General features: G+C 44.2%; 3 protein-coding genes across 9 annotated transcripts in view; 2 read left to right on the top strand and 1 right to left on the bottom strand.

Annotated features, from left to right (window-relative positions):
• The window catches only part of LOC110299637 (uncharacterized), an 86,165-nt gene extending 80,868 nt beyond the window's left edge, over positions 1-5,297 (bottom strand). For all 4 annotated transcript variants that reach the window (XR_015048750.1, XR_015048749.1, XR_015048748.1 and 1 more), the window contains exons 1-2: positions 5,113-5,297; positions 2,391-2,477 (exon numbers count right to left, since the gene is read on the bottom strand). Coding sequence is in view for 1 of the 4 variants with exons in the window: in XM_085844370.1 (XP_085700496.1) it covers positions 2,391-2,402 (12 nt within the window). In the remaining 3 variants the exon portion in view is untranslated. The remainder of the gene's footprint in view (positions 1-2,390; positions 2,478-5,112) is intronic.
• A 42,174-nt stretch (positions 5,298-47,471) lies between these two features.
• Positions 47,472-72,266, top strand: Arglu1 (arginine and glutamate rich 1). Of its 4 annotated transcripts, XR_015048699.1 has the most exons (5): positions 47,472-48,015; positions 54,029-54,254; positions 56,060-56,167; positions 56,542-56,625; positions 71,434-71,650. XR_015048699.1 is itself a non-coding variant. In XM_021170805.2 (4 exons), the coding sequence occupies exons 1-4, from the start codon at positions 47,675-47,677 to the stop codon at positions 71,596-71,598; spliced, it is 816 nt and encodes a 271-aa protein (XP_021026464.1). In that variant the 5' UTR covers positions 47,472-47,674; the 3' UTR covers positions 71,599-72,266. The 4 variants fall into 4 exon arrangements, 1 of the variants encoding a protein (XP_021026464.1); XR_015048698.1 differs by having other exon boundaries at positions 56,060-56,625; positions 71,434-72,266; XR_015048697.1 differs by having other exon boundaries at positions 54,029-56,117.
• A 5,493-nt stretch (positions 72,267-77,759) lies between these two features.
• On the top strand, positions 77,760-121,676 carry Efnb2 (ephrin B2). The gene is made up of 5 exons (XM_021169680.3): positions 77,760-78,501; positions 99,893-100,176; positions 115,845-115,937; positions 116,639-116,752; positions 118,117-121,676. Exons 1-5 carry the CDS (start codon positions 78,371-78,373, stop codon positions 118,503-118,505), a joined length of 1,011 nt encoding a protein of 336 aa, XP_021025339.1. The 5' UTR covers positions 77,760-78,370; the 3' UTR covers positions 118,506-121,676.
• The last annotated feature ends 16,529 nt before the right edge of the window (positions 121,677-138,205 follow it).

The raw sequence follows: 138,205 nt of genomic DNA on the forward strand, positions 1-138,205 counted from the left end.
GCATGTTAGAGGTGGACAGGACATCAGAACCAATGCTCTCACACCTTTGACACTTTGCCCGGGGGCTTCTGGGTCTGCAGATGTGACTCTGTGTATTGAAGGACATGAGTCACTCATGGATCAACACTACCTCCCACTCCTCCCAGAGAACCACACTCATGTTAGAACAACACACGTCAGGGGCCGTTTGATAGAGAAAGAAAGAATGAAATTCCTCTGGGACTGCAGGACCAGACCAATATGTATCAGCCGAGCCAAGATTCCTTACGGTTGGAGTTGGGGATGACAGGTCACAGAAGATAAAACATAAAATTGGAGAAGAATGGGCATATTTACATGGAAGCAGCCTGAGGTGAGAGATGACTTGCCTTCCTGGCAAGGGCTCCAGGGAATGCCTTTATTATGGTGGTAAAATGACTCCATAGAACTTTGGAGAAAATTACAGCCACACTAAGGTGAAATGCCAGAACTGTTGTGATAGATGATAGAAGACTAGATAAATCTTGTTGCCCGAGACAGTGTCCTAACCCAGAAACTCACTAATTAAAAGAGAGGTCAAGTCCTAGCAAGGGAGAGTACAATAATGATGCTGGAATTCCTGTTCACAAGACCTGTGGTCATTTATCTAGGCAGCCACACACTGAAGATGCAGAATTTGAACAATTTTAGAAATGCTGGATGCTCCAATTTGACATTCATATCCAGAGAACTCCGGGCTGGTAGCATACCTAACTGACGTGGAGCTTATATAACCAAGTAATCAGTGGCTCCTCGGCCCTCGTTTAGGCAATAGATGTCATCACCTGGGCCCACAGCCTCATCCAGTCCTCACTGTCCTGTCTCCAAAATGCACAACTGAAATAGATGTTGTGACGGTTAGTTTAACTGCCAATTCAACATCCAGGGGGTGACCCTCCAGGCTCATCCATGAAGAATGGGAAGGACAATCTAAAGTACCAGAATATGTGCAGGAGAGATTGTTATGGACCTGGGTGGGGGGCAGGGCAGAGATTGGCACCATCTTTGAATACCTGACAGATATGGGGCTGATAGGTTCTACCATTTCTCACTGAATATACTTCTTTAGACTTGACAAGAGTCAGGCAGATATTAAAGGATGACATTGGACTACACAAAGTTCAGCCACATGGTAACTCTAGTTGAAGATGTTATGCTAGGCACAATATCTTTAGGAGAACCCATCGGTGTCAAAATGAGTCACATTTACATGGAACAAAATGTTTCCTGTCTGGGAGGGCCAGAGTTCATAATCTCAGTGGTCACCGTACAATAAATATGAAAAATGGATTGCATTGGTCCACCATACCAATGATGTCATGTCACTCAAACAGAATCTAGAAGAGGCAAGGGCACTGGAGGCCATATAAAGTTATGTGCACTTCAGTGCACTTCTTAGTATTTGCAATAAACAATGAGACCCAGAAACACCCCAGAGCAAAGAGGACTTTGTGTGTCCTGTGATACTTATTTTTTAATCATATTAATTGTACAAAATAAAGGATTTCACTGTAACATTCCCATATCTTCATATAGCTGTGCATCATGCTCACACAAAAACTATTCCCGGGGATCTTACCTGCATCTTAGAAAACTAATCGAATTCTGCATCTTAGAAAATCCTTTTTGTAGTTTCATTTTTTTTTTAAGCAAAGACTTTTGAGAATCAGTGACCCAAAGAAGATAGGTCATTCTTTTTCCCAAGTAAAGGGCAAATTATCATTTTCTATACCCTACTAGGAAGAAATCACAGGGCTTGGAAGGTGGCTCAGCATAGAAAGTGCTTGCAGTGCAAATTTGAGGGCTGAAATTCATAAGCCCAGCACCAGTGTAGATGTGAGGTGGGTGTTGTGGCCCACATGTAACTAAGGGAGCAGAAAGAGAGGATCTCTCGATCAAGATGGCTAGCTGGATTAGCCTAATCAGCAAGCAGTGGGTCCAAGTGAGAGACACTGCCTCAGTGACTAAGGAGGCAGGTCATTAAGGGAGACAGTTTTGATCTATGTGCACACACGTATCCACACACTCAAATACACGTGTACCACATGGCCCAGTACCTTAATTATGATTCATTCAGAACTGCCCATTGTCTCAACCAAAACCCAAAGGAAGATAGAAAGAGTTAATTTCAAATCATTATTAGCAGGGATGAAGGTCACAGCAATGCCCGCAGTCAGGAAGCCCAGGCCTATGCTGTCCATCCTTGAAGCACATTCATGCAGTGGGAAGGAGGAGACCCAAGCTTATTTCATGAATGTGGTTGCTTGGTACGGATGAAACAAACTGCTCCTGACTGTAGATCCACTACAGTACGACCCCAAAAGAGCAGTAAAGAGGAACGCTCTCAGTAGGCAGAGGTTTCAATGGCTTACCTTTTTAGCCATTTCAGCTCTTTGACAAGGTAAGGATGTGAGTAGATTCAAGGTCACTGGTATCAGGTCAGTGGGTCATCCAGGGATCTAGGAAGAGAAAGATTGAAAGATCATTCTCAGATGTGTGGGAGGAAATGTGTTGATTGCACGTAGGGGTATTCACAAAGTGTCCAGATTCCATATTGCAGGTAGATACCCACTAGAGGAACATCACTATGAAAATGGGCTGGCTCGGCAAATCAACATCTGCCATTCCCTGTGACTGGCTGCTCCAATTCTCATACAGTTGGACATGGCCAAAGTAGCTGTGGTAGCCGGGATGGAGACAAGACTACACATGAGTCTAAAGCATGGGTTCCTAGTTTGTAGTGTTGACATAACTTCTGCTGTGTCAGTGCAGAAACTAAGCCTGAGCCTCCAATACTACCATTCTTAAGGAGACCAGTTAGTCTGCTAATGCCAAGATGACTTGTGTACAACCTACCTGTAACCATAGCCTATCAGACAGTAGCCATAAGGCATAAGGCAAGGATTTATGTTTCCTTCTCACATGTTCTCAATCATTCCTAATTTCCAAAGGTCAGCATAGTGTCTAACCCATGGACCTTTGAGTCTCCCATCACACAAAGTAAAGTACATTCCCTGAAGTAAGTGTGGTAAAGAGCATAAGGTCGTGGGATCCACTGGTTTAGCACATTGCCAGAAACTGACAGCCTGTTAAAATGAACTTTGGCTGGTGAAAATGAGATTCTAGCAGGGTGGTAAATGCTCTATCAGGGAACATTTTCAAAAATCAAGATACACTAGAGTACATAAACAAAAGTGCTGATGTAGAGCTGCTCCAGCTCGGAGTGCACACTGAACTCTGAAGTAACTTGAACTCCTCCCTCCTCACCATGATACCAAACCATATTGATTTAGATACCCTGATGAAAAAAGGAATTATATCTTTTTTGAAAGAAGTCTCTGTAAGACACAGAATATTTCAAGCTCTGTGCATGGGCACTTTGATCTTCCCAGTTCCCAGTACCCAATGGGCAACAAAAGCAGTAAGCATCCTGGTGGGCTGTTGACTCTTGTCTTAGTTAGGGTTTTTACTGCTGTGAACAGACACCATGAACAAGGAAGCTCTTAGAAGGACAACATTTAATTGGGGCTGGCTTACAGGTTCAGTTCATTATCACTGAGGTAGAAGCATGCCAGCATCCAGGCAGGCATGATGCAGGAGGAGCCAAGAGTTCTACATCTTGTTCCAAAGGCAGACAGGAGGAGACTGGCTCCCAGAGAGGAGGCTCTCATCACCCCCCCACACACACACACACACACAGTGGCACACTTCCCCCAACAAGGCCACACCCACTCCAACAAAGCCACACCTCCTAACAGTGCCAGTCCCTAGGCCAAGCATATTCAAAATGCCACAACTCTGAATATTGAGAGAAGGCACATTGACTTCCACATAATGAGGCAAAGAAGGGTGTGCTTGATACCCTGGGGGTCCACTGGGATGTCTCTTATTCACATTTCCAGAACTGAGCAGGCACAGTTAAGTGCAGCAGCCACAGGCTAAGAAGGGCACTGAGACCATGGGCTTCCGTCTCCCAGCAATGGATGACCTCACCAGCTGAACCCCTCGGGCCAGCAGAAGTGCCAGGGGTTAGGAAAGTGGTGGGATGGCAATGAAGAGGAGCTTCACAGTTTGTGGTTCACCCCATCATGCTCCCTCTTACTCCTCTTGAAAACAGATCAAAGTCCCGTGGAAGCTGTACCCAAACTTTAGCCCACAAAACAGATAATAAAATCTCCAACAGTGGCACATTTCTATGAGCCTGTCACTTGGAAGACACAGGCAGGAGGGCCAGACACTATCCAGGGAGTTCTAAGCCAGCCTGGACTATGTGAAACCTTGTCTCAAAAAAAGAAAGAGAGAAAAAGAAAGGGGTGGAGTAGACTACAGTGCTACAGTGCATGCTTCTCGGGGCTGCAGTTGAAGAGTTTAACTTGAGTTTAACTTGAGTTTCTGGTCCCATCCTGGAGAGAAGCCCTCCTGACTGAGTGTCAACCAATGCGTGAAGGAGGAAATGAAGACCCTTCCGAGCACTGATTCTAGTCTAAGTTCTCCATAACATCAGGAGCTAAGGAGAAATAGCTAACAGTAAATGTGATCACAAAGGAAGAAGGATGTACAAGAAACTAGAGAGGGAGGTGCACACCTTTAATCCTAGCCCCTGGGAGGCTGAAACAGGAGTTCTATGAGTTGGAAGCCAGCCTGATCTACATAGTGAGTTCTAAGATAGCCAGAACTACATGGAGAGACCCTGTCCCAAACATACATACATACATACATACATACATACATACATTCATACATGGAAGACTTCTGGGATTACTTCAGTTGATCTCATTAAAAGGAGAAAGAATAAATATGATTACAAACAGAAGCCGATTGATCGTGACAATTGTGAAGCTTGGTAATGGATACAAAGGAATTCAACCTTACTCTCTATACTTCATACTGTAAATGGTTTTTAAATGTTATTTAATAACTATCAGTTATTAATATGACCTGGCCAGGCCCCCATAATCAAGGCATAGTACTATGGATTTTTTCAATCAGCTTTAGCACAAATTACTGGGCAAATTACCCATAATCTATTTTTCGATAAGTTAGACTTTTAATTCCCCAGCTGTGCACCCCAAGTACTTGCTGTTTGAGTCTCACCTGGGTCATTTCTGCTCTGTCAGTCTGTCCACAGGGGGCATTTCACTCGGCCATGTGCTCTTGGTCCATCACATTTAATGGAGAGTTTTTGTTCTCTCCTTCTTCTTTTTCTTTCTCTCTCTTTCTCTTCTCTGCTTCTTCCTCCTCTCCTTTCTCTCCTCTGAGTCCCTTGTACCTGTGACTCCCATCCCAGTAATTGAAACCACACATACCTCTATTCTCCCTACTAATTGGGTGCAACCACTTTCATTTAAACACACACACACAGGCTGGTATACATGAGAATCTGCTCACTGGGGCCAATCAGATCCTGGCTTCAGAATTTAGCATTTGTATACACAGCACCAGACCAATTCCCAACATCAGTCATACTTGAAAGTTTACAAACCAGAATGGGCATCCATTAGTAATGTCTAATTCTAAATCGGAAGCATTGCTTCCCTTTTCTTCATCCCAGTGGTGCTGTCCTAGGCTCCCTTGGCAGCACTGCACAGAATTGGAAGGCAATCTTACCCTTATGAGGATGTTCTCAGGAGATGCAGAAAATAAACAAGGTAATTAGCACTAGGAAAGCATCTTTGTGCTATCTGTGTGTTGAACTTGCTTTTAATCCCTCCTCTGAGGACACAGATGGAGCCTTTGGGATGCAGAGCTGACTGTGATCAAAGAAGTACAATGAAAACATCCCAGGAAAGCATCGAGCACACAATCAAAGTCCTGTGCAGAAGCTCTCCCTGCACATGCTAACCCCGTCTAAGAAGGGGAAATGCAATCTCTCAGCTCTCAAACCTAGCAGAGCTTGCTGTGTGAAGTCACCACCATTGCAAGGTCCTTTGTGTAGTAAGGACTACTACCCCAGTGAGCATGGAAACGAGATGTCACCAGTTGACTGGAGCCAGGTTAGCTCCTGACAGGCTTCCATCCCGGGTCACTCACAAGAAACAAAATGAATTTATATTGTCATTTTATACTCTAAACCACAGGTGGGATGGGCAAGCTAGCAAGATCTTACAGAAGTATATGTGGCAGTGAGCAGGTGGTTATGGGAGGCAACCCGTTGTTTCCGTTATTGCTCCTGGTCATTCTGTCCCAGGGACCAAGTGACATCATGCTTGGTAAAAGGCAACACAAGCAGTGCTTGAAATAGATCACTAAATAAACCAATAAATATCTAATAATTGGTCTTCTCTACTCTACTCTACTTCACCACTTGTAAGGGACCAGAAGTTAGTTATGCATTCACTGGGATGGTTTGGTTTTTTTGTTTTTTGTTTTTGCTAGAACATCTACAAGGTGCAAAAGATGCATACCCCACATTCCACTATGTGAGGTGACTGGGAAGATCTTATGCAGAAGTTCTGTTGTATGTGGTTACATATCACACTCTAAACCAACTGTTTTCACCAGGAGAGATTGCTCCCATGCTGGTATCTTGGTTCCTTCCTTAGGCTGAGGATGCCAGCCGGCCTGAACTATGCACTACTGGCAAGATTGCTTTTTATATTGGAATTAACAGTAGGTGAGAGGTCTAAGAAGGTTCTAGATACTTCGCTGTTGCTATAAATACTGTCTTAGGGTTTTCTAGAGTCACAGAACTAATGGAATGTCTCTATACATTAAGGGAAATAATTGGAATGACTTACAGTCTGCAGTCTAACACAACAAAGGGCAGCTGTGGATGGGAAGTCTAAGAATCTAATAGTTGCTCAGTCTCATGAGGCTAGGTGTTTCAGCTGTCTTCTGTATAAGCTGAAATCCTGAAGTAGGTTCCAACAGATGTGCTGGCAAGTAAGTGCAAGCAAAACAGAGAACAAACACGTCCTTTTTCTATTGTCTTTATGCAGGCCTCCAGCAGAAGGTATGGCCCAGATTAAAGGTGTGTACCGTCACACCTGGATTTGGAACTTGCTCTTTCCCAGGCTGGTCTTGAACTCAAAGATCTGATTGCCTCTGTCTCCTTTGATTAAAGGCATGTACTACCTTGCCTAGACCCAAGATGTTCATGGCCACTATGTCTCAAGATCTGGATCACAGAAGTACCCTCCATTTCTGGACTGTTGTTCATTCCAGATGTAGTCAAGTTGACAACCAGAATTAGCCATCACAAATGCCATGACCAAAAGGCTCTTGGGGAAGAAAGGGTTTCTTTCACCCTACAAGCTACAGACCTTCATCCAGGCAACTCAAGGAAAGAACCTGAAGGAGAAATTCAAGCAGAGACCATGGAGGAGGGTTTTTACCTGGTTTCCTCTTTCCCTCATTTTCTCAGCTACCTTTCTTATACAACTCAGATTCACTTGTCTTGGGACGGTACCACCCATGATGAGATGGGCACTCACCATAACAATTAATCAAGAATGCCATATAGATATGCCCACAGGCCAATCCAATGGAGGCAATTCTTCAACTGAAGTCTCTTCTCCCACATTTGTGTCAAGGTGACACCCAAGATTAGCCATCACAGAGAGATTTTCAAGACAGGTGAAGGAGTTTTGAAACTATATGGGAATACTTCTCATTGACATGTTATGAAAGAACAGTTAGTAGAATTTAGAAGTCAGGAGTCAGAGATGCCAAGTGTTGCTGTGTGCAGGACGATCTGCAAAGGAAAGACAGCCCCCCCCCCCCATTGTCCTGTACAGTCTTCCTAAATCTCACCCCAAATCAGGACAATGTGTACCCTGCAGTGAAGATAACACTGAATTAAGGTTATCAGTATTGAATGACCCACCATCACCATCCTGACTCATGCCTTAACACACACAAGGAAGGAAGGAAGAGAGGGAGGGAAGGAGGGAGAGAGGGAGGGGGGGAGGGAGGGAGGGAGCGAGGAAGGAAGGAAGGAAGGAAGGAAGGAAGGAAGGAAGGAAGGAAGGAAGGAAGGAAGGAAAAAAAGACCAGGTCTCTAGATGTTAAATAGTAGGCAAGTCTGTACTCATTTGTAAGATAAGCACAGTGTGTTGTTTTGTCTCATCCCACCAAATTAGCATTTCTGGCCTAGATACCACAAGAGCCTCACACTGGTCTGGTGCTGTCATGTTCGAGCTTCCTCCAACCCATCTGCTAGGTCGGAATCTAGGTCCCTGTTTCAACATACAAGTCTCAATCTGGGAGAGGGGTCTGGGGTGGGGGTGGTGGGACATGACAGGACAAGCAAAGAAAAGACAGCCCCCCCCCCATTGTCCTGTACAATCTTCTTAAATCTCACCCAAAATCAGGACAATGTGTACCCTGCAGTGAAGATAACACTGAATTAAGGTTATCAGTATTAAATGACACACCATCACCATCCTGACTCCAGCATTTGGAGGCAGGAGCTCTGTAAATTCAGCCCAGCCTGATCTACATATCAATCTCCAAGAGCAGCTAGGACTACAGAATGAGACCCTGTGTCCTAGTGAGGGCTATCATCGCTGTGATCAAACACCATTAACAAAGCAACCTGGGGAGAAAGGGTTTATTTGGCTTATACTTCCATATCTGTGTTAGATATCAAAGGAAGTCAGAACAAGAATTCACACAGGGCAGGAACCTGGAGGCAGAAGCGAGTGCAGAGTGCTGATTTCTGGCTTGCTCCTTGTGGCTTTCTTATAAAATCCAGGACCACCAGCCCAGGGATGGCATCACCCACAGTGATGAGTGCTCCCCGTTTAATCATTGATTAAGAAAATGCACTACAGGCTTGCCTGAACCTCCTTTTATGCAGGCATTTTCTCAATCGGGGTTCCCTCCTCTCAGAAGACTTTAGCTTACATAAACTTGGCATAAAACTAGCCAGTATACCCTGTCTCAAAAATAAAATAAAGCCGGGCAGTGGTGGCATGCCACGCCTTTAATCCCAGCACTCGGGAGGCAGAGGCAGGCGGTTTCTGAGTTCCAGGCCAGCCTGGTCTACAGAGTGAGTTTCAGGACAGCCAGGACTACACAGAGAAACCCTGTCTCGAAAAACATAAATAAATAAATAAATAAATAAATAAATAAATAAATAAATAAATGGTAAAAACCCTAAGCCTATATGAACAAGCTTGTATAATCGAGCTCTGAACCCTAGAAGGGTTTCTACTAAAGACTCTGGATAAATCTGCTCCCAGCTCATCTCTCACCTTTGCTCCACTCACTGTAATCTACAGCCAAATGGATCTCTGACCTTGTCCTTTCTCAGGTAGTGATGATCTTGTCCTTTCATTTCTCAGGCAGCCATGGCCTGGTCCTTTCAAAGGTAGCCATGCTCCCATGACTGCAAGCACCCTTTCCCCTTTTTACATTTTGTTCCTCTTCATTTGTGGCTTCTTATAGGATGTGAAAGACATGAAAAGTATGCCCACAAAACTTGTGTCTTTTTAATTACCACTTTAGAAATAGTGCACAAAAACATAATAAGCAAGCAACATTTGTAGTAACAGAAAGAATTTTCCACAAAAGTGTAAGAACTTATATTAAGGTAACCAATAAATACCTTCAAGGAAAAATAGGAAGAAATGTATACCTGGATATACCATAGCAACCTCAAGAACACCAATAACAGAAAAAGATTTAACAAAAAGAACCAGAGAAAAAGACCTATTTTCCAGCTTTTTGAATTAGAGCTTATGAATAAAATTATATATACTTACAGTGTATAATGCATTGCTTTAATAGATATGTAGACTGTGAGATCATTATGGCAATAAGATGTTTAACATATCTATCAGCTTATATTGTGTGATTGAAAACATAAATCTACATCTTTATTAAATGTATTTATTTATTAACTTTACAATCCAATACCAACCCAACCCTTCCTCTCCTCTCAGTGCCCCTTCATGTAACTCCTATCCCCATTCGCCTTAGGGGAACCCCTTCTGGGTGTCAACCCCCATAACCCCTAAACCCCCACCCACCCAACCTCCCAACTCCCAACTCAACTCACCCTCTAATCCCCCAACACCCCAGCCCCCCAAACCCCCAACCTCCCTACCCTGCACATTAAGTTGCTATGAGACTAGGCACACCCTCTCCCACTGAGGCCAGACAAGGCTGACCATTTAGGCATGTGGGATCCATAGGCAGGCAAATAGGCAACAGACTCAGGGACAGCCCCAGCTCCAGTTATTTGGGGAATCCACATGAAGACCAAGCTGCTCATCTGCTTACATACATGCGGGGGTCGAGGTCCAGCCCATGCTCAGTCTTTAGTTGGTGATTCAGTCTCTGGGAGCCTCCAAGGGTCCCGGTTACTTGCCTCTGTTAATTTTCCTGTAGAGCCCCTGCCTTCTTCAGGTCCCTCAATTTCTCTCCAACTCTCTGTAAGACTCCCTGAGCTCCATCTACTGTTGGGGTGTGAGTCTCTGAATCTCTTCCCATTGGCAGTTGGGTGGAGCCTCTCAGAGGACAGTTATGCTAGGTTTCTGTCTGCAAGCATAACAAAGTATCACTAGTAATAGTGTTAGGGATTGGTTCTTGCCCTTGGGATCTGTCTCAATTTGGGGCTCATTGGCTGGCCATTCCCTCAGACTCTGCTCTATATTTGTCTCTGCACATCTTGTAGGCAGGGCACATTTCCCAGAAGGCTTTGTGGGTTGGTTGCTGTCCTATCCCCCTATTGGGAGTCTTGCCTAACTACAGAAGTAGGCACTTCAGGATCCATATCCCCCACTGCTAGGAATCTCAGCTAGAGTCACCCCCTTGTACCCTTTGAGGCCTCTCCCCATCCCAGGTCTCTGGCACAACACAGAGATTGTCCTCCCTCAGCTGATCTCCCTTCTCTCTCCCCTGCTCTTCCTATATAAGCTCTTCCTGAATCTGTCCGCTCCCTTCCCCATCCCCTCTTCTTCCATCCAGTTCCCTCCTTCCATCAACCTCCAATATCTATTTTGTTTGCCCCTTCTGAGAAAGATTCAACCATCCTCCCTTGTGCCCTCCTTGTTACTTGGCTTCTTTGCATCTGTTGATAGCATGGATCTGTTGATAGCATGGATCTGTTGATAGCATGGATCTGTTGATAGCATGGATCTGTTGATAGCATGGATCTGTTGATAGCATGGATCTGTTGGTAGCATGGATCTGTTGATAGCATGGATCTGTTGATAGCATGGATCTGTTGATAGCATGGATCTGTTGATAGCATGGATCTGTTGATAGCATGGATCTGTTGATAGAATGGTTATCCTGTACTTTAGGGCTAATATCCACTTATAAGTGAGTACATACCATGTATGTCCTTTTGGGTCTGGGTTACCTCACTCAGGATATTTTCTAGTTCCATCCATTTTCCTGGGAAATTCATGTTTTCGATGGCTGAGTAGTATTTCATTGTGTATATGAACCACATTTTCTATATCCATTCTTCAGTTGAGAGACATCTATGTTGTTTCCATCTTCTGGCCTTTACAAACAAAGCTGCTATGAACATAGTTGAGCAAGTGTCCTTGTGGGATGGTGGGCATCTTTTGGGTATATGCCCAAGAGTGGTATAGCTGGGTCTTGAGGTAGAATTATTCCCAATCCTCTGAGAAACTGCCAAATTGATTTCCAGAGTGTTTGTACAAGTTTGCACTCCCAACAACAATGGAGGAATATTCCCCTTGCTCCACAGCCTTGTCAGCAAGTGCTATCCTTAGAGTTTTTAGTCTTAGCCATTCTGATGGGTGTAAGATGGAATCTTAGAGTCATTTTGATTTTCATTTCCCAGAGGACTAAGGACATTGAACATTTCTTTAAGTGTTTCTCAGCCATTTGGGATACCTCTGTTAAGAATTCTATTTAGCTCTGTACCCCATTTTTTATTAGATATTTTCCACATTTACATTTCAAATGCTATCCCGAAAGTCCCCTGTACCCTCCCCGGCCCTGCTCCCCAACCCACCCACTCCTGCTTCCTGGCCCTGGCATTCCTCTGTACTGGGGCATATAATCTTCATAAGACCAAGGGCCTCTAATCCCATTGATGGCCGACTAGGCCATCCTCTGCTACATATGCAACTAGAGACAAAAGCTCTGGGGGATACTGGTTAGTTCATATTATTGTTCCTCCTATAGTGTTTCAGACCCCTTTAGCTGCTTAGGTACTTTCTCTGGCTCCTTCATTCAGGTCCCTGTGTTCCATCCAATAGATGACTGTGATCAGCCATTTCTGTATTTGCCAGGCACTGGCACAGCCTCACAAGAGACAGCTATATCAGGGTCCTGTCAGCTGGCATATGCAAGTGTCTGGGTTTGGTGGTTATTTATGGGATGGATCCCTGGGTGGGGCAGTCTCTGGATGGTCCTTCCTTCCTTCTCAGCTCTGAACTTTGTCTCTGTAACTCCTTCCATCTGTATTTTGTTCCCCATTCTAAGAAGGAACGAAGTATCCACACTTTGGTCTTCCTTCTTCTTGAGTTTCATGTGTTTCGCAAATTGTATCTGTTAAATCCATTTGTTTCATAACTTTTGTTAGTTTCAATGTGTCTCTGTTTAGTTTCTGTTTCTAGGATCTGTCTATGGATGAGAATGGGGTGTTGAAATCTCCCACTAATATTGTGTGAGGTGCAATGTGTGCTTTGAGCTTTACTAAAGTTTCATTAATGAATGTGGATGCCCTTGCATTTTGGAGCATAGATATTAGAATTGAGAGTTCATCTTGAAGATTTTTACCTTTCATGAGTATGAAGTGCCCCTCCTTGTCTTTTTTCATAACTTTGGGTTGGAAGTCGATTTTATTAGTATTATTTTATTAGTATTATTTTATTAGTATGGCTACTCCAGCTTGTTTCTTCGGACCATTTGCTTGGAAAATTGTTTTCCAACCTTTTACTCTGAGGTAGTGTCTGTCTTTGTCCCCGAGGTGGGTTTCCTGTAAGCAGCAAAAAGTTGGGTCCTGTTTGTGTAGCCAGTCTGTTAGTCTATGTCTTTTTATTGGGGAATTGAGTCCATTGATATTAAGAGATATTAAGGAAAAGTAATTGTTGCTTCCTATTATTTTTGTTGTTAGAGTTAGGATTCTGTTCTTGTGGCTATCTTCTTTTAGGTGTGTTGAAGGATTACTTTCTTGATTTTTCTTGGGACGTAATTTCCCTCCCTGTGTTGGAGTTTTCCCTTTATTATCCTTTGAAGAACTGGATTCATGGAAAGATATTGTGTGAATTTGGTTTTGTCATGGAATACTTTGGTTTCTCCATCTATGGTAATTGAGAGTTTTACTGGGCTAGTAGCCCGGGCTGGCATTTGTGTTCTCTTAGGGTCTGTATAACATCTGTCCAGGATCTTCTGGCTCTCATAGTCTCTGGTGAGAAGTCTGGTGTAATTCTGATAGGTCTGCCTTTATATGTTACTTGACCTTTTCCCCTTACTGCTTTTAATATTCTATCTTTATTTAGTGCATTTGCTGTTCTGATTAGGGGTCGGAAGAAATTTCTTTTCTGGTCCAGTCTATTTGGAGTTTTGTAGGCTTCTTGTAAGTTCATGGGCATCTGTTTCTTTAGGTTAGGGAAATTTTCTTCTATAATTTTGTTGAAGGTATTTACTGGCCCTTTAAGTTGAAAATCTTCATTCTCATGTATACCTATTATCCTTAGGTTTGGTCTTCTCATTGTGTCCTGGATTTCCTGGATGTTCTGAGTTAGGATCTTTTTGCATTTTGCATTTTCTTTGATTGTTGTGTCCTTCCCCCCCCCCCTATGGAATCTTCTGCATTTGAGATTCTCTCTTCTATCTCTTGTATTCTGTTGCTGATGCTCGCATCTAGGGTTCCTGATTTCTATCTTGAAGGTTGTCTCCCTTTGGGTTTTCTTTATTGTTTCTACTTCCATTTTTAGATCTTGGATGGTTTTGCTCAATTCCATCACCTGTTTGGTTGTGTTTTCCTGTAATTCTTTAAGGGATTTTTGTGTTTCCTCTTTAAGGACTTCTACCTGTTTAGCGGTGTTTTCCTGTAGTTCTTTAAGGGATTTTTGTGCTTCCTCTTTAAGTACTTCTACGTGTTTAGCAGTGTTCTCCTTTATTTCTTTAAGTGAGTTATTAATGCCCTTCTTAAAATCCTTTACCAGCATCACGAGATATGATTTTAAATCTGAATCTTGCTTTTTGGATGTGTTAGGGTATCCAGGACTCACTGTGGTGGGAGTACTGGGTTCAGATGATACCAAGTGGTCTTGGTTTCGGTTAGTAAGATTCTTATGTTTGCCTTTTGCCATCTGGTAATCTCTGGTTTTAGATGTTCTAGCTGTCTCTTGCTGGAGCTTGTTCCTCCTGTGATTCTGTTAGCCTCTATCAGCACTTCTGGGAGTTCAACACTCTCCTGAGTCCAAGTGGTCAGAGCACTGTGCAGGCAAGCTCTCCTCTGTCAGAGCACTCTGTGGGCAAGCTCTCCTCTGGCAGGGAAGGTGCACAGAGGTCTGGAGCTCCGCTCTGCCTCATGGCTGAAGATGAAGGCCCAAAGGGCCCCTGTCCAAGAAGTTCTGTTTGCCTCTGCAGCCTCTGCACTCTCCTGCACGGATTGGTCTCCAAGAGACCCAGAATACACGATGGCGATCTTGCTTGAGTCCCCGGGGTCAGAGCCCTCCCTGGAGCCCGACTCTCCTGTGGCAGGGAAGGTGTGCAGAGCTGTACCCCATTTTTAATTGGGTTATTTGGATTGTCAGTATCTAACTTAGATGTATAGACTGTGAGATCATTATGGCAATAAGATAATTAGCATATCCATCAGTTTACAGGTATACATGTGTGATTGATAAGAACATTAAATGTACTTTTAAAAAACCAATTTCATAAAATAGTCATTGGAGGTGAATGAAGGGAAGGCACTAGGTGAATGAAGGGAAGAAAGGTGGAAGAGGCTATAAGGAGGAAAACAGGGGACAGATCAGGTGTAGGGAGAGCCAGGGAGAGAAGGCCAGGAGAGTGAATGGGAATCAGAGGGGGCACATCTCTAGGACATGCCAGAGACATGGGATGGGGGAGGCTCCAGGGAGTCCATGAGGGTGACTCTAACTGAGACGCCTTAGCAGTGGGGGATATGGAGCCTGAAGTGATCACCTCCTGTAGCCAGGCAGGGCTCTTAATGGAAGGATAAGGTTATCAACCCACCCACACAAAGCCTTTGACTTAAAATTCTTCCTGCCTACAAGAAGTGCAGAGACAACGATGGAGGAGAGAATGAAGGAATAGCTGAACAATGACTGGCCCAACTTGAGATCCATCCCATGGGCAATTAATGATACTATATGTGGTAGTTTGAATGAGCTTGGCCCAGTGAGTGGCACTATTAGGAAATGTGGCCTTGTTGGAGTAGGTATAGCTTTGTTAGAGGAAGTGTCAGTTTGAGGGTAGGTTTTGAGACCCTAATCCTAGCTGCCACCTAATTGATACTGTAACTGTGTTTCCAAAATGCCATTCCATCTTTCTATCAGATCAGCCCAGTATGGAACAAAGATTAAGTCCAGGTGTGGTGGTACACACTTTAAATCCCTGCATTCAGGAGACAGAGGCATGTCTTGAGTTCAAGGACAAACTACAGAGCAAGTGTCAGGATAGCCAAGCTTAGGCAGTGACGGATCTGGAAAACAGAAAGCTGGTGATAGTGTAATAGAAGGGAGGCCATGTTCTAACTCCAGCAAGCAGCAGAGCTCAGCTTGCTTGGCCATGTGGCTCTGGCTTTAGAGTGAATAACAGACAGAACTACTGGGACAGTTAATGCCGGTTAGCCGGAACTAAGAAATTAGCAGTGATTAAGAAGAGACCAGAAGCCGGGCGTGGTGGCGTACGCCTTTAATTCCAGCACTCGGGAGGCAGAGGCAGGCGGATTTCTGAGTTCGAGGCCAGCCTGGTCTACAAAGTGAGTGCCAGGACAGCCAGGGCTACACAGAGAAACCCTGTCTCGAAAAACAAAAAAAAAATAATAAATAAATAAATAAATAAATAAATAAATAAATAAATAAATAAATAAGAAGAGACCAGAATTGCTGAGGTGAAATCTTCTGGGAAGTGTTTTCTTAGAATACAAAGAAGTAGTGTTCCAGAGATGGTCAAGGTTTTTACCTCATGCTGCAGCTGTACTTGGTAATATGTAAGAATCACCCAGGTGGCACTGGTTTTGAAGGCATCATGAAGAACAGCTGAGGCTTGGCAGTGTGGAGGCCAGGGAAGGCTATTGGTGAAGATGCAGTTCAGTTGCAGTTGATGGCCCAGACCTGAAGGGGCCATGCAAAGAAATTGAGGCTTGGCACCATAAAGGGAGCCTATGAGAGGCTATTGGTGAAGCCTAGTTGCAGCAGAAGACTCTAGAGTATTGGAGATGTCAGTACCATAGGATGGTCACTCAGAATAGCAGTGGCAGTGGAGGGGAGTCGGCCTGAGCTGACTACAGGAGACAGAGCTGGAGATGAGGTTCAAGCCCTTTGGAGAAGCACAGAAAATCATGTATGGATCCCAGACATTGGAACAAGAAACTCTGGAGTTGATGTTGCCCTGGAGAACCCAAGAAGTTCAAGATGCAGACCCATAGGATACCTGCTGAGGAAAGCTGCTAACGGGGAGTGGAACCAGCCAAAGAGAAAGAATTGTGTTATAGTCAACAAAGCAGGAAGAAGTTAGATGTCAGATATGGAGCTGCAGAGTTTTGTCCAGATGACTTTTGGTCTTGATTTTGTCCAGGATTTCCTCACTATGACATTTTGGAGTGGTAAAGTGTAGCCTGTGATGTTGGAGGTATATGATATGCTTTTTGATGGTGACTTTATAGAGGATTACAGCTAAGTGATTGGATGAATCTCAGAAGAGACTCTGAACATTAGGCATTTAAACATTCTTGAGACTGTGAGAGACTATGAGGACTTTTGCAGTTGAACTAAATGTATTTTGCATTATACTATGTCTAGGTGTGGTCTCCATAGACTTGTGTGTTTGAACAAGCTTATGGGGACCAGGAAGTAGAATGTGGTAGTTTGAATATGCTTGGCCCAGGGAATGCACTATTAGGTGTGGCCTTGTTGGAGTCGATGTAAACTTGTTGGAGGATGTGTGTCAGTTTGAGGGTAGGCTTTAAGACTGTCCTCCTAGCTGCCTGGAAGCCATAATGGACAGAAACTCTGAACCTGTAAGCCAGCCCCAATTACATGTTGTCCTTATAAGAGTTGCCTTGGTCATGGTGTCTCTTCACAGCAGTAAAACCCTAAGATACTCTATTATGCTTGCATAACTCTCCTGTGAAAGGCTCCACCCAGAAGCTGACCAAAACAGATGCAGAGACCCACAGCCAAACATTAGATGGAGCTCAGGGAGTCTTGTGGAAGAGTTGGGGGAACCTGGAGAACCCAAGAAGTTCAAGATGCAGACCCATAGGATACCTGCTGAGGAAAGCTGCTAACAGGGAGTGGAACCAGCCAAAGAGAAAGAATTGTGTTATAGTCAACAAAGCAGGAAGAAGTTAGAAGGGGGAAGGATTGAGGGACTCAAAGGAAATAGAGACTGCACAGAAAGACCAACAGAGACACCTAACCTGGACCCTTGAAGGCTACCAGAGCCTGAACCACCCACCAAAGAACTAGCATGAGCTGGACCTAGAACCCACACACATATGCAGCTTTGTCTTCATGTAGGTCCCGTAACAACTGGAGTGAGGTTTTCCCTGCCCCTGTTGCCTGCCTGTGGACCCTGTTCCCCTAACTCAGCACTTTGTCTGGCCTTAGTGGGAGAGGAAATGCCTAGTCCTGCAGTGACCTGATGTGTCAGGGTGCATTGTACCAAGAGGGGATCTCCCCACTTATCAGAGGAGGAGATGAGGAGGCATGGGGGAAGGGCTATATGAGGAAGGTTTGAAGGAGAGGAGGGAGGCTGTGTCTAATCAGGATGTAAATTGATTAAATAAATGAATGGGAAAAGTCGTGTATACAGTCATTAGACATTAGATATCTAGGGTAACTTTCTCGTCCTACTTAACTGAAATTTTAACTCATTTCCTCCAACATTACAGCTTCAGAAACCACCATTACCCTGTGACTCTTTAAAGTACCGTTTTTTGTTTCAACTTCACACAACCTGGGAGGAGGGACTCTCAATTGAAGAGTCATCTTGATCAGATTGGCCTGTGGACATGTCTGTGAGAGACTGTCTTGATTGCTGATTGATGTGTGAGAGCCTGGCTCACAGTGGGCAGCACTATCCCTAGGAAGGAGGACTTGGGCTATATTAAAAAGCTACCTGGGCATGAGCCAGTGACTGAGCCAGCATTCCTTCATGGTTTCTACCTCAAGTTCCTGCCCTGCTTAATTAAGTTCATGCCTTGACATTCCTCAGCAATGGACGATGATCTGGAAGGGTAAGGTAAAGAAAGCCTTCCCTCCCCTAAGTTTGTTGCTTTCAGTCACAGAGTATTAATCACAGCAACAAAATAAATAGGCTAGCATATATCATATCATGCAGTATTTGTCCTGTGCCTCAATTATCTCCTTTAGAATTGTGTCTTTCAGTATTGCCTATATTGTCACAGATGAGATTATTTTTCAAGACTGTCATTCTGCTGTGTATGAATTATACTGCATATATATATATATATATATATATATATATATATATATATATATACACACACACACACACACACACACACACACATTTCCTCATCCATTAATCTATCAGTTGGCAAAGGTTGATTTCTATATCTCGGCTATTATCAGAGTACAGCTAGCCCCTCAACACACAAATTTCATTTCTTTAGGGTACACTCCCAGGAGTGCTGTGGCTGAGTCACACAGCAGCTCCGTCTTGAAAGTCTTCAAACACTGTGCCACTCTTTGTAATTGATGCACCAATATGTAGCTGCCCAACAACTGGACTGCAGTTCCTTTTCTATTACATCCTTACCAACAAGTACCTTCAATGCTTTTAATAAGAGGCGTGAGGTGGTATCTCATAGTGCTTTCCATTCTCATTTCCATAATGATTCAAGTTGTTAACAATTTATATACTAACCATTTATATTCTCCTTTGTCCTATGTCTTCCCTTCCTCTTCCTTCTCCTTCAATGCTTGGGACTGGAAAATGCAAGCTATGTCCTCCACTGCTGAGGTACATCCCTAGACCTCTGTGCTGATTTTGGAAAACATCCCATTTTAAAAATTGTATTATGTTCTTGCTGCTGTACTATTTAAATTTCACATATATTCTAAATATCAATCTCATATAGATGTCTACTTTGCCAATGTGCTCTCTCTCTCTCTCTCTCTCTGTATGTTGTCTCTGCACTCTCTTTCCTTCATAGTAAAGGAGAATTTTAGTTTGATGTAATCTCAATTGTCTATGTTTGTTTTGGGCTTGCGTCTTAGAGTTCATATCCCAAGAAAATGATTGCCCTGACAAATGGCAAAAAGCATTTTTCATAAATTAGCTTTTAATAAGATTATTATACATTCTGACTTTGGCTCATACATTTATCCACTGTAATTTTTAAATGTCCATATAAAATTTTGATACAGTATGAGAAAAGTCCCAAGTTTGTTCTTCTACATATGGATATCAAGCTTTCCCAGCAAAGTTTACTAAAGAAAATTTTTCCTCATTGACTCTGTTCAGTTGCTTATTTAAACCTTAGTTGAGGGGGCTGGAGAAATGGCTCAGTGGTTAAGAACACTGACTGCTCTTCTGAAGGTCCTGAGTTCAAATCCCAGCAACCACATGGTGGCTTACAACCATCTGTAATGAGATCTGACGCTCTCCTCTAGTATGTCTGAAGACAGTTAAAGTGTACTTACATATAATAATAAATAAATCTTTAAAAAAGAGTTGACCATAGACCAGGTGTGGTGTTGTACACCTTTAATTCCAGCACATGAGCAGCAGAGGCAGGAAGATCTATATGAATTTGAGGTCATCCCGATCTCCATAGTTAGTTCCAAGCCATCCGGGTCTACACAGTCAGGCCTGTTTTTTACAAAAGGAAGAAAGCAAGGTTTAATGATAACTGCTTTGCTGTTTGGGGACTTAAGAGCTGGCTCAGTGGTTAAGAGCACTTACTGTTCTTGCAAAGGACCCAAGTTCAATTCCCACCACACATATGGAAGCTCTCAATCTCTTCAGGCACCAAGCATGCATATGTACACAGTTATATATTCAGGCAAAACACTCATACACACAGAATAATGAAATTAAAAAATTTAAATGATTTTGAATATATGGATCCTTTTGGGTAGTATAGACATTATTCCAATTCCAACCAATTCCTAAGTATTTATTTATAACTTCTTGAATTTCTCTCTTCAGGTTTTACATTTCCTATCAAGCTATTTTTCTGGGCTGGTGAGATAGCTCACTGTATGGCAGAGCCCTGGTCCCTGGGCTCAAATCAATCCCAAACACTGGGAAACTCTTTTGTTCTCATTTAAATTATTTCTAAGATGGTGTTTTTATGTATTATTGTGAATGGGAATTTCTCTTGATTTCTCCTCCTAATACTTCAGTGTTGTTCTATGAAGATTACATTAGTTGGGGTATGTTTATTTTGTATGTGGGGTATGCATGCTGCCTGGAAGCCAGTCTTCTCCTGTTTGCCTTCAGAATAAGATGTAGAACTCTCACCTCCTTCAACACCGTGCCTGCCTGGATGCTGCCATGTTTCCTGCCTTGATGATAATGGACTGAACCTCTGAACCTGTCAGCCAGCCCCAATTAAATGTTGTCCTTTGTAATAGTTGCCTTGGTCATGGTGTCTCTTCCCAGCAATGAAAATGATAACTAAGACGTCTTTCCCCATTTATACTTATGTGATAAGATTCTGAAACATTAAATATGGAAGTTGTTCATAACCTTTAGGTTTAGGAAATGTTCTTCAATTAGGAGAGGAATTAGCTGACAAGAAGGAGGGGATCAGTGGAGTGGAAATCAAGAGTGTCAAAAGCTGGATGGTGGGTGGTGGTGGTAGGTGGTGGTGGTGGTAGTAGAAAGTTGGTCACACTCTCTCAGAAGAGAACAATGAGTGTGTGTGCATACTGATTATAACCTGACTTTCTCCACCTACCCAACACAAGATCTTCTCTCCAAGGAATGGTCCCAATCAAAGTTAAGATGGATCTTCCTACCTCAGTGATCTCAAAGACAACCCCTCTTAGACTAACCTTCGTCTATAGCGTGCCTGAGACTTGTCCACCACAGGTTATTTACAGCAGCACGGGTATCTCACCAGAAGCTACACCAATAAAGAGTATTTCTCTCCTTCCCCAAACCATTAGCTAGCCTAAAGCTCCTCAGAGAGGAGTAGGGCCTTATGTGCCCCTCCCCAGCAACTGCTATCTGCCTAATCATTAGGCAGGGTGGGGCTTTATCCCCTTCCTCCCTCCATGATGGAATGTAATAGATCCAATCTTGTGCAGGTCTACTACAGGTAATCAACTGTTGTGAATTCATGTAAAAAAAAAAAAAGAGTGTAAAGTAGTGTATAGATGGCAAACACACTTGATATAAATATGCACATGGGCATTCTCAACAGAAATCTGTTCCGTTCTAGCAGACAAGGGTCAGGAGCTCTAGCCGGTGTTGGTGACTGGACAGTACTGGAGAGATCTTACTGTTTCGTTCTGGATCAGTGCATGGTCCATGGGCTAAGGTGTGATGGGACAAAGCAGAGGCACTGCCTGTTTCAGTGTGGTCTAGTGGAGTGTACCCTATGATGTTTCCTACTCCCAGATTTCATAAGAGCTTCTGCCTTGTTAGGAGTTGTTGTTGTTAGGACAAAGAATGAGCAAATAAAGAAAATTCTTGAAAAGAGTTTATCCTCTACAAAGTCATCTCCCTGAAGTACCCACTACTGATAGCCCACAAAGCATTTAATAGCTTGCCTTGATTTCTGTTGAGAATGCCCATGTGCAGATTTATATCAAGTGTGTTTGCCATCTATACACTATTTTACACTCGTTTTTTTTTTTACATGTAAAGTGCAAGTGGATTTCACTGGACTTGGTAAACAAACACTTTGCAAAGTCATTAGTGGTGTCAAAACTCACATATTTAACACAGTATATTAAGCAAATCCCTCATTTAGCCTGTTTGGTATTGATGATATTTTTGCTCTTTTATTATTTATGAAAAATCTAGTAAACCAAAAGTGTAACCTGTATATTTCTCAACTTACTTTGCTGCGGCAATTTTCTAAAAGATAGTTTACTGAGTTAAAGAGATGCATTTTTAAAACTTGCTGGTGTCTTTGCCAGTTACCCAGCACAACCGTCACTTTCCAGTCCACTGCCTGCAAATGTGTTCACTTGCTCTGGTTGTAACCATGTTGGGTGCTGCCTTTGTCAGTTTCACACTGCTTTCTGCTGATTTACATGTTTTAGCACTAGTGAGACAAAATACATTTTTGAGAATTCTAAATATTCAATATGGGAGAAGTGAAATGAATAAGCCCTGGTGAGTGGCAGTGTGAGATGGAAGGAAATAAGCAAAGATTGGATTCACATGCTGGGGTGTATAAGTCTCTGGTAACGGACATCTCAAGAGACAGTAGTAGGCTGGCTATGGTGGCTTATGCCTGAAATTGTGGCATGTTGGAGACTGTGGTGGGATTACCCTCTGCTCCTGGACAGCCTGGGCTACAGTTTAAGACAGAGAGGTGTGCAGGATAGAATGAGGACGGGAGGGAATGAGAATGGTGCTGGGAGATGCACATGAGGGTTATGGAGGAACCTGGAAGGCAAGCCTGGGGCACTCAGAGGAACATGGTGGGGATGCTCAGTTTCATACCCAGGGGCTAGGAACTCAGCCCGGAGTGAACTCTGGGCTGCAGACAGACCTGTGTCAGTTAGTACACAGGCATTGTGAAAGAGCCTGGTGAGGCTACAGAGGAGCCACGAGTGGAGGAACAGTGGACCTCACAGTCCATAGCATAGAAAGACTAGGGAGGAATTAGTCTTCAGAGCCAAATATTGACCATTATAGTTAACAGGATCAGTTCTCTTCCCTAAGTATAAGCAACGGTGACTGGCTTCTATGACTTAATCATTTTTGACTAGGATGGATGAATTTAAGTACAAAAAAATGAACTAAAACAGAAGATTTTGATGCTTTAAATGTGACTCAGTTTCCTGAATGTCACTATCCTCGTTGTACTGACCTCAGTGATAAACACCAGCAGTAAGGATGTGTGGGTCAAGGAACACAGCAACACTCAACAGCCTAGCTCCGGCTTGTGAATCCACTCAATCTTGCCCAAGAGCTTACTCTGGCATTTATGATGTGATAAGCTAGGAAAGCAGCTAAGGGAACTTACAGAGTACCATGAGTAAGTGGCAATCTTTAGAACATAAAGTGGATGCTACGTTCCAAAGGAAGTACTAGTAAACAACATCTAATAAATGCGGAACTAGATAAGCCCAGGAAACTGCTCTCACACTGTATTAAGCTATAAAACATAGGGTCGTGAAATTACATGCGTTTTCTTCCCCTCCACAACTGTCTCCTTAGGACATTTTCTTTTTTTCTTTTTTTTTTTTTTTTTTTTTTTTTGGTTTTTCGAGACAGGGTTTCTCTGTGTAGCCCTGGCTGTCCTGGCACTCACTTTGTAGACCAGGTTGGCCTCGAACTCAGAAATCCGCCTGCCTCTGCCTCCCGAGTGCTGGGATTAAAGGCGTGCGCCACCACGCCCGGCTAGACATTTTCTTCCTGAAAAAGGAAAACAGGGTGGCATGGTGGTAGCACACACCTTTAATCCCAGGACTAGGAAATCAGAGGCAAATGGATCTTTATGAGCTATTCCACACAGTGAGTTTCAGGCTGGCCAAGGATCCATAGTGAGACCTGACTCAAACAAAACCAAAAATCAAAAACAGAACACTGGTGTTCTTTATCAACTTGCTAGGCTTCCTTAGCAATTTACTGTTATAACCCAGGACATTTTAACTCAGAAATTTACTTCTGTATAGTTCCGTGTACCAGAAACCTGAAAACAAAATGCAAGTAAGTCTAGCCCCTTCTGAGATCTCTGTCCATCCTTGGCTCACAGGCAGCTAGACAGCCTCTCCATTCCTTCCCCGGTCATCCACCTGTGTAGACCTGTGTCCAACTCTCCTCTCCTCATAGGGATGCAATCATACCAGATTAGGGCTCATCCCTGAGACCTTACTTGATCTTGCTCCTTTAAAGACTTTTTGTCCAAATATAGTCACGTTCACGAGCTCAGGGGATTTCAACATATGAATTTGGGTAAGACACCATTCAGGCCCATTGTACGTGCTATAAATCCAAAGAAAATTTCTAAAATCAGTAACTATTAACTACACAGTGTCCGTTAGAGAGCTTGATGGGGGCCTTGGAGTCAAAGGAACTTGACTGGGTCAGGCTTCTGTCAGAAGGGGCAGGGATAAAAGAGGTAGAGATGTAACCCTTAAAGAGTGAGGTGAGAGCTCACAGAAACCCACCTAAGGTGGAAGAGCAACCAGAAAGAAGCCATTCCCAGCCTCAGTGTGACAGGCAGTGGAAGGATCAGGGCAGCAGGCACTTGCTGTGCTATACTTGTAGTTGGGGCAGGACTACCAGCTCATCTCCTCTGTGGGCACCTCCATGGAATAAGCCCTTCTGCTGCTGCTACAAGGCGGGAGAACCTACAGGATGTGCCCGCACCAGTCACCGTGGAAGTCAGGGTGGGGCCTGCAGAAGCGGAATGAGTAGATTCAATGGGCCCATTGCCCATCCAGTGTAATGAAGGAGAACTTCTGCAGGATTGAGCCTCACCCTGTGCCTTCATTTTGCCAGGAGCATCCCTAGAGGCACTCAGGAAGTGGGTCAGCTTAGCCTGAGTATACAGGCTCAAAAGAACAGTCTGGGGGGCACTTCGTTTTCAGTAAAGCACACAGAAAGTTGAAAATCAGACTTTCCCAGAAGTCTTGCATGAAGCTTCTGTGGCTGTTCTATCAAAGTCATGGGAATATAGCAGCAGCGGTAATGTATTCTACGCATCCAGAAAGTCCTGAAGGTCACAGGTCAGGAACTGGTGGGGTCTCACTGGCTGCCTCGGAAGGGTCTGGGAACAGCTGCAATGTCAAATGGATAAATTTCACTGTGCCCTCTTGTTGTTTTGGTCATCAAAAGAATCTGAGCCGGGCGTGGTGGCGCACGCCTTTAATCCCAGCACTCGTGAGGCAGAGGCAGGCGGATTTCTGAGTTCGAGGCCAGCCTGGTCTACAAAGTGAGTGCCAGGACAGCCAGGGCTACACAGAGAAACCCTGTCTCGAAAAACCAAAAAAAAAAAAAAAAAAAAAGAATCTGAAGAACAGAGACTCATTAAAGTTACCCATCTCAGCTAACACCAGTCATGTGACAATGACAAATTTAACAAAGCACATGTGGGCTTCGAGGTAGCGCTCCTAAGCCGAGGCACCGGGACACGGGCGACACCTGCGCAGCTTCTCACCGGTGTGGGTTCTCGTATGTTCCATCAGCCGAGCTGTTCTGTGGCTGGAATAGCTGCAGTATGAGCACTGCAGCTTCCCGTCGAAGGTCCTTTAGAAGCCGTCCAGCATCAGCACCAGGTTCCTGTCGGGGCATCCCTGGGAGCTCTGGGGCCTCCGGCCTGAGTCAGGTCCCCAGGCAGCATGTTCACTCTGCGGGGGGGTCTGCTGGCCCAGGAACTCCCGGAAGCTCATCATCAGGAAGTCCTGCTGCTCCACCTTCTTCTCCCCCATCTCCACCTTACCCCCTCCAGTCCTTAAGTCACTTACTCCTTCTATCTCTTCCAGGCTGGCGCTACCGGAAGTCCTCCTTTCCACCCAAGCCGCTCCCTTTCCCTTCACACCCCAGTGCTGATGAAGTCAGGAGCCTGGAGATTTTTCTGAGACACACAGCCTAACTCCAAAGGCCCACAAGGTCAGCCTTGCTCACCTCAGCCTTCACCCGCCATGGTTGCCCGCCCTGTGTCTTCTCCTCTGAGGCTTACCCGAGTCTCACGAGAGTGAGGCTAGAGGGGCGGACCGAGATGAACGCTGCGGAGGAACAGCCACGTGCAACACACACCTACACGTGCAAGCCGCATGCAGGGGGAGCAGATGGCTCCATGGGAAGACCTTATAGATGGGCAGGCTGCATTTGGTTATACTTTAGCTTTATCCATATTTCCATCCTAGAACCCTTAGCACATCCCAGAGTCAGACTTCTTGGTTCAGAGCAAAGTATTGCCCACAGTGGGCATCTGTGGGGCTGGGCCAACTGGTCCCAGATGCAGAGAGATGAAATCGGGATGGACCATGCTGCACAGAAATGGCTATCCATTCCTACTGCCCATGCCTGTCTGCTGACTTCTCCCATCCCGAAGCTCCAAGGAACATCTTATCTTGACTCTCCACCTAGACATGTTCAGACATCCGAGTTCCCTCTCTACTTTCCTAACTCAGCTAAGCTCCGGTTTCACTTTCAGCCTCTAAGATTTGTCTGATGTTGCCCTTCCCCTGTTCTTTTTTTGCTTCCGTGTTCACTCTTTACACCACCTTTTGTCAAAATTACTTTCCATCGTCCCATCGATTTCTTGGGGGTATTTAAGGGTATGGAAACTGTTAATTACATGTTTGTGCCTTTTATATTTAAATGGAAGTTCCTATAATAAGCTTTAGTTGTGGGAAAATGAAGAAGAGATCTGAAAAATGGTAATGATTAAACCTTATTCCCTCTCATCTGAGAAAAAGTTTTGTTTTTAATCCTGTCATTAAGTTTTGGTAAATAAAATTACTCAATCAAGAGCATTCATGACCATATTCAAAGCACATCCACCCACATATGTTCAGGCACTGAGAAACCGAGCATAAAATAAGATGAGCTCTGACTCCTAGCAGCTCCTTATGTGGCCCAGAATGGTTTAGCCAATAAGCTTTCCTTCTCGGACATTTCTTAGTTTGAACAAGCAAGGACTGTCTCTCTCATCAAGAACTGACGTGGGAGGAGGCCTTCATCATACAGAGCCTCGCCTCCTAAGTGTCCCCAGTCTAGACACAGAAATTCACCCCTGAGCGAAGCCAAAGTACCCAGGCTCATCACCAGCCCACACAACACCCTCATTCCCTACACCACACAGTTCCAGAGGTGCCTGGGCTCTCAGGACTTTGGGAACCCCTGTCTTCTCAGGCTGGGCCGTTTCCCACCCAAGCTGGGGTCCTCCATCTTTGGCTTTGTTCTACCACCCCCACACCAGGATGGTGGTTTCCACATCCCCTTGTCCTACTTACCATCTTTTCTCCCCAATCTTTGAATGGTGGGCTAGAAGGGGGATTGAAATGTTTGAGAATCCTTACTAGAAGTAGGTTTTTAAAACAACCTAAGCCTACATGTTTTCTTCTATAAACCTTGGTCATGGTACCTTATCACATCAATAGAAAAGTAACATAAGCATAAGGAAGAGGCCTCTATGAAGAAAACGAGAGAGAGAGAGAGAGAGAGAGAGAGAGAGAGAGAGAGAGAGAGAGAAAGAGTGTCTCAAGTCTGATATGGCAAGACAAACTCAAACATAAGAAAAAAATCACACAAAACAAAGATAAATCAGATTAATAATAAGGAATAAACAAATACAGAAAGAACAGCAAAAATCAAAAATGAAGAAATAGATCACTGAACCAGAAATTACATGTTTTAAATGGCTGGCCCTGGTGGTGCACACCTTCAATTTCAGTACTCCAGAAGTAGAGAGAAGTGGATGTCTCTCATTTTAAAGCTAGATTTATCTACATATCAATTTTTCAGGCCAGCTGGTGATACCCAGAGACACTGTGTCTCAAAATAAATAAAATTTGAAGATTTACATTTAAATAATTAAATAGAAAAGAGTTGAAAAACATCCAACGATTTGGGAAATAATGTCCACATGGTTATATGTCCCTTCCTGTCATATTCATAGTGATACTGACAATGACATAAAGCATGTATTCAAACATATAATGAAAAAGTTTCTAAAAAAAAATTAAATGGAAAGTGTTGCCTTGCTAATTAAAGTCGAAGTCTATCATCATTGTCTGGATAGCCTTCTGGGCTTGGTGCAAAGTGTCGGACGTCCTTCACTGCTAGGACTTCTCCTTGTCTCGGGAGCTTGCAACCCGTCCACCTCTACCTGCAGAATGTCACCATAACCTTGGTTCATATTACAGGTTCAATCAACTTCCTTTCTGAGATTCCTGGAGTCACTCCCTATGCTATTGAGACTACTCACACCTTAAGCCTTCAGCCAATGACCTTTGCTCACCCCGGATATTCCTACCCTCTTAACCCAAAGCTATATATCCCTTGATTCACCCCAGGTGATCTATCTCCCTGAAGCTAGTCCCAGTATGTGGTCATTATTGTGTGAACTCTCAGGGCGTCCTGTCCTGCTGTCTGTCATCTCTGCTCCATTTGCCCTTGTGAACCTATATTGGCTGATGATCCCCAAAGCCAGGGAGGATCCCAAAAAGAAGTGTGTGCGTTGTTATTTTATAAAAGGCAGAAATATAAACCTTGACTATCCTACATGCATCAAATGCAACAAAACCCAATTATACAATGAAAGAAAAAACACCAAGAGTAGACATCGACATAAAGTGGTACAACAAGATAAGATGTATTTGTTAATTGTTAAATGAAAATAGGAGTATGCTATGGAAGAGAAGGCAGAAAGAGCATAAAGAGTCAGAGAAGATAAAGGATATCAAGAGAACAGCTGACTCAAATGAGCAAGGCTCATATGAACTCACAGGGACTGAACCGGTGAGCATAGGGCCTGCAGGGCTCTGCACCAGGTCGGTGTGTGTGTGTGTGTGTGTGTGTGTGTGTGTGTGAGTGTGTGTGTATAAAAGCTTACAGCTGAGTATGTAAACAAGTGAGTCTTTGATCCTTGTGCCTCTTCTTGGGGCTCTTTTCTGTTGAGTTGCCTGGTTCAGCCTCAATGTGATGGTTTTCATTTTATCTTTTATTTTCGTCACTTATGTCATAAATACGCCAAAATAAAATATAATAAGATAAAAAGCTGTGTTAAAGCACCACGACCAAGGTACCTCATAGAAAGGAGGATTTGGGGGGACATGTGGTTTCAAAGGGTGAGAGTTCATGTTGGTTGTGTATAGGTCCATTGCTATCAACGGGAGCGGGAGGATGAGGGCTCTCACCTCTTGAGCCACAAGCACAGAGCAGAGAGGGTGAACTGGAAATGATGTCATTTCCATCTCCAGTGATATACTCTCTCCACAGCAGGACCACACTTCCTTATCCTTCCTAAAACAGGTCTCTCAACTGGGAGCCTAGTGTTCAAATACCTGGAACTATGAGACACCTCATCCAAACCATCACATTCCACTCCCTGTCCTCTAGTGGCTTATGGCCATATAGGAGTGTAGAATACACAGTTCAACTTCACAGCCACCTGAAGTGGAACTTATGGTTCCTTTGGAAAGTCAGTTGTGTCGGATGGTGTTTTGCTGGGGCAGACAGATGGAGGTTTTCCTGAAGCAGACACAGGAGAAAGGGTGTCTTGCTAAAGTAGACACATGAAGGAATGTTTTCACAGAAGCACCCATGTGAAAGGATGTTTTGCTAAAGCAAGCTCGTGAAAGGACAATCACTAACGACGTGTGTGTATTGGTTGGCCTTACATGTGCTGAGCTCCATTGGGCATGACTCCATAGAGAGAAATGCACCAAACAACTTCCCGAGAGGTTCCTGCAGCCCCTTGCCGCTTGCCTGAACTCGGGCAGAGTGAAGTCAGCGGACACTGACTCATATGGAGTTTGCTAATATAAACTCATGTGCTAGGGCAAAACACTTTAAGGACAAGTGATGTCTAGAGGGTAAAAATAGCACTTAAGAGAGTGGCTGGGGCTTGCTTGCATGTCTAGCTTTGCAAGGCTTCTTGGTCTCTTGTCTTTGTTAACAGGCAGAGAACTTCTCCTGGTGTCCCTGGTGTCTTGGTTGCTCCTGCTGATTCCTGCTGATTCACCTGAGGCCTGGCTAGATCTGCTAGGTCCTGCTACCACTACTGATTCCTGTTTGCTATAGTGACACTACTGACCTGGACTGCTGGTGGATCTGTGGAGTGTTTGAAGAGGATCGAGCTGCCGCTGCTGACCTGTGGAACTGAACAGCTGAGTCCACAGATGGGATTTGCTCCAAAGGACAATTTCTAAACAGGTCCACTGCTTCTGTATCTTAATAACTTTTCTTTTTCACTACCTCTGTTGGGGATGGAGGAAGGCTAGAAGGGAGGTTAAAGCATTTAAGAACACATATTAAAAGTAGGTCTCAAGAAAGGATGGACCATCTAAAGACTGCCATATCCAGGGATCCATCCCATAATCAGCTTCCAAACGCTGACACCATTGCATACACTAGCAAGATTTTGCTGAAAGGACCCAGATATAGCTGTCTCTTGTGAGACAATGCCGGGGCCTAGCAAACACAGAAGTGGATGCTCACAGTCAGCTATTGGATGGATCACAGGGCTCCCAATGGAGGGGCTAGAGAAAGTACCCAAGGAGCTAAAGGGAACTGCAACCCCATAGGTGGATCATTATTATGAACTAACCAGTACCCCAGAGCTCTTGTCTCTAGCTGCATTTGTATCAAAAGATGGCCTAGTAGGCCATCACTGGAAAGAGAGGCCAATTGGACTTGCCAACTTTATATGCCCCAGTACAGGGGAATGCCAGGGGTGGGGGTGGGTGGGTGGGGGACTGGGGGGGGGAGTGTATTGGGGACTTTTTGGATAGCATTGGAAATGTAATTGAGGAAATTACCTAATAAAAAAAATAAATAAAAAATAAATAAATAAAAGTAGGTCTCAAAAAAAATTAAAACTACAGCCACTAGTCTTTTACAGTCACAACACTGGTTTTGAATCCAAAGTCTCTGAAACTCAAAGCAGTATGTCAATCTGTTAATTGTCACTCTCTATGAAATAAAAAGCAGGGGGCTGGAGAGATGGCTCAGTGGTTAAGAGCTCCGGCTGCTCTTCCAGAGGACCTGAGTTCAATTCCCAGCAACCACAGGGTGGCTCACAACCATCTGTAATGGGATCCGATGCCCTCTTCTGATGTGTCTGAAGACAGCTACAGTGTACTCACATACATAAAGTAAATACATCTTAAAAAAAAAAAAAAACACCAGTAAAGTAGTCCCAAAAAGTCCACTTGATAGAGGTGCATGTCATTAAGAAAGAAAGAAAGAAAGAAAGAAAGAAAGAAAGAAAGAAAGAAAGAAAGAAAGAACCAAATTACATACTTCCAACATAAAATGGCACAGAATATATATTATCATTCCAAAAAGGAAGACTTGGGACATAATGAAGAAATACTGGATGAAAGCAAGATTGAAATCCAGCAGGCAAATGCCAAATCCTTTAGCTCCATGTCTGATGTCAAAAGGCTTAGATGTCTCTGCCATTCCGACTTTGTTGACTACAACATTCTTTTCTCCCTTGCTAGTTTCACTCCCTGTATGCTGCTCTCCTCGACAAATACCCCATGGCTCTCCAATGCAGCAAGGGTTTCACTTGCACAGCTTCATGCCCTGGCCTCTCAGGGCCTCTTGCTCTCTTGGTCTTCACACACGGATTCCCCTGCCATATATTTTCTGTCCTCGGGGGCTCTCTGAAGCCATGGGGAAAGATTCCACGACCTCTTAGCTTTTATGATTCTAAAGCCAGCACTGTGTGGATGACATTGCTGAGTTCAGCTACCAGCTTGGGATGAACCGTGACCCATTTGAATCACATCAGCATTAGCTTTTGACTGTAGCTGTGTTTCAAGAGCAGTGAATGCCTTATGCTCTCTTTCAGGTGTTAGAAGGTAGCTGGGTGGAATCTTCCCCTTAGGGCTCCTTTTCATATAGATCAGTGTAGGCCAGTTCTTTGCCTTTGTTTATTTGTTTTTGTGATAATAGTTTTACAGGAACAGTCTCTCATCCAGTGCAAGTTTCGCTGGAACACTAAGCTGGCCAGTGTTCTTTTCTCTTGGAATTGTGTGTGTGTTTATATGCCCCCATTTGTTCTTTTTCATTGTAGACCTGAATAAGAGTGATTACTAATAAACATGTGACAGAATCATGGTTAGGCCATCTTAAAACCTCTTCTGCCAAAGAACTTAGTCCATTACTTTAAATTTTTAAAAAAAGTTTGTTTCTTTTATTCTACATGGGTATTTTGCCTGCATGTATATATATGTGCACCATGTGTGTGTGCCTGGTTCCAGTGGAGGTCAGAGGAGGATGGCTGAGCCCCTTAGAACTGGAATTACAGATGGCCTCGAGTCACTATTTAGGTGCTGGGAGCTGAATGCTGTTTTGAATCTCTGTAGGAACAAGTGCTGTTAGGTGCTGAGACATCTCCCGAGTCCTAGTCTGTAGTATATTATGTTTAAATTTAGCCTCAGGCAAGGTCTTAGCACAATAGTAGAAAGCAGCCACAATCTTTGTCAAAAATATCATAGGAAGGGTCTCTAACCCGAGTGCTAATATTGTTCCTGTCTGAAACCCCTTGAGCTGAGTCTCCACAGTATTGATTGTTCTGGGCACTGTTTCCCGGGCTTTCAGATGTCCCACTAAGCCCTGTTTTCTACCAAAAATTGTCCACATTCCTCAACCAAAACGCAACACAGTCAGATCTATGACAGCAATAGGACAACTCCCGCTACTTCCGTATTAGTTACTTCCTGTTCCTACAGTTAAAAACACCAGGTTAACACATTAGAAAGAAGAATTTATTTGGGATACAATTGCAGAGGATTGGTGTCTATGGTGGTGGAACAAAGACACGTTAAGCAGAACAGGAAGCTGAGGGCTCCCATCTTGAACCACAGACACAAAGCAGAGAGTGAACTGGAAAAGATACAACTCTCCAAACCCTCCATTGATACAATTCCTCCAGCAAAGCCGAACCGTCTAAGACTTCCCAAGCAAGAACACTAACTACGGACCAAGTGTTCTCACACTCAAGACGATCTTATTTAAACTGCCATTAGCCCTCAAGCAAATTTAAAAAAAATGTTCAACTTGACCCTCAACAAGAAAATATACAACAAGGCTGAAACATAGTGTCTCATTCATCTGCTGGAGAAAAAAAAAAAATCAAGTTGGACAGCCCACTGCTGCTCAGATTAGAGGCAGGGAGGTGGGGATGGTCTTGGGCTGGTCAGAGTGTCCAACAGTGTTCCAAAGTGAAGTTACCATAATGTGCATCCCCAGGATCTTCTGAGGTTACATGGTCTGTGAAGCACTGTCAATAGGTCCTAGCCACTCGTGAGCTCTGAAACAACGGCTTTGACAGAAGAAAACAAGAAAGTTAACACAGGGCGAGTCACTAAAGAGAAATGCAGGATTGCTAGTTTATTTGAATTTTAGGTTAATACCAATAACACAATGTCTTGGTATAAACATGTCTCCTATATGGTGTATGCACAATACAGTATTTGTGACATGCTTACTCTAGAAATAAATCATGGTTCATCTGGAGTTGAAATTAACTGAGTGTACCTGAGAAGTCTGTAAATGCCAGGGACTGCCAAGAAGCATGAAGTCACACAGCAGAGCTTTCTCATCTCTGCAGCTTGATGTCAGGAACCCCAGTGTCACTTCGCAATTGCATGCTTGTGTGTGTGTGTGTGTGTGTGTACGTTTTAATGTGACACTATGCACTCCACCTGGAAATTCCAGCTGTTTGTGGAGAATAAATGGTAGATCTTTTCCTTCCTGGTGAGTGGGTGTGTCTGCACTCAGAGGTTCTCAGATGGCTTGTCACCTTGTGTGAGTGCAGTGGACCCGGTAACTTACTTATAACCAAGTCCCAGGTCAGCAAAAGCCAGAGGAATAAGAGACATGTTTGTTCTGCCTGGTGAGATCCTTGCTCACAATCACCAGGATCCAGAAAGAAAGCTTTGGTGGGATTCAGAACCCCCAAGCCCTCCCCTCAGCTCCCTCCAAGACCAACGGAGCAAGTTGCTCTTACTTAGGTTTTAAATCGTGTGTTGAAAAGTCACTTGTGGTGAACAGTGGTGGCTTTCAGCCAAAAGTAGGCTCTATCTCTGTTGTTTTTGTGGTTCTCTTCTTTTCCTTTATTTGTCTATTTGGTCACATGTGAGACAGATTAGCCTCAGCCTTGGTTCTTGTGCTCAAGAAGTGCAGTGAACGCTGAGCACAACCGTTTGTTCCATGTTGGGTTCTAGTACATTATACATCTACTGAAAGGAAAAAGAAATACCAACCACTTGCTCAAGAAGAGTAAGGCAGACATCCTGATAGTATTGTGATGGGTGCAGGGACTCTGAGCAGTGAGGTTTGCAACAGGGAGAGAGGTGGGGCTCAACTTCAGAGGCAGCAAGGAAAAGTGGGGGGACCATGAGTAAAGAAGATGGAATGGGGAGAACACAGAAGACTCTGTGGTAAAACTTGCTAAAACATGGAGGGCATTATGATCAAGGTACGTCAGGGGCACACCCCTTTGCCACATGAGGACACAGCCTGAAATCAACATTTTTGGTGCCTGGAGCTTGTTCTCAACACACACTGCATCTGATGGTCCTTTGACTTTGGACTTCCCAACCCCCAGAACAGTGAAGCAAACCACTTAGAGTACCGATAATTCCTTTCTGAGGCAGGGTCTCGCTGTGTAGCCCTGGCTAGCCTAGATCTCACTATAGAGAATCTGCTTCAAACTCATAAAGATCTGTCTGCCTTCACCTCCCAAGTTCCTGGATGAAAGGTGTAAACCACCACATTTGGCAGATACATGTTTCAGGGAAGAGAAAAGAGATGTATAACTTGGGAGAGGAATAGAAGTTAGTAGGAAGAAAATGATCAAGAGGAGGCTTGAGAGGCAGGGGGATTGCAGTTAGATAACAGGATTCTTGCGGAACACGGGCTGATACTACCTGGGCTATGGCCCACAGGAGGACCATACGCCTCAGATGCTGTCTTAGTCAGGGTTTCACTGCTGTGAACAGACCCCAGGGCCAAGGCAAGTCTTATAAAGGGACAACATTTAATTGAGGCTGGCTTACAGGTTCAGAGGTTCAGTCCATTATCATCAAGGGGGAAGCAGGGCAGCATCTAGGCAGGCATGGTACAGGAGGAGCTGAGAGTTCTACATGTTCATCTGAAGGCTGCTAGCAGAATACTGGCTTCCAAGCAGCTAGGATGAGGGTCTTAAAGCCCACATTCACAAGGCCTCACCTACTCCAACAAGGCCACACCTACTCCAACAAGGCCACACCTACTCCAACAAGGTGATCAGATAAGGAAGGGTGGGGTTCCGGGGACTAAGTTGACTTGTCAGCATTGGACAATGCAAAAAGTAACACAAAGGCCACCATATCAAGTCCCCAGTATGAAAGATAGGAAGCTTGATGAAGTTGTGGTAGACCAGGAAAAGATCTTCATTCACACAGAGATCCCATTAGCAGGTGTTTACAAAGGCAGATCTTCAGTGTTTGATTCCCTGAGACAACAGCTCCTTCTGGATGCCAGACTGGCCTCTAACTTGCCATTCTTTCAACTCACTATAAGGTATATCTATGTGGAGATTGTGCTACCTACATCTCCACTGTGTAGGAGCACATTTGAACCTAGTCATGAAGTGCATAAGTACACAAAACAAGGCCAGAAGACTCAGGTTCAATGATAAGCTGTTTAGAAGTCTGGTAGGGAAATAGAATGTTGTCATGGAAGACCAAACAGGCAATAAAGGCAAGTTACCAAACCACTACCTTTGTGGGTGGCTGAGCCCTCATACTGCAAGAGAGACTGGGGAGTAAAAGAGCTGACCTGGGAGCCACCTCTCCTGTGCAACAAGCCTGGTGCTTAGCATGCTTGTAGGACAGGGCTCTTGTTGAGGTAAGGAGGTCATTCTGGCAGGATAGTGGAGTGTGGATACAGATTCCGAATGAGACCACTGGGGCCTCAGTAGAAAGCCGTGGATTAATGGAAGAGTTACCCATTACTGAGATTTCATGAGTAAGGAAAAATAATGTCCCAAGCTAGGATGGAAAGCAAGATCATGGAAAGATAGCAATGAGAAAAATCAGTTTGAAGAAAGAGCAAGTAGGCAGAGAGCAACCTGTGAGTACAGACTTTGGCTGAAAGTACCAAAGACACAGCTCAAAACGCTTCGTGAGCCGGGCGTGGTGGCGCATGCCTTTAATCCCAGCACTCGGGAGGCAGAGGCAGGCAGATTTCTGAGTTCGAGGCCAGCCTGGTCTACAGAGTGAGTTCCAGGACAGCCAGGGCTACACAGAGAAACCCTGTCTTGAAAAACCAAAAAAAAAAAAAAAACGCTTCGTAAGACATGCTGCTGCCAAAAAAAAAAAGAAAAGAAAAGAAAAGCCGGGCGTGGTGGCGCACGCCTTTAATCCCAGCACTCGGGAGGCAGAGGCAGGCGGATTTCTGAGTTCGAGGCCAGCCTGGTATATAAAGTGAGTGCCAGGACAGCCAGGGCTACACAGAGAAACCCTGTCTCAAAAAACCAAAAAAAAAAAAAAAAAAAAAAAAAGACATGCTGCTGCGTACATGCACTCGCACTTGTAATCAGATCTCAGGGTTACAGCAGCAAATGTGTGTTCACACGGTGGTTGAATCGGTGGCTCGGCAATTGGTGCGGCGGGGGTGGGGGGAAGTGGGGGGTGGGGGGAGGGACCGTACGAGGTGGGGTCGGGGCGAGTGGGGGCAGGGGCAGGCCCATGGAACCCCGTTTCTATATGGCCCGCACTTGTCTTAAAGCGCATGCGCTCATCCAGGCTTAGTGGCACGCTCCTTTAACTACAGCACTCTCAGGAGGCAGAGTCAGGTGGATCCCTGTGAATTCAACATAGTGAATTCCAGGCCAGCCAAGGCTGCAAAGTGAGACCCTGTCTCACACACATGCTTCATGAATTCCCCTTCTGCCCATGTTCTTTTCCCGCGGGTGGGGGTGGGAGGCAGGCGGAAGGGTGTGTTGTCGAAGGGAGGCTCAAGACAGGGTTTCTCTGTGTAGCCCTGGCTTTCCTGGAATTTCTTTTGTAGAACTTGCCGACCATGAACTTACATTCACCCCTGCCTACAGCCACTAAAGGCACGTGTCACCACATTCTGACCTTGTTTTTCATCTGTGAATGTGTGTCTTGTTAGGGGAGTCTGATGACTTGGACCTCGGCTACCGACAGAGCGGCACCTTCACCTACTCCCCTGATCCCTTCATGTATCTAGAGTCAAGCCCCCTTGCGGATACTTAGATGGATCCCAGGGAGAAGCTACCCCTAGATCACCTGCCCGACTTTGCCTCCTCCCTTTAGCCAAGTTCAGAGTCGCCCAGCAAGGAGCCCCCAGCGCCTCAGAGTGGCTGCGCTTGCCTGGAAGTAGCTGTCTGCCAAAGGAATGTAGTATTGAAACAGGCTGACTCCATGACAGGTTTCAAATTGGCAGTCTAGGAGACTAGGCCTAAGAACTGGGCAAGCCCAGGCAAGTCAGCTAAAACCCCCCAGGCTTCAGGCAGCTAGTCAGAAACTAGAAAGTGCTCAGCCACCTAGCCTGAAGCAAGGACAATGGGGTCAACAAGTTTCCAGACCTCCACAGTAACAGATTCCAGCCCCCAAGCCCCGTAATGGAATGTCTCTAGAGATGGAGTAAGATAAAGGCCACCTATCCTGGACTTCCTCAGTAACAATTTCCAGCCCCCACGCCATGGTAATGGATGCCCTTAGAGATGGAGTAAGATAAAGATCACCTAGCAGGGCGGTGGTGGCCCACGCCTTTAATCCCAGCACTTGGGAGGCAGAGGCAAGCGGATTTCTGAGTTTGAGGCCAGCTTGGTCTACAGAGTGAGTTCCAGGATAGCTAGGGCTACACAGAGAAACCCTGTCTCGAAAAACAAAACAAAACAAAACAAAACAAACAAACAAAAAAGATAAAGGTCACCTACCCTGGAATCCCCTAACTGCATTAAATCTAGCCTGTGAGCTCATTTGGTTGTCTCTCTGTCTTGGTAATGGGGAGATCCCAGTATGCTGGACTTCCACAGAATAAAATATTCTTTGTGTTTACATACTATTTTAGTTTGGAGCATCATTCTTCGGCTAATCACAGACTCTTACAGTTTTCTGTAGCAAACCAACTCTCACTTCCAGCTAAGGGAGCATCCACTGAAGCAACAAAAAGTTTTAAATGCTAGTGTCTCCAACGGGACTTCAGTTTGTTTTTTGTTGTTGTTTTGGTTTGGTTTTTTTTTGTTTGTTTGTTTTTTTGCAATAAGAACCCCACATTTTCATTTTGCAGTGGGCTCTGTACACAGTGTGGCGTCCCAGGACAGCAGTGGTCACTGAAGCAAGGGGCAGTATTACAGAAAGAGGTGGTACCAAGGCTTCTTTGCTAAATGGATAGAAAGAAAACATGAAAACCTTACATGCTTATGGCCAGTGGATGGGTGTGGGCTCACGAGTCAGTGTCTTGGGTTCAAGCAGTCATTCTGTGACTTAGCAGTGGACCCTCCTAGATAAGAGGTCCAAAGCCACCAGCTTCTTGTCCCAGCCCCGGAAAGTAAAGGAGACAAATAGGTCAGTGGTACCTTAGGGTTAGTTAGGGTTTCTATTGCGGTGAACAGACACCATGACCAAGGCAACTCTTACAAAGGACAACATTTAATTGGGTCTGGCTTACGGGTTCAGAGGGTTAGTCCATTATCATCAAGGTAGGAGCATGGCTGGTTCAAGGCAAGCATGGCACAGGAGGAGCTGCTGAATCTTGTTCTGAAGGCGAGGGGATGGTCCCAAAGCTCACCCCCACAGTGACACACTTCCTCCAGCAAGGTCACACCTACCCCAACAAGGCCATAACTCCTAATAGTGCCATTCCTTGGGCTAAGACTATTCAAGCCATTATGGCCTCCAAAGTGCTAGGACTAAAAGTGTACTTCACAGTGATGCTTGGGCCTGCTAACCACAGCAACTTTGTTTCTCATATCTTAAACCTTATATCCTGAGCCCTTCTCCTTTGCTGAGTATGTGTTTGTTTCTTTGTTTGTTTTGAGACAAGATTTTATTTTATTATTTTTTAATTAATTAATTAATTAACTAACTTTTACACTCAGATTTTATTACCCCCCCTACTCTCCTACTGCTCCACATCCCATATCTCCTCCGCACACCCCTGTCTCCATGTGGATGTCCCCACCCCACCCCCACCCCACCTGACCGCTAAACTCCCTGGGTCCTCCAGTCTCTTGAGGGTTAGGTGCATCATCTCTGACTGAACACAGACCCAGAAGTCCTCTGCTGTATGTGTGTTGGGAGCCTCATATCAGCTGGTGTATGCTGCTTGTTTGGTGGTCCAGTGTTTGAGAGATCTCCAGGGTCCAGATTAATTGAGACTGCTGGTCCTCCTACAGGATCGTCCTTCTCCTCAGCTTCTTTCAGTCTTTCCCTAATTCAACAACAGGGGTCACCTGCTTATGTCCATTGGTTGGGTGCAAATAACTGCCTCTGAGTCTTTCAGCTGCTTGTTGGGTCTTCTGGAGTGTGGTCATGCTAGGTCCCTTTTTATGAGTGCTCCATAGCCTCAGTAATAGGAGTCAAAATTTTATTATGTCTCAGGCTGGTCTTAAATACGTCATCCCCTTAACTCAGCCTATCAAATGCTAGGCTTACATATATGAACCATCATGCTTGACTCTCAAGTATTCTAGTGGGCACAGTAGGAGGCCTTTTTCACAGAGAGCTGAATGAGCTCATGTCAATGTCTCTGTACTGGCTGGTTTTGTGTCAACTTGGCACAAGCTAGAGTCATCAGAGAGGAAGGACCCTCAACTGAGAAAATGCCTTCATGAGTTCCCCCTGAGCTGGTGGTCCTGGGATTTATAAGAGAGCAGGCTGAACAAGTCATGTGAAGCAAACCAGTAAGCAGTCCCCTCTACGGCTCCTGCATCACCCTACCTCTAGGTTCTGACCCTGTTTGAGTTCTTGTACCGACATCTTTCCTTAAGGAATGGCAATATGGAAGTGTGAGCTAAATAAGTCATCTTCTTCCCAGCTTATCTTTTGAGTGTGGTGTTTTGTCATAGCAACAGAAACCCTAACTAAGGGTTGTTCATGACCAGCCAGGGTCACAACAGCAAGATGTTGTCAGAATACCACCGCCATGCAAGATGAACACTGTGAGCATGGACAGCAAAGGAGACCAAGAACAGCAGCAGCACTCAGATAAATGACAGTTTTAATACTAATGAGATAGAACTGAATTGAAGGATCAAGACTGCATACGTTTCTACTTCGTTCTGTCCTAGACAGCTGTGTGTGCCACAAAAACATCTTCTCAAATAAATGCTAAACCCAGTCTAGAATTGCTAATGTTCCGACTGGCATACTTGCAGGAAGAAAGCAAATCATAGTTCTGGGAAAGACTTGGGGATCCCACCCAGCACAACACCCCTTCATCTTGCAGTTGAGGAAATTAAAGGCTACAGAGGTATAACATCTAGAATGGACACTGCAGTGCTTGTCTGTCTTCTTAACTAAAGTGCCTGCCTGTCATGTGCTTGGGAGGAAAATGCAGGGCAATCGCACTTTTGAGGGCAGCCTACAGAGCAAGTGTGAGTCTAGTCTGGGTGCCATTCAGGGCTCCACAGTGACATCATGTCTCAAAAATGTAGATGATAGATAGATCGATCCATAGGTAGGCAGCTGGGTTGTTAAGAGCACTGGCTACTCTTCTAGAGCCCTGGGTTCAATCCCCAGAACTCATATGGTGGCTCACAACTGTGGTCCCAGGCCAACATGTTTGGCCTCTATAAGAGTATGTGATGTTCACATACACATGGAAGGAGACACTCAGACCCATAAAATAAAAATAAGCCAATCAATAAAGAGTTAAAGGTAAGTAGGTACGGCTGGTAGACACAGCTGAGAGTTTAGACAGTGTGGGCTGCTAGACTTGTGACGGAAGAACCCTTCAGCAAGCATCAGCTGGCCAAGCAGGCACACTGTCTCTTCTGCCATCTGCCATCTGGTCTTCTCCCCTCGAACTGTGGCCTGCCTCAATACCTGGTCCACCTCATGTGTAAAAAATGACTGCTCTCTGCCAGTCAGCTTCATGGTGATTTTCAATTCAGAAGTCGGAATAGGAAGTAGTTTGTATTTCTTCCTACTACAGACTTTTGGATGGTGAGCTAGGAAGAAAAAAAAAAAAAAAACATTCCCAGTTTATTTTATCCTCACTCCAGGCTGATGAGTGCCAAAATACTCTGTTTGATTTGAAAAGAGAAATGAAATAAAACCTGGTTCTGAGTTTTAAATGGCTGCAGCACAGACTTTTTGAGGGGCGATCACTTGGCAATCTCAGGAGGACTTGTTAAATGCCATACGATTTCAGAGGGCAATAAGCACTTGTGTAGTAGTGCAGTGGCCCAGTGAAAATCTAGGTAATTAATCACACTCATCCCTTCTTTCTGCCTCATGTACATTTTCTCATCAGGAGGTCATTGTTGTTAAAAATAAAAATATGACAAGAGACTTTATGTATGAAAATGTGGATATTTTAAAGTGTTTTTTTTTTTTTTAAATCAAAGTAAGCTAAGTGTTTCTCTGATCTGAAGACCAACCTGGCTGACTCACTTTCAGTGTGTCCTACCTTAGTGCCATGCCCTGCCTCATGATGTAGATGTCCTCTAAGGGCCCTTCTGTTGATGGCTTGCTCCCCAGACTGATGCACCTGAAAGATGGTGGAAGTGTTAGGCGAGGGAGTCTAGGAGAAGCCTCACGACCATGGTGGTGAACCCTGGGGGTGAACCCTGGGGGTGAGGGGGTCCTGCACCTACTCTTCTTCACCTTCACTTCATGGTCCTGTGTTGTGTTGTTTTCCCAGCATGTGCTCTGCCAATGGGATATGTGTGCCAATCAGGATAATGAATTATGGCTGCAACCTCTAACATAAATATTTTCTCTGTAAATTGATTATCTCCAGTACTTGTTATAGTAATGAGTAACTTGCTGTCCTAGTTAGGGTGACTTCTGCTGTGAAGAGACACCATGACCAAAAGCAACTTTTTTGAGGAAGGAAAGGGCATATTTCCTCGTTTGTCTAAACGTAAAACAAACAACAAAACTCACGCAGACCTTAGATGTCTCTTCTCAATACAATAAGAACAAGCTGAAGAGACAGAAAATCAGTGACTTTTCTTAGCTCTATCACAGGACTGCGGTCACTGGATGAACCATACACGACACCTTGAAAATGGAAGAGGCCCTTCAATATAACAGCAGCCACTTCATATCTACAAGGACTCACACCAAATGCCCCAAATGATTCATCAAACCACACTACACCACTCCTATACATAATATGCTTTCCTATACATAGCACATACCTCTAGAGGGTTTAACCAAGATGGCTACTCAGTAGTTAAGGGGTAGGTGGCTTATGCTGTATGGGTCCCCTGAACAAAAGGATGATCTGCATTCAGGGAGGGTGAAGTACAAGACCTCATCCTGCTACTCAAAGCTGTGCTGGTCACAGCTTGAGAGCCATTTGCTTCTGAGTATTCTGTAGAATGTGCTTAGACCATGGTGGACCTTGAGACCGCTGAAGCCATGGATGTTGGAGGAGTTAGGTAGAGAATGCAGACTACTTCACTTGAGGCTGAAGCCAGTGACAGGTGGAAAGACTTTGATGAGCTGCTGGAGGCTAGGCACAGACTAAATTGAGTTAAAAACTCCTGGGTGCCCTGTTGGTGTGGACATTTGCTTGTTTTTTGTTTTTTTTTTTTCCCTTCCGGGACTTTTATGGTTTCTCACTATAAAGACAGAAGAAAAGTCCTCTCATGGTTGCCTCAGCCTGAGAAACACTTGTGAAGGACACAGCCCAGGGGCACAGGCTCATGCCTACAAGGAGACCTGACTATAACACACACTTCCACATCACCCCAGTGAGATTTTGCGAAATAATGGGACTACAGGTAAAGACATGCCAGGGCCAGGATCTATGGAAGGAAAACCTAGACCCTGAGAGAGACTAAGACAGAATCCAGAAGGAAGGCAGAGTGGGAAGGAAATCAAATGAAGATGGGGGAAGGAGCCTGGCTGAAGCGGAGAAACTGAATTCCAACATGGGCCAGGCTAGCAAGACGGCAGTGGGCAAACGGTGCTCGTCCCCAGCCCTATAACCTGGGCTCTCCTTCAAACAGCCAAAGAAGAATGGCACTCCCACAAGTTCCCTCTGACTGCCATACATATACCATGGCAGGCACACGTGTGTGTGTGTGTGTGTGTGTGCGTGTGCATGTGCATGTGCATACACACGGGTACATGCTAAATAAAAGTAATAAAGGGAAAAATTCCAGTAAAGTTAACATTTTCATGAGGCCCCTTTTCCAGCTACAAGCCTAGTTTCCTAGGAAACCACGAACAGTAAGACATATTCTAAACCCTTCATTGAGGCTCCCCCTCTATCTTATCAGACTGCAGAATCCTTTAACCCTGATTCTAAGGAGAGAGGCAGGTGGATCTCTGGGAGTCCAAGATCTGACTGGGCTACAGAGTGAGACTTTGTCTTAAAAAAAAAAAAAGAACAGAAATATGAGGGTGGTATTCACATCAGAGTCCCTAGAACCACAGCTGGCTGTCAATCACTTCAGTAATATCCCCTTCTCTGGCTGAGAATTGAAAGAGGGACAGCCTCCGTATCTGTCCTTCCCTGGGAAATCCCTGTCAGACCTACCTGGCACACGGGAACCACTCATCTAACATGAATCAGTGGGCATATTCTAAACTACAGAACAGCAAAAAGAGATACTCTTGGAGGACCTGAGGGTGGGGATGATTTTGCCCATTGAGCAAGAAGAAAAGGCAACACAGGGGACTGCCAATCACTCATTGGCATTCAAAGTTTTAAAATGGGAAAACTCCCTAATCAAGAATTTTGCGTCCAGCAAGGTGACTGTCCAAATGCCCCGGAGAAGTAAAGACACCCTTAGTAAACCAACACAGGGGAAAGTTATTAAGGAAGCGACTTTACAAGGAATGGTGACCGCAGGTCTCTGGAGGGAAGGAAAGTCTCTATAGAGAGGGTCGGAGAATGCAGAAAGCAATGCTACTCATCTGTCCTTCCTTCCAGTGCCTTCCTGTTGGCAGAGTGGACTTATATCCAAGCCAGGTGCCCCCAAACCATGGGGAAGGGCCAAAAAATGTCCTACCTTTTGCGTTCAGGATATGGCTGCTTGCAAAGACAGCCCCCTTCCTTGTGTGCTTCAAATAAGGTTCTCTGAAGCGCTCTTGCTTTCTGTGATGTGGCCACATGCACAGGCCCTTTATGGTCTTTTCCTTGCCTCCTTCATGAGCTGACTTCTTTTGTCCTCAGGGAGGCATAAGAATGTGTTTGCTTTCGACCTTTTAGTTAAGTTCGCTTCTCTTTCTGGTGTCTGTGGCCTTGGCCAGCCTCCTACTCAAACTTTCTGGTTGCTATCTCAGCTCTCCTTCTTCTCTGCACCAGAGCTTCCAGAAATACTGTCTTGGGAAGGACCACTGTTTCCCTAACTCTAATAAGTCCCTAACCTAATCGGTGCAGATGAGCTGGCCAGGGCTTCTCTGGCTGCAGTGGTCCACAAAAGCCCTCTCTTATTATGTTTACATTTTCTGTTGCTCTAGATTTGGCCTTGACTTTGGACTGGTTCCTGGTCCCAGCTCTCAGGGATCAGCCCGTGTTACCACCTTGTCACTGTCCTGTGATACTGTGCAATTCAAACAAACTTCTGGGAAGGAAGTCCTGTGCCTTTCAACCTGGTACCATCAACAGCTCTTGCTCTGCCATTTGAACAGCATGGGCCCAGATCCTTGCATCTCATACTTGTGTGTGCTTTTTGCACACAGAAGAGCCTTCCCCTTAGTAAAAGATTCTGTAGTTTCTCCCTGAAGCCACGGGAGAGCCTTCTTTTTTGTTTGTTTGTTTGGTTGGTTTGGTTTGGTTTTTCGAGACAGGGTTTCTCTGTGTAACCCTGGCTGTCCTGGAACTCACTTTGTAGACCAGGCTGGCCTTGAACTCAGAGATACACCTACCTCTGCCTCCCAAGTGCTGGGATTAAAGGCATGCGCCACCATGCCCGGCTGAGAGCCTTCTTTTGTTTTGAATACACTTATAATTAACCTGGGATAGTATTAGACCTCCTAGCCTCCATTTCAGATGAAGAATTAGATATTTGGTCATTTATCTTTAGGGGAAAGGTTGTTTGCATTGTTCAGAAAAGAACAGTTTTAGACTGAAACAAAAGGTAGTTTTTGGAAGTTAGAGTTCTCCAGATTCGATGACCAGAGAGAGCTGTGAATGAAAGTGGCTTACTCTGGGTTGAAGGTGTGCAAAATCCTGTCATTTTAAATTCTCTAGAAAGCTGTTTTACATTACTATGGAGTCCAGACAAGATTGTTGTATTTATTTACTGATTCATGATGCCAGCCAAATGTTCCCTCACCCTGTGTTCCAGGTGTTGGGCCTGGCATGGGTTCACTGCTGAAAGACAGATCAGGGGACTGTGCCTCTCTCAAGGGGAAGTTCTCAGCAAGACAGAATACTGCTAAAGTGACTGACATCCAGCTAAGGTACTGAAAGTCTGATGCTGGTGTTACCCTCAAACTCCAATCTTGAAACACAGGAGGGAATGTCTGCAGATGTCATGAAGACGAGGGTGCTCTGGAGCCTGGAGGGAAACTACACTCAACTCTCATAAGAAGGTGGTACAGGGCAGGGCACTTGATCAAGACCTTGGTTTATGCCAGGCAGTGGTGACCCATGCCTTTAATCCCAGCACTTGGAAGGCAGAGGCAGGTGGATTTCTGAGTTCGAAGCCAGCCTGGTCTACAAAGTGAGTTCCAGGACAGCCAGCGCTACACAGAGAAACCCTGTCTCGAAAAAAAAGAAAAAAAAAAAAAGGCCTTGGGTTACATCCCCAGCACCACACACACACATAAAAAGAAAGAATGAGGCTAGGATGGTGATGGCGCACGCCTTTAATCCCAGCATTTGGGAGACAGAGGCAGGCAGATCTCTTGAGTTCCAGATCAAACTGGACTACAGAGCTAGTTCCATGATAGCCCACAGAGCTGTCCAGGGCTGCAGAGAGAAACTGTCTCAAAAAAAAACTACACATACACACACATACAAAGAGGTAGAGTGGAATCCTTACTGCCTTTGAACCTCCAGAAGAACCCTTCCTCTAAACTTCATGAATTGGACCTAATATGCAATGTTTCAGCATTAAAAGGTGGGGCCCTTTGGGAAAGAGAGTAAGCCCTGGGGCTTTGGTTTAAAAAAATGGAACTAGTGTGTGTGTGTTTTGTGTATGTGTGTGTGTGTTTTGTTTGGTTGGGTTTTTTTTTTTTTTTTTTTTGGCCTAGTGTTCTTAAGATGTTCAAAAGGGAACCCTTATCTTATGCATTCTTTTTCCCCTCCTAAGGTCTCCTGCTGGAAGCTCAGACAGAATTCTTAGCAGACAGATCCATTACTTAATAGAGTTCTCAGCCTCCAGAACTGTAGGAAACAACTTTCTCTTGGGTATAAAATAATGAGTCATTGGTATTTTACTATAGCAGCTCAAAAACTAAAAGACTCAATGAGATAGGCCACTACCCATTTTTCTTTTCAATGTCTTTAAAGAAAGCTATCGCTCTCTGGGACTAGGCCTTGAGCTCATTATGTAGTCCAGGCTGGCAAAATCCACAAAGCTGTAACCTTTTAAATAAAACTTTATTAAGAGTATTCAACTGGCTCTAACATATACATTCCTAAGAAAACTTGGGACCCCTCTGGGCATTGTTCTAATTTATTGTTTGTTTACAATAAATTATTAACAATTTATTAATTGTTCTGGTTGGTATGTATGCATGTATGTGTGCAACCCCAGCTGGCCTCCAACTTACTAAATAGCCAAGGCTGACCTTGGACAACTGATCCTTCTGATCCATCTTCTTTTTTTTTTTTTTTTGGTTTTTCGAGACAGGGTTTCTCTGTGTAGCCCCGGCTGTCCTGGAACTCACTTTGTAGACCAGGCTGGCCTCGAACTCAGAAATCCACCTGCCTCTGCCTCCCGAGTGCTGGGATTAAAGGCGTGCGCCACCACGCCCGGCTCTGATCCATCTTCTAGGGGCTAAGAATCTGGGCATGTACCACTACATCCAACTCACAACTGATACATTCTCAGTGCTGGCTAAGGAAACAACAGGACTTTCCCAATTACTCGGGCCTTATCCGGTCTTTCAGCCAAGGCTCATCATAAATATTCTCTAACTCCTAAGGCTTTTGTGGGTCTTGTTGAGGTGAAAGTTAAAGACCTTAAGGCTGGCCAGCATCCTTCGCTTTAGTTGCCACGCAGCGGCGGAAAGAGCCGAGCGCGCTCGGCCGCATTCGCCGGCCCTCCTAGGCGACGTCGTCAGGGGGCGGGGCTCGTGCCGGCACGCTCGGCGCGGGGCATTGTGGGAAGGGCGGCCGGTGCTGCCACAGCTGCCATCTTAGGGACTCCCGGCCGGGCCTGCTAGGCCTTCGCGGCGGAGGCGGCCGTGTGCGTGGCGGGTGCGCTTGGGGAGAGGCAGAGGGTCCGCGGGCGGGGGGCCGCGCTTCCCAGCGGCGAGGGGGCGGCCTGCGGCGGGCAGCGGGCGACAGGCGGCGGGCGCCGCGCGGCGCGAGGATGGGCCGGTCGCGGAGCCGGAGCTCGTCCCGCTCTAAGCACACCAAGAGCTCCAAGCACAACAAGAAGCGCAGCCGCTCGCGCTCGCGCTCGCGGGACAAGGAGCGGGTGCGGAAGCGCTCCAAGTCCCGGGAGAGCAAACGGAACCGGCGGCGGGAGTCGCGCTCCCGCTCGCGCTCCACCAACGCGGCGGCATCCCGGCGCGAGCGGGAGCGCGCCTCGTCCCCGCCCGACCGCATCGACATCTTCGGGCGCACGGTGAGCAAGCGCAGCAGCCTGGACGAGAAGCAGAAGCGGGAGGAGGAGGAGAAGAAGGCGGAGTTCGAGCGGCAGCGAAAAATGTGAGGGGCGCGCTCACGGGGGCCCGGCGGGGCGGGAGCGCCGGCCCGGAAGTCGGAGTTGAGGGCGCGAGGCGGGAGGTTGGCGGGGCTGCGGATCCCCGGGCCCGGGGCGTTGGAGCGGAGGGCACCTGTGCGGGGGTCCGTCCTGGGGCGCGCCCGGCTTGAGAGTGTGGGCCCTTTCTGAACCTCCTTTCATACGGTCGTTCAAAGGCAGATGCACAAACTTGCAGCGGACACCGGGGTGCCTCTCCGTGCCCTCTCCTTTTTGTCTTGGCCTCAGCCCCTCTAGTGAGCATGCTTGATCCTGCTCTTTGCCCGCCTAAATGCTTCTAGTTTCAGAGTGCTCTTATCCGAATTTTTCACTTAGGGCAAAACCGGTTACCATCAGGGGACTGGACTTGAAATTTGGGGAAAGATCACGTGGTTTTGAGTGAGGCGGCTTTCGATGTAAAAGTAGGTGTTGATGACCCAACCAGAGTAAACTTGAACGTTGTGAAGTACTTTTTTTTTTTAAAGATGTACCCAGCCCCCCCCCCCCCCCGCCACGTGGAGCAGTAATACTAAGCATATGTGTTCCCTGTTAAGCCAGCCATCGTTTCCGGAGTTCTTAACTGAAGACTTGAATGAGTGGTTATGAAGCAGGAACTAGGTAGTTTGTGTATATGACTTGTGTAGGGGTTTCTATTTTCTGCAAAAAATAGAAGGCAGATTTTTGTGGTAGGCAGGTTTTCCAGAAGTCCCTAGGAGGGAGGTAAGGGATTGAACACAGCGAAGCACTGTAGTGGAACTGGAGTCTTGGCTTGTACTGTTACCAGATTGTTTCTCAGTACACCTTGGCCACATAGAATCCTGTTAGGGTCTGGAACAAGCCTGTAGCCTAGTAGAACTGAAATAGTTGTGTGTGACAGTTGACAGTTTTCCACGTGAAAACAAAGGAATCTTCACATTGCACATGGACAGCATGGGATGAAATGATGAAACGTACATAGAGCTGTGTTCAACCACGCCATTAGCATTGAGAAGGGAAAGGAAGGGACAGGGCTAGCGGCCAATGCTAATACTAAATTCTGCATAGCCACTGCTCCAGTGTGGTCTGTTTTGCAGAGAATACACTGAAAAGACAATGGAGATGGTGCCTTGGGAGTGAGGGGAAGTAGTTTGCTTACAAGTATTCGTTGGCTAGTTCATTCAGCTAGTTTCCTGAACCTTTAATAAGTGCCAGGATCAGTTGATAGAAAGACGATCGATTTGCTCCTTCTGACATTATGATCTAGCTCAGATGGCTGGTAATAATATGGTAGTAAATTCAGTTGGAGTATCTCATCAGGAATGGAGGGTAGGAGATGGTGAGGCTGTCAGGCCTGTAGGGTATATGTGGACCAAAGGAGTAAGCTGTCTTCCCGATTCCCCGAGAGAACAAAATGGAAGGAAGGGAAGTAGAGGGAGAGTGGTCAAGATCAGTTGTTAGACTGGAAAAGGAACTGACTGAAAAAGTATTTAGTATTTGTATTCATACAGTTGAGTGTGGGATACAGGCAAACCTGGAGTCAGCGGTCAGGTTTATAGTGTTATTACTGCAACTATTCTTTGCCTTCTGTTGCCTTAAATGAGACCAGACTGTCAGGCAGTGTAGTTGAGAGGGAAAAGCAGGAGTCTTGACACACCTAGGTTCTGTATATAAAAAAGAGCTTAGCTAACTAAGGTGGTGACAGGGCTTTACTTTAACTGGGGAATAGATAGAGTGCCATGGGGACTATATAAAGGGAAGAGCAGTTGGTTCCAAGGATTGAAAAAACATCAGGGAATGTATATTTGCAGTAAAAAAAATAGTCCAGGGTGGAACAAGGTGCCGCTAAAAGTCTGAGTGCCTGGAATGTTTTCATGGAGTCTGGAGTTAGATGAAGACAAAGTTAAATGTTTTGATAATTGTAGACTAGTATAATTGCAAGGCCTTAAATCAATCATTTGAGTTTGTCTGTGAAATGGAGTCCCATTTTACTGTGAAGATTGGGGATGCTATCAAGTACTTAGTTCTTTCCCTGAGAGTGAGTCAGGCACAGCTTGCTGAATAGTTCAATAAGAAATCCAGTAATTATAATCTTCGTTCATTAAAATAATTCAATAACATAATTAAAAGGTGGGCTTTTACATTTATTCACATTTTTGAGGAGCTAATTCACATGGCTCAAAATTGAATCAGATCTTCCTCTTGCCCTTGGGTCTCAGCCAAGTATCGTGATCTCCCATCCACATACTATACCAATATTAACATTTCCTATGTATTCTTTTAAGTTGTGCTAACTGCTGAGAAAAGAGAACAAATAACCTGTAGCAAATCATATCATTGGCCTGGTAACTTCCTCCAGCCAGTGACATCTGAGTTTCAATTCTTAGTGTTACCTGAATTACAAATCAGGAGCCCAAGAGTATCCCAGGTGAACTGGAATTCATGATTCTTAGGCAAATAAGCAGAGCTCATTTTTGAGGGTAAAGAACTTCGGAATGAGTTTACTCCGTGAACCTAAATGTTTTTGGAGCGTAGAGCTTTTAAGACAGTGGTGGAGCAAGCACCAAGACCTCTGCGTCACTTTGGCACTGATTCTCTTCCCATCCTTGCCTCACCTTTTTCCTGGAGAAACTGCTGGGTACTAAAGATTTAAGCCCATTAGCTTTCGGGTCTGTTAAGGTTCATTATGTCACCACACAGCATTCATCTTATTCAGTAAAGTGGCTATAATTTACCTCAGAAACAGGAGTTTTAAATACTGGCATGCTACATAAACACTAAGTGGCCCAGTGTTTAGTACCTTGTTAGGTATGAAGTAATTAGTGTTTACTAGTAATTACTAAGCAATTCCTACAGGTTCCAAGATCTGAGTTTCCTTGTTTTTAGGATATCTTAAAATACAGCATCAGTTCTACCTAGCGAGCCATGCCCTCACTTAGCCACCCCTGGTTTGGTTTATTTAATCAATTACCATCTTTGAAATACATGAGAAAAATGAGGACCTGTTGCCACTTGATAAAACCTTGATCTTGATTCAATAACTTGTCCTAGGAGTTTCTTAGCTAAGCACTGGGCTCCAGGGATGAGAAATTTAGAGAAAGGCAAGATTGAACCACCTCTCTTCCCTTCCCAAGGAGCCCGTGAGCAAGGCACTCTGTCTGGCACTGAGGGCAGAAGCTTTTGAGGAGGGGCTTCAGAGAATCTGTGAGTCTTTCTGTGAGATCAGGACCAGGGTTGCTTTGGCTGCCTTCCTTTTGAAGAACGTTTGTTGGTTTAATGGAAGGGTTGGGCTAATGGCGTTGTTATTGTTGGCTTCCTGTTAACTTTGGCCATCAGTGAAGATGATATACTAGTTGCCTAAATTGGTTGTCTGTGTGCCTGTTGGTTTTCTGAGTTTTCTGTAGAAAAGGAGTAAGATAATACGGACTTGAACTTTTTTTTTTTTTTGCCACAGACTCTAGAAACAGAATTGATATTTATCTCTGGGTCCTGAAGATGCATTTTTGTCTTTTTGAGAATAACAATCAAAATTATGTTCTGTGAGGCTTGTAGCAGTCCTGAGAAGCCCGGACCTTGCCCACTCCTCATTTATGGTGCATAAATAAGGTTATTGGAGGCATGCTGGGGTGCCTTACAGTTCCCCCAGGAACAAAGGGAGACCAGCAGCCCTGTTCAAAAAAGGGGGCAGCCAGTTCTCGTCCTGCACTGCTTTAGACTATAAAACCTCTGAGCTACAGTTAGATCTGACACCTTAGTTGAGCAACTCATTACCTGTCACCTGCCCTCTGGTGTGATCACTGGGAATAAAGACTGCCATACTGACAGGTAAAGCTGCTTTGACTCTTGCTGAAAGTAAAAAGTTGAATGGGTTTGGCTTATCATACCAGCCAAATCTGTGGCTGGCATTGCTGTCTCTTGCTCTGCTGCTTAGGGGTGGCTTGACTGCTTGATCCAAAAAAGGGTCTTTTGCACTTTTACCAAATACCTGGTAAAGTGACTGAGAGTTTCATGTTCTGCTGATGAGCTCTCCTAGGCCTTTATCTGTGTGCCTCCGTCCCTCTGTCTCTCCCTCCCTCCGTCCCCTAGCCCATCTCTGTCATCTGAGTCTTGATGGAAGGAAGCTACTTAGCACTCTGCTCCACCTCACCCTGATCACCAAGAGTGGAGTTCCTTAGGCTTTACTACATTTAGCATCATGATTTTATAGAAGTAACTGAAACTGCATGTACACAGTAATCTTTGTTATCCTTATGTGGCCCAAAATACAGTTTAAAGCTGCTATCTTATTTCATATTTCTTTTTCCTTTTCAGTAGACGGGAAAACCACTCTATATGATTGCTATTAAATTGAGATCTGTGTTCATTGTCTTTGTTCCTCATGGGTAGTTTGTCATTTTAAGGATATCTGCTGTTTCTTACCAGGTGGCTTGACAAAGGGCTTATTCTTTTTTTTTTTAAATTTTTAATATTTTTTATTACATATTTTCTTCAATTACATTTCCAATGCTATCCCAAAAGTCCCCCATAGCGCCCCCCACTTCCCTACCCACCCATTCCCATTCTTTTGGCCCTGGCATTCCCCTATATTGGGGCATATAAAGTTTGCAAGTCAAAGGGCTTATTCTAATTATTTCTTTATTTGATAGGAAGTTAAAAAGGAGGGATGTGTTAAACTTTAGGCTTTCATACACTGTTGGAAAATTGTAGTTGGGAAGGAAATATTAAAATTACAGATAAGTCCTCACAGTGTTGGAAATAACTAAGACCTTGAGGAAAACCAAACTTACTGTCCTATCTACTATCTCTCGTAAAAAGGAGAGGTAAGTGTAGAAACTGAAATGATGGATTAAGCCCTTGGGTAGGAATTGAGTTGAAATATATCAGAGTGTTTAATGGTCACGTCACATGAGACTACAACATCTTACATCAGTTGAATGACTCATACTGTATGTCATACACTCATATTGTATGTCAAATAGATTCTAAAGGTAAAAGTTGTAAGTTATTTTTTTTTGTTAATTTGATAATTTGGGGAAAGGTATTAATAAATTGCCCTCTTTTGGTTTTAGATACATCATTAAGAACCTTTGAATTTGTTCATTCTTCACATAGTACTGCTTAGCCCACTGCTAGGTAGAAATGTGCGATCAGAATGTGTGTCTTAATACTCTCTAGTAGCTATACTTAAAGGTCAGTGTGGTGTTAACATGCTTCCAGTCTACCCAAAATAGTTTCATTTAACATCTGACTAAATAAAAATGGAAGATCATTTCAGGTTTTTCCTCCTACCAACCTCAAAATAGATGTATGGGACCAGTGACTATCAAAATGTACAATTTTTCCATGATAGTCCTTTGGTAGATGTTTTAGAAAAAAAAATTATTTCCAGCCAATAAGCACACTGTGTCAGTGGAATGAAAATAATGAGAATAGTAATATACTTTATTTAGCTTTGATAATACAATAGATTTTTACCTTTCTATTCTGATCTCCAGAACAACTTTAAAATTAAATATCCAAGAAGGAAAAGGCACAACAGGATTAGAAGTTCAGAACCCAGAGTAAAAGCCACAGCTATTAAGTGGGTAGTCTCTCTGTTGTCTGCTCTTTACTTACGGAGCAGGGAAAGTGAGTGTAGCTTCCTGCAGCTCAACCTCGGATAGAGCACTTAAGTGCACCATGGACTCTAGCAGAAGCAGATGCTGTTTCAGATCTCTGTTCCTAAATAAATCTAATGATTTAGATTCTTTTTTATGCTAACTAGCTTTTCTAGATTTAAAATGTGTGGACCCTGCCCCCCCACAAAGATTTTTATCTTCATTTGAATTTCTGTATTATCTCGGCTGCAGGTTTTTATTTATTTATTTTAGTGTGATGTGAAAATAAGCTATATAATTATTAAGGCTATAAGAAATGAGACTCAGTTTAGTAGTAGGTTAAAAGTTAGTTTTCTAATTCTTAGGTTCTTTAAAATACTAAGTTGTCTTTTCTACTTTTATTTGCTAGTCGGCAGCAGGAAATAGAAGAGAAACTCATTGAGGAAGAAACAGCACGAAGAGTGGAAGAATTGGTAGCAAAAAGGGTCGAGGAAGAATTGGAGAAAAGGAAGGATGAAATCGAGCGAGAAGTTCTCCGAAGGGTTGAAGAAGCCAAACGCATCATGGAAAAGCAGTTGCTCGAAGAACTCGAGCGACAGAGACAAGCTGAGCTTGCAGCACAAAAAGCCAGAGAGGTAACGCTCGGTCGTTTGGAAAGTAGAGACAGTCCATGGCAAAACTTTCAGTGTCAGGTGTGCCTCCTGCTCAGTCCAGAACGAGATGGAATGCGACTATCTGATTCCTTTCTCATCTAAACTTACATGGCTGCGAAAGATAATTTTTTAGCCAGAAGTGCTGACTGGTACTTAAAAGTTACTTTCTTAAAACTTATTCAAGGATATTTTTGATCCGATGGAACTGGCTTACATATTTGAGAAGTGTTTGAAACTTTTGCCATGGCTGCAGGACTACATTCTTTTTTGGGAGGGTAGCGGGAACCAGGGAGTGGTAAAGGGAAAAGGCTAAAGATCCACCCGCGGTTGCATTTTCTTCTCTGTTATCACTCTGCTACCTAGACTGTGAGAGGCTTTGCCTTCAGTCAGATTACAGAGAGCAGGGCCTGACATTGAGTGACAGCACCTGCTTTTGATACGTAGGTTTTCTTACTGTTCTTTTTTCCTTCTGTTATCCTTCATCCCCTCCCTCAATCCTTTCAACACAGTGGACTAATCTAGCATTCTGATTATAAGGCCCTCCATTCTCCTAATGTGTTTCAAGGAATCTTTTAAGGAAAAATGTCCAGATTGTTCATCTTTTTTATTTATTTATTTATTTATTTTTATTTTTTAAAGTACCTACTAACAACTCCTTTTTTTCTCTAGAGAGTTTTGAAGGAACAGGTTGTCCTTGTCTGGAGTCAAGCTAAACACATGATTTGTTTTATCAGCAGCTGGAGCAGAAGTTGAAAATGTCTTTCTGTGAGACAGTAATTTGCTACTGAAGCTTTATGGCTTGTTTGCACTGATTACTCCAGGATCATAAAGTGTGGCGAAAGTCACAGAAACACTCAGGGCTAATCACTTCCCAGCCCTGAGTGTCCATTCACAGTTTGTTAATAAACACACAGATCCCATTTGTGTGACACAGGGAATCTGTAGTTAATGTTTTCTTGAACATAAATTTGTAAATATTCGGCTTAAACACATGACTTACTGTCATTTTTCATCCTGGCGTTACTGTGGACAAGTTGACATTGTGTTAAATCTCTGCTTTCTAGTAAGCTTTGCTTGTACAGTGCATTTCCCTTGTCCTGTCTTAACTATATAGACCTGTCTGTAGTTTGTTTCACAGACTAAAATTCAGTGTATGGTATTTTTATTTGTATCAATGCCCTTAATAATGGAGATATTTTTGGAGTAATTGTGCTATCTTGTAGCGAGTTATTAATCATAGCAAGATTTTTTTCTCTTCATTTGCTTTTTGTTTCATATTAACATTTTTTTTTTAACACGGACACAATCCTCTACAGTCTTTCCAAATACTAAAATCATTTGAGTATGTCTGCTGTGATCTGAACACTGCCCAAAACCATCAAGCAATCTTCATATAGTTTGCATTATAAAACTTCATTAAATTCTCCAAGAAAAAAAAAATGACAGAATTTTATTTCCTGACTGTGCATCCCCTGGATTCCTGAATTTGAGTGCAGATTGTAGATGAACAATATAAGCTGCCTTTAGTGATTGTCAACATCTGATGTTAAGTCCATGCCCCATGGAAGCAGTCCTTAGTATGGATTACCATTTGTATTTTTCACTAACAGTAAATGTATTTTTCTTATGAATTGTTTGCCTTAGGAATGATGAATTACATTTTTTGTTCCTTCTTACCATAAACATCTGCATTCCTCAGCTCAGCCTTCCTTGTATGTTGTTTCTTTATAAATGGTTGAGCTGCTGATGCAGGTATTGCCAAGCTAACAGTACAAATCATTTTAAAGAGGAAGCTGGCGCGTATGGCAGCCGAGGAGCACACTCTGCAGGACACTGGACAAGACAGTAAATACTCAACTTTTAATGCTGATTAAAGGAGTATAGGTAAAGAATACGTAGGTATCCATAATTGGTGAGACAAATATTCACTTTATTTATATTTTATATATATTTTTAATTTGGTAAATACTATCCAGTTTTGTAGTTGTCCTTGTTGATTTGTGTGATATTAAAGTATTAGTAATAATTGCCCGGAGACTACTAGGGAGGGTTTAGTCGGTTGCTGTTTTGGACTGGGAGGGATGATTTAAATCTAGTGTTAGAAACCAATTTTTTAGTGGCTGCACAGTATATCATTTGTCAGACAGAAAGGTGGCTGTAGAGCTGCCCTGTAAGTCAGATCAACAGAGCTGAGAGGAAGATTAGTAAATATTTGCTGTAGAGGCAAACACTTTATTTTTCTAACATCGCAACATGTCCTCCCCTTTAGGAGGAAGAGAGAGCAAAGCGTGAGGAACTGGAGCGGATATTAGAAGAAAATAACCGGAAAATCGCAGAAGCACAAGCCAAACTGGTGAGTGCTGTGCATTTGGGAGGCGGTCTTCCAGATTGAGTGGATTTGTGCTGAGTCATTAGATGAAGTTCTGAGGACTACTTGAAGAACCTTGAGGAGGTTGAGTTTTGGAGAGAATTATAACATTTTCAGTGCTTTAAAACAGTTCCTGGAGGAGATATACTACTCAGTCCTAACATTAACATTTCTTAGACCTGGAAACCAACCATCAGGGAAAACAAAACCAAACACAACACCCAGGTTCTTTAGATAGCTGACAGATAAGCACTCCATCACTAGACAGAAGGAAGACTGTCCATTTGATCAAAGAATAGTACATTCTAGCCTCCCCACTCCCGTGCCCCCCCCCCGCCCCCCCCAGCCTTAGGTCTATATCTCAGGCTGGCCTTGAATTCCTGATCCTTCTGCCTCTACTTATGTGCTGGAATTCCAGGTGTGCTATATACCATTTACTTCTTTTGAATTTATAATCTAAACAGAAGTATAGACTAAACATACCATTTAAAAACTATAACTGGCCAATATAAGGAGAGACTGAGTAATATACGATAGTTCAAAACTCCAAGAAAGATAATGCTCCTGCGAGTGTAGACAACAACCCAAGAGAAATTCTAGAAAAGTCTGAATTGAATGCAGTAGAAATAACAAGATCAAGAAATGTATTTGCTGCTGAGACTTATGTTTAGGGGGAAGAACAGGTTAATTTCCTTAAAAACTGACTATTCAGAAGAGCACAAAGGTATTTGGTCCTAGAGCATGTGTGAGGGAAGAGTTTTGTACTGCAGGCTAAAGAAAGGAGAACATTTATTTCAGATTTGGGAGATGGAACTTTGAAGGGTAAATATGTCTGGTACTTTAGAAGATCATGATTGTGAACTATTTCTATGAGGACATGGTAAAAGGAACAGGTGGTTGCTTTAGGTTTTGCTTGAGAATTGCCTAGATAGTCCTCACTTTGGTGTGGGTCTACCCATAAGAGTTACTAGTTTACCCATATGAAGAATACGCTTTTTTTTTTTCTAGAGGTTTTGTTGTTGGTGTGGTGGTGGTGGTTGTTATTGGTGTGTGTGTGTGTGTGTGTGTGTGTGTGTGTGTGTGTGTGTGTGTGTGTGTTTGGAGATTGGTGACCACAGTCTAGAGGAAAAGCTACTGGCCAGTTTTCATTTTTTAAAGCCTGTTTATAAGGTCATGTTTCTGTAATCCCTCTAATGCTTTATTCCTATTTATGGGTTGATGTGCACAGTTCTAGATGTCTGCTGGTAGATTGTAGGGAGTGACATCATTCCGATGACATTGACAGTAAAATTCAGTTGAAAAATACCTGGACTTCTAGTGACTTTGATAAAAACTTTGGATACAACTCATTTATGGCCACTCCAATAATGTTGGGCTTCTTAGAAATGGCTGGTGACGGGGGCTGGAGAGATAGCTTAGTGGTTAAGAGCACTGACTGCTCTTCCGAAGGTCCTGAGTTCAATTCCCAGCAACCACATGGTGGCTCACAACCATCTGTAATGAGATCTGACTCCCTCTTCTGGAGTGTTTGAAGATAGCTACAGTGTAATCCTATAATAAATAATTAAATCTTTAAAAAAAAAAACTTTAAAAGAAATGGCTGGTGAAGAAATTTTTGCTTGTAGAAGTGGAAAGTCCTTCCTGAGAGAGTCAAAGATGAATTGTCTATGAAGGACTTGAGAAAGGGAAGGAGAAGCAGTAGGTCATTGCATACACACAGAACTTCCCAGCTACATCAACTATGGTGCTTGCCTGGCTGAGAAAGCAGCTGTGCCTGCTGGAATTTGTAATGAATATGGTTGTTTATACACTGTAGAAAACAAGAAATAGGAAACATTCTAGCAGAGGAAACCATTCACTAAAATCTGTTGTCAAAGTTCATTGGAAGGAAGATAAGGAATTATGCTCTGTAAATCATTTAACATAATTTATTGAGGAGACAGCTGATGGCAAGAAAAGTTAACGATACAGGAATGTTTAAATGGTATAGATAATAGGATAGAATTGACCTAATTGTGGTGGGGTGGTGTCCAGAAACGTTTCCAAGCTATCTTTTTCTGAGTTAGACCTTGGATAGAAGGAACCCAAGGTAAAGAAGTGAAATAGTCAAGGCACTGAGGTAAGTTAGGGAGTAGCAGGTGGAGTCTCTGAGAATAGTTACAGAAAGGTGCTGGGTGAGCCAGCCTAATGCCTGCCAAAAAGTGTGTGTGAGAACAAGAGGCAGGCCAGAGGAGACAATGGACCTGGTACTTACAGTTCTGAAAGAATAACCGATTGTGAAAATTGAAGAGACCAGCTTCCTGATAACGCAAAAACATTCACATCATTATTTGCATATGACATGATAAATGAACTATTCTTTAGGAAATACTCTGTGTTGACTAAGATAGAGTAATGGAAACACTTACGTGGTGATCCTGCGCATTTAGATGGGAATATGCAAGGTTCAGAGAATGCTTAAGTACATAGGTATATACTACAAACCTTAAATTCTGCTTCCAGAAATGTATTTTGTAAAATTTACTCATGTGAAACTACATTTGCACACAGTACTTTTTCTTAAGAGTGAAAGATGTTCAGTCAAATAAGATTTGTTTGTTTGTTTCTCAGACAACTTTTCTAAACAGGAAAGACGTAATGTACAAAGTAGGCAGCTATAATCTGACTATTATAATTGGACATTAGCTCACAAATAGCATATTCATACCTTTTAGAAGGAACAAAGATGAGCCAATGTGTTGCTTTAGTTGGTATTTCCAAATATAATTTACATCTTTTCTCCAGTTTGTACTTGTTTTTTTGTTTTTATAAGTAATGAGTTTCATTTTTACGGCCATGTAAAGATAGTTAGCAAGGGGCGTACATTTAAGTCATCCTTTTGGTTAACTTTATCTTGGCACCCCATGATAACAGTTAACTATGGAGTTCAGTGAGGAGTAAAAGGGATATTTTAGTCAGGTGGGATTTGTGAAAGCCACTGTTAACTCTTGTCTGTGCATTGCTTTCTCACGGGTTTTTCTATTAAAAACAACCCAAGTAACGTAACACACACATTTGATTGTAAAATCCCCAAATCCAAATGGGAGCTGGCTTCATTAGGCAGGTACACTCCTAGTTTTTGACCTTGAATCGACAACCAGCTGTTTTCCAATAGTTTGAGTTATGAATGCAGAATTGTAGTTTCCTCTGTCTGTGTTGGAATGCGCATGCACTGGTGGGGACCAGAGGGGGCGCTGCTTGTTTTCCCCCAGTCCCTTTCAGGCCTTTTGTGTTTGTTTGTTTGTTTGTTTGTTTGTGATGGGATGTTACAGAACTTGGAGCTTAATCATTTTAGCAGACTGGTGGGGTAAAGCTCTTGGATCTGCCTGCCTCCACCTTCACCCTCAGTTTGAGCCCACAAGTTTGAGATGAATGCATACCACCAGGACCCACTTTGACCTGTGACAGAGATGTGGACTCCGACCCTAGTGCTGTGCAACCACACTGAGCATTCTCTCCCGCCCATTTTATTTTTTTTTTAAAGAAACATTAACATTTTTTTTGGTGTTTTCTCCAGGTTTTATGCTGTGCCTATAAACGTAAGGTACTGTGCTAAGGAAGCAGGATTTTATGTTCTAGTGCTCTCTTCTTGAGGTGGATCTCAGTATCCCAGGCTGCACTTGAACTCCTGTGTTTAGTGTTACAGGCATGCTACCAGCAGATTTAGATGTTGCTGTGGAGAGGGATGTATTCTGTCTGGTTACCAGGAAGAATCTCAGCATCTGCCTATGCCTGTGTAGTATCCATGCAGTATAGAGATTGATCTGAGCCATCTCTGGATCACTGTAGCTAGGCGTCATTAGGGTAATGCATTTTGAGTAGGTGGGCGTTCAGGATTTGAAATCAGTGCAAAGTACACATTGACAGATATTTTTAATACTGAGACAGGTTACTTACCCTTGTGAGTGTATCACTGTGAGAGGTTTAAAATCCCACGTTTGGAAGTCTAAAAGATGTACATACTTAGGTATAAATTATTGCTCACTTTGCAACTCTGAAAAGACTTCTAAGGAAAATAAAGGGTTTTGTTGTTTTGTTTTATTTCTGAGTGTATGTGATAGTAGACTGAGAAGTTCACATACCTAGTTCTTAGAATGTTTGGATGTTGCTTTATATGGTCAAAACCATGGGGAGCTTTTTGCTGGTGTGATTTAGTGAGAATAAGACTATTCTCAATTATTTCTTGTATGTCATCACATGTGTCCTTTTAAGAGTAAGGTAGAGGGAGATTTTTCTTTACCTTCATGACATAAATCAGAAGCTGAAGTAAGGACAGAGCAGAATGAGATTTCAAAATGTTTTCTTTACCTGTGTATGGTGGTGCATAGCAGTTCCAGGACATCCAGGGCTATGTATTAGGGAGGTCTTATCTCCATTTAAAAAAAAAAAGTGGATTTAAAGATTTATGTGGTTAGACGGTGTCGTCCCTGGAGGCTACAGAAGCCAGAAGCATTCAAGGACCTCCTGACATTTCCAAGGGAGTGCATTTCTGATAATATGCTGTGATGGTTTGTATATGCTTGGCCTAGGGCACCATTGGGAGAGTAGGTGTGTCACTGTGGGCATGGGCTTTTAAGACCCTCATCCTAGTTGCCTGGGAGCCAGTCTTCTCCTAGCCTCCTTTAGATGAAAATGTAGAACTCTCAACTCCTGTACCTTGCCTGCCTGAATGCTTCCATGCTCCCACCTTGATGATTGATAATGGACTGAACCTCTGAACCTGTAAGCCAGCCCCAGTTAAATGTTATCTTTATAAGAGTTGCCTTGGTCATGGTGTCTGTTTCCAGCAGTGAACCCTAACTAAGACAGAAGTTGGTACCAGGGACTGGACTATTGCTGTGATAGGCCTGACCAGGCTTTTTGGAAGAGTGTGTGTGGACTTTGGATTTGGAAATTCTTTAAGTGGGGCTAATGGAGAGTCCTAGTAAGACTATGCAATACTTTGTTGCTGAGACCGATTGATCTGTGGAAACCTGGTTCTAGAGGTTTCAGAGGGGATAATTTTATACGTGGCCAAGAGACTGTTTCTGTGGTATTTTGGTGAAGACTATGGCTGCCTTTGCCCTTGTCTGAAGAGTCTACCTGAGGCTAAGGTAAAGAGATTTATATGCATTGACAAAGGAAGTCTCAAAAAAGCCCAACAGACTTTGTTCTCTGGCTAATGAGGAGAATTTTGAACATTCGTAGCAAGTTTAGAGAGGAAAAATATAAAAAAATTGGTTTGAGTATTAAAGGGGCACCAGGAAGTGACTGGAGCTAAATCCTGTGTTCAAGGGTATTAAATTGAATTAAGGGAGTGGTGACCTTGACCACCCAGCTAAGTTTAGGTCCAGGTATGGTAGTACAAACCGTTAATCTCAGGAGGCAAAGCCAAGCAGATCTCAAGGCCAGCCTGGGCAGAGTAAGCTCTAGGTGAAGAAAAACTTCAAGTACAGGCTCAGTGGGCCACACCTTTTAATCTCAGTGCTTTAGGAGACAGGCATGCAGATCTCTTGAGTTCAAAGAAAAACTACAGAACAAGTTCCAGGATAGCCAAGCTTAGTCAGTGAAAGAGCTGGAAAACAGAAAGCTGGTGATAGTGTAATAGAACAAAGGGGCCATGTTCTAACTCCAGCAAGCCGCAGAGCTCAGCAGCTTTGGCCACGTGGCTCTGGCTTTAGAGTCAAGACTGGAAGTGACTACTGGGACAATTGATGCTGGTTAGATGGAACTAAGATTAGTGGTGATAAAGAAGAGACCAGCATCATTGAGGTGAAATCTTCTGGGGAGTGTTTTCTTAGAGCAGGAAGAAGCTGTGTTCCAGAGAGAACCAAGGGTTTTACCTCATGCTGCAGCTGTACTTGATAATGTGTAAGAATCACCCAGGTGGTACTGGTTTTGAAGGCATCATGAAGAACAGCTGAGGCTTGGCAGTGTGAGAGGCCAGGGAGGACTTTTGGTGAAGGTGCATCTCAGTTGCAGTTGATAGTCCAGAACTGAAGTGGGGGCCATGCAAAGAAGTTGAGGCTTGGCACCATAAAGGGAGCCTATGAGAGGTTATTGGTGAAGCCTAGTTGCAGCAGAAGACTCCAGTGTATTGGAGATGACAGTACCATAGGATGATCACCACACTAAGGACAGCAGCAGCAGTGCAGTGGAGTGGACCAGCCTGAGCCTAGCATGCTACAGAAGGCAGGGCTGGAGAATACACTAAGGACAGCAGCAGCAGTGCAGTGCAGTGGACCAGCCTGAGCCTAGCATGCTACAGAAGGCAGGGCTGGAGAAGTGACACTAAGGACAGCAGCAGCAGTGCAGTGGACCAGCCTGAGCCTAGCATGCTACAGAAGGCAGGGCTGGAGAAGTGACACTAAGGACAGCAGCAGCAGTGCAGTGGACCAGCCTGAGCCTAGCATGCTACAGAAGGCAGGGCTGGAGAAGTGACACTAAGGACAGCAGCAGCAGTGCAGTGGACCAGCCTGAGCCTAGCATGCTACAGAAGGCAGGGCTGGAGAAGTGACACTAAGGACAGCAGCAGCAGTGCAGTGGACCAGCCTGAGCCTAGCATGCTACAGAAGGCAGGGCTGGAGAAGTGACACCAGCCCTTTGGAGGAGCCCAGATCATGTGTGGATTCCAGATATTGGAACAAGAAGCTGTAACATTGAAATTGCTTTGGAGACCCCAAGAATTTGAGATGCCAGAGCCATGGGCTATCTGCTGAGGAAAGCTCCTAACAGGGAGTAGAACCAGCCCAGGAGAAAGCAGTTTGTTGCAGTCAACAAAGATGAAAAAGGAGTTGGAGATCTGAGAACCGCTTTGACAGCAACCATGGAGATGCAGAGTTTAGAGTTTGCCCAGCTGGTTTCTACCTGTCTTGCTTTGGGGATTACAGTTAAGTGTTATTCAGTAACTCTTAGAAGAGACCTTGACCTTTGGATCTTTAACGTTGTTGAGACTGCTATAGACTGGGGGCTTTGGAGGTTGGACTAAATCTATTTTTTATTATGCTATGACTAGGTATGGCCTCTGTAGACTCATGGGGGCCAGGGAGTGGAATGTATATGCTTGGCCCAGGGAATGGCACTAGTAGGAGGTATAGCCTTGTTGGAGTAGGTGTGTCACTGTAGTCGTGGGCTTTAATACCCTAGTCCTATCTGTCTGGAAGACCTCATCTGTTTGCCCTTGGAAAAGATCCAGCGTTCTTAGGTCCTCCTGTAAATGTTGTCCTTGGTCATGGTGTCTGTTAACAGCAGTAAAACCCCTAAGACACATGCTGACATAGACTCCAGCATAAAGCTTTGCTTTGAGCTTCTTTGGAATCGCGCAGAAACTGGAAGCTTTTGAGGCACACAATAGGAAGTACATAGTTGTTGCTGTTGTTTTAAGACTGTAGAATGTGGATTATTTACAGGGGCTTCTTTGGTGTGCAGAAGTGTTTAAAATGTGTTATCTGAAGCTGGAGGGAAGAGTGGTCCTTGGCTAGTTAGCTATGTCCTACCGCTGTGTGAAAGGTAGAACTCACAGGGATTCTAAACCAAGTGTAAAAGGTAAGGCGTCTCACCCCCAGAGGACCAAACAAAAAAGAGGCTGACGAATAAAATAACTTGAAAAGAAACTAGCACATTTGGTTATTTAGGAGAGTCTGGGCTGCCCTGATTGCAAAAGATGATCACAGAAGGTTGGATAGTTGGCTCAGTGGGCAAGAATAGATTTTGCACCTGAAGAGGATCTACGTTCAATTCCTGGCCATTTAAAGTTCTCTGTCACTGTAGTTTTAGGGGATCACTACCTTCTCTGACCTCTGTGAGCACCAGAGGTGCACACACATGAGCCTGCAAGCCAAACATAAAGTCCAAAATACTGCGTTTTGCAAAGAACTTGCTCTAGAAAGGTTTTGCATCTAGACAGCTTTTTCCGTGTGTTGCATAGGTCCCAGACCATCTCAGTGATACTCAGGAATGAAGATGATCTAGAAAGGAGTTGTAGGGAGGGCGTCCCAGTGTGTCTGGTGCTGCTGTTGTTTTCACTGAAGCACTTTATAAAGTGCAGTTTACTTTGGTCTTGAGGTAGGACCTTTGTGAAGTACTTAGGTCTTGAGGCTCTGGATCCATTTTACTCCTTCTTAGTCAGTGCTGATTTGTCATGGATTGTGATGTAGTCACAGGCTCCTCACTGGATAGCCAGCATCTTGAATACTGACCTGGAACTGAGAAATAAAATCCTTTTTTACATTTACCCCATATCATTGTTCTAGTATAGCTGCAGGAGGGGCCTAGAACACTTAGTTTCTGAGGAGATTAAATTAACAGGAAAGTCTGCTAGGTGAGACTGAAAACAGACAGGGGGAATGTTCATGGGAAGGTGAACAGAGATTTGATGATAGTAGCCTTAAAGGTTAGTCTTGGAATGGAACAGATTTTACTCTGGCCAGAGGCTTGGAGAGTTGACTTTGCCCCAAAGATTCTGGCTGAAGACCTGCTGCTCTCATCCCATACCTTAAATAGTGCAGACTGTGATTTTTGTCTTTTAAACAATTTTTGTATACAATAGACACAGAAAATCCACACAACTGGAAAGAGGGCACCTTTAAGGTGTAAGCATATATATATATATATATATATACTAAATGTCACTTTCGACATTTAAAAATTGACTTTCGGCTTACAATCTAGAAGGCACGGTGACTGTTGGTACACTCTTCAATTTTTCCCCTTGTTCCTTTAATCACTACAAATAAAAAGTTAGACAGTCCAGGAAAGAGTAGGTAATAGTTTAGAGTCACAGTTCAGTGTACACTCCTCGGGATGGTCGGTACCAGATATGTAATTTAATGTGAGATGAAGTCACTAAGAAATCAGGATGAGGGGTGGGTTTCTGTATGAGAAATCAGGGAAGAAAACACTGATTATCCTTCTGTTAATGTGTTTGGAAACACAGTATAAAAAGATGTTTAGATCTTGGTGCATGTGTTGACATTGCATAGATTGACTTGAAGAGAAATAAAGTGAGAAGATGGTTCTTATGTCCACCAAGTAGCAGTTAGATGCTTTAGAGAGAATTGATAAATTGGTCAAACCTGCCAAGTAGGGCCTAGAGGGAGCAAGATGGGGGAAGACCTTCTGAATATGAGTGTGCCAGAGAGCTCTAGGCCTTGAAGGAAACTTCCAAACATTTAGAAGGAAATGAATAACAATATACACAAAGTTTCCCCAAGATAAAGAATTTGGGGTGCAGAAGATGAAAAGAGACATTTATATATAGTATAGAGGTTTTTTCTTTTTAAATGTGAAATAGTTTTTTTTTTTTTAATTTTTAATGTTTATTTGGTTTATTCAGTTTCTTCTATATGCGTGTATATGTGTGTACCACGTGTTTGCTAGGTGTCTGGGGTCAACAGAGGGTTTTATTTAAATCCCAGGAACTGAGTTGATTAAGGGTTGTGGACAACCCTGAGGTCACTGGGATTTGAACCTGGGTCCTCTGCAATAGTAACATACAACAAGTGCTCTTCACTACCGACCCTTAATGTGAAATGTTAGCAAAAGTCAAAAGAAAACACTGAAGACATCATTTTTCTTGTCAATGTTACAGAGCAAGGTCTTGAAGCTATGAGACTGTTCCTCAAATCCCACTCTTTAACTGTCATTCTAGGCAATACAGAATATCCTGAAATATCTAGAGTTGGAGTTTACAAGTGATTAAATTTGAGGAGTAAAGGCAGAAGCAGTGAGCATGCATTCTCTCTTAGATGGTGTGAGTAATACCCTAGAGGAGGTGGAACATTTTCCTCAGGAAGATGAAGGTCAGCCTAACTGCGGTGCTTATGTCTTAGCCCGTGTACAGGCTTGCCATCCCATACCACCTGAAAAGTGTATAAAGGTTCCACCAGCATATCACATTTTAAACAGTTTTAGGTTGTGAGGAAGGAAGGGTCTTGTAGTTGAAGGTGACCTTGAATCCAAGATGCCTTTTCATGCATGATACTAATTTCTTTTTAAACATTCTCCTGCCAAAAATGAGATTTACATTAGTACATACATTCCAGGGAGGAAACTAAGCACAGGAATTAGAAGTACAAATGGCAGAGCCAATCAAGCTTTGTGCCTTAGAGGGCTTATAGTCTAGAAGACATGGTGACTGTTGGTGCAATCTTCCATTCTTTCCCCTTGTTCCTTTAATCACTACGAATAAAAAGTATTTCTTCCTTTAGATTGTTACAGAGTTAGACAGTCCAGGAAAGAGAATGCTAATTATGTTGTGTAGGTAGGCTCTGATAAACTAGATGGTACAGAAGATGCTGGGAGGAACAACCAGGCCTTATGCTACGCTAAGACAAATACTTTCAGTTTTGTGACATCTTTTCACCAGCCACTTTAAGGCAGTGGTATGCAGAATTCTAGGCATACTGGCTATCAACAGCGATCCTAATGACTGCAGTGTAGTGGACACTAACCTTGGCCTCACAGATATCCACTAAATAATCCCTTGTGGATAAGGTGGGTATTGTGCTCTTTTCTTCCCCATTCAAAAACTTATTCGTCACACAGGGAACAAGCAGGGGAGAAGACAAGTTATACGGCTGGGCTAGGAAGTTAATTAGAGGAAGTCAGGGCTTAGGAAAATACCTAGCAAGTAAGGTATTGTCGAGGCTCACGGATAGACTAGATAGCAAACTAACTTTCCATCATTGGGGAGCCTGGTATTAAAGAAGGTGAGCTTGCCTAATTTGTGTTTGAGGATTCTGTTTGTCAAGGAATGTGAAGCTAGCATTAAGACATGCGAATGCATGGGCACAGGGCATTTGCCTCCATAGCTTATGTGTTAATTCACTGAAAAGGAAAGGCTTCTATTGACTGCTTCTAGTGCTGGAGCTATCTAGGCTATCCGAGGTGGCAGTCCTCCTGTACAGCAGTTCATAAGGGCATCTTAGACTGTGGACTAATTGAAGCTGAGACCAGAGCTCATTGTAGCATGGTTTGCTAAGGCAAAATTTTTGCTACTGAATTTTTGCTCATGTAATGTAATCACATTTAAAGTCTTGTCTTTTGGTTTGTTATTAAGCAAAGTTAAGTTCCTCTGTCTAAACCTTACTTGTCCACCTTCAAAGTAGACTTTCAAGTTGTGATTTTGTTTTTCCAGAGTTCTTGAAATGCATGTTCAAGCATATATAAATATGCCGTGGTTTTATTCTCCTCTGATGATAGATAACACAAGAATGAGAGTGTGTGAGAGTGTTTCTTTGTATTTTAAGTGTGTGTGCAAGAGGGCACACACATGGGCACACAGGAGGAGACCAGAAGTAGATACTGAGTGCCTAAGCCTTGCCTGTCATCTTGAGATGATCTCTCTGAAGAACCTGATACTAATCATTTCAGGTAGACTATGACTGCCCAGTGAGCCTCAAAGATCCTCCTAGCACTAGATGTGGAACAGTCACCGAACCCAACTTCTTACACAAGTGCTGGAGATCTGAGCTCACATTCTCATATTTGCACAGCAAGCACTTTAACACCAGAACAGTCTCCCTAGTTCTGTTTTATTTTTTGCTTTTAAATAATATTCTATCTACATTTGTGAGTGTTTCCCTGAATGTGAGTCTATGCACCCGCATAGGTTCAGTGTCCACGGAGAACAGAAGAGGGCTTTAGATTCTCTGAGACTAGAGTTACAGATGGTTGTGGGCTATCATATAGGTACTGTGAATTGAACCTGGGTCTCTGGAAAAGTAGTCACTGCTCTTAACTGCTGAGCCATCTCTCCAGCCACCACTACCATCCCTGTTTTGTTTTTTCGTAAGTGTTCATTCAATATTGCTTTACAGGTGTTTTATGTTTTTTGTTTTTGTTTTGTTTTTTTTTTTTTTAGCCTTCTTTGTTTCCTTTCTAAACTATACAATTAAATACTTTTGTAAAATTATGAATCTGGGGTTCTAGGAACATGGCTTAGTCAGAATAGAGCTTGCTATGTAAATGTGAAGATTTGGATGTGATCCCAGCACATGTGTCCTTCAGCTCAAGCTTGGAATTTCAGCCTGGATAGGTGTGAACAAGGAATATCCTTGGGCCTGTTAACTTGCCATGATAGCCCAGTCTTCCAGGCCTAACCAGGCCCATTGCCGGGGGTCCCAAAAGCAAAGCAAAGAAGTCATTGAGGACAGCATCAAGTCTCACCTAGCTTGCATACATACAATATTTATAAATTTTTCACATTTACAGATATGTTTATGCAACATTCCAGAAACTGAAATAGGTTGTTTTTTTTTTGTTTTGTTTTGTTTTTTACATTTAGACAACTTTATCTTGTTCTGTTTTTTGGTTTTTTGGTTTTTCAAGAAAGACAGGGTTTCTCTGTATAGTCCTGGCTGTCCTGGAACTCACTCTGTAGACCAGGCTTGGCCTCGAACTCAGAAATCCACCTGCCTCTGCCTCCCAAGTGCTGGGATTAAAGGCATGTGCCACCACTGCCTGGCTCCATCTTAAGGTCCTCTCTAGCGCTGGCACCCAGATAGGTGATTTATTGGAGATGGATAGTTAGCATGAAGGTTTTACGTCCGAGTTAACATGGATGTCTTCTTAGCCTGATGAACTGGGAGCTCACCAGTTTTCAGCTAGACACCTTGTTGCAGGTGTTGCTGCCACACCTGCTTGGCATTTATGTGTGGTTTATGAGAATCTGAATTGTAGTCCTCATCAATGGTTTCATCCACAGGTCTTATCTCTCCAGCCCCAGATACATCATTCTTTCTGTGTTGTGATCAGTGGTGAACCTAAGGAAGATAGCCACTTGAATGACTTTTCTTGGTGTAGGTAGATTTTTAGTGGCACTTAACAGGGCATGGTAATTTTGGAAGTTCAGCTGTATTCTTTTTTTTTTTTTTCCAAAGCGATCACTGGGAATTTGAAGGCAAAGGGGTCTCTCGGTACTGTGTACAGGGTGAACAGTATCAGCATTTTAGGTGCAGATAAAATGTATACCCTTTAACTAGTATGGTGACAGTGGAGGTGAAAATACACTCAAAGCCAAAGAGAGTAAAAAAGAGTGAGCGGCTTGGTCAGGAGCCAGCTGATGGATTCTTTCAGGGGGGCATCAGGGCAGGACCAAGCCTAGGAATTATCACAGTACTTTCAGGACATTACCATGAATTTGAGGTCAGCCTAGGCTACAGTTTAAGACCCTCTCTCAAGTAAATGAAAAGAAGTGACCAGAAGCTGGGTAAAGGTTCTTGTTTTCAAGCCCAGTGGCCTGAGTTTGATGTTCAGAACCTTGTGATGGAAAGAAAAAACTGTCTCCTGTAAGTTGTCTTTTGACTTTTGACTCAGCCATGTGAGGTATTCCTCTATGTTCTAAATAAATACATAAATGTGATCTTAAAAATTAGAACTTGATCCTCAAAGGTTCCATGGAGTTTGGGCTCTCTTTGGTACATGGTTTACCAGTCTACCAGTTGCCTAGAAGGAGGGCAGAGAATTCAGTGGCCATCATTGCTCTGGAGTTTTTATCTGGCCCACCCTGAGGCTGCTAAGTTCCTCCCATTTTCCTCTTGTTAGCTATGCTTACAGGACATTATTTCATGTTTTGTGTTCCATAACAGTAATAGTCATTTCCATCCTTTGCCAAAGGCCTCTAGCTACAATGCATTTTACTTGAAAAAATAGTATTGTGAGGACAGGAGTGATGATGATCGGAGACTGTTACTGATTTGTATGGCACCGTGTGGATGAAGATAATAAACTTGAGGGGACAGAAGTTTGGAATCAAATAATGGGAAATCACTGGATTTATTGTTACCATCTTTATTGTTACCATCTTGAAAACAGCTTCAAGTAAAATAAGGCAGAAGCAGTGACTGCAAATGTAACTTTGAAAGGGAATGGAAGGGCTCAAAGGACAGTGTGTGTTTTAGGTCAGTGTCACCTGGGAAAAATAACTGATGGAAATATTCAAGGGTTTCTAATGACACTGTTGAGATTAAGGGTGCTGATTGTTGCGCAGGCTGTCATGGCACTGTCCCTGTCCTTTACCCTTTGGGTGTCATTCCCACTGTGGTATCCAGAGTCACCAGCTAAATGATGCCTAATGTCCTCTAGAAGGGGCAAAGTCAGACCCACACAAAGCAAGGCGGTTGAAGGGTTTAGCAGGAGAGTGGTGAGAGCAGCTTGACTTCCCACGGTGATGAAGAGAAGGAATTGTGTAAGAGCCATGCAGTGCTAAGTCAACTGCTTGTGATGGAAGGCACTGTTAACTCTGCAGCGGACTTGAAATTAGATAGCATTTTATAATCAGCTAGGCTAAAACCTTTGCTAATTTTTTTCTTTCCAAGAAACTGGGTCTTAGAACAGTTCATTTTATTTTTACAGACAGGGTATTTTTGCGTAGCCCCGGCTGGCCTTGAACTCAGATCCCCCACTGCCTGGCTAAATTCTTGGTTACTGTTGACTTAATACTATAGAACTATAGTGGGGATTTTTAACTACAGTTCTTGTACATGTCTAATTATAAATACAGTAATTGAGTAGATACCATATCTGGGACTAAGTGTGTCATGGCTTTAGATGGTATATCAAGACAGAACCAAGTTTGTGATCAAGACATGAAGTCTATAAAATATATTTTTTTGTAACTGAAGTAGAGAAAATAAGTAGGATTAGTTAAATAATTCTTTCCTTACTTATTGTTCCCCTACTGGTCTGTGTGTGTTTAGATAGACTATTAGGTTATTACCTGGTAGTGGAGAAATACTGAGAGACAGGACTGACGGATGTCGTTTTTACTTCCAGGCTGAAGAGCAGTTGAGAATTGTTGAAGAGCAAAGAAAGATTCACGAGGAAAGGATGAAACTAGAACAAGAGCGACAGCGACAGCAAAAAGAAGAACAAAAAATTATCCTGGGCAAGGGGAAGTCCAGGCCAAAACTGTCCTTCTCACTAAAAACCCAGGATTGAATGGCAAACTCTCAACTTTTTGCAAAGAAAAATGAAAAAACTTCGTATTGTAGCTTCATGTTGAAGTGGTTTTTTTGTTTTTGTTTTCTTTTTTTTTTTTTTTTTTAATTTGGAAAATCTGGAAAGTTAGCTTGTTCTAATAGGGGCTATGCTCTGCAATCCCTTTATTTTCCCTCTTTTCCTCTATTAAGTCAAGTCCTTATCAGATCATTGCTGTCTTGTAGACGTGGTGTATTTTGCACCTGTTGGGATTCTGTACTGGCTGGGCCTGCTAAAGAGCAGGTCACTTGGTGACTGGCTGGTCTGGTAAGGTGTTCACTGACCACTGACTTCGGAGTTATACTCTGTTTACTACGTCATAATGCTGGTTTTGCTGACTTTTTGTTTTTTTATGCATTTATAAAAAAAGAAAAAGTTGGTAATTGCATTGCAAGATTCCCAGGGTTTGACTGGACCTGAGGTGTGTTGTTAGTGCAGTGTCCTTGGGATGCTGTGGTTCTTGAGGTTCCTGACAACAGGTAAGGAAACAGTTGGTCACCTGCTACAGAAATAACCTGCAGTGCAGCATTGTCTCTGTCGGACTTTTGTTTCTTTCATTGACAAAATCAAACCAGCATTCCCCATTGTAAATAAATGATTTTGCTGAATAAAGTAAAGTCTTAAATTCATATGTTTAAGCAATTTTTTTTAAGTTCTGTTAAGTCTGAAGGGTGGTTTCCTTTTAGAAGCCTTAGAGCTGTACTATATTTCCTCCAGTTCATACTTTTTACAGGGTTTCTATGTACACCATATATACTTGTGAATTAGTACTTACTGGCTATTTTTACAGACACTACTTTGTGCTGATAAAAGAATTATAACATCAAGTATTATCTTTGGAAAATACTAAACCTGTGCCTCTGTTGTAGAAATTATACAAATTATACTTAATAAGCACTAGAAACTATGTTTTAAAAGTATAGAATACTGTTACTTTCAGAGAGGGTGGACCATCAGCTAGAACTTGACTTTGTGCATTCAAAATGACTAAAAATAGTCTTCACCCTAGCATGCTGGGGGCGGGATGAAAAAACTATTTAAATTTACTAGTCTTGGGGGCTTGGGCTTGCTTTGGGTATTTTTGCACGTGGAAAATTACATATATCCCAGTAGAATCTGCCTCATTTAATCTCTTATTTGTTGAAGTTTACTAGTGTTCAAACAGTCAAGGGAAGGCTCTGAAATGCTATCTGAGGTGTGTGGGCATGGCGTAGTGGAGAACAAGGTTCTGGGGACAGGTCATCCTTTTCATTGAAAATGCTGCTTGAGATGAATAATTGGTGGATTATGTTGTGTTTGCATGCTTTGGAAACTGCTGTTGCTTTAGTTTTAACTCTTGACTGTGGTAAAGAAAAATGAAATCATTTTAAATCTCTTTAAAGATAAAACTTTAAGTGGCCATGAGGTTATAGTGTGAAGGTTTTAGTGAACAGGATACCTTAGTACTCTAAGTACAGGTCTGCTTCATTTATCAGAACACAGCTTAGCTCAGATTATCTCCTGGATATTATTTTAATGTAGCTCTTCAATTTAGTCATTGTTGCTCTCAGTTGCACATTCAAGGTTTGGACATGTTATTTAAAAGTTGCTTTTGCTCTGCTAGTGTTCTAAGCACTGTCTGAAGAGTAGCCTGGGCTCAAATACTTGAGATCAGCCTTTTCGTGCCTTTACTCTGTCACTCAGTTTCTTCTGCCACGTGTGAAAAGAAACCACAGTTGCTAGGTGGTGATGGAGACTCCGGGATATACTGGATTGTTCCTGTGCTTAGTAACTGATTACTGTCGTGTGCCAGGCTATAGGGAAGAAGATGTCATTGTCAATAATATGCACCCACCTTTTACTTTCTAATGTAGTAGCTTGGTTCTTCATGTGTTCCATTGCTTTTGTATGCATATTATAAAAGCTAATCTTTCCCACTCTTAGCAGTTCAGATGTTCCCTAACTTACTAAATATAAATATGTCTTTAATTCAGTTTTGTTAATTCTTGAGTTACTTGAAATTCTTGATGCGTTATAGAATCATTGACTGTTTATTTTTATTATAGTATTTAAAATTTGTAGTTATTGCCATTAATATTGTGGAGTTTGCAGAAATCTCAACTGTATAAACTAAGCCTTTAAATTAGCTTGGTGTGAGGACTCTTTAATGCTTCAAATAGGGGAAGGGAACCCTACACGAGGACTTTAAGTTTCACTTAGGATGTAGTAAATGAGCTTGTTGCTGTTCTTAATTATGACCTGGTCAGTTAATTGTACTGGTATATGTCTCTTGCTTGTGTGTGTGTGTGTGTGTGTGTGTGTGTGTGTGTATGTATGTACGTGTGCATCTCTCTCTGTGTGTGTGTGTGTGTGGCCATTTTTCTTCAATATACTATAAATGTACTATAAATCAGTGGCTTTATATTTCTCATAAGTAGGATAAACACAGAGTCTACTACCATTTCACTTAATGTCTGTGAGTAATGCTTTACTTAGGATCCTCAGTTTGTTATTGAACTTCCCATTCTGCTAGTAGCTCAAGCTTCTGGTATTACAGTTGTCTTCAGTACAGTTGCTTTTCACCTAGAGCTTTCAGTAGACTTTGCATTACTACCATGAGAGATGCTGAAGATGGGACTAAAATCACCTGCTCCAAAAGTATTGTGAATACTTGTATTAGGTTTAAAGGTGAGGTATGCAGATGGGTGTTCCCCAGCAGTAAGCCTTTTTTACCTTGCCATCTGTGAAGTGTATGTTGATGGTTTTAGAATTGAGTTGTCCTGGTGAAGGATGCTGTCACCATAATGTAGGTTTGCCCTGGCTAATGCATAGCGCCACACATACATGTGTAGCCAGTTGCCATTTATTTGGCACAGTTTGGTCGCTCTCCTTGTGTGGCATACAGTGAAGTTATTGGAGAAAGTGGTTTTTGAAACAGCCCCAGAGCAGGCCAGAGTCCAGAGGATTCCAATGTGGTGAGAGCCCCTCAGCCCTATCTGTTAAAGCAATCTCCAGTGCTTGTTTTGCTTTGTATCAGAGTGCTCTGCAAAATATGTGGAGGTGCCACTTTGACACTCCAGACATTGTTGGATTGACAAGCATATTTGAAAAGAACATGGCTCCTTCTCCAATCCTCAGATGATTGATTGGAGGATGTGGAAATGATTGTATTTTTCACACTTAAACTTTGAAACCAGTAAATTAAAGAGCAGTGCATGTTGATGACCCAGCCATTTCATACAATCATATCTTGTTCAACATCTCAGTACCTGCGGGATTAGGATAAAAGATGTTTCTTTACGTGTGGGTGGTCCTTGGTTCTCTTAGGGTAAGATGGCTGTCACTTGGGATTAATTGCCTGATAAGGACTTAAATATGGGACTGGTTGGTTCTCTAGGGCCTTTTATAGCATGGAGCTCTCCCTTTAACCTAGGTATTGCCCTCAGTGGCTCCATTTGTAGGTTACAAGCAATGGCATTTGACTTTGCATGTTCCTAACCAAATACCTAATCAGTTCATAGAGCAGAGACTTTATTTAGAGGAAGACCAGTTACATACTTGGACTTTGCCCACCACGATACCTAACCCAGGTTGCTGGGTGGGCCTCTAGACCTCTCAGTTCACATTAGGAAAAGGCTTCATTTTCTACTACCTATACTGGTGACAGTAAACAAATATAGTACCATTACTGCATTTGAAGCATACTGTTTTTCCATTAATACATAAAGGAAAAGGTTGAACGAGAGCCAGTTGACTGCAACCCATTCCTAAAGAATGTGTTCACACTTTCCCCTCCAAATCAAAGATTTGGAGCCTTTAGTGTGGTCAAGTTGCAGAACAGTCTGAAGACCAAAGTGGTTAGCATTGGCTTAGAAGCATGGTGTATGGTACATTTTTTCTGGCTAATAGATTGTTCTTTGTGAAATTTCAGCTTTGCTGCCACTCTGTAAGAAATCATTTATATTTTGTAATACATTGTACTTTTAAAATTCCCAAGTCTATTGACTGAGAAACATCCTTAGCTTTAGGAATCAGCGACTTCTTCTGCTGAAGTACTTTGTTGTCCTTTGGCATAGAGTTGTGTCCTGTTTTCAAAACAAATCCAAGAATTTAGTTGTAAAATGAAGCCCTTCTCAGAGACATTACAGCATGATTGGTGTGGCCATGCTTTAGAATTTCTTCTATGTTTGTCTTTTGTATATGCCTGGGATAATGACAAATGTAATATTAAATATAAATGGCTTGAGGTTATGTTTTAATTTCCAAAATGACTGGATAAACAGTTGAGGACCAAAATGATATGTGTGCAGTTACTGACTCCATGTCCCCTTTAGAAGTCACACAGGAATATTACGTGTGTATATTTACATTGTCCCCAAAGTAAAATGCTTTGAGTGTTAGGATATCTGGCTTACTGAAAATGGTATTTTTAGAAGCTGGGTTATTTTCAGACATTACAAATTTCCTCCTTAGTTTACCAGAGAGACGATGTATGGGGAGCTAAGAGGTTACAACCTAAGTTTCATAACACACCTTTCAGGCCATGACGTAAAAGCCTTTTAACTTCACACTAGGTTTCTATGAATTTCTTAAGTGAAATCTTAAAAAAACAAAAAAACAAGTGCCCTTTTTTCCTCTTCTCCTGTAAAGGTCAAATAGCAGCTCCTGTCCGTTTTTTCAGTCGGGAAGTTAAACATTACTGTGTGTGTGTGTGTGTGTGTGTGTGTGTGTGTGTGTGTGTGTGTGTGTGCAAAACCCTTGTTTAACCTAGCGTGAATCCCATCTCCCCACCCACAATCATATTATATTGCAGGCATAGTTAAAAATAGTAATTACAGAAAAGGTTTGCTTAAAGCTGTATTTTGGTGTGTTCAATACATTGTGTGTTAGTGTTTTGGTCTTAGACGAGTTTTTCCAAACCAATTCGTAGTTGCAGTATTCCCAACACTTTTTAAAGCTCGAAATTTGTTTTAAAGAAGGATGAAGGGGGCGGGGGGATTCGGGAGTAGTTAGTAACTAAATCATGGGGCTTGTTTTTAAAGATATCGGGTGTGGAAACTGCTTAGTTCCATTTGAAGAAGTTCTGATATTGATGGACAGCATTTTAAGAACAGACGTGGTTAATTTTTGCTGGGCCATGGGCTGCACATGGGACTGTGCCTTACACCTACTTTGTTCTCCCTGATAACGGGCATCTTAAGCAAGTGTTTTTCGATTTGGGAATATCTGGATCCTTTCCTTAAGATTTGATCCTGTAACTGGTAGGCTTGTTCTGAAGTACGGAGAGGCAAAAGTGGGCGCTAGTGGGCGCTGTGGATCCGTAGAAGTCACAGCCCTGGTGCAGTTTCTCAAAATCGGTCTTGGGCAAGCAACCGAGTATCTCAACTGCCACTTCTCTGACTGATAGTTGTCCGGGTCACCCCTAACTTCCTGGCCACCTTGGGGTCGCGGGGTGTCCCGGGAGCTAGTGAAGAAAAGTCCACCCAGACGTTGGTAGTGGAGCTTTGGAGGCGCTGTTCTTGCGGGGAGAGGACCGGAAAGGGAACGGGCGCACGGAGTCGGGGTCGGGAAGGGCGGCAGACGGGCTCGCACTGCCGGTGGGCTGCTAAGGCTCTCAGCCTCGTGAGAGTCGGTTTTGAGTTGCGTCCGACCGGGCCGGAACACTTGGTGCCAGAATCAAGTTAGAAGGCCCTCAGTTAAAGGCTCAGAGGAATCCGCCAAGTACCAGGGCGCCGTACGCGCGAGGGGCGGCAGGGAGCGAGCGCCGCAAGGCGGAACGCTGCGTCCACCACGTCTCGCCCTATCCGAGCGAGGGCACTCGCCAGCCCAGGCACTTGCCGGGCGAGGTGACCCTGCTGGTGCGAGTGGCTAAGAGGCGACCAACCCTGTGCCCTGCTCCTCACGGGGCCACTAGTGCGCGGCCCCCCGCGCCCAGCGGGGCTCGTCCTGGGGGCGGGGCTCACCTGTCAGGGGCGCCCTACCTCCGGGTGCCCAGTGTCGGGTAGGGGCGGCAGACTGACGGGAGTGCTGCCCAATCAGCGCGCGCTCGCGGCGCGGCGAGCCAATGGGCTGCGTTTGACTGGGCGGGGCCCCGCGTTTATAGTGCTCTGACAGCGCGCTCGGCGCGCTGACTCTCCGCGGCGGGGACAGAGGCACCGGTCGGATCGCGGAGCTGCGCGCAGAGCGGGTCCTGGCGCCCTCCCCGCACACAAAGGCCCGCGCGCGTCAGACGCCTGCGGGGGTTCCAGTGCTCTCCTGACTGCTTAGTGGCCGCGAGTTGCGAGGATTCAGGAGGCGCCCTTTATCTCTGCGCTCCAGGACATGGAACCGCGCCGACGCGGCGCTCGCTTGCCCGGGCCACTGCCCGCTGTCCTGGATCTATAGTCAGGCGGCCCCTTTCGGGGAGCAGCACCCGCCACCTCACACCGACTCGTCTCTCCGCTGCGGGCCTTTGTCCCGGCCCAGTGCCCTCGCCGCGCCCGCCCTCCGCGGCTGGCCCGGCACCCTGGAGCCGCACGGGAGCCGGCTGTCCCAGCTGCGTCCGGCGCAGCGCCCCGGAGCCCCGAGTCCGCCGAGCCGCCGCGCCCCGCGCGTTCGACCCCACCCCGCGCGCTGAGGGACGCGCAGGGTGAGCGCACCTGGCCTCGGCGACCGCGGGAGCGGCGCAGCGTGTCTGCCCCGGAGGACTGGGGGTCGCTGCCCGCGGCCGGTCCCAACGCGTCCCGGAGTGCGCAGAACTGGGAGCGGCTTGGCCATGGCCATGGCCCGGTCCAGGAGGGACTCTGTGTGGAAGTACTGTTGGGGACTTTTGATGGTTTTGTGCAGAACTGCGATCTCCAGATCGATAGTTTTAGAGCCTATCTACTGGAATTCCTCGAACTCCAAGTAAGTGGTGTCCGCGAGCCTTCTCTCTTCCGCGGTGCCCTCGGCCGGCGCCCGGGGTACGCCGTATGGTCCGGGCGGGAGGAGGCCTTGGACCCTGTTTCTAGAACCTGGGGCTCCTGTCCCCTATCCCCCACCCTTCCACATTTCTCTAGGTGGGGACCGGCTGATAGTGAGAGCGCGGGGTTCCAAGGGTACTCTAATTAGGCTCCAGCCTCAAGTGCTCTAGGAGTCCCAAAGCCCTGGCGACTTGGTGGCATGCCCGGTAAGGTGTCTGATGGCGCTACCCGGCCTCCTTTCTTTTTCGAGGACGGAGGACGTTGCCACTAACGGGGCTACAGACACACATTGGCGGGCTCCGGAGACAGGCAGAGATGCTGCGCTTGCGAGGAGCGCGGGAGCCACGGGCCGGGGCCCAGAGAGAAGGCGACAAGAACTGAGAGTCTGGGGTAGTGGAGCGTCCCTTAGAGGAAGGGAGCTGGGCCCGGGGCGTCCCTGAGCCGGGATGCCTCGGCGCCTTCTTGCTAACCCGAATGTGCGCGGGGAGCTCGATGGCTCAGCCAGAGAACTCAGGCGGCGAGCTCTCTGCATGTGGGCCTCTCCCTTCGCGTCGGAACTGGTGGTCTAGGTCCGGTGCGGCGCGGTCCACTTAGGTGGCTTAATTTTAACGACGCCTTCAGGGCCCTACCCAGTCAACGCTGCAGCCTTTGCACTCGGGGAATCGGGAGTCAGACTTGCTTTTAGCAAAGCGCACAGTCGGGAGAAAACCAGGCCTGAGACTAACTTTCAGGTCTGGTCTCCCTGAGTGCGCTCCTTGTTTCGAAAATGCTAGCCATCCCTTGGTATACGCAGCCATGGCCCCAGTAACCGTGCCTGGGTGCTGCTTCTTACCTCATTTCCCAACTGCCGCCAGAAAGTGCTGTGCGGAATTCTGGACTCAGCCCTAGGAGAGTGTGGAGACACGGCTGGCTCCTGGCTGGAGTCAGACCTTTCAGATTAGAAGCAAAATCAATGGCCTAATTGGAGTTGAGCGTGTGGTGCACGGCTTCAGAGTAGAGGTGAACGAATTTTTGAAATTACCACATAAGCAAAGAATTGTACCTACTCTCTTGAAAGTGGTAAAACCAAACACGTTTCCCTTCGAAAGGGCAAAAAAATCTATAGTTGTAAATGACTCAAAACATTTTTTTTTTTTTTTTTGCGTGCTGCCAGGAGGCCCTTGTTTTAAACTTACTGCGGCCCCCCTCTAGTGTAGTCTTGATCTGTTAAAGAATTTTTTCGTTTTGTTTTGTTTTTTAAAGCAAGGTGTTGCATTTGCTCTCCTGGCGTGGTATCTTTGCATCCACACGGGATCTACAGGCACCTGGTGGTGCCTGAAGGCGCCTGGCTGGGATCTGAGCGCTGCAGCCTTTGCCACTCGAACTGGGGCCCTGGTGGTAGCTGCTGCTGACGCTCGCGGTGCCTACAGAGGTCACCCTTCCCTGCCGAATGCTAGCTATGAGCGCGCCCATCCCCCCATCCCTTCCCTGGGCTGCCTCCCTCTCTCCACTTTGCACTTTCACTCACAGCCTCTTTTTGGGAGGCCGAGTCTTTTTTCCCCCCTGTCTAGATTTAATATTTATATTTAAGTCTAATTTAAAGAAATTCCCATTAAACCCCTTCTGAGTAACATAATCATCTTTCCTGTTCGTAGTGACCACTATACTTGGGTGCGCAGCCGGAAGGATTAGAAATACTGATTTGTTTAAACACCACTGCCACCAAGTGCACATAGCACCTGGAGAATCATGTCTTTGATTTGAAACGTCTTAGGGAGGGAGGAGTGAGTTCATTTACATTTATTCACCATTTGATCTTCAACAGGATAGTTTTCCGAGCTGTGGCCACAGATGTATAGAGAGCTGCTAGGGCCCTGGGTTTTGGAGGAGCAGGCCTCCCTGTACTGTGCAGTTGGTATGATTACTCCCTGGCCTCCACAATAAAATGTCTTAGAATTTTCTTGAGGATGGCTGGAAGTCTTTGGAAAGCCTGTGGCTGAATGCTGTCTGTGAGATCAGAAAGACTTCTTCCTCGGAAGAGTAACACAAAAGAGCCTTTTAGTTTTTAGTGCCTGGCATCGCCTCCCTTGTTCACTTTTCCAGAGAAAAGTTTCTGTAGGTAAAATGTGGCAGGTAGGTAGTCAGATGCTTGGAAGCTTTACCTCACTTTGCATGAACTGTGGGACAAGTCACTTGTCATGAAACAGGCATTGGTAATTAGATTTGTTTCATTCTGGGGTCAGCCTTTTTAGCAGGTGGTCGACACAGGGAGCATGCAGCAGCTGTGTGCTTGTAGAGCCCAGAGAATCCTTTGTAAACTGGAGTCTCCATAACTACTTTAATCACATGGCCTGCCATCCCATCCTGGAGAGTTTATGTAATAATCAGAAGTTCTGTGTACTCTAAGATTATGCGGCTGCCCTGTCAGATTAGTCACATTGTATCTGAAGATGTGGGTGCTGTTTAGGTCACTTTTCAACTATTTTTAAGTTCTGGAAAGAGTTGCAAAGCCTGGCAACCATTTCTAATTAACATTTCAGTAGAATCCCCTCCCCACTGTAGTGTCTTAGCCGGAATAAAGCAGTGCCTGCTTGTTGTGGTTTTGATGGGTAGTAGTTTCACGTAGGATTAGCAACCCTACCCTGGCAGAGTATTCTAAAAGAAATTACACCCTTGAATATTGCCTTCCAGTATTAATTTATGTCTTTTTTTAAATTCTATAAGTCACACATACATACTAGTTAATTTACAGAGCACTGTGCTTTTCCCATGCAATGTTTTTCCACACATAATACTGAATTCCTGAAATTGATTGAGTTGATACAAAAGAATGGCTGGATAATATCCAGATAACCTGAAACACAGGCCTCTCCCTGGTCAGGCTCTGAATAAATAGAGGCCTGTCAAATTGATAAACTAAACTACAATGGATAGCACTGCTTAAATAACCGGTCAATAACGCATATACGCCAGCCTACCTTCTATTGTGTCTGAAATTCCTATTTTTGTAGATAAGCAAATACAGATTCAGCCTTGATTGAATAGCAGCGCCTTGAACTATTCTCCAGTTTGCATTTGGGCCAATCTTGTTGGTTTTAATATGGGGGGGGGGGGAAGCAAACCAGAAAGCACCGGGTTGGGATTGGTCTCACATCCACACTCCTCACGCTTTGTCAGGATGATAAACTGTGGGTTGTGCGTTGTCCTTGTTCCACAGCAGAGCCTGGCAGAACACAAAGACAAATGTGGACGCCTTCTCAGATGAGAATCTGAGAGTCATGTGTCCTGGGACTGAACTTCTTAACCCCCTGCAATTACAGCTTCCAGCCCCCAAAGGAGAGTTGAGGCTAAGATAATTTGCTAGGCACTTGGTTCTAAATCTTTGACAAAGCTTAGCTCTTGACACTTGTCCTACTAATGCAAAGAAATGCAAATGACCCCGATGGATCTGACTCGGTAGCTGGAGACAGGTGAATTTTAAGCATCCCCAGGAACCCCCTGAAAACCCCGTGTTGGAATGGTTTCCAGTCCGCTGGCGACCTGGCGGGTTTATTAGCTTTCCTAGAGCCTCTTCGCACACTAAGACGAATCCTGTTGCTGGGTCCACAGGATAGCCTCCTTCAGACTAGCACTGAGGGCACTGCAGTAACTAAATCCTTGTTGTCTAATCTTCAGCTGAAATATTTCGGGTTGCTCTCCGGAGCTTAATCTGACACCTGACTTGAAGCTGCATTTCAGAAGGCATTCTCGGAATGGGAGACTATTCCAGATCCGAGCATGACTGCAGGGCATCGTCACAGAAGTGGGAGTGGCAGGGAACAGCATATATAGACTGTAGGCCCTGGGAAAAGAATTGTTTTAAGGAACAATATTTCTTTGACATTCTAATGAGAACTTTATTCTTAAAATATCTAATTACGAATTGGACACTTAACAAGCCTCATCTCCAAAAGATTATTAAAATGTCTCCAGTTACTGCCTGCCTTTGCTGCCTGCATAAAGAACCTGTTTTTCAGGCCACTTATACTCCTGCATAAAGAGAAGTGTTGGACTGTTTAAAATATTTTGATTAAAATATGCAGATCCGGTAGAACTGTAAGCTTCTGGAGAGGAGTGAGCTCCCTCTAGGTAGGTTCCCCTCCCCCCATAAAGGGGTGGATTAGAAGCCCCCCCTCCCCCAGCAAGGAATAAGAACAGCCCCAAAGGAAGGATAGCAAACGAGACCTGTTCCGAACAGCTTGGAAAAAACTCCTGTGGCTTCATTGTCTCTGCAAAGCCGAAGAATACAAAAGCAAGCAGTCAGCCCTTCTCCCATGATGGGAGATGCAAACCATTGACACGGCTCCCCTGTTTAACTTGTTTAATTCTCATTTTAAATTCAGCACTATACCAGCCGTGTGAACTCTGAAGATTTCTTTAGTAATCCATTTTGTAGTTCGGAATCAAAAACAAAGTGAAAGGGTCTGACACAATTTGCTTTTATTTTTAGGCAAATCAACCCTGGTCATAGTTAATAAGGGGATTACAACCCAGACTACGTCTTTACAGATGTAAAGTAAATCAAGGGCAGAGCATAAAGAAACTGATCCCTTTTGATTGAAGTATGGTAAAAAGGCATAGAGAAGCTAGCGGCAGTAATCTGATTGTATGGCAATAAAACCACCATTTTCTGTCTTTCAGATAAAAATAATGTGGTAAATCCATGCAGTTCATAAGATGTAAAGGCAGATAAAGGGGAAGCCATGGCAACATATAGATTAGCTTGATGTTAGAAATGACACGTCCTTGAAAAGGGTGTGGGGCGAAGGGCCTTGCTCCAGGCTGTTTGGTATTATGTGAGAGCCACACAGACTTGGGAACCCGGATTAAGAATCATGAAAGCGCCACTTGTGGTCTGGGATGGCCGAAGCCGAGAAAGGAAGCTGTGCAGTTCTTGCTCATTGGTGGGAGATAATATGGCCAAGGTAGCTTTCATTGACAGCCTTTTTATAGACCGAGATGGAGGCTGATTAAAACTCACAGCTCGCTGCAGTCCTTAGGGCCTGGAAGCTTTTCCTGCTTAACTCTTGGCCTGACAGAGCCAGCCATTCTGTAGGATTAACTGCCCTTCGCCGCCCTTGCCTTCATCTATTTGGGCTTCAGGCAGAGACCTGCTGGGCAGCAACAGAGACCAGAAGGAGGATAGGTAGGCCCTGAATTATCTGAAAAGAAAACAGAGGCCTTTTGATTTCAGCTCCCCTCCTCCCCACACCGGGCGGAGGAGGTAGGGGTTGTATCTCTGCACTGCCAAGGCAAAGAAAAGCTTATGTTGTTGGCCCTTACCTGGGCCGCTAGCTCTTCTGTGAGGTTGGTCTTTTCTTTCCTGGAAACATTTAAGAAAAAGAAAAATAACACATTACCATATTGAAAAAAGTAAAATTTTAGTTTAAGTCAAATAATCCAACCAGTAGGTCAAACCTTTGATCCCAGAGGCTCTGGGCCTTCTTGACCACTGTGATTGGTAGTCTGCGAGGTGGCTGGGACAGGCTCCCTGGTGGGAATGACATGATTATAAAATGAAGGCAAGAACGGGAACTCTTGGTGCTGTTGACTGCCTGTCACTGCCCTCTGTCCCCAACAGCTAGCTTGTAAGGGAACTGGACTTTAGTGCTCGTCTTCCATGCTACCCATTTTAGTCAATAGACAAAGTGAGCCATTGACTCCTTGCTGGGTTAGGTGCAGAGTGACACCCAGAATTGGTTCAAGCCACCAGAAAGGGAATATTTGTTTTATCGTGATCTTTTGGCATTTTAAGAAAGTCTCACTATTTCTTCAGGACAAGGGCTTTCTTCATGGAGTGGGTCTTGGAGTTAGTTTACACATGGAATCTGGAAGCCGTTTAACAGGAACATGAGGGGTGAAAGCCTCTTCTAAATCGGCTTCCACACAGATGATAAAGATCATCACTAAATATCCTCTTTAGACCTGTTTTATTGACTTCTCACACTGGATCATAGTTTGGGGCTGTAGATAGGTACCCTTGTGATCTGTTTCTCTCACTGCTCTGAGAATTATGAGAGACATTACTGTTATATACCACTTTGCATACCCAAACACCTGCCACTCTGTGCCTTCCTTTTTATCTGAATTCTGATCATATACCTAAAAGATCCATCGGATTTGCTGAGATTCGTCAAAGAGGAGGGACACCCCTAATTTATAAGCTGGTCACATCCTAGCACCTTTCATTCTCCGTGTGACAATGATTGCTAATGGCCCATTCAACTAAAGTATTTGCTTGTTAGCAGGGAACAGAGAATGATAAATGTCCAGCAAGCTTGCCGCCTCCTTCAGCTTTTCACACACAGACTGGTGCATATTTATGGCAGGCAACCCGACAAAAGGAGAAGCTGAATCGCCTTGGCCTCCAGCTTTCCGTTAGGAGCAGGGTTAAAGTGATTAAAGAGCTATGCAGGAAAGCCCTGCATCTGTTTACTAACCGTCCAGGGCAACCTCTTTACTACTTTTCTGGGCTCTCCGTTCTATGGAACGTACCTGCCTGATCTGTTTAGAAGTGTCCTCTGTCAGAATGCAGGGCCCAGACAAGACAAGTTGTGAGGGAGCAGTGCTGGGCTCCCAGGGCAGCAGCCTTCCAAGGGTTGCAGTGTGGAATCAGCAGGGGCTCATTCAAATATTTTCCATGAACAAAGTCAAACATATAATTCTGGTGCAGAGCATACTGGGTCTGTGATACATACTTGGCTGATTTCAAATTTTAAAACCACAGTGGGGAAAAAAGCTCACTTAGAGAAAACAGGATCTTTCTGCCCAGAGTAGTTCTCTAAACAGAACAGGAAGAGCAAACGGGCCGCGTGCAGGAGATAGAGTTCATGCCTTCCACCCTCCTCAGCTGGCATGGGGAAGAATTGGAAATGCCCAGGTGGCGCACTTTCCGAGTGCGGTGGCTGGGCCCCTGGTGAGCTACACATTCAGAAGACATCCTTTTCATAGGCATTGTAAATAGATTCTACACAGAATGGTTAAAAACTCCAGCTCATTTTCTCCGTTGAAATTCAGTTGTGTCACATTTTAATTACAGTATTTATATCACTTCTCTAATGGTGAAGTCCATCTCGGCATCAAGACGTTCATCTGTACTTTTCATGAACACTCATCTTGAATCTCCCTGGAATATGTGTGAGGGCTGATTCTAAGTTTTGTGCTTGTGTGTTCAGGGAGTGATGAGGTATGTGTCTTGTGGGGTAGCTTGCTGGCTGGCCTGTCCCCTTGGCTCTGTGCATTTCGTGGAGTTTCTCTCCTTCAGAGGCAAAGTTGCCTTTGAGACGGACCTCTTCTATCCACTCATGGGATAGCAGATGAGCCCAAGGCGCAGCATGGTTGGTCACACCACCTGATAAAACGCTTCAGTGCTTGCCTCCCCCAACCCACCATGTGTGCTACCTTACTGAGTCCCTAGCACATGCATTAATTATTGAACGGAGTAGGATAAATCAGGTAAATCTCCAACTCAAAATGTATCTATCTGAGCATTTACAAAATGTCATTTTCCATGTAACTATCATTTGGATACTTTTAGGTTTCAAACAAACTCTTTTTGTTTGTTTTGTTTTTGTTGTTGTTGGTTTTTGTTTGTTTGTTTGTTTGTTTTGAGACAAGGTTTCTCTGTATAGCCCTGGCTGTCCTGGAACTCACTCTGTAGACCAGGCTGGCCTGGAACTCGGAAATCCGCCTGCCTCTGCCTCCCAAGTGCTGGGATTAAAGGTGTGCACCACCACGCCCGGCTTCAAACAAACTCTTGTAGGCCTTGAATCTTCTCTTCCTGTGAGAAAAGAGCTCATGAGGGTCCTCTAGAAGCATCCTCTTCTGTAGTGTGTACATCAACCCATCTCTTTCCAGCCTTCCTTTGCAATCCTGTAGGCTTGGCAGTTCACCCCAAGTCTCTATGTACAGGGCAGTTTCCAGGCATGCTCAGGTGCTTACCACCTGACAAATTTGGAAGGCAAGAGCGGAGTCTGCCTCATTTCAACAGTTCATTCACTTCTGACCGTTGTGGGCATCCAGTAACTATTTGTGGGATGGGCAGGCACGGCCCAGATTTATGTTGTTGGCTGCCTGTGTCTTTATAACCTGCTGTCAGAGATCCAGTCTCCACCCTCCAGATCCAAGGCTCCTGAGCTCAAGGGTACCAAAGTCAGTTGCCTTCAGGGATCGTGAAAGCTGGTTTCTGGACCCACCCCAGAGTTTCTGATTCCTGAGGGCTAAGGTGGGGCTGGGAGATACACACTTTTAATGCAAGCTCCCAGGTGCTACCAACTACTGGTGGTGGTGGGAGACCATATGGGAGAACGGCCTTGGGTCAACCTTTTTTGGAAGAGAATCTAGCAGTCTTCCTACTTTCAAAGGCTGTTTAGGACCCAAGAGGTGATCTGGCCTTTACCCTTCCTTTTAGAGGTTACAAGGGCAGTGGTAACTTGGTTAATTAATTCAGTAAGGCCCTACACTGAGAATAAAGTCAAAGCAGAACATTCTCTTTACTTGATTTTTTTTTTTTTTTTTTTGGTTTGGTTTTTTGAGATTTCTCTGAGTAGCCCTGGCTCTCCTGGAACTCACTCTGTAGACTAGGATGTCCTTGAACTCAGAGATCTGCCTGCCTCTGTCTCCCTGGTACTGCGATGAAAGGCATCTACCACTATCACCTGGCTCACTCTTTGAGATTTGAAAGCCAAAATAGAAACAGAAACATTCCATGCTAGGATACCATGGTGTTGTATGTAGAGAGAGGGCCTGGGGGTCCAGGGAAAGGTGGCCAGTCCTGGGTAGGGAAGCAGTCCAAGTAAGAAGAAACTTGAGTTTTTAATGAGAGCAGTATCTCTAAGCAGTCACGGCAGATTGCTGAAAAACAGTAGTGCGCAAGCCAGTTTCAGCCTAGAGTAGCGTCTGTAATGTGTTTTGTGTCTCTGAATATCCATAGCACAGAGTCAAATCCCATGAGTGGGAAAAACAGATCCTGTGAGACAGCAACTCATTGATTTCAACAGTGTTTGTGATGTGGGAATTATCAATACCCATTGTTTTAAAAGTGAGTGTCATCATGGGCAAGTCAGGCAATTGATTTCACCAGGACGGTGGCTGATCAAGAGCTAGGGCTTCGGAGGTCACCTGTGGGAGCCAATCCTTGCTTAGCCATTTATTGGCTGTGCAGTTTAGAACAATATGCTCTGTGTTGCTCATTCGTCCACCTTTAAATTAGAGACAATCACAGAGTAGTGGTGAGAGAGAGTAATAAAACAGTGGTCAGGATTAAATGTGTAAAGGGCCTGGCTCTGAGCTTGGCCCATGAAACCAGTCAACATCAGCTACTGTTAGTCAAATTTACTGATGTCTACTGAGTACCACTGACATGCAAGGAAAACAAATGAGAACACTGTTAACGAAGCCTAACATTAGGGTTTTACGCTCTCTAATGATGGTCAGTTTTGTTCCTTTGTCATTCCTGTTGATTCTTTAAGACTTTCTCTTCTATAAAGTATCTTTTAATTCTCTCGTTTATCAACAGGCTGGACCCTCTTTCTCTGCCCCCCTGCCCCCCTGCCAGTGCTGTCTTAGAACTCAGGTGCATGTACAAACTGGATAGTCTTGTTCAACTGTTCAGCTTCTTTTTACAAAACCATTTTGTGTATTCTGATAAAAGACCTCTGTCCTTGAGGGAATACTTGAATCCAAGCTGGGTTCAGGGATGGGCAGAGTGGCTTCTCCCTCCCTGCATTTAGAACCCTTGCTTCCTATCAATCCGCATTTTATATAACAGCACTCATTAAACTTCCTTGTAGCCACCAAAAGGCAATAGTCTTATATTCTCCTCTTACTACTAGTTGGGGAAACTGGGACCGAGTTTTCCCAGGTCATCAGGAAGCTAAGATGCAGATCTGGCCGAAGTGTTCTGGTGTCTGGCTGTTCAGTTCTCTTACGATGACATAAGAAGTTGGTTACGGGAAAGTTAAGGGTGTATTTGCTCAAAGTAATCCACACAAGGTAGAGAAAAGACAAGTGTTGAATGTGGTCTTCCCCTGTCTGAACACTAAGTAACTCTCCTTTATCCTGGCTGTACAGTTCCAAAGAGACCCTTTGAAGCACACTTCTAACAAGGTCACCCTGCTGGAGGCAGAGTCATTGTCAGCCCAAGTAAAGAATGACTAGGCAGTTTTTATGGCACATCATATTAATGCATTTTTTGTGTAGGAGTCCTTTGACTATCAACATTTTCCTTTTAAGAATTTAACTGATTGGTCAGTTCCCCCTTGGGAGAAAGTCTGGCTTCCAGAGTCATCTCCAGTTTGCTGCTGAATGTGTGTCAAACTAAGGAGATAGCATGACATCTTTTTTAGAGTCTAGTCACAATTAAATGCCATTTTATTTTGGATTTTGGGAACTGTGCCAGCTTCCAGCTTGTCAGAGCTAAGAAGACTCAAATCAAGTCCAGGCCTATTTCTACAGCAAACGGGGAGTCTGGCTTTTTGCCTGTGGATTCATTCAGTTTAGCCCATCTGGCTTTTGATGTTCTGCAAGTTTGGAGCAGTTTGTTTAAGGAAGCCAGGCGGTGAATATTGGTGGGCCTGGGGTTCTCTGGACTCCACGGTGGCGCCTCTGGATTTGCATTTTCTCCACTCTGAATCTGCCTAAGACCAGAACAAACTGCCCGCCTGACAAAGCAGCCACATCTTCACTTCTAAGGCTCTGAAGCTCCTCCGCATGGCATCCTCTCAGCTCCTCCTGGCTCATTTCTCTCTCAGCTTCTCCCTGCCCAGTTCTCTTGCTCGATGGGAGCCTGCTGGAGTGACGCTGGGGTGTCCTGTGTTTGGGCCAGGGAAGAGAGTTACCCAAAAGCCCCATTTGTTCATGTTTCCACCATGTGACACGGTGCTGGGTAATCTGTATCAGTAACCAATTCTACTCCTCATTTCTGTTGCGTACTGGGTTTCTCTTCCTCTTCTTCCCCTTCTCCACTGGATGTGACAGGAGGAAGACAACTCCAGCCACTCCCAAGGGAACCTGTGCCTGACCCCTGTCCTGGAGCCTGGGAAGGAGGATGTGCTGGGAAGCTGCCATTTAGGGGCTTGTAAAACCATTGCACACAACCTTGTAAACTGTGTTGTTGCTATGATTATTAGGCTTGCCTGTCAAGGAGATTCCCTCTCAGACCGCAAAGCTGAGTACCATGGTCCCTTCCGTCTTTCGTGCACCTACTCCTGTTGCAGACGGCACTGTCTGGGCGCCTCTCTGTAGGGGAAGAGATGAGGGGGTAGGGACACGGTAGGGAAGGGTTTCTGCTTGCTGGACACCTCACAGAAGGGACAGGCTTCCTTAGATCAGAGTGAGTTGATTTCCACAAAGGCAGAACGCTTCTAAATGAAGAAAGAAATGTATGTTGGTGGGGATGAGGCGTAGAGGGGTGAAGGGACAGTGTGCACAGCCAGCACTACTCCTGGATACCTGGTCTTGGAGTGGCAAACCACTCACTCCTTGTTAAATTTACACGTAGCTTTCATCCCTGTGACTTCACCACTGAGGTAAATGAGCAAATGGCTCTGAAACAACAGAGAACCAGCTGAAGGTGCCCTTTGGACCTTTCCTCTGTGAGAGCCATCTTTCCCTCTAGGGCCTGGCCTATAAATAACACGGGGTCCACCTTCCTTTATAGACTCTTGCTAAAAGCACGGCTGGAAACATGACCGTACAGGTGCTAACAAATTACGGTTGGGAAAGAAGACTGCAATGCCTCCTGTCACTGAGGTTATGAAATCCCAGTTTCAATCATGGAGCCGACCCGGTTGGTTTGCCAGCAGGCTAGTCTGGCACGTACCATTACCCCTCTTGCTTTTTCAGTGCACAGCCCCAATCCTCCAGCTCATGCTTTGGCCCTCAAGTCTTGCTGTAGCTGGCCAGAGAATTTTTGTGAAATTTTGTTTTTCTTTTCCTAATTGAAGGGAAGTGGTGTAGAATAGGCAGAGAATACTCTTAGGTCAATTATATAAATGAAGACCTGGGTTTGTTGTTAATTCCATAGCAGATTTAAATAGTAGTTTTGGTTAACTTGTGAAAGGGAAAGCAAACAAACAAACAAACAAAAACAAAAAAAACCAAAACAGCTGTGGTATCTACATCACACAGCTGAAGTCTGACTCGGAAATGATGAGCAGAAAATACATTTTCAACCTCAGTCTGTTACAGGTGTGCCCTTCTGCGGAATGAAAGTGTTTAGACAGTAAAAAAACATTGCACAGATAGAATTGAAGCAAATACCTGTACTGTTTTCCTGGGAGAGGAAAAGAAACTGTTTAAACGGTGAGAATATCATCTTTGAGCGTTTCAAGATAAAATTTAGCTACCAGTATTTTGTTTAGCATCATATCACAAATAGGAGATTAATATAAAAAGGAGTCAGTTTTCATGCAGTTGTTACAGAGGTGTAAGCTGTGGCATTTAATGTCAGTGTGACTCGTTGGTGTAAGTTAGGAGGGAAGTATCCCCCATGGTATGATTGTGGGATGCAGGGTGAGGTCATCAGGCCAGCAGGAAAGCTCTCTCCGAGTGCTTGATAACTAGCTTGGTCCCTTCCTCCAGTGCTCTGTCAGCTCCGCACCTGCTGGAGCTGCTGAACTGGTTCTGGGGCTGTGTGCTCGCTCTCTCGGGGTGCTTGGATTTCTTCTCTTCTCATCTTTCGGCTCTTGAAAAGGTTTGGCTTGTGGTTGGTGTGAAGTTTGAAATGCACACCCCACCCCTCGCTGTCTCCCATTTGGAACACTCTAATGGCCCCCCAATTGTACAACCTGCTTTCAGGCCCCTGTTCTTATCCTTGAATAAATCGGGCTCAAGTTGCACAGGGCATTTGTTTTAGAAAACCGAAAGAAAGGGGGCACCTGTGAAAACAGGCCACTATTCCAACACACATGCACCTTCGAATTAAAGCAGAAAATGTCAGTTAAAGCCTCCAATTACTACCTACTTCTTGAAGGTTTGGAGCCACTAAGAACATAGGGGTGTGCTTGCTGGAAGCTTCAGGGTAATTACTTGTTACTCTAGGCATGGTATCTGGTAACCTAGTTCTGGGTGAACCTGATACCTTAGAGCTAGCTATACACCCCACTATTTCTCTGGTTTCAGAATAAGTCTGTGCAGAAACTTGTTCTGATGTTGAAGTGCCAAAGGGGGCAGTAAAGTGCTATTCACTAAAAGGGGGGAAATGATGCCCAGGACTTTCTTCTGGAAGCTATTGCAGTGTCTCTCCTGGGCACTACTTTTTTACTTATTCATCTTTTAACAAGCCCTTCTGTTGAGGACGTTTCTAGAACAGCTGATTAATCTGCAGCAGCACTCTGGCAGTGAATGGAACTAACACACAACCGAATATTCAGCCCGCTTGTATCAAGTTCACACACTGCACGGAACATTCCAGAGAGGAGACTTCACCTGCTGTGTCATGCTGGCCTAACTGCATATGGAAATCACAGGCGCTGCAGAGTTGAGGCAGGAGACTGGCCTGATCCTGAAAGATCCTAGGGTCCATACTTGGTGGAGGATGAGCCAGATTACACACTGCCGTCTCCTCTTTCCTCTAGCCTTTACCACTGAGTTAAAAAGCAACACAAGCATTTTATAAAGAAAAGTATGCTTGCCAGAATGGGACAGATTCCAATTCCCTTGATATACAATGCTGGCTTAGTGTATTAATGTGACTGGGGTGCTCTTCCTTCTAGGATGACCCAGTGTGTAAAACTGGGTCCTTAAAAATGTCAGCCTGTTCCCGATTTTATCAGTGATGAAAATCTAGTTGTGTTTATCTCTTATTTTTCTGGTTTGGATAAATGTCTGTTCTAAATTTGTGGGCTAGAGGCCTGTTTAACACATAGACCACAGTGTCACATGGCGCTTTCTAAGGCGTTGCATCAGAAAGTTAAAGTATCTATAAGCCTTAAACATTTAAAATGCTTTCCAAAATCAGAGCTAAGAAAGTTAGTTTCAAAAATATACTTTAGGTTTTTACATTTGCTTATTGTTTGAAGTTTTGGGGTCCCACTGGGCAAGTGCTACAACACTAAGCTATCTTCTCAGCTCTTTCTCTGCTCCTTCTTTCGAGGCATGGTCTCACTGAGTTGCCCTGTACTCACCCTGTAGTGTAGGCAGACCTCAGGACTGTGACCCGTTTGCCCTCGTCCCCCTGAGTAGCTGAGATTACAGACCTGTGTCTCTAGGCTCAGCAAGTTTAGTTTTTGAAGCTGTACATTTAAAAGTAATGTCCAGTCTGTTCACAAAATCACTGTTTGCTGGGAAGAATTTTGAAACCCACAGAAACTTAAAAATCACCATAGTTCCAAATGGTTACATGTAACTAACTGTCAGTGATGCAATGTTCTGTGAATGTTGGTCTCTGTGGTCAGTCCAGTGCAGGCCACATGGTTTACAGATGGTCTATCTGCAGGTGGAGTAAGTCATCTGTGTGCCGTGGTCATACACAGTCCTGGGTTGCCTTACAGTGGGGTGTCTTCAAAGAATATCTTTTTAGGTGGATCTAATACTACGGCTCGATGTTCAGACTCAGATAATTGTGGCATGAACCTTTCCATATGCGGTCCATGATTGACCAAAATGATGTTGCAAAGTGTGTGGTCACAGTAGATGTCATTTCAAATGAAAAGAAGGCTAGAATGTTTTAGCAGAAGGTACTGTATATTGGCTTATGAATCTGACTTTGCAATGCCCTGCACATAGGAAAACTTACAGTTTTCTGTGGCTATAACCTGGGTGCATCATCTGCTCCTTGAACTCTGGGGCCAGACTTCAGATGCTTATATCTGGCCTAATGGTGCAGAAATAGGAAACACTTAAATCAATTTGTCTGGTGAATCGTGTTAGGTACTGACTGACATTTTGTCATCAGGAGCTCTTGCTTGGCATTTCTAAGATGCACTGCTCCATCCTGGAGGAGTTTCACCGGACCTGATTCACCAGATGTGGAGACTGCCCACTTCTATGTATTGTGTGTGGCCACAGACACCATCAGCATTGAGTAGCTGTGTTGTAGTTTCTACATTAGCCTCTGTGATTTGCCAATGTGAGGAAACACATGGAGTCATGGGGTGTCCGCACTGAGGTCCCTAATGTAGACACTAAAAGAGGAGTAAGGAAAATTGAGGTTTTTCCTGGTGAGAGAGAGGCGGAGAAAAAGTTCAAGTCCTCAGCTCAGTTGCCCTGAAGTATCTCATCTCCTATGGCACAGGGTCAAGGTCAGAGGCAAAGCTGGCAATAGATGTCTCCATCTGAGGCCAGGCTCCTGGTAACATGATTTGTTATGCCAATAGAAGTCACATGCTTCAGCCTTCCATCTCCATCCCCGAGTATGTTTTCATGCATTACTCCAACATTTGAAACCAGTCTGGTTCACACGAAGGCTTGTGCTTTCTCTTCTACTCATTAATTCTGCTGCACGTTCTCCGCCACAAACATTAAGGAATGTCAAGTCGTGGGATGCTAATCGAGAGGTTTTTTTTTTTTTTTTACAATAAACTGTATGAAGTTGAGATGTCTAATTTAAATTATTAGAGATCTAATTTAGATCACTAAATATTAATGTTTAATGTAGACCATTAGAGTTACTCAAAGTATTCTGCATAGGACACTTAGAGTCTAGTTTGGCAAAGCATGTTTTCGAACTTGAGTTAAATCAATAGGCAACCCACGGGTAAAAATAGATTCTGGCATCATATCATTTTATACCAGGCCTCTGGCTGGTATAAGTTGGTATAAGTTGTGGGTTTTTTTGTTTTGTTTTGTTTTGTTTTCCCCAGTTTCCTTCTTTCCCTGTTGAAGACAAAGTCATGGGATCTATTGTCCGACTGGAAATGATTCACTGGGGAAACCATAGGAGTGACCTGTTTCTGTTCAGTGCTCCCCGTTTGCCCTAAGGGACTGCCCAGGGAAAGTGGATGGGATTGGTGCAGAGGTTGCCTTGGAGTGGTGTGTGCTCCCTGCCTGCTGGCAGCTCAGTGCTGATGCTTAGTGGCCAATACAGAGAGGGAAAGCCTTGCTCTGTTCTCCTAGCTAGGCCAGAACCATCATCCCAGCCCTTGGACCCACACCCTCTGTACAAGTGATGTAGGTGACGACCCGGTTTTGGTTGCAAGATGATCCTTACCCCGGTTTTCCAAAACAAGTCAGAGTGTGACTTGGGCTGTGGAGAAGGTAGAGTTGACTAACTTGGTTTTAATGGGTTTTATGGCTGCATGTTTAAGTGTGATTGAGAAACTAATAGTATCTGCCTGTGTTGTTTGGAGTCCGTTTTAAGTTTACATCTAAAACACAGATTTTAGGTCGTTGACTCATTTCTTCTTCTTGGCAAGGGATACATGCCAGGTGGACACCTCAGAAAGCGCTGCATGGCCCAGCCATTGTTCGCAAGGCAGGCAGCTGGATGCCTGCAGTTCTCTGTGGGATTCTTGCAGGCCTGAGTGTGTATTGACTTTCCCTCCATTCCCCTTAACTTCATAGCTTATCAATGAAAAGCTTGATTTAGAAAAACATGTATTTCCCAAAACCAGACTTAGATACTACTGTGAACACAATGGAAACAAAGACAGGCAGGGGAGGGGCTTTTCCTGTTGGATTTCTTCACTCTCCCTTGAGGGATTTACCTCTTATACAAGGTATACACTTGTGGCTAAGACTCTGGGGTTAGAGGTGCAGGGAGCAAGGCTCAGCTCTGCTTCAGACTGGCTATGGTTTTGTGATTTGCAGCCCTGGATGTAAATGGTAGCTGCCTTGGACTTTATACAAAGCAGGGTTGTTGAAAGCTATGAAGACCCAGAGAGCTAGGGCAAGAAACTGCCTGGGGACAGTCAGTGGAATGGCACCTTGGCTTGGCTCCTCTTTGTATTTGCCCTGGTGAAATGGCCTGGCTTCAGAGCTCCAGTCTTACCTGTGACCTACCTTCACTCTCGGGCACTTTGACTTCAGCATGTGTCGCTGTTAACTTCTATTTGTTCACCCGTGTTTTTCCACTAGGACATCATTTTATTGAGCATTATAGTATGATAACCACTGGGCCTTGGGCCCTCACTGTGGAATCACACACAACTTCAGGGAGCTGAGTTGTTAGCCCCTAAAAACTCAATCACCATCTGTTACAGTCCCTCAGAACATCTGGAACAATATGCAGCTTGGTGGGCATACTGATTCACGTTTTATAATCCCAGCACTTGGGCAGTCGAGGCAGGGCCATCAGGCAAGTCTCATGTACATAGTAAGTTCCAGGCCAGCCTGGGTGGACTCTTCCCTCGGGAAGATACAAGCAAGCACCTTCCCCCTCCTCATAGGACACCAACGAACCAAAGTACGACTTCATCAAAGTCTAACTTGGGGGAACAATGAGGTTTTATGGGGCTCATTTATAGACCAGGGTAAGGGATTGCCTCCATGACATGGATGACCCCAAAGCAACCAGACCTTTTAACCAGACCTTCACCCCAGCATGGATGGCTACTTCTTTGTGGCTTCATTAGTGGCTTTTGCCTTCAGTAGCCATTCATAGTTTATAAACACTAACTAGTACCTCTAGTGAATACAAGACCATGGGACAGAGTTACACGCAGCTAGCTGGCAGGTGAAGGAGCATTCGGAGTCCAAACGTGCATTGACCTTCCCTATACCTTCTTTCCATAAGGGGAATATCAGCAGGCAACAGGTCTGATCCACAGACTCTTGCAAGGAGTCACAGCTGTTGTGATGAAAATGCTGGTCATGTTTGGAGGACCACCACACTCTACAACACCATGTCTCACACCAAAAGCCCCAGTTTGGTCATTTAAATTCTAATGACCTGGGCAGTGGTGGTGAATGCCTTTAATCCCAGCACTTGGGAGGCAGAGGCTGGTGGATTTCTGAGTTCGAGGCCAGCCTGGTCTACAGAGTGAGTTCCAGGACAGCCAGGGCTACACATAGAAACTCAAAAAACAAAACAAAACAAACAAAACTTCTATCTCTCCAGCTCTGAGAAGGCGAGGGTTCTCCAGAGGCCTGTGCTCGGAGATCAGTGGATTTCTTGTGGATTGCCATGCAGAGCCTCCTGCCCCTCTTAATGAACACTTGGAACAGCAACTTGTTAGAAGCAAAAGATCAAATTCTGTAGCTCTGTTTCAGTGTTGCTGTATTGTATCTTCCTTGAAGCTTTAGGGAGAGTAGATTCGGCCAGAACCACACCATACACGTGTACTAAAACCGTAAGTCCCACCCTTGCACCTGTCCATTCAACAGGCTACCACGACGCTCCGTCATCTTCAAACTGTGCACCCTGAATCAAAACTAAACATTGAGGCTGATTTGCAAGATGAATCAAAAACTCATTAAATTATTTATGTGATTTGTTCCTGCTGAAAACATCATGAAGAGCACAGCAATTTGTGAGGCCGCACAGACTGGTGTGCCCTGTGCTCTTGCCCTCAGCTTGTCAGTGTTAGGTCTGGGGCCTGGTGATCTGGTGATTAGAGACTTATCTGAGTAGGGGGAGCCAGATCCCTGGGATGTCTTGGTTAAGCAGTGAGTGAATGAGTGTGTGTGTGTGTGTGTGTGTGTGTGTGTGTGTGTGAGAGAGAGAGAGAGAGAGAGAGAGAGAGAGAGAGAGAGAGAGAGAGAACAGTTTTCATAGAGACCTAGGGGAAATTTGAATGGAGAGAGAGCTTAATGAGCCAGATTTCAGACATAAGGAATGCTATGGCAGGGTAGGAGGGTATCCCCGAGACTCGCACAGATACACTGCTCAGATGAGCTCACAGAGAACCGAATGGGTAGGTTCTTGGTTGTACCTTGGCTCCTTATTTTGGAAGTCTGGAAACTGTAGCTCAGACTTCTGTTTAAATATAGGAGACATGTACCAAGCCTAGCTAGCACTTATATGGTTTCCCACTGTGTCAGCTACACCAACTACTACAAAAGGAGCAGTTTCAGGAGAGGGGGAGAGGGAACATGTGACACGGGATGGTAAGCCTTAGGTAGAAATTGGCCCTTGTGTTTGTCTGTTAGTTTGTATAAGTCTTAAGGTTTTCCCTTAAAGGTTGAGGAATAGGCATAAGAATCAAGAAGGTGAGCAATTTAATATTCCTGGAATTAGTGTGATACCTAACACCTATCTCTGTGTGCCCCCCACCTTGTGTTGTCCTGCTAAAGCCACAGGACACTTCAGAATCAGTGTGGGGAGAAGGAGGGATGAATCATGTTCAGGCCTGGTGGAACTGAGTTGAACTTTATCTAGCAAGAAGAACCTACTTCGGGAGAATGGCCTTTAGAAGTTCCCTGCGGAAGTTCTTGAGACCCTGGGGTTGTATTTTTACAAAGTCTCCTGAGAATTGTAGGGAATTCTTCAGCAATATACGCAGGATGTTTTAAATTTGTCACAATTTTATAAATTCATTTTGAGTTCTGCTTACAGAAAGAGTTCATTATAGATGGATCCCGCTCCTCACTCAAAAAAGTTTTTCTTCATATTTCCAGGGGAGGGCTAGTATACATGGCAGTGCACTCTAAAGTCAGAGGATGACTTGGAGGGGCTGCCTCTCTCCTTCTACCATGTGGGCTCCTGAGATTAAACTCAGCTCCCGGGTTTGGTTTCAAGCACCTTTACCCACTGAGCCATCTCACCTGTTACAGTATTGTTTTTAAGTGAGAACAGTAAATAGCATATGTTCTTGCTAAAGGGACTAATTTAGCTAAACAAATAACAATAAGACACTGATGTCAGTAGACCACCCTCTTTTTTTGTCATCGTACAATAACATCCAAGGAAGTAACAAGCAGTTTTGGGTGCATGCATTTTTGTGTGTGTGTTCACCTTTAAAAAGTTTCAGCAATTTCATATCATCATCATCATCACCATTGTCAGTAGTCATAGTAGTGGATTTTGGAAACGGAGTTTCTCTGTGTAGTCCTGGGTGTGCCGGTGATGTATTTTGTTTGTTTATTTGCTTTGCTTTTAAGATATGAAGTTGGGAGGGAAAGGGAACATATATGGGGGGGGGCAGGGAGGAGTACAGTGGGACCTAGAGGGAGGGAGTAGAACATGGGTAAGACCAAGATACATTGTATACATGTACAAAATTGAAAACAAAATTTAAAGTATCAGTCTTGAATATGAGTCTACAGTGTGAGCTGGGCTATCTGCTACTTTGTAACCTTGTAATACACTGGCTGAGAACCGTGGCTGGTTACATAAATCACCTTAGTTGGTGTGGATTTGAACTTTGGGAGCCCCATCATCCTTTTCTCATCTGTTGCTTCATCCTGGCCCCAAGGGTCATCATGGCTGGTGGGCCTCTCTGGCTAAATAATGCCAGAGCCCAGGCTGGGAGCTCTGGGAGGCTCTGCTTTGTTCCGGAGCTTTAATATTTTAATGAGCCTGCAGGCTTGGCGGCTCTCTCTGAGTGTGTTGTTAGTGTTAGCACTTGCAGAAGGATGTTCATTAGGAAGCTCTTGTTTCAGCGGCTCAGAGAGACTCCCCATTAGGGAAGATCTTTCAGCAGCATGGCCAGCAAGAGAGGAAAGGAGGAGAGCTTTTAGCTGGGAACATCCAAGGGATTTTGTATCCGTCGTCTTAGTTCTAAGGATTTGCTTCGAAGAATTAATTGGAGCAAATACATCTCAAGGGAGGGGAAAAGGGAAGATTTGTAGAGCAAGGAGGGTACTTGTTGTCCTCACAAGCAGAGGGCTCTTCATCTTGCAGCTGAATCAATACGACACTAATTATTTCTGGTTATCTTTTATGGGTTTGTAAGACATTTCTTTTGTTCTGTGTAATAAAAAACCCATTGTTTGATCAGTGACTGACTAATTATGATAAGTAATTTGAAACATTCTTGATGAAACTTGTCTGTTAATTAACATCAACAGCGCATGGAAACTACCAGGACAACAAAGGCTCCGTGCATGCTCTGTTCCTGGAATTGATGGGATCTCTCTGGCATGCCCAATAAACCGAGCTGCCAATGGTTAAAAAATAACAAACAGGTGGGAAGGTCTGACTCCCCACCAGGGGAAGAGTTGTTGTAAAGTTGCACAAAAGAATATTGGAATATTACAAGGGCAGGGTGAGAACAGAAGGCCCTAATGCCCCAGAGGAAGAAGAGTCCACCCTTTTGTTTGGGGGGTTAATCCTAAGAGACCCAGGAAGGCTCTTTGTCCCAGGAAGACACCTTTGGTGACTCAGAGCACAGTGCTGAGCTGTCTTGGTTGAGGTGATTGGTAACACCTGGCTCTTTGATGACTGATGAAGATGTTCACTTTTATCAACTCAGTGGCTTTTCTTTTATGCTTTTTAGATTTCTACCTGGACAAGGCCTGGTACTATACCCACAGATAGGAGACAAATTGGATATTATTTGCCCCAAAGTGGACTCTAAAACTGTTGGCCAGTATGAATATTATAAAGTTTATATGGTTGATAAAGACCAAGCAGACAGATGCACAATTAAGAAGGAGAATACCCCACTGCTCAACTGTGCCAGACCAGACCAAGATGTGAAATTCACCATCAAGTTTCAAGAATTCAGCCCTAACCTCTGGGGTCTAGAATTTCAGAAGAACAAAGATTACTACATTATATGTAAGTATAGTTCTCTCTCTTTATTTTGTAGAAATTAGGATAAGCTAAGTAGGTTTGTATTCATTTCTGTTTCCCTTAAATTACCATGGTAAATAATTTGTTGAGAAGCTTTTTTTCATTTATTTTTCTTTTAAATAATTGAAATTTGGGACCCTGTAGTAACAGCATTAATTAAATATAACTACTCAGCAGGGGTGAACCTGCCAGGATTCTTACAGTGTTAAAATAAGTAAATTACATGAAGGGACTCAGCATCCCCACTAACAAAACCATCTTTAAGGACCTTGGGTGAGGTTTTGATAGGTAAATCTGTGTAATGCTTTTTCTCGCCATCCATCCATCTGTCCATCCATCCATCCACTCATTCATTACTGTGCATTCGGTTCTAAGAACTGTGTTTCAGAGCCAGGACTCGAGAGAGCAATAGTGTAATAGTGGGACAGTTTGTATCAGTCCAGACGGCAGAGCTCAGAGCTTGGAAGCATGGGGTTTTCAGAGAAGCGCCAGCAGTCATGCAGAAGTGGTCACATTGAGTCCTGATGAAAAGGAGTAAGGCGTGGGTGTGCTGCCTGAATGATACCCCGTGTCTATCATAACACTGTGGCATTATTTCAGGAATAGAGGATAGATATCAATGGAGATATACCTGGAGTGCATTTGTGAGCTGTGCCATGGCGACACATGCCTACTGTGCGTACGTTGCAGCTAGCACTAAGCAGGCTTGTTCCCAGTGTGGGTGATCTTGGTTGAGTGGAGTCTGGTACACAGAGACAGTGGGTTCTGGTTCAGTTGTTTGGGGTCTGGGACTCTTCTTTGTGGGCTTTTCGTTGTTTTAAATTGTGTTGTTTAGGATGATACTCCCTATGCATGCTGGCAAGTACTTGACCCCTGAGCTATAGCCATAGCCCTGGAGTTACACTCTTTGCTCTTTCCTCGGCCTTCGGTTCCTTGAGGTGCAGTGGGCCCCAGGTTGGATACCTTACCATTATCATTAGATTGGAAGTCTGCCTCTCTCCTGTTATGATCTGCTCTTTACATTGCAGAAGCAGCAGTTCAGTGTATATTCATCTAGTGCTCCTTGGTATGATTAGAGATTAAAGCAAAGGTGGTCACAGGCAGTCATTATCTTGTTTGTTGTTGCTTCAAATGAAATGCCACATAGACTAAGAAACAATTTTTGAAACTAACACGATACAGGATACATAGAGAATACATTTCTAAGAGCAACAAAAAGAGAAAAAGGAGGAAGTAGTAAGTTAGATATTTAATGGAATAATTACCATCAAGTGAAAATAAAAGCATTCTGGTATGAAACGAGGCAGATGGGGTGGTAAGATAATAGGGCCATCTTTGAAGATATAAGGTAGTTACAAGGTAAAAGAAATGGAAGCTAAACTTTTGGAAACACACACACACGTTACTGAAGACTTTTAATGGCTGCCATGATCCAGCATGACTTTTATAGAGAATGAAACTGTCCCTTTCAGAATCTTTGAATCTTCCCTGCTCCAAGTGAGTGGAGAAAGAAAGGCCTTAAGAAATCGGCACTACTCAAGATGGGGAATGCCCAACCCTGAAGCTGCATGCTGCCAAAGGGACCCCAAGGGCTTCCACATTCCGAATGATGGTGTTGAAAAATCCTAGCTTCCTACCTAGGGCAAGTGGGAACTTGGTAAACATTCAAGGTTTAACCTTCCATTTGAAATAATATACACACATAAAATGCAGCTAAATGAGTGGTTTACCAGCATCTCTTAGTGCATCATAGTGTTCATGGGCCTGTCATAACTGCTCTTTCTCGATGTGCAGGACGTTTAGACTTGCACATACAGTTTAATTTTTAGTTAAAATAGCAGTCTGCCCAACACTGGCACCTATTGGTTTTGTTTGTTTGTTTGTTTTTAGAGAGCTCATTAGGCCACATTAACGGGTTTTTAATATGCTTCTCACTACACTGGCCCTCAGAACTGTCCTTAGAGTTAGGGTTTTCCACGTCCAAGCATGGGGTAGCTTGTAATTCAAGAGGCTGTAGCAAGATGAGCTCAACCGGAAAGCCATCCTGCTCTACACACAAGATTCCTCTGTATGTTCAATAGCTAGAAACCATCTTTAAAAACATTTGGCTGTCCTGTTGCAAGCAATAAAGCACTGTGGGAATGTTTCTTCTAACAAGGTATTCCCAGGCCTGTGAGTGGCTCAGGACTTTTCCAGGAAGCCCAGTGCTGCTTGCAGCAAAGTTGAAAGGCTTCCCCTACGTCACAGGCAGAAGAGATTCAAATACTTAGCAACATGTAGAAGCCAGTTTCTCACCCACACCGTAGAGCGCCCATTGCTGTACAAGTTCCCTTGAAAGGAGGGAAATGATAAGATCAAATTTTAAAATAGTACCAAAACAGCCTAGGGACTTGAGAAACTCACCAATTTTCCTATCAAACAGATGTGTACAGGATGCACGCACATACACACACACACACACACACACACACACACACACACACACATAGTCACATTCTTTTTTTTTCTCCAGGAGGAAAGTATGTACAGGCAATAGTCTTTACAGCAGTACGTTCATAAAGAGTGCTGGGTAGCACAACAGGAAAAGCTCAGATTCACAAGTTATTTTTAATACTGCAAGCGAATGATTTACTTGGAGATAGGAAATAATGTCAGTATTTGAGTTTCTGACTCTTAAGTCTTAGCATCCAGCTGGTTGGCACTTTGAGCCCAGACAATGTCAGGAGCATCCTATGGTGGTTTCCATTGTAAAATCAGCTGTGGTTGCAGGGGTGCTTGGTACACCCCCGTGGGGAAGTACACACGGCTCTGCTGGTATTGGGCTGTCTCGCACAAGTGCAGAGCCTCATGTTTGTTACCTGAGTTTGACGGAAGTGACTTCTATTTCCTTCTCTAGAACATTCTTTTATCACTATTGTCCCTCTGTGATGGTCAGACCTACAGACCATCTGCCTGCTCACTAATACTTCCCAGTTACAGCTGACAGGGTCTGGTCCCAGTTTTTTAATAAGGATTTTTCATTTGACTTGTAGTGTTACCCAACTTAAAGTCACTCACTGCATCTTTGGGTTTTATAATCAGCACAAGTATGTAATGGGAATGTATTCTATACCCACCATCTCTCCACTGGGTCCCCTTAAGAAGTGACATGATGGAACGCTAGGCCTCCTCATTAACCTTCCTGCACACAATTGTGTGCTTTGACAAGTGGCGAAGTGACACACATGGAGGTCCTTCGTGTTTAGAATTGACTTCTCAAGCGACCTAGTTCAGTAATCAGCCTTGGGCTTTATTTACATAATAAACTCTTCTAATCATATGCGATCCTAAGATGGGGATGTTAGGACCGCACAGTCTGAAAATGCCCCTGCTCTTCATTACATTCAGATCCTTAATGGCCTAAAAAACAGAGCTTGGATTTATATAACCTGTACTTATATTTTTATCATGTCTTTCACTTAATTGTTTATGAAGTAACTGTATCTCCTGATATTATCCGCCCGTCATAGACATTCATGGTTGGATATATTATTTTAAACGAGCTGTCCGGTCTTTAGTGGGAAGGCATCTCTACTCTCTGAGTACCCAGCCTTCAGCACTAAGTTTTCATAGAGAAACTGTCCAAGCTTCTTTAGAGCTAGCGAGCTGAGACAGCAAGCTCCTTCTGTTGGCCCTGAAGCCCTGAGGCAGGTGCTCTGGGCTGGGGCCCAGTCTGAGACTTACAGGTTGTACATAGATTGTACATGAGTGAAGGTGGAAGCTAGTGACCCACACTGACTTCAGGGATGCAGGAGCCACCGCAGGGCTATGGACTGACCTCAGACTGCTCCTTACCTTTGGTCCTATGAGGTTTGAATGTTGTTTTATTATATACCTATAGGCAGATCACAGTCTCTTAGCATCATCTAGAAGTCACTATTTCTGACTCACTGTCACTGAAGTCACTGAGTGCCTTATTGAAGTCAGCTCTCCATATCCACCCTGCCTTTCTGAGCCATCAAGTCTGGGGGAATCCTCCATTTCTTAGGCCTCTTTACTGAGAGAGTGCAAAACTGGGAGGCTCCACAGACACTGTTGGAATGTTTTTAAGTGTACATTCCACTTCCGAGGTGGGAAAAAAATCACAAAATAAAGAGAAATATTTGCACAAGTAAAAGCAAATAACAATATTAAAGAGCCAATATAATAGTTTGCTCCTTATTTTGGTGGAGTGTATGTTGCATATCTTCTTTTTCTGGCTTTGATTTGCTCGTTTTGGTGAGGACTGTGGGGAGTTGCACTAATTCACTGAGTGTCCTGAACTGTCTCTTTAGAAAATTACTAAATCCCAGAGCAGCTTTCAGATGCCCCTTGTCGTAAAGATAGCTTTTAGAACATGTAAGAGCACAAAGCAGCCATGAACAGATTATGGAGTTTATTCAGTGGGTTACTTATGTATGGGAGGTGTCCAGCAGCCATGCTCCTTCAGCGGGTTATTTATGTATGGGAGATGTCCAGTGGATACTGGAGAGCTTTAGTAACACAGAAACTACATCCTGTCTTCCTGTCTCCTGGCTTTGGGGCGAAAATTTGTGTTTGATAATGTCATTGCACCCAGTTGCTGAGTGGAGGCATTTAAGCACATTCCCAGTTTCCTCCGTAGCTCTTCTTCTTGTAATGGAACTTCCCCAGAGGCCGTTACTATAGAAGGAGCAGCAGAAGAGTACATGCCACGCTTAGAAACACAGTTGACCCAGGCGCTGTGAGTCCAAGTCCGGCCACCCTGGGCTTTATGTGCCAATATGTCTTCTCTTCCTTAAAATCGTCATGAGCACACTTGCTCATGGGGTAAAAACACTTCCCATGAGGACAAATATGCCAGGTGGCTAGTGTCCATGTGTGGCTACCAACCAAGAACAAGTTAACAGTGGAACTGAGAGGCAGTAAAAGGCTGGAGGCTGAATGCAAAAGTGGGCTTCATGGCAAGAGGGGTTGCCTGGGAAGGATGGGTATAGAAAGCATCCTTCGTTTGTAGTCTGGGCATATGCAAAACCACAGAGTGTTGAGCAGCCTCAGTCACTCTGGGCATCTCTACTCATTAGCAATTCCCACTCTGTCTTCTTTGACTGTCACTAAAGCCCTTTTGTTCCTGTTGACCAAGAAGCACACACATATGTGTGGTTTCTTCCAGAATCGCCTGACCTTGACAGCCAGTTCTTTTACAGACCCTGAAGGCTCAGACAGGGAGGAGTGTTGATACACCTACAGTTGGGGCTCTTACTTTCCAGTTCATCAGACTCTCACGTGCTCTGCTTCCCTAGGACACAGGAAATATCAGTCATCGTGCCAGGGCAGCCCTGTGGGTTCCATCTGTAGGAAGCCTCTCCCGAGGATCTGGAGGGTCCATGTTGAATTTAGTCTAAAGAAAGGTCAGTTTTGCATCTGCCTATCTTGAGAATGCACCAAGATACTGGGGACTCCCAAGTCTAGCAGAGTCATGGCCACCCGAATGCTAGCCTGGGTGGTGCAGAGGATCAGAGGATGAGGCTGCCCTGGGTAGGATTCTGTTCACAGCCATTGGGATCTCCTGGGAAACAGGGAACACACACTCATGTAAACCGGACAGATATAGGCCTGCCATTACCATCCCCTGCTCTGAAAGTAACGACTGACCCCAGCATGAGGAGCAAAAATTGAGGAAGAATAAACACCGTGAATACAAAATAAGTAAGATGAGAAATAAAGGACTTCACATAGCCAAGAAGTTTTTCAGGAATTATTCAGAATAAAACTGTCTTTATTATTTCATAAAACCCATCTTTATATCTCTACCCTTGTATTTATAGCTTGTTAACGGTTCACATAGATTTATAAATAATTGAACAATGCTAGAGACCCAGTGCATAAAAGAGGACACGTTTCTTTCTTAACAGCCCTTAAATATTCATCATGAAGATAAAATTTTCAAGCAAAATAAAACACTTAAAAAAATAGCCAAGAGGCATAGACAGACATTTTGGAGGGAAAAAAAAAAGATTACTTTGAGAAAAACTGATTTATATAGTTCTTAAGAGGCTCAAATTTATTCCTAAAGTGCTAACTCTGAGTCTGGATGTGTTTGATCCTTGGGGGAGTGCTGTGACCTTCATGCCTGCCTCACTTTCAAGTCTAACAGCATAAGAGATAGAAATTTTTCACTGCTGTGAAGAAACCCAAACAGTGTTCATGGCTTAGAACACTTTACATGCCATGAAGCATCAGGGCCAAACCCAATATGGGGCCTTCAAACCCTTAGGTCTCCATTGAAAGACTCCCGGGCCATGTGTGCACCGTAATGCGAACATGCAGATGTACATGATATATGTGTAGGGTTAGCAAAGAAAGTATGCATAGAAAATAATAGTGATGATGGTGTCCAGTCACGCAAAGCACATGCATGACAGGGCAGGGCTCAGACACATTGGAGCATGCATGCATGCTTACACATACATAGAGAGGGAAAAGACAAGAGACAGGCACAATACATGTACAACTGTGTTAAGCTCCTGCAATAACTCCTCTTCTATCAAACATATGTTGGTAGTGATGCCCTATCATATATTATATAACATATAACTAACTCAGTCATACATCCTGAGTTGAACTAAGAAAACCTACAAGAGTATAGGTAAGCTGGGTGCTATGGCAGGTGCCTAGTCCTCACTACCCCAAAGACCAAGTCCAGGAGTTGAAAACTAACTGAGCAACATAAGACCTACACCTACAGGATAGAAAGGTGGGAGAATCGCCCTTGTTCGCACTTCAAATTCTTCTATTTTTAAATCTATTAATAGATTTAAAATCTTTTTGGCTTTTTTTCCCCCATTAAGGTTATACTAGATTGATTTTATGGCATTAGCAAGTACTTTGAGCTCATCAACAGAAGTTGCTAAATAATAATGTAATTAAAATCAAGTTAGTTCAATATAGGAACAGAGACATTAAGAGTTATTAAGTTTCCTTGGCTAAGTGCAAATGCTGTGTGTGTGTGTGTGTGTGTGTGTATGGTAGATGGTGATCGAGTCGATTGGTGGATATATGGATGGTAGATATGTAGCCTGTTGGATATATGGATGGTGGATGTCGGTTGGGAAGATAGGTGGACAGTGGGTACATGTGTGGATGAGTAGGTGGATAGCAAAATGGACTGATAGATCAGCCCAGTCTTGGGCAAGAACATAATCGATCTCATATAGAGAAACCAGATTATGTGTTGCTGAATGCTAACTTTGCTTAAAAGTCACTTTGCTTTAGTGAATGAATCTAGCTTTCCTCTTCCTTCTATTAAACCATGGACCGAAGTTAATTCTTTCATTGGAAGAAATGTCTGAGAATCTGCCCCTGATTCTTTGAATAGAGAAGAGGTGTCCTGCATGCATGAGAAAGGCTCACACAGAGGACAGATTTAAACAGGGGCACTTTATCATGGTTACTGCTGGCCTCTCAATGGTCAAAGCAAATAATGTCATGACCATCTAGACCGTGAGGCCACAAGAGTACTGCTGCCTCTCCTGAAGAGTCCCATCCGAAGCCGTCAGCAGGCATTAGGTCAACCGCTACAGAAGCTGCTCCCACCTAGCCATGAGCTCTCCTCGGATGGATGTTTTCTACTCCACTGCTGCTCCTTCTGTAATGACTGGGTCATTAATATCATTGCCTGCAATTAGTGACAGTCGGGCGAGTGAGAGGATTGTAGGATGTCCTTCCCTAGCCCCACTGACCATGGACATTTCACGCTAACTCGGTTCCTAGCTAGATATTTCTGTGTTGCCACAAAGATAGTTTAAAAAATCAAGAATGTTAAAAGAGAAAGAACCAGAGAGGAGAGAATGAGTTGTGCGCTACAAATAATCCACTCAGCTGCATGCGGCTCATGATTCAGGGCATTTTCCTGAGATGTTATCACTGTCTTGAACAGGAAGTTTGCGTTTTAAAAATCTGGGGTTTTAAGTTAATGGACAATAGAGAATTATGTCTTATCTTTAGAACTATTGTATCTTTTTTTTTAATGTGACTTTAGCCATTACTATTGAAATGGTCATCTGGCAACCTATTTTTAAAACACAATTCTCTAGTAGTTTTAATTCAGGTCAATGGTGACTCCCCTGTGGAGGTAACTGTTACTTTATTATAGGTTAGACTATCCTCATTCTAATTACTGTCTCTGGATGGTAGCAATAACAAACACCCTAGAATATGTAAAATAAGAAGAGTACTTTCTAAATGACATTATTATTATTATTATTATTATTTTGGTTTTTTGAGACAGGGTTTCTCTGTGTATCCCTGGCTGTCCTGGAACTCACTTTGTAGACCAGGCTGGCCTCGAACTCAGAAATGCGCCTGCCTCTGCCTCCCGAGTGCTGGGATTAAAGGCATGCGCCACCACGCCCGGCGTATTTTTTTAAATTATTATTATTATTATTAATTTTTGCCTAATGAGGAGTCCTTGCCTGTGCAAGTCACCACAGAGTTAGCAGTAAAATTTTATACTAGAAAGCAGCATTTTTTTTTTCAACAGAATTCAAAAAAAAAAAAAAAATCAAGAGACTGAATTAGTGGGGGCAATATTTTGAGGGAGAATGCACAGCTTCCTAAGTGATTTTCCATGCTGAAGCATCTCTTGAGTTAAACCAGGACCAGGGGTAGTTTATGGTCGGCCTTGCTTTCACTTTTCTCAGGATAGCGTCAGGGTCCTGGCCTGAGCCAAGAGGGTACAGGCTGAACAGCCCTGACCTGAAACTCAAAGTCCAAACAAACTCCAAAACTTTTGGTACAGACAACTCTGTACAAATGTCCAAAATTCCAAAAGATTCCACAATCTGGAAGGTACTGAGCATTGAGACTTCTTTCTCAGCCCATTGCACACTCTAGCCTAAAAGTCCCTATGTAGACCAGGCTAATTCACCAAGATCCAACTCTTTCTGCCTCCCAAGTGCTGGGATTAGAGGCGTGCACACCACCATACCTGGTCCTTAACCCGTTTTCCTGATGTACTCACACACGTGTGCACATGTGGGCGTGCACACACATTCTCACACATACTATATAGACATGTGTCCCACGAGCACACGTGTCTGCCACATATTCCTGTTCCCCTCTTTTGTGAGCCGCTCTCTTTTGAGGACTGCTTTTCAAAGGTAACTGACTCATCTAGGATAAGCACATACTTAATCTTCGTATAGTTTTCCGTGGTTGAAAGGTTTTAGGAGTAACCCATGCTAAATCTTAGTTTCAGCTATGGCTCTCATAATTAGATACTGCAGCTGTTCTCCCATATAAGAACAGCTTGCTAGAAGACATGTCCAAGTGGGTACATTTTTAAAGACTTCTGTTTCTAAAGTGTCAATGAACCATCCCATCGTAGTTCATATGGGGTGCTTAAGCTCAGAAAATAAAATTAAGACAGCCCTTGAAACACACAGAAGAAAACCTATCTATTTGCACTTCATTCACAGCTTCTGTCATTCCTTAAAGCTGGACGAGAAGAGGGGGATATCTAAGTTTATATTTTTTTAGATTGGCTTTTCCAAAGTCATTTTGCCTAGTGCACAAGCCAAGAGATTGTGTTATGTGGAAGCTACTGGGCTGGTTAATCTCCACATGTGAATGGCTGCTTGGCGATTGTGAAAGGCAGTAACAGTGACACAGCTTTAATGGGAGCAATTCTTCCTGGGAGGTGAGCCCATGTTGCCTTAGATGAGAAACACAAGTCCTCCATCCCTGCTGCTTTATGGTACCTAAGCCTGGACAGTCTCCTACCTGCAAAGAAAGTTCATCAAATGGGAGTGGGAGCCCAGCAAGGAACCCAGCAAAGAGCCACGCTGGGTGCTTTCTTGTTGTGTATGTGTTGTGTGTTTTGTGCTTTGCTGAATGAATGTTCTTGTTGTGTGCATGTTTTGTGTTTTGTTGAATGAATGTTTCTCTTTGAGAATGTCTTGCTTTGTGTTCTTGTTTCTTCATGGGACATTTATGTTCTTGTTTCTTCCCCGGACGCTTTGAGGGACTGGGCTATGATGCTTTTTGCTCAAGGACAAGGCAAGCTTGGTATTATGGGGTGAGATACTCTAAGACAAGGAAGGCTGAACGCCTGCTGTTTAGCCAGATTCCTGTTATCTCTTTGGAAATCAAGGAGATGCATTCCACTCTTTCCCTCAGCAGGCACAATGGAAAACATAGTTTAGGAAGAGAGAGAGAGAGAGAGAGAGAGAGAGAGAGAGAGAGAGAGAGAGAGAGAGAGAGAGAGAGAGAGAAGAATTTCCTCTTCTTCCCAGTGCTTTGAACTGATGTTTGTTTCAGACATTGTCTCATTCATTGTCCTTTTTAAAAACAGGCATTGATTTTTGGCTTTTCCTGGACATTATTATTTCTGTGTTGAGGACTTTTTCTCCTTCTGTGTCAGTTATCTCAGAGAATGACCTTGCTAACTGAGCCATGAAAACACATTAACTTGGGCTCTAGAGACTGAATCCTGTCTCTGTGGTATATACTCTGAATCTGTATTGTACTTTTTTTGGAATTTAAACTGATACTGGACTAAGTAGGAAGATCTTAGCTCCCCAGCTTGTACGTTGACATTAAATAACTGCATCTTGACCAGCGTTTTTGTTTCTAAACTTATATGTCTCATGCTTTTTGTTTTATTTTGTTGGCACTCAGAGATGCGGCCCTGGTGGGAGGACAGGGCAGTCTGGTTCTGTGTGTTGGGGTGACATTAAAGTCATGTGTCTCTCCGGATGATGCTTTTTCTGTTTGCCAGTTAAGCCCCTGCTAGGGTTTTCTCAGATGCCTGTGCTGAACTTGGGGGAAGGGTGTGGCGTTAGCATGGCCAGTGTGTGGTATAGAATGAGCTGGCAAGGGCGGTTCAGATTGGTGTTGACAGAGATTCTTATAAAGTGCTGACTGTTAGCTAATCAAAGACACTCCGCAAGGTCAGTCCTGGGTAAGGACACAGCTTCTGTGGTTTTCCTGATTGCATGATTATCATGTGTCTCCTTGGTGAGCTTGCTTTGGTTTGTTGACATATTTACTTTCAAATGTCTGCCAATCTACAAGTCCCACATGGCCACTTGAACTAGTGTGACCAGTCCTCCATAGTGTGACCACAGGGCCCAAAGATGTGACCTTTGATGAGATTGTCCTGAATCATACACTGTCTCTTTGGGAACAAGGCCCACGTGTGGGCTATTTCACCCTCCACTTGAGGGTCCTACTCTTCTCTACTGGACACAGTACAGCCAGCAGCTGTAGCTTGGCTTTGAAGCAGAGCAGATGCATCCACACAAAGGCACATTGAAATGTAGTACCCATCTTTGTGGGGATGGTCCAAGACTCAGGCATCTTCTGTCTATGTGGTCTATTTACCAGCTCTAGCACTCTGTGAGCTCGTAGAGCCAGTGTCACTGCCCAAAAGATCTGCAGATAACTGGAAACTCAGGCATCTCAAACTCTGTACAGTTGGTTTGTTGTGTTTTGAGACTGAGCCTTCTTATGCTTCCTGCACTGTCCTCGAGCCCTCATTCCTCATGTCTTAAGCTCCAATGGCTAGGACTGCAGACGTGGATACCACAGCCGGTTCAGGTGCTTTTCTGCTGAGCAGTGACCTTTGCTCTGTCCAGAGAGACAGGAAAGGGTAGTGGTGCTCCGAGTTAGACCCAAGAAGCAGGAGCTTTTAAAAGACGGCTATCAAATGCCCACGTGTCTTCATTAGTTTTCCTTTTGTTTTTTTGTTTGTTTGTTTGTTTTGTTTTGTTTTTTTCCAGACAGGGTTTCTCTGTGTAGCCCTGGCTGTCCTGGAACTCACTTTGTAGACCAGACCAGGCTGGCCTCGAACTCGAGACCTGCCTGCCTCTGCCTCCCAAGTGGTGGGATTAAAGGCGTGCGCCACCGCGCCCGGCTCCCAGTATCTTTATTAAGCCCACCTCCCAACAGGATAAAGTTTTCAAATAATTTTTAATCTAATAAAGTCTATTTTCCTCCTAACTAGGCCAGGGGAGAAGAATGTCTGGGCACTAAATAAAAGCTTAGGTATAACAATGTTATTTTTCCTGTCTCGGTGATTAAATGCAATTTTCTCCATTTGGTAATACAATGATTGTGGCCACATTAGATAATGCTGGTGGATTGATACAAAGGAAAACTAAGCATAATGAAGTAACGTTTATTTTTACTCTTTAAGTTAAAAATTCCCAGGGACATTCAAATGAAAGCTATAAATAGTTGTAAAACTATCTAATGAAATGGAAACAGATTTTATTTCCCAAGTATTAGCAATTCTCTTGTTATGCTTCAAAGTCAGTGCTGAGCCTTTTAAAGCTTCTGGGTTCCAGGTTGATGAGGGCAGGGGGAGATAGGGACACCAGCACCCTGTGATGTGTTTCAGTAACTCATGGCCAGGAAGCAGGCACAATCAAGACAGAGCACAGGGCCATTGTTCCAGTAGGGGCAGGTCCACTAGACTTAGAATTATTCTAACTTTTGAGGACATGTAGAAAATTACACTTAGATCAGATCTAAGGCTTATATCTCATATAAGGCTTTTATTGCTGTGTTACACTCCTAAAGATTTCTGTTGGTAGGAACATCTGAAAATGGATTTTTTTCGGTGACAAGTTGTCAGATGGCAGTCCTAGCCATATTAGTTGCATATCTGTTGCAGGGACAAACTTCTGTTGCAGCTTAAAGGAGGAAGGGCTCGTTATGGCTTGCAGTTTTTGGGGATACAAGCAGTCAGTCCCATGCCACCTGAAGGATGAAACTCACACGAGTGTAGGAAAGATCTGACCACCTCAGTGATCTTTGTCTGACACACAAACGAGTTCCTGATCCAATCAAGTTGACATCCGATTAGACCTCACACTTCCCATGACCATTACCTTTTGTGGAGGCATATGAAACGGTACCATACAGTTCACTCATTTTTAACAACAGTTGATCATTTTTTCCCAGGCTCCACTTCTGACTTTCACAAGTCCCAAGTTAGCTTAAAAGGGTCGACCCTCCCCCAGCCCCAATAATGACATACCACCCCTCCCCCACCTCCATTTCTTTTTCTCTTTTGTCTTTTTTCCTTTTTGTTAGTCAAGGGGGAAAAGGGTTCAGCTTTTAAAGCTGTAAATTGGTTCCATTTTTTTTACACCCTCTCTCCAGAGCTCCCAGGGTTCTGTGGTCTCTAGGTGCTAAAGCACTCGTTGAAATTTGATTTGAATTTCTTTAGAGATCTTTACAACTGGGAGGTGGTTTGCTCCATCTTTCTTTCGGGCATAAACCTGGAGAATTCAGCTCTGATTTAGAAGAGGCACTGACCTGCAAATTTAAAAAAGTTTATTTGGGGTTGGTGAGATGGCTTAGCAGGTAAAAGCACTGACTGCTCTTCCAAAGGTCCTGAGTTCAAATCCCAGCTACCACATGGTGGCTCACAACCATCCGGAATGAGATCTGACACCTTCTTCTGTTGTGTCTGAAGACAGCCACACCTCCCCTCCCCCCAACACACCCCACACCCCATTCCTATCCTCCTTGACTGCTTGTAGTCCTCCCTGTCCCTGTAGTCCTCCCTGCCCCCTGTAGTCCTCCCTGCCCCTGTACTCCTCCCTCCCCCTGCTCAGCTTTTAGTTATTACTGTCCTTTGTCAGATGGGTATTGAGACATTTAGCAAGAAAAGAAAAGTTGTTTATTTAACTTTCAATAGGATGCACTTTAGCATGAAGCACCTTATGCATTTGTGAGTCTAAAACTTGCCATTCTCCTCAAATTAAGCGAACTAGACATTGGACAGGTGACTTAAGGAACCAGATCGTTTTTCTACTTTTGTTTCTACGGAGACTTAGCCTGACTCCCAAGAAATGGGGTGAGAGAACTCTAATCAGTAATTGAAGAGTCATCAGTGCCCTAGATCACTCTAGAAACAGCACTCAAAGGAGCCACACACACACACACACACACACACACACTGTGAAGCCTTAGGAGAGAGGCTCTGAGGCTGAGCCACTGTTTTTGCAGTAGGGAAAGAGAAAGAGGAGGAAGAGTGTAACAATCCCAACAAAGGCCCTTTATAGAAAGATGTTGAGAAGCAGTCTCTCTAGACGTTATTTTGACTTATCTGGCAAACGTTTTCTCCAGTCTGTGAGTGGATAGATACTGTGTAGCTTACTGCAACTCCCCAACCAAGTTTTTATGGCAACTATTAGGTATTTTCCCAGGGAAAACTTAAGTGTCAGCAACAGCAAAGGAGATGAGATTACGAGAGCTGACTTAGGCACACTCTCAGTTAAGCACAAGATATTTATACGCAGAAGGGGCATCCTTTGCTTTTAGGGAAAATATGAGCATAGAAGTTGATAATCCTAGAACACAGAAGAAAATTTGTGTGTACTTTTTATCAGTTACCCAGTGAGTGCAAACTTTTGCGCCAGAGGCATTTAGAAGTGTTTGGTGATGATGATAATATGCTTGGAAAACCAAAGCAGCCAAATCAAGAGGAGTTGTGAGCACACCTGTCCGGTTTTCATTCTCTTCCGAGTGTCCTGTTTGTAGACAGGACTTTGATAGCCAAAGTGGAAGGTGATTGAAGTTACAGGCGTGTATATGAAACACTTCTGTTCCTTGCCCCTTGAACTCAAGGGGAAGCAGTGTCCAGCGCATTCCACCCTCTCTTCCTACTCAGACTTGGACTGTAATTGAAAGCCTGCTCCTCATTACACGGATTGACAGCCCATCTCTTTACAGCTTTAGTTTCAAAGCCATTTAGAGATTTTACCCGCCTAAGGACAAACAGCTATGTGTGGAGATAGAACATGGCTGCTTTAAAAGACAGAAAGACACGTTGGTAGAAGGGATGTCTTTCCTCTGGCCCCTCATTGTTAAGTGGAAAGAGGATCCATTTGGCGAATGTGGGATAAGGTGGTTCCCCCACCTGGTTGTAGCCGAATTGTCATGGGGCCCAGATGGGGAAGGGAGTATGCTAACCTTCTGTCCAGCTAGTGTTTTCTCCAGCAGAAAGCCTTGCTGAAAAGGCTCATGGGGGTTGCTGATAACACGTGCTTGCTGGCATTTACAGAGTGAGAAGGCAGACTCAGAAGACCTGAGTTCTAGGATGCTTCTTCAGTACATTTCAGGCTGGAGAAAAGAGCAAGGGGGTATGAGAAGGCTTCCCTGCCAGTGTTTGCAGAACTTGGACGATTGACAAGCAGAGCATCAAGTTAATTGTTCTTGAAGCAGGAAGTCTGGAGTGGAGGAAGCAGGTGTTGGGAGATGATTGCCGAGTTTTGAAATTACCGGGTTCGCTCCTTTGTGCTTTCTGCTTTGGACCCCTCTCAGTCCATAGGCATTTGGAGGATGCTGTCCCTTTTACCTGTCGAGGAATACTAAATCAGGTGTGCATGGGAAAGGGAATGTTTAAGCCCATTTAGAAGCAGGTAGCATACGTGCAGCAATGTTTCCAGGATCCATTTCTCTTTGTTTCTGTTTCTGTTTCTTTTTGGCTTTCAGCATCCCATACATTCAGAGAACTTGTGACAAAGAGTGAATTCTTATTTTTCAAATTGGTTTCAGACATTTCATGTTCATGTAATCTTGCCTATTGATTTCCTGATTTTTCTTTATTTTTTTGTTTTGTCCATTTTATTTTTAATCAGCTACATCAAATGGGTCTTTGGAGGGCCTGGATAACCAGGAGGGAGGGGTGTGCCAGACAAGAGCCATGAAGATCCTCATGAAAGTTGGACAAGGTAAAGATCATCTGCTTCTTTGTGAAGCCACTGTGACCTGGTGTGTCCCCAGCTAGTGTGGCACCAGGTGACGCTCACTGTCACCCCTCTTTTTAGTTTTGAAGGCAGACCCTTCTCTGCACTTTGAACCACTGGCAGTGTCCCCCAAGGTGAAATACCCAGCTTTTCTTATTGGATATCTCTCTAAAAGTTCAGGTCAGCAAGACAGAGTGTCTCTGTGTTACCACAGATATGCATGGTTCTCTTTACAATGCAGAACACCTCTGTGAAAAATCAAAGTCTCCAGTATGCAAACAGTGGTTCTGCAGCTTTGTTTCATTTCCGAATCTGGACAACCAAAGAACCATGTTTTCGTGTAGAATAACCTATTGTGCAGAAAGAAAGAATTATTCTTCTAATTAGAAACCGGTATAGTAGTCAATCAACTTGCTCAGTTAAATTGAAATGTCATCTGCAATGCTTTGACTGCCAAATGCAAGAATCCCTATAGTTTCCACAGATGGCCTCCCAATCTAAACCTCCAACATAACTAGGATAACTGTTATGATTAAAAAGGAAGATTATATTCTTGTATTTCACAGTGTTTTGCATAAAGAGTCTTATGTTCGTTGCTATTCGTGCCTCTTGAGATATGTGTGCAGCTCTGAAGCTAGCTATAGTCAGATGTCTGTGCCATGATTAATCACTTGTTCTTCATATAGATGCAAGTTCTGCTGGATCAACCAGGAATCACGATCCAACAAGACGTCCAGAGCTAGAGGCTGGTACAAATGGGAGAAGTTCAACAACAAGTCCGTTTGTGAAGCCAAATCCAGGTACAGTGGTGTGGTGTATATGTTTGTGGGTCTGTGGGGGGCATTGTGGGACTCCTTGAGAGTTGGAGAATCCTCAGAGCACGTCTGCACTGGTGGGATTCACCTCAGCCGTGGTGCCTGTGCGTTGCGCTCAGTGAGCCGGTATTAACTTGGCCAATAAAACAGACTAATTTATTCCCATCAAAGTCTTACAGTTACAGTAACAGAGCTCACCAGAACTGTCAGTTACCAGTGATGCTCCACCAGACGGGTTTTCATTGGCTGATGCCGTCTCCTGCTCACTGCTGACACCATCCCAAAGCTGATTTAATGTATATATAATTTGTGCCCTAATCCCTGTCTAATTACATCTAATCCACAAACAGCCTCAACTATCCTTTTCTGAATTTTAGAAAATGCTGCTTAATGTCATAACTTCCAGGTGACTGTTCTTAATGTTTTTCACATTCTGTGTATAAAAAATAAAATATTATAGGGCCTACTAACCAAAGGACAGCATGCTCTGTAAAAGTCGGCTCATTTTCTCAACAGCCCTGCTTCCGTGTGCTGATGTCGTTATACGGAGTAGCCAGCGCGCTGAGGATTCTACACACACACACACACACACACACACACACCAGCACTTTTGTACTAGGGATCTATGTGCTGGATAGAGGTGATGGGAATTTGGATTCATGGTAATATTCTGTCTCTTTCCAAGAGTCAAGAAAGGAAGGTTTTTTTTTTTCCCTCTCTAACTTTCAATGACAAGATGTGTCAAATTCTTGTGACAAATTGATAAATGGATAGTATAATGGTGCCAGGCAATTCTTTAGTGCTAACATTTGGGTTAGCAGTCTGTTCGGTGCCAGAGCGTCTGCTGCCTTCCAAATATATTTTAAGTGTAAATCAAATAATACAACCGAGTTACGAGTTGAAGCTTTTCCCGGGTCCCATCACTCCTTCCTTTCTGGCGCATCGCTGCTGGTAGGCAGGGCTCTCTGTGGAAGGCGGGCGTTTGAAGACAGACATATAACACCCAGTTTCCAGCATGAGGGAAGAGCAGGCCAGGCCAAGGCTGCACTGTGCTCTGCAGTAGCGGCGTGTGCCTTTCTTCCAGCCGAGCCTGGTGCATCACCGGGAAGTACAGAGGCTAGGACGGCCCAGGGCTTGCTGGCTGTCTCGCCATTCTGCTGCCCGTGACACAGACAAGGAAGCAGTTGGGGACTGCAGGAGCATTGGACCTTGAGGTTCCTTTGCCCTGTCTGTCAAGTTCGCTCTGAGGGTTGAGCGTTGGACATGCTTAATTATTACATTTCGGGGGTTCTGCAAGAAACAGGGCACACCCAGGACTCTGGTAACTGGCTCTTCTTGCTCCTGTGCAGGTTCTAGCACCGATGGCAGCAGCGCGGGGCATTCCGGGAACAATCTCCTGGGTTCCGAAGTGGCCTTATTCGCAGGGATTGCATCAGGATGCATCATCTTCATCGTCATCATCATCACTTTGGTGGTGCTGCTGCTCAAGTACCGCAGGAGACACCGCAAACACTCTCCACAGCACACGACCACGCTGTCTCTCAGCACACTGGCCACTCCCAAGCGAGGTGGCAACAACAATGGCTCGGAGCCCAGTGACGTTATCATACCGCTAAGGACTGCAGACAGCGTCTTCTGCCCACACTACGAGAAGGTCAGCGGGGACTATGGGCACCCGGTGTACATCGTGCAGGAGATGCCCCCACAGAGTCCTGCCAACATTTACTACAAGGTCTGAGGCCTGAGACCTGCGCCTCCCAAGGGAACTTGCACCTTGTTCTTGGGCACGCAGGGACTGCCTGAGCCTGGCTGCGGGGGCAGGATGCCTCCTGGAAGAGCCTGGATCTGGACAGTTTTGTAGTCTGTAGCTTTTCCGACCCTGGGGACCACAGACCCTCCCCGGAAGCTGGAAGACTGCTAGGAGATCCCCACTTGGACTGCCGCGGCCCCACGCGGACCTCCAAGCCATGCACCCAGCCACTCAGGCCTCTGCAGAGCCCGGGGAGGACACGGTAGGCTATGGATGGCGCAGCAGCATCTTAGGAGAAGGTTGCGCACCAGGCCGGCCCCTGCCTCCACGTTTCCTGCCGTGCACACTGGACTTATCACTTGGACCTCGGGTTCAGTAAGGTTTTCAAAGATCTCTAGTGTTTAGTCCTCACTCACTCACTCACTCCTTCTCTTGCCAGGGCTCTGCAGCAAACTCCCTAGACCCCTCACTCCACGTCCTGCATCATTATGGGACACTCACCACAGAGTCCCAGCTCCACCCTTTACACCAAGATCAAATTAGATGGGTATTATTAGGTACAGAAGAACCCAGCTTGCCTGGTGGCTGGGTCAGCCGGGAAGCTCAGATGTGTCGGAGAGGGAGGAGGTGCTGGCTGCCATGGCAGGTCAAGGCTGCTTGCTGCCCCTGGAGCATAGTAGGGACCCAGGAAGGAAATAGTAGATAGTCTTTGGTTTTTCTGAGAGGACAGAGACAGGTGGGAGGTGACTGACTGGTGAGTGGTGGGGAGCCTTCACTACCACACAGCTATGCAGCAGGGAATCAAAAGTCCCTCTCCTGCGGGGGAACAAAGGGGCCATTGTTGTGAAAGGACCAGCTAGAGCACAGAGGGACAGGGCAGGCCTCCAGTGAAGTGCTGGGGCAGGACTGCAGAGGTACTGGAAATAAAAAGCGCAGCCGCGAAGCTGTGGGAGAGTCCGTCTGCTTTGGGAGATGTTTTAAGCAGACTCAGCTGCTATATTACCACGTTTTTATTAAAAACACAGGGAAAGCATTTAGGAGAAGAGCAGAGAGCCAAATCTGACCTAGAAGTTGAAAAGCCAAAGGTCAAACAGGCTGTAAGTCCATCACCACTGAGGTTATTGGAGAATTCTCATTAGAAAGGTAGGTCAGATTCCCCGGTCCCCATAAGTGCCCCTTCCCTCTCCCTGATTGAGCCTTACACGTTGGTTTTTGGTTTATGGCCGTGCTGTCCGGGCTCCAAGGCTGTACCCGGGCTCCATGTCAAAGCAAAGCACACATGGCCCACCTCTTAAGAGTCCTTAAGATGGAAGTAAGTTATGCTGCGGAAGGGAAGGCGAAGATAGGACGTATTTATAATAGGTGTATAGAACACAAGGGATATAAAATGAAAGATTTTTACTAATATATATTTTAAGATTACACACAATACACACCAGAAGACGTGGAGTTCGTTGGTGGTGGTGGTGGTGGTGGCGGTGGCGGTGATTAAAGTGATCCCAGCGCTTAGTGCTTTAAAAAGTGAAAGATTGGATAGCTACTCCCCCAAACGTACCAATAACAAGAAAAGTATCCATAATGAGAGCAAATGGCAAAAATAACACGGTCCTGTGGAAATCTCGCAGAACCATAGCCTAGGAATGCCAGCCCCCCAAACACGAGGAAATTGATGTGACCCTGCCCCAGGTTAGACAATGATAAAATGCGCTGGCCTTTATTTTCTGTGTTGGGTTTTCCCTTGCCTTATGGGCTGAAGTGTTCTCTAGAATTTAGCAGGTCACACTGAGGGGGTTCCAGTTTAGCTGTGGGTCCCTCCTCCTCTCCTACCCCTATCCCTGCCCTTCCAGAGAATAACAGGAAGCCTTCCTTTTTTTTTTTTTTTAAGTGCTATGCAAAATAGACATCTTTAACAGAGTCCTGTTACTATGGTAACATTTTGCTTTCTGAATTGGGAGGAAAAAAAAATTGTAATGACAGCATTTGAAGGTTCTCAGACCTCCAGTGAGTACCTGCAAAAATGAGTTGTCACAGAAATTATTCCCTACTTCCCAAACCTGAAAATGATGTTGGTTCGACGTGTGTGTGTGTGTGTATGAGTGGGTGTGTGGTACGTGTGTGTACATATATGTATAATATATATCTCCAGTATATATTATATATATCTATATCATATTTCTGTGGAGGGTTGCCATGGCAATCAACCGCAGTACATATGTAATTCTTTCCATCACCCTAACCTCTCCTGCGCATTCATACAAGATTTTCTTGTAAGCCATCAAAAGTTAATTCTAGGGAGGGGAGAGGGATGAGGAGGGAGACATGGGAAACCACCGTCTGATTTTAATGAAATCAAGTGTCTGTGTCATCGGTTGGCTACGTTTTGGTTCTATGCTAAACTGTGAAGAATCGGATGAATTGATGAAGAGTTGAGTTACCTGCAACCCATTGAGAAGTGTCCTGTGCGTCTGTTTTGTGTCTGGTGCAGAAAATGACAATCTACCAACTGTCCCCTTATTTGGAGTTGGTTCAGCTTTGGAAAGTTACTGTAAATGCCTTGCTTGTATTATCTATCATCCCTAGTCGCCGGACTTCGGAGCTTGCACCATCGTGTTTTAAGTGAAGACGCTGTAAATAGGTTCAGATCTTACCGTCTATGGATTCGGGTGTTACAGTAGCCTTATTCACCTTTTTAATAAAAATACACATGAAAACAAGACAGTAATGGCTTTTCTTACCCAGATTGTGTACATAGAGCAATGTTGGTTTTTTATAAAGTCTAAGCAAGATGTTTTGTATAAAATCTGAATTTTGCAATGTATTTAGCTACAGCTTGTTTAACGGCAGTGTCATCCCCTTTGCACTGTAATGAGGAAAAAAAAGGTATAAAAGGTTGCCAAATTGCTGCATATTTGTGCCGTAATTATGTACCATGAATATTTATTTAATTTCGTTGTCCAATTTGTAAGTAACACAGTATTATGCTTGAGTTATAAATATTTTTTTCTTTGTTTTATTTTAATAGCCTGTCATAGGTTTTTTTAATCTGCTTTAGTTCCACATGACAGTTAAGCCCCAGAAATGAGATCCGAGCAGCCACATTCCACGTCTGTTTCAAAATGAATTTGTTCTTAAAAAAAATAAAATATTTTTTTCCTATGGAAAAAGCGCCTTCAAAGTATTTTCCTTTCCTTTTCATTTTTTCTTTTGATTTTCTTTCTTTTTCTGTTGTGTATTATGATTTCCTTCCTTTTGTTATTTCCCAAGTCACAATTACCCAGAGACTTCTGCTCCTGGATCCTTTTATGCCCATCTCGAAAGACAAGTTGTGCATGTGTTACAAATAAAGTTTGATTAAAGCCCTGACATCCATGCAGGAAATGCCTCTGGTTGCACCTGTGGATTGCACAGTGAGCTCGGTCAGCCACACAGTGAACCCTGAGAGAAGAGGGAAATAATGTATTTGGATTACATTTCTGTGTCAGCCAACCATTTTGGCAGGTTAACCCCAAGGTAACAGAGGAAGTCAGATGGTCTTCATAAAATTTTACCTAGAGGAAAACGTTGTAAAACTGAATTAAGGCAAGCCAGAGTCCAGCAATGAGATGCCTCAGCTGGTGACATACCTACCATGCAAACATGAGATCTGATACCCTGTACCTCCCCATGTACAAGCTGACTGGGTTGGCCTGTACCTCCTGGGGGAAGACTGGCCAATACCTTTGAAATAAGCTCTGGTGGAGAGTCAGGAAAGGGAGACAACCGATGTCAACCTGCGTGGGTTGTATGAACATCAGCACAGTAAGCGTACGCCCACATCTGTGCTTATAAGTGCATATAACACACTTTCGAAAATAAAACACATTTCGAACATGCTCCTTTGACTGCCCTGAGGGTTGGGTGTATTTTCTGGGTTTATTATAGACTTTGGGGTCTTGATCTTTGTACTCAAAAAAATTTTGTAAACAGGTATGGAACCCACAGGTGGCTAGCATCATTGCTAAATCAGCAGATAACCGATTAACTTCAGTTAATCCTTGGACCAAGGAGAGAGAGAACTTGGTGAGAAACTTTAAAAAACAAAACAAAAAAAACAAAACAAAAAACCTTGCAGGGGCTTTCAGAATGCTGGGCTTTTCCACCTGCTGGGGCACAGCAGTCGAGTCTGGGAAATCCTCTGGCTTGTTTACTGACCTCTGGAAATCTGTGAAGCTTCTGGCTAGCCAGTACTTGCAACAGTGAGTGAGTGGTGTGTAAATGTTGTTGGTTACAGACCAGCAGAAAGCCCTGGGAGGCACAAGGTCTTAGTCAATTCTTGAAAGTTTTATCTCTAGCATTTTTTTTTTCCTGAGGCTCCTGAGCTGCAATTGGCTGCAAGTTTCATGACACCACTTATAGTCAGGTTACTAACTGGGACCCTCAATCCTGCAGACCAAGCTTGGTTTGTCTTAATGTGGGCAGAGAGAAGACAACTTTGGACTCTGGCTTGTGTACCCACATAAAAGTCTTTACAATTATTGATTGCTTCCCACCTTTCTTCTGAGACAACTCTCCACACTGAGTTAGCCAAGGCCAGTGATGAGAGAAGTAAGGTGTGTCCATGTGGATTTTCTCTTCTGCTTGCACTAAGTAGCACCTTGCAGAATGGTATAAGGAAGTGTTCTTCATCCTTCTGAAACTCCCCAGCTCCATCAGTCACCCCCAGCCCACAGCATCCTTCAGAGCATCTCTCAGTATTATCAATTCTTTTTTCTTCTTCTTTTAATCTGAAAGTTTCTCATTCAAACACTGGTGGGCTTTGCAGGAGAAAGGTTCTTAAGAAAATGCTGCCCACTGAGGAAGCGCTGGTCAGCTCTGTGAGATTCCAAAACCGGCTGAGAAGCTAGGAGAGGAGATAGCCATTGAAAAACGATGACGACGACAACGAAGACGACAACGACGATGATATCCAGACTTGTCACTTCAACTGTGTGTAAAAATGGACAACTGGCTTACTCATTGGTTAGGTTAGCGAAAAAGTATTCAGGTGGCTCACAAGAGATAAAGCTTCCTCTATTGACACAAAACTTGAGAACTTGTGTGAGCTTGGGAATGCTCTACCTCTAACCTACACCTCTATCTCTTGGCCACTCTTTAACCTGATTGTTTGATGCGAGCTTTGTGAGCCAGGCCTCAGGGTAAATGGTGGTGGGTTTGCTTCCATCAGCTCCTCCTTGCCTTCTTTGCAGACTTGCTGCAACTCAAGGCTGAACTCAGTCTGTGTTTCTTCTCATGATGGAACTGAAACATATCTTTTACTTCTTGTTATTTATACTTGTGGGTCTTTGGTCTGCAAGAGAAAAGTGTCACTGAAAATGTAATTGCTAACAGAGCTATTACTGTCTATGTACCATTCATTTCAAATGAAGAGATTAGAAGGTCTGAAAGTATGTGTGTTGTTATTGTTAAAAGCATACGAATTCTGATTTTGTTTTTTAAGCCCAAGAATAGTAAAGAAGATGGATGTCTTCAAAGAAAATTGCTTCAAACCAACTGGGATCTTTAAACTCCACAAAATTCCTCTTCAGGCATGTCATTTTTGTGCCCTGGCTTTATTAAGACACCATTATAAGAAGTTAAAAAGTTGGAATTAATCTGTAACTCTAGGACCCATGGCGTGGAGAAAGAAAGACCAAGGAAGAGCATCTAGCTCTGCATGTGTGCATCCTACTAGGTCCTGAAGTACAATGTTTGGTCTCTTCAGTTTTTACTATTAATCTGTGCGTTCATTCGAGATTCAAGAGATGAGATGGCTCATCGGGTAAAGGTATTTATCCATTTGAGGACCCCCACGTGGTAGAAGGCCTACAAGTTGTTTTCTGACCTCCATACACATATGCAGTGTGACACACACAGACACAAAATCACTATATAACTGTAATGATATTTTACAATGATGTGAGATTTCTCTGACAATAACCCCACATTCCTCTGATTCACACGGGCCATGCTTAGATGAAGTCTAGCTTGACACTGAAGAGGGAAAACTTTCTGAGGTTGGAGCACCAGTGACATCTGCGAACACTGCCCTGTCATGTGACCTGGATTATGGCTGCTCTTAAACTTAGGCTGGCTTCCTCTATCATAAACTCTTATGCACACTGAGACTCCCTGGAGGAGGCCCTAATATGAAAGATAGTTGATGAAACAACAGGCCAAGGCAGCATTTCTAGCTTACAGGTAGAAACACTTGCAGGTTAGCAGAGAGCACAGGCTCTGGCCATCCTCAGATAAGTACTTGTTTGAGTGGCCCAAGACATGGGAAATTAACCCACCCATATAAGTAGACTTTTGCTTATCTACAAAGTCTAGAAGCCTCTGTATGGTGCTCTCTCTCTCTCTCTCTCTCTCTCTCACACACACACACACCAGTCTATTCATGTATGCAGCATGCATCCATTATCCCTTATTATATACTAGGCAGTGTGCAAAATATTGGCTATTGCAACATGAAAGACAGGCATCCTCCTATTAGGCAATTCAGAGTTCAGTCAGCAATTCAGAAACTTCCATGAATAACAATTAGGCCTCTCAGATGCTGGTAAAGAAGGAAATGATAAGGCTGGTAACCACGGTGTTTACATTCCTTCAGCATCTTTTTAAAAATGTATTTGTCTATTAGTACTCCTCTTGTCATCCATCTCTGCCTTCTCTGTCTGCGGCTGAGTTTCTTTCCTTTTAAATCTTTCATTACATATATACCAACTGGCTGCTAGGATGCTAAATTTAGCCCAACTGTTCTGTTCTTTTAAACGTCTTAGGAGCATGCCTTAAGAGCCTGCCTCTGACCTTAAAGGGCAAATAAGAAAGTTTGCAGTTGGTTTCCAGCCCACATTAAATGTGAATATGTATCTGAAAGAGTGTTTCTTGGCTACACTTGATGGTTTCCTTGGTTCTGGGGAAAGAACTACAGAGAGTGTTCTGTCTGCTACCAATAGTAGCAAGCTCAAAAAAAAAAAAAAAAAAAAAAAAAAAAAAAAAAAAAGAATGGGGTGAGGAGAAAAAAAATGAATAGATAACTAGATAGATGATAGATATATAGATGATAGATAGATGTTATATAGATGATTTATAGATAGATATACAGATGGATACATAAATAGATGATAGATACATAAAAACATATAGATACGTAGATGCATAGGTAGATACATGGATAGATACATGATGGTGATGATAGATAGATGATACATAGATACATTGATACATTGATACCTAAATACATAGATGGATCTGGAATGTATGCCAGTAACACTGGCTCTCTACCACCCAGCCTTTCAGCTCTGCAACTAGGTGCTTCCTACGGAGCCCCACCCTGTGCTGCCCTCCTCCTGGTAAACGGGGCTGGAAAGTTCAGGGTTTCCTACCAATTCCTAAAATAGAAACAATGCAGATGAAATAATGGCTGTGTCCATCATACCTTCACTCTCACACTGCTGGCTTGGTGAGAAAAAGACAAGCTCAACCCCTTTTCCAGGGGCACATAGTCAGGGCTGAAGGTGTTTATGATAGTTATTATACAGTGAATTTACAGTGAATTTGTGTAGACTGTCTTCTGGATGGGAAAGAAGCCCTGACTACCACCTCCAAAGAGGAGGTGCACTGGATTCCGGAAGACAGAGCTTCTTGGGGCTTTGCTTTACCCATCTCTTGCGCCATACTCCAGGGACAGAATCTCCTTGCTGAAAGAATGGGAGACTTTAAGAGTTTGTGTACAACCCGGAACACAGGCTCATAAATGCCCCAGCCTTGATCATTGTCAAACAGGAGTGGCCATTGTTCCCTGGAGGGTCTTCTGGGAGAGCAACTGGCAGCTACATACCTTGGCCTTGAATCACCCACCTCCTCAAGGGCCTGGAGAGAGTGGGTAAGTCACATGGTTTCATGCCGTAATGGTTCTAAGACTCATTTTAGCTCTAAGAACAGATTCTAGAAAAAAAAATAAATGTTTAAGAAACCACAATAGAACTGTTTAAGTGGCAACTCTAGCAATGCAGATATGGTGATGACCATGGATATGGAATGGTGGGAGAAGCGGCCCCAAAGGTGCTCAGTGAGACCTCCTACCTACCTTTGCTCCTACTTTCATGAGTTCTTTTGAGAATTACATACAGTGTATTCTGATCCACTCTCATCCCCTCCCCTAACTCCTTGTTTCTCTCTTTTAAAATAATCTACTGAGCTCAATTTGTGCTCCCGATACACCTGTTGGGGTGGGGGAGGGGCATCCATTGTGGTGCAGTTGGTTTCCTGCCCCCAAATTATCCTCTGTCAACAGCTCCTCAGTTAAGGGGTCAGGGCGCACGAGTCCCGTCTCTGCTAGGGTGCTGACTGGCTTCATCCTGTGCAGGTCTTGTGTGGGCAATTATAGATGCTTCAAGGTCATGAATGTGAAGGTCCTGTCATGATAACCAAAAGCTGCTGGTTAGTCACAGTCCCACCTGACCTCTGGCTATTGTCCTCCTTCCACCCCATCTTCCCCATGGTGGTTGAGACCTGTGGATACAGATGCTCCATTTGTGGCTGAGATGACCAGGATTCACTGCACCTTGACCAGTTGCACCTCCCATCTTCCTAAAGCAAAGAGCAGACACCCTGCTCGACGACTTCTCCAGCAACCCTGTCACCAGGGTATTTGTTCATTTCAGATGTGGATGTCTGAATGCTGGCATTGGAATATGGATGTTTCTGAACTCTCCCCCCATAGCACGGTAGAAAGACACTATCTGAATCCCCAATTCTGTGATCTTTTACTTTGAAAACTTTCAAATAAAACAAAAGTTTTTTTTTAAAGAAGTCTAGAATCCAACTTACTGTATTTTAATCACAAATGCATAGCCTGTGTTCTAGCACACTACTTACATAGGTGTGTGTGTGTGTGTGTGTACATGCTTATGCATTTTACATGTAAAATTTGGCTCTTCCCTCATCCTAGCATCTCAGAAGGAGGAATGTTCCCATATAACAACAAAGTCCCTTATATCGAGTAGACATCCAAAAGCATTTCATAATATGACCAACTACTGAGTCTATGAAACTCGGCTTGGTAGTAAAAAAAAAAAAAATTTTTTTTTTTTTTCAGTAAAACTCCGCTGTGAGATTGAGTTTTCTAGAAATGACAGGGGAGCTACACCATTATACCTTGCCAACATGGCTGCCTAAACAAGACCTGAGCAATGACAACACCAATGGGCAGGTAACAGGGAAGGAGTATCTCCCTGGGTCCTACTCCTAGATAAAGAATTCCAGGAAACCAAGTTCTGCTAAGAGAACCAGTCTTTCCCAGGGATTATCTAATACCAAATGGTCAGTCCCGAATCCTATATAGACAAATAACACTAAACATATTCAGCACATCTGTGGGGACTCTACCCTTGTGGACCCACATCTGGAACCAGAAAAACGAGATTAACGGCTAGACACTTAAGTTTAGAGGTACACACATGGCCACATGGCTCTATTGTATATTCACTGTATGTGTCTCTCTATGTTCCGCTGCCACATACACATGATCATATGGTCCTACTGTATCTTCACTGGGTGTGTCTCTCTCTCCCACTCACTTCAAGAAGCATAGAATAAGTTTTAGGGACACAGGCAGAGCTGATCTGTAAGCAGGATCATGCTATACAGTGTGAGGGATATTTTCTAAAAGGAATATGCATCTAAAATCATTCTGCCGTTTGGATTTAAAAACAGGGATTCATACTGAAGGAAGCCCAGGATGATTTAGAGCTTACTGTGTAGTCCAGGCTGATCTCGAACTTGTGCAATCCCCCTGCCTCAGCTTCTTGAGTACTGACTGAGATTATAGGTACAAGCCATCAAGCCTAAATTTTCTTTATTAAATAAATGACTGAGAATTATAACTGATCTATAAAAGCAGTTCCATTAACTAGAGAGAGAGACAGAGACAGAGAGACACACAGAGAGATTCCTGTACTTAAAGCCAGGCCCTGGTTCAGTAGGTCTGGGAGTGGCAGAGCATTTTCCCCCCAGCAACCGTATAAACCACCCATAACAGATTGGAGAGTTTTCTCCCATGAGAATAGTTTCCTTTTTAATAAGGCTCAATCTCTTCAATTAAAGGATTAAAGAGCTAGCATAATTTCACTTAGCAGCTAGGAGGATGAACGGGGCTAAGGATACATGTGTTTGTACATCCCACCAGTCTTTCCATGTAATTCAGATCTGAGGACTGAACTTAAATTTCTCCCTTCTTAGACACTGCTCTGCACCCACCCACCCACTTTGTCAGGGTTTTAAAAACGGGCTAGTCTCAAATGACTTTGCACAAGCACATACTCTGATCTTCACTGTCCTCCTGGGTCTGATTTATGCATTCAGACTTCAGACGTCCTGAGAAGACTTCAACAGGCAGATCAGCAGAGGCTCTGCTCGGGGAAGCATGGGGCTGGCTTCCTTCTCCTTCCCAGAGGAGGCCTAAGCATCGGAAACTTCTATTCCTCCCACCTCCTTGATCACTCATTACCATACCATGTTTTGCTCTGGTGTGGAGCACAGGCCCAAGTTGAAACCTCAGGTTCTCTGTCTCTGAATTTCAATTGTCTAAAAGGATGGACAGCTTGCAAAGGTGACTCAGGAAACTTGTGTCCTACTGGAGTTCAACAAAGTTTTTCCTGCTCTTTCCAACGCTGCTGCAGCTAGCTTATAGCAGGTCAATACAGAAATATGCCTTTTGGCCTGGAAAACATCTCTAACATTTGAGCCGTGCCTCATCTGTCCAGATGTTAGACTGGCTTAGGTCATGGCTCCCAAGGACAGAAAGTAAAAGCGATTTTTTTTTTTAATTCTTTTCCACACCATGAAGATACCCCACCCCTTCTCTTTCCTTTATAGGAACTGAGAAGGCGGGTGCAGCTTTTGATTATTTAGCCAAACACAGGCCATCAACAGCTCTCGATAAAGGGAGGAGAAACCAGAGTGCATCTGTTTGCTTTCAGATTCTCTTCTTTTCTTTCTTGCCAGTTTGCACCATTGGGGAGATAGCTCAACAGGGCTGGTTCTCTGTGGTGTAAGCCGCAGGAGGTTCCCCACAGCACGCTGTGCAAACACATTAGGGGAAAGTCCTGTTGTGAGCAAGAGCAGCCTTGGCCGGCCAGCGCCATCTCCCCCAGTGTTAGGCATCTAGAGGTATGCAGCCCCCTGAAGGGCTACACATCCCCACCCCTCTCAGGCATCCCTCACACGGAGCAGTCTGCAAGCTAAATGTCTCCAAGGCAATGCATCTGACTTAGGACGGGCTTCTTTAAAGAATGCAGTGCCACCCTGAGCCAGCTTTCGTGACAGACACACAAGATAATTATGTCTGTGTGTGTGCGTGTGTGTGCGTGTGTGTGTGTGTGTGTGTGTGTGCGCGCGCGCGCGCGCGCGTGTGTATACACATGCAAGCATAGCGTGGTGCGTACGAGTGTATGTGTTCACATGACTTTAGATGTGTCTGTACATGTGTGTGAAGGCCTCAGGTCTCTGCAAGTGATCTATCATCTATCTTCCATTTCTCTTTATTTTTTTGAGACGGGGTCTCTCACTAAGCTAGTAGCTCGCCGATTGGCTAGGCCGGACAGCTAATATGCTCCAGGAATCTGCCAGTACTAGGATTAGGGGTACATCCCGCCACATGCAGCTTTTACATGGGTCCTAGGCATCCCAACTCAAGCCTTCAGTCTAATAGAACATCCTTTACCCCCACACACAGCCACCTCTCAATCTCTCAAGGTGATTTTCTGTTTGTTGATGGTGATTCAGGGAGAGGCTCTGGCCTGCCACTCACCAGCTCACGAAAGCCATTTTACCTGCTGAAAGTTTGCTTTCTTCAGGAAGGAAAATGGGTATATTAATACCCTACTTTCTGGGGTGGGGCGGTGGGGGGCGGTCAGTATAAACAGCATGTGCAGACTGAAAGGTAGTACGGACCCCATGAGGACCTCTGACCAGAGGCAAACCCCAAGGCCAGGCTTCACAAAGGGCCTCACTCTTGAGCACCAGTTATTGCCATTGGGTTCTTACAGCTGCATGTCTCTAGTGGAAAGGGCAAATGTTTTATACATCTGACTGCTGGTGCCAATATACCCTTTACACTAATATGCCTCTGACTCACACCCAAGCTGAGATCTGGTTTTTCTTGGTTTGTACAATAAACCAATAGTTACAGTAGCTATGACGATGTAAAAACATACACCTCTGTTTGCAGGTACCTCTGTGGAACACAGCAGCTAGGTCAGCAAGAGAGCAGGGCTCTTGCAAGGTTTGCAAGGGCTAAGGGTAGGGCTTGAGTTGTCTACCAACAGCCACTTGCTTCCAGTCTTAGTGAATGTCAATGTACCTGTTTTGGTTGCAGCCACAGAAGCATAGTCCTGTAGGGGAGTAGAGAGTGGAGCATCTTCAGAGACTATTCAATGAATATGCAAATCCCCTCCCCCCCATCCAAAGCATGGGCTGGGTTGTGTACCCTAAACTAAGATGTTCAAATCCAGTGCCTGGGTGCTTTCACAGTGTTGCTACTTAGAGTATTTACAAGGAAACTGAGGGGAACTGAAGTTCCTAGAGCAGACTCTGACACAGAATGACGGAGTCAGAACATACAAAGGCAGACAGGAAATGGGAAGAGGTGTCTCCTGCTTAGAGTTCTAACACTGGAGGAGGGGGCATCCAACCGTTTGGCTCCTCTGGACCATATTAGACGAAAAAGAATGTCTCAGGCAGTATGTTGAGACCGAGGCAGGAGGACTTTTACACACTTGAGGTCTTTCTGAGTTGATCCAAGCTAGCTTAAATGGCAGAGCGAGACCCTATATAGGTAAAGAACAGTAACAAAACATGAAACACAAAAATGTCCAAAAAGGTCTTGTCTAAGTCAGGGAGAGACTCTCTCTCAACTCTATCTAAGACACCTTGACCTTGGACCTTTGTCCTCCAAGGCGGCACCCTGTGAGAGAGTAAGCCCCAGTTGTTAAGGCACTCTGATAGTTGAGAGCATGGCAAACTCATGCTCTCAACATCTTTTCCATCAAGTATTCTAAGAGGGACCTCTCCTGTGTTCAGTACTTGTTTGCTCAGCACACACAACTCTGAGCAGTTGTCCTGGTAGAAAGAGAATTCTGTGCTTTCATAGAAAATTGGGCACTAGTAAACGGATGACAGAGATCTTCATCTAGGGCCAGGTGGGATGGGGGTCAAGCTTTGTGGTCCACCAGGCCCTAGTGATCACTCTACCTTGGTGTCACTGGACAAGCTGGGGTGGGGATAGGGCAGGTTGACAAAGGCCACAAGTAAATGGCTTGGAGCAGGGTCCCACACTTTCCTGACAGAAACTGGCCATGTTGATAAACCCCAAGCCCAAAATCTTCCAGATTAATATGACTCATGTATTCTATGACTTTTTTTTTTGAGAACTCTAAAATCTATAAACCACTGAAAGCAAAATCAGAAGATAGCAGTGAGCATTCAGTGGACTTAGCACCCACTGTGGATAAAGCTGGGTGTTCCCACTTTCATTTCCATATGCCTAGTATAACAGTCTGTCAGGGCCCTCCTCCTTCCTTTCTTTCTCCCTCCCCCTCCTCTCTTTCTTTCTTTCTTTCTTTCTTTCTTTCTTTCTTTCTTTCTTTCTTTCTTTCTTTCTTCCTTCCTTCCTTCCTTCCTTCCTTCCTTCCTTCCTTCCTTCCTTCCTTCCTTCCTTTCTTTCTTTCTTTCTTTCTTTCTTTCTTTCTTTCTTTCTCTATGTCTCTGTCTCTCTCTCTCTACCTCTCTCTTTCTTTCTTTCTTTCTTTCTTTCTTTCTTTCTTTCTTTCTTTCTTTCTTTCTTTCTTTCTTTCTTTCTTTCTTTCTTTCTTTCTTTCTTTCTTTTGACAGTGTCTGGAAATGAAGTCCAGGCTGACCTCAAATCACGGCAATCCTTCTGCTTCAGCCTCCTCAGTACAAGGATTACAGGCATATATCTGGTTGTATCTTCCTTTAAACTGGTTGTTGCTTTTAACTAGTTCCCTCCTTGAAGAGTTAGGTAGGGCCGGAGGTAGAGATCAGGGCTGGAGCCATTTCCTAGGGTGCACATAAGGCCCTAGGTTCAATCTCCAGGATCACAAATGAAATAAAGTGAAGTGAAATCTATAGCATGTGTCCATTTTCTCACTGACGTGAGTAGACACAATTTGTCCTGTTTGGGGAAATGATCCTTCAGCACCATTCTCTCCTAACAATGACACCCTGGGCAGAATAAAGCAGTGCCTACCATGCCATGTAAAAATACAGAAGCCCACATGTGAGGCTGGGGACAGTCTGCTCTGAAGTGGGGCAGACAGCCAGTGTCTTTATTTTGGACTTCTGGGTGATCCTGGAGCTCAGACAGTCAGATAGCTCAGAGGTGAGGGCCTCAGATTAAACAGTTTTTGATTTGCATTTCTGACCTGACTCTCCTGCTGCATGACCTTGGACTTTCTCCCAAACTATGGAGCCTAAATATTTTCTGTGCAAAGTGGGGTTGGTGGTAGTTTGTGCTTACTGAGATAGAAGTCAAGAGTAACTGTGCTGTGCATGTGCCACGGAACACCCACCACTCACAAGAGCACTGGTTGATTAAACGAGAGTAGTTATTCCTGGGAAGGCAAGATGAAAAGCAGAGCTTTGGTGAGGGTGAGTGACACAGTAAAGAGAAGGCAATTGTCCACACGGACTGTTCTGTCATATCAGCAATTTGATTTCAGAACGAACTCTAAGTAGTCAAGAGTGAAACTTGTATCTCCCAGCTTCACAACACTGGGACAGTTCCTAGAACATTTTTTGCCAATGAGTCATGATTCCAAACTGTATGATAAATAGGTAACCAAACCACACAGCCATAAAACTATTTGCACAGAGGGTTGGGGTTGGAGATCACTCAAGCAGCTGCTGGGTCCAGCACAGCCTGAGAAGTTTCTGGATCCAGAGAAAGTATCAGGGTCACATTGTAACCCTTGACTGAGCGGAAGCTTGACTAGCAGGTATCTCTCTTCCTCAGGACTGAGTTTGTGTTCACCAGGTCTTAAAGTCTGTATGTATCAACTGCTTGTACATCTCTATGAAGAAACTGTTACAGAATTTTGTTTATGTTTCTGTTCAAACTATGTTTTATTCAAAATATCCCCAGTTTGTTTCCTGTTAACAATATACAATATATGCCTGTATCTAAATGTCTAAATGTCCCTGTTGCCTCATAAACATTCAGTTTTGATGAGTTTATGTATCAGTCCAAATACATTTATGTAAAATATAATTCAGGTGAAAATGTCTGTACCCACCAAAACAATTTCCCTCAAATGTCACAAACATTTATTAATCTGCAACTGGTCATAAAGGACACAAAGATCAGGGGGTGGTCAGCCCTCTAGGTGTCTGAGTTCTAACCCAAGAGAGGAGGAAGAAGGGTCTGTATTCAGCAGCATGCACCTCCTGCCTGGGTTACTGTAAGTCACTCCAGGCCAGATGCCTGTGGATCCTTTTAGGAGGGGTACTGGAGCTGGAGAACAAGGAGGCCTGCTGCCTTCCTCCTTCCTGTTGACAATGAGGTGAGGGCTCCATTTTTCCCTGTCTGTGCTTTAGTCTAGCCAGGAAGATAACATTGCACCATGAGGGAGCCTGACAAGGGCTGTCATTGTGCTCAAAAGCCAAGTGATAAGATTTATTCCAGATAGGGTTGAGCGACCAATTCCTCACTCTCAGGTGGGGTCGGGGGTCAGTTAACTCAAGCCCAAAGCCATGCAATCCCGCCCAGTTGGGGTGGGGAGGCGTTTACAAAATTCTTACGATTACAGCCCAATTATGTGTTATAGTGTTATAGTGTACATTCTTGCTAGCGCGCGCGCGTGCGAGCGCGCGCACACACACACACACACACACACACACACACACACACACACACACAGCATGCAACTGAAACCAAAGCTCCACGAAACATTGTTATATGTACGAGTGGTATAATCTGATACTTTGTGTAGATTTCCATTTCACCATGTGTCTGTGTTTTAAGTAATTCATTGCATTTATTTCATAATGCTATTTTTTCTGTGGGTTGAACCCCACACTCTGAGACCTTGCAGAGAAGCTGCACGAATCTCATCCCCAGCCAGCTTATCAAATGTCACATAGCAGTAGAAAACATACTGTTACCTCCATTTGGTGACTTTTTTTACGCTAACCTAGGACCTAAGGATGGCTTTTAGCTTGTGGAAATCCTCCAGCCTCAGCCCCTCAAGTGCTGAGCATTGTGCCTCGCTACTATGATGATCTTTTTTTTTTTTTCTTTTTAACTTAAATTCTTTTTTTTTTTTTTCTTATTAAAATCAGATCACCTGGGCCAGCCAGGTGGTTTAACAGGAAAGACATTTGGCTCCAAGCCTGACGCCCTGAATTTGACTCCACCCATGTGGTGAGAGGAAAGGGTGAACTTTCATAAGTTGCCCTCTGACTTCCAAACGTGCTGTAGTACTTCCATGCCCTGAAAAACACAAAAATAAATAAGTAAATGTAATAACTCGTCACTCACAGCACATTCCAGCTTCTGATCCAGTGTCCCCGTGTCCTTGTCTGTAAAGTAAATAACAGTATTGCAGTTTCAAGTAGTTGTCTCAGTGACTGGGTGTGGTCAAGTCCACGACTGCCTGCAGTTGGCTTCTGTGCTGGCCATTGTTGTAGAGTTCCCACATAGTTGATCTAGTGAGTGGATAAGCACAGAGCTTTAAAACATGATTATTTAAGTTTAAGAACCACACCCAAAGATGGATGCTTCCTCTCAGCTGCCGTTTCATGGCAGGACGAAGAGTTACAATTGAAATATGCAAGAGTACACTATCAGCCTTTACAGCATTTAGCTTAATGTTCACCAAGTCATAGGTGATGACACTTCGAATTTATTACCCATATAATCTGCCAATGCAAAGAATATTGGCAGCAATCTAGGCCAACCTGGGCAACAGCCGCAGTAATGCCACAGTTATAAGGATGTCTCTGGTGGGGACCCAACTGGTCCTTTAGGTCCCCAGACATAGCAACCTGAGCCCCAGGGCCCTGTGGCCAAGAAGAAGAGAATGGAACTCAGCCTTGTGGTCCTGTGAATACACCACTGGATAAGCCCTACCTTGAATTGGTATCTTACGACAAACCTTTGCTGTTACAGCAGGAAGTTGTCATTTACAAAGTTCACACGCAAGAGCCAACTGCATGGTTGGCTTTTTCTTTTTAAACTGTAAACAATATAATAATCTTATAGGCAAGACAAATTAGGTGGGTTGCATCCATGTCTGCCATTGGCTATATGTAGCCCCAGATGGCAAGTTGAGGGAGCCTGGAAGGCGGAGCCCCTGAAGGAATCATAGGAGCTGATTTCACCTGCAAGCAGTGTGCAGGTAAAGGGAGTGAGCCATTCCTCCCTCTTATACCCAGCAGCAACCTGGCATCTGATAGCTTTGTGACTCATATTAGGTCTGTGAACTCAGACAAGAAACACAAGCAAACCCCAAAGCTCCCTCTCCATCTGCACTTCTCCCCTTCGGCCCCCTCAGCTTCTCACCTCCTGCTGCCATTGTGAATAGAAACAGGGTTGCTTCAGCTGATTCAGAGAAGCCCATGTTGAGCCCACATGACTCTGGAAGGATGTGATTCTGTCAACTCAAGATCCTGGTTAGTGGGGACAAGTGGGTTTGGCCAACCAGGTGGCTCCTGCAGAAGAGCCTGGAGTGTGCGTGGTTACCCCAGGAAGCTGAGTCAGAGATGGGATGAAAGTCCTGGGTGAGAGAGTGAGACAGGCCTGGAGCCCACACAGTGCACTAGATAAGCAGAGACGAAGGAGCCTGGTGTTTGTAAAGTGGAGTCTGCCTGCCCCACCTGCTCCTTCCAGTTCCTGGGGCACAGATGACTCAGAACTTGGCAGGACTGCCTGCCTGGTGAACCCAAGCTGCCCCAGGAACTGCTGGACCCCACCCTCAGCCTCACGAACTCCTGTCTGCTCAGCGAGGCAACTCTCCTTCAGGAAGTGGCACTAGCTACTTCTATGAAAAGTGTGTCACAGTGTGGCCAGCCAAGAAGGAACTCTTGATGAGTTTGGTGGTTCAGGACACTGTTAGCAGTTTGGATAAGTCGTGGACTCCTCTCTCCTGATGACAAGATTTTAAAATCCATAAAATAAAGTGCACAGCACATCACAAAGCCAACTATTTTGAAACTGCTCTCGAAGGAAACCAAATATCCTGAAATATGTTTATCAAGTGTTATATTTGCAATATAATGTAAGACACTTGCCTCTTTCCCACACACTGAGTAACCAGATACCCTCAGTGCAGTAGATGTGACCACCAGTGGCCTGGTTTTATGCTTGCTGGTTTTCTTTTTTTATGGTGCTGGTAGATGTGGAACCCAGTGCCTTTTGGATGCTAAGCAGGTGGTATACTGCAGAGCTACAGCCCCATCCTACAGGGGTGTTTCAAAGTTTTACCAACAATCTTGACCTGCTGCGACCAAGCAGTATCTAAGTTACAAACAAATGTAACACCTCCCATGACACAGTCGCGAAATAGCACAGCTCTTGTGCAGTTGGAGGGTGGGAGAGAGACTTACTAAAAGAAAACACTCTTTGATGCCTCTGACTTATCAATCAAGGCCATGAGGTCAGTTTTTCAAGTTGCCATCCGGGATGTGGAAGCGTGTTAAATGGTAGAACGCAAGCTTTGGCCACTGAGGCCCCCTTGCTCTGCCCTCCTCTCCTTCCCGCAGAGCTAAGTGCGCTGTCCTTCGCTCATCTCCTCTTCCGACTCTGTCTGGACCATCCCTTCAGCACACGAGGCCATGCTCTAAGGCTGTGGTCCATTGTGGACCTCAGCCTGCACACCTGAAAGTTTTCACTATTTCATTCACTGTGGCTAGGTGCACAGGACTAACTGAACAAAAAATCGTAAGGGGTTTGTGACTTGCTTCTAAATATTGGTGTGGCTAGGCCTAGTGGTGCCAACCTGTCATCGCAGCTATATGGGAGGATGTATGTAGTAAGAGGATCCTTGCTTGGGTTACAAAAATAAGTGTACAGCCAGCCTGGGTGACTTAGCAAAATCCTGACTTATATAGGACATTGCACAAAGAAATCTAGGAAGTAGGTCCGTGTGGTAGAATGCTTGCCTAGCACGCATGAGGCCCTGTGTTCAGTTTCCAGTACAAAAAAAAAAAAGATAATCAACTCCTATATGAAGCTTATGTCAATGCATATAACCACATATGCATTATGTTAAAATGTTCATAGATAGGACAGGAGAATACAGGCTTCAAGGGCCTTAGTTGGATGGGGAAAAAGACACGAGGTTTCCTTGTTAAATCTCAGAGGACCGAGGAGCCACTTCAGCAGACAACCTGGGAAACTGATGGGTCATCTGAGGCCTACACACAACACTGTCAAACAGAGGAGACTGCAGCCATCATCGTTGGCACACCAGAAAGAAAGGAGAGCTGTTCTCTGAGGATATTTTCTCTCAGATTAGATGAGGAAGATTCTTGTGAAGGTAGTGTGGTGTACTGGCTAGTTTTGTGTCAACTTGACACAGCTGAGTTATCACAGAGAAAGGAGCTTCAGTTGAGGAAATGCCTCCATGAGATCCAACTGTAAGGCATTTTCT

Source organism: Mus caroli, unplaced genomic scaffold (assembly GCF_978045245.1).
Source record: "Mus caroli unplaced genomic scaffold, Mus_caroli_1 scaffold_10, whole genome shotgun sequence".
NCBI classification, from domain to species: Eukaryota; Metazoa; Chordata; class Mammalia; order Rodentia; family Muridae; genus Mus; species Mus caroli.

What these genes read in the sequence shown, in the direction of transcription:
- Arglu1 (XM_021170805.2), top strand. Translation starts at nt 47,675, where the DNA reads ATGGGCCGGTCGCGGAGCCGGAGCTCGTCCCGCTCTAAGCACACCAAG. An exon ending in CAGCACAAAAAGCCAGAGAG is followed by an intron (nt 54,255 to 56,541) that starts GTAACGCTCGGT and finishes CCTCCCCTTTAG; the next exon opens with GAGGAAGAGAGAGCAAAGCG. An exon ending in CAGAAGCACAAGCCAAACTG is followed by an intron (nt 56,626 to 71,433) that starts GTGAGTGCTGTG and finishes TTTTACTTCCAG; the next exon opens with GCTGAAGAGCAGTTGAGAAT.
- Efnb2 (XM_021169680.3), top strand. Translation starts at nt 78,371, where the DNA reads ATGGCCATGGCCCGGTCCAGGAGGGACTCTGTGTGGAAGTACTGTTGG. An exon ending in TGGAATTCCTCGAACTCCAA is followed by an intron (nt 78,502 to 99,892) that starts GTAAGTGGTGTC and finishes TATGCTTTTTAG; the next exon opens with ATTTCTACCTGGACAAGGCC. An exon ending in CAAAGATTACTACATTATAT is followed by an intron (nt 100,177 to 115,844) that starts GTAAGTATAGTT and finishes ATTTTTAATCAG; the next exon opens with CTACATCAAATGGGTCTTTG.